Genomic DNA, 144,179 nt, shown 5'->3' on the forward strand with positions numbered 1-144,179 from the left:
TTTCAGGGGGAAATATTAAGTGATTGTGAAAGTCTGTTTATGAACCTCTAATTTTCCTTTAGGTAAAGACAGCCAATTTATATACACTGTACAGGAAAAAGAGATTCCTGTGGTGTTTTGTAGTGAGTGGATTCTCATTTTGTGGGTGTTTCTGTGGATACAATGCAGAAAACAAAGCTCTGGTGATTTATTAAATGTTTTCTGGGTATGAAGATCTCTTGCCACTCCCTTCCTCTCCTTCCTCTGGCCGGGCAAAGGTCAGGAGGAAAGCAGGCATGTAGTGGAAGAAGGAACTGTGACAGTATTGGCTGGATCCTCAAACAAAGGCAGAAACACTACAGTTGGCCTCAAAAGCCCAAAATAAAGTCAGCTCCCCCTCAGATATGCTTCCTCAGCACCCTCCATGCTAATAGCACGACGAGTGTTGTCCAGCCATGGCTTGCAGAACAGAAAGGGCACATATTTCATTAAGAAAAAGAAGTTTATTCGCTTCCAAGGAAAAAGCTACTAAAGTTAAGACACCATTTTCCCACTGAGAGCAGGAGAATGCGTCATTCCCACACCCAGGTTGCCCAGGTACTTACTCATACAAGTTCATGTCTGTCCTGTGATATTACTAGATAATAGAAGGATGAAAAAAACCAGACAGCCAGACAAATCCCAGTTTAGCAAGCAAGTGTTTAATGCTCAGGTGATTAAGCCATCAAAGTAAAACAGGTGATATAAACAGCCTCCTGCAAGGCGCAAGGAAAAGGTTTTGGTGAAAACTATTCATTTCAATCAAAACCTATGTAATTCTTGGGATAAAAACAAACATTTGACAGTGATTCTACAGCTGAGATATGGGAAATAAAAAAATAAAAAAAAAGAAAAGCTAACCTGTAAGTGATCTTCCCTTTTGCCATGAGGCAGTTCAGCAGGGAGCACAGCACATTGCTTTCCCACAGTAGCGAGCAGCCTCTCCCACATTTGCTGTACTGGGAGGTCACACAGTGCTGCCAGAGGGGCAGAAATCTGTGCTGAAATGTGCAAGCTTTCAGGGATGGGCATTGTCCATGCAGCAGTCAGTCCATGAGTGACTTTGGGGAGCTGAGGTTGATGCATTCTCATTTTGATGGGATACATGACAGAGTTCCTTCTCTGGCTGATAAGCTGCACACACCAACACAACTGGAAGCTCTCCTGTCATTTTGAAGAAAAATGGAAAGGTCATCAATGGCCTAAAAATGCTTTTTGTGGGCCATTGTTGTTTATGTTGGGCTGTTCTCTCCAGGAGTTATTTTGGAATGTGTTTGCATTGGGGTTTGAGGTTTTTCAGAAGAAAAACGCTGGTTTATATTTATGTTTAAAATATACTTCCAAGGAAGAAAAGGCAGAATCCTTTGTTTTGTACATTTATCCAAAATGCACTTTATGGTTAAATTTTTAATTCCTTATCCTGCTGTCCTGTATCTTTTTGTTGAAGTCTTTGACCTAAAACATAAGGTACGGGCCACTGAGGGATTCTATTTGTCCTTTTCCTGCCTCACCTTCTGCTGCCCTTTTGCCCCTTGTCAAATAAATAACAGAGAAGTTATTTTGTCTTGAGCAAAGTTCCTAATCTCAAGGAAATGATAGGATAGTATGATAAAGCCCCAACCACCTACAGAATTGGTTTGGATCAAAAGACTTTGGAAAACAGTGAAATCAAGAATCCAAACAAGTTTATTAGGTAAAGTTATTTTAAATTCCATGAAAATGTTTGTAACCTTTAAAATTGTCGTGCCATTTACCCAAGAGTTTATACATCCCACTTCTCCAGCAGTAAGGGAGCTGTTTAACCCACGGGCTGCAGTGTTAAGTGTAGCTCTCTTAGTAAATAGTAATGGAATCAGTGGACTGTGATTCAATAGAAATGTATGATATTGTATATCAACAATAAGTAGAAGACTTTTTAGCCACTCTACAGCTTCTGATTCCCTATGAAATAATTTTATCCATATATAAATTCCATTTACCAGTGGAAATAAGATTTTGACTCTAATAGTCATGAATTAATATATTTAACTACTGTATGTAAAAGCTACCAGAACAATGAAAATAGTCTTAAGAGTCTAAGTAATTACAGGAGACTTATGATGAAATAACAGCTCTACCAAATGCTTCACATTTCTACTTAAAATATTGAAACTGAGAAAATGTGAGGGTTAAATCTGCTATACTACAGCTTCCATAGCATTTCTGGTGCTGCAAAGGAACAAAATCCCAGACAAAGAAGAAGGAGCACAATATCTCTGGGCTGCCCACTCTAGAGACCCAGTATAAAATGCCTGCAATGATGATGCTTATGGAAGATCCAATGTATGGGGAGATTCTTCTGCTTCAAAATCTTCTGGAGAAAAAATAATGTAGCAAAATTTTAGCGGAGTCCTGAATAAAGCTGTACTTACCTATACTATGGGCAAAATAAGGTAGATTAAGTAGACAAGAATATTCTTTCTTACTAAATCCTCCTCCACTTTTAGACAAAAAATGGTTTGGCCAGAGCAAACCATCAGGGTTGGTGTATGCTTTTATTTTGACACAAAACATCATGGCCCATTTAAGCTTAGGGAAAAGATATTGCATTCAGATGGATTTTTAGCACAAACCACAGAGAGGCTATTCTGTACTTTAAATTAAAAAGGACATGCATTCCAAGTCGTGCTCTGAACGGGATCTGGCTTTGGTGGGGAGGAGAGGTTTGTTGCTCCCACAATAAGGACTTATGAAACATTTTAATAAACAATAAGGCTTTGTCTGAAGAGAGAGCCTTGACATCCAGTTTGCAGTATATGCACAATACATTCAAACTGAACCCCTCTTGTATTCAGAGTACCATGGCAGACTAGTGGATGAAATCCTTATTTGCACAATCGTGCACTTATTGAAGTGGCCTTTCCCAAAGTACTTTCACAGGGGGTTTAACTCCATGCCAGTCATGTTTTCTCCTGTCTACTATCCTGACATGAGCATTTTTCACTCTCTGAGTAACAAGGGATCTTGTGTGGGAAAATGTTTTCCCTTTATACTTACAAAGAAAAGTCCTATCACTCCGACAAATTATGCTGTTAATTGTGTTAATCCCATGTTCTCTGTGTATGCTTATTCCAAGGAATTCTCTCAAAATTTTATGGACCATAGTTTTTCTTTGTTCAGGTTACTGAAAAGCTACTTAGGAAACATTTAGAGTATAAAAACTATGAGTTTTGTTTCTAGTTCTTTTAATACAAGAGAAATCAATGGAGGCAACCGTAGTTTTGCCAGACCTCTGCACAATTCTAGGCTTTGAACATCCACATCTCTGACCATACAGGAGAAACATCAGGCTCAAAAAGGCAGGACTGCAGAATCAGAGTTTTGGGTACAAGAGCTTGGGCTTTTGCTTAAGGGCTCACGTATTTGAGTGTACTACACAACTGCTCTCCATCTCAGCACTGCTGGAAAAGAAATAATTCAGAAGTTCTGCTTTGTACACTTACATGGAGACTGAAGGATGTGGAGACTGCAGGAGCTTGATTCCAGATTTCATGACTCACTAATGGCAACGCTTTCATCTCGTTTTCCAAACTCTCATTGTTTACTTCCAGTAAAATTACAGGCAAAATTTCCATTGACTTCAGAGAAAGTCGGATGGTGCCGGTGAGGTTCTCATAGTTTTAGAAAGCTCTCCAAATTTGTCACTAGCTTCAAGAATTTGGTCTGAAAAGTCCTTTTATATGTGGCCTAATTACTGTGGGAATAGATACAGCCACTGTATGTACCAAGATATTTCAGCTTCCCTTCATACTGTAATTATATGTATTATCTTACATCATTAATTAAGTTCAAATGTTCTTTTCTTAGTACTATCATTAATAAACTGTAAAAAATATCTCCAGAACAAAACTAAATTAAAAATCCACTATACAGAGAGTAATCTGGTTGGGTTTTTTTAACTACTGGCTTTCAGATACAGCCTCAGGGACTCCATTTGGGTGGTCAAGTAATTCTGTCTGATGAGTAATAAACAAATAATTCTACACCCAATTCTGTTTTATTCCCACTGAGTAGTAGCTCCTTATGCAAGCAGCTCCCCTTCAGTATTTAAGCATGCACTTAATCCCAACTATTTATATGGCTAAACACCACTCCCTGAGATAAGGGATACAGTATTAGGCCATGTGTAAAAAGCAGAAGCTTGCCCAATAAAATGCAAAAAATCATATGTTGAAAAGAAAGACATTATATTCAGGACTCAGTCATCAAACTAATTATAATTTTCAGTTAAAAATAGAGCTTCTCAATGCCATATCTTAATGCATATTTTTTCCACAAATTTGAGATGAGCATTCATCTCAGATTCACATACCTGGTTTTTGAGTGGCAGTGATTATTTTAATAGGTGGAATGTCCCTGCTTTCTTGATCTTTCACATAGTCAGTGCTAATGTTAACAAGAGTTATTTTGGTGCTAAGAATATTTCACTGAATGTTAAGTGTTGTTTTATACTATCTTTGAATAGCAGCTGTCAGGTTTTTCAGTTTCAATGGAAGAAGATTGTTTATTTGAAAAAAAAAGGAAAAAAAAAGACATCGTAATACCTTCTGGGCGCCCATACCAAAACTCTTGCATGGAAAATATAGAACTATTTTCTTTATTAAAGGTTTAACTAAAAACAGACTTTGGCAACTAATCTTCTAAACATCTAAACCTCATCAATTACTTTCCTCTGCTGTTAGAGCAAAAGTATGCCATTCTTTGGAGAGCAATATTCAGGATGTGAAATATGTATGCATACATTTTCGTATATATGTATGCTCTGGCAAAGATTTTAATAGAAAAATGTCACCACAGCTCAAGCTCAATAAAGAACTGAGCAGTCCAGTCTATAGGTTTTATGTTTTAGCCTTTAGGGGTGGGATTCTGACCCCTTTATTCAAGCTAATAATCAGAATTTTCAGTGAGGTTTATTCAGTAATGGTGAAAGCTGCAGCAGCCAACAGAGGCCTGTGAGTCAAAACAACATGGAAAATGGGCAGCTATCATGGTTTTTACCCTTGTAACTTTTCTGTGTTATAACTGCAGGTAGAAAACACGGTCAACCTCACTTTACATTAATATTTAAGCATCATAAAAAGTACTAGACCTGAGGATTATTTCCAAACTCTTCTCCATTTCAAAGCACAGGCAGGCATTAGCTCATACACAGCTACATGCCTGTGTGCAATGATTCACAGCACAGACTCAAAGGGTCCTCCTGCAAATCTCCTTCCATCTGGAACACCTGTATTATTTGTTTTTCAGATTTCAGTTCAGTCAAATCAAAGAGAAATTACTTAAGGAACAAAGAGCCTTACTGACACTTCTGGCAGATTAGAGAACAGCACCTTAACCTCAGATTTCACAAACAGCATAAAGATTCTTGATTCAGACAGCTGCCTGTCTTGCTGAACTTCAGAGACTACATTCTCCTCTACCTATTCTCAAGCCCTTTAAAAATTAAATTCAGAAAGTGTGCCTGTCACAGTTTTGGCTCTGCACTGTAAGGCTGAGTGCTACCATCTTGTCTTGGTTGCTTCAAATCAAAAAATTCCCAGAATAAATCTCAAAACCTGACAGCAAGTACAATTTAAAAACAAAATATATAAAAGCAATGATATAAAGGGAAATGAAGTATGTTTTGCTGTGCTTTAAGGTAACTTTCCATCAGTAATTTTTTTAATGTTTTTCTATGCTTAAGGATGGCAGGAACTTCTGAAAAATATATTATTTGTAATCTTAATAATTCATAACTATAATAACAAAATATTACAAATGAAGATTAGAAATGACAATTTTATGTCAAATAAGAGAAGGATAATTCCTAGGATGTATATGCATTTGAGGACAACTGTAGTAACTGGCATGTCTGCATTAGCTCTAGAGATGCCCTACTTGCCACAGAAAACACACATTAAAGAATTGATGAAGAACCTGTTCAATATTACAATATTAAGATAAAGTAAACCAGTGACTCTGCATTGCTTCTGGACAGGCACTGTCTTTCCATAGCATAATTCTACAGAAAAACATTTTTGTCATCTGACAAACCACCTCAATGGGACTTGGGAGAGCACAGCTACCCTGCTCTGACACACGCAAGATAAATTCCCTGGTTTGGGATCTGGCCAACAGCACCATAAACTCTTGTCCTGAGACTTTGGTAATTAGATTATCCAATGTGATTTCTATTGTATATTTAGTTGAAGCACAGACTATGAGTTATCTTGGGGAGATTTTTTGCTCTCAAGTGTGAACTGGGAATGGGTGTGGGAAAAATCTTTTCTTCTCTAGTGCTTTGTTTTCTTGCTGAATTTACTGGGAACAGCAGAGGTTTAGAAACAGTGAAAACAAGCCTCTGTTATTTATTCCACTTAAGGTGTGGCAACTCTGAATCTTGTTGTCAAAGTGCATTAATTCAAATTAACATAATAAATTGTATGTTTTGTGGTTTGGCTCAAAAGAGCCTTAAAGCCTATTTTGCCTATGGATTTCTCAGATGCTATTACAATTTGCTTTCTGCTAAGTAGTCTATGAATAGAACAAGAATGAGGATTGTTTGACAATTAGCAGAAGAATATAATACAGAGCATTAAAAATGCTCACATCCTCTCTCACCTCCACTAAGGGTTTCTTCTTTGTTTTTTTCCCTCACTCAAGAAAGAAATACTCTAGAGCCAGCACCCACAGCCTGCCCGTAAATGTAGTTGCTGTTTCTTTTAGGACAGAGAACACAAAGACTTTTACCCAGATATAAGCATAAATCTCAGTAGAACACATTTCTTCCAGCTCACTGTGCCACAAGGCTGGTTTTTGAATTTCATTTGTTTCTTTGAAATCATCTGAGCAGGGAATGGATTTGGGCATAGCTGTGCCCTCTGATGTATCCCATTTTTTCAGAGCTCTGAAGGTTTCCTCGCAGAGTGTGAGAACCAGGCACAGCCCTCTTCTGTTATTTCAGATGATGCTATTTCTTTTAAAGATGCTACTAACATCTTGTCCATCTATTATTTTTCCTAAAGAAAAAGGTGCAAGGCATGAAATTATTTGAATTTTGATGCCCACACCTATTATACAGTGCTGCTGCCATCTCCAATGGAAGTGCAGGTGTTTTAACCACTCTGTTCTACAAAAGACAGGCAGCTCTGCTTTAATGTAAAGATACAGGAATTCAAAGGCATGGCTGTAATAAAGAAATAATGCCATACAGTCAAATCAAACCAATACAGTTAAACAATAGGTACCATGGAGCATTTTCATCTTCTGGAAATTCACTTGAAAGTTCCTCTGAAAACTAAAACATCTCATGATATGGGAACTAATGGAACAGAATAAATGAGACTTGGAGAGATGCACAGACCCTTGAACAAGCAGGGTAAAATCCATAATTAGGCACCCAGCAAGGCAGGTGATATGTCATAATGTCCTTCTTTAATAAACAGCAAAAGAAAAAGATGCAGCACATTACTAAGGACAGTCCTGCTGTGTTGCCTGTCCAGGGAAGTGGAAATGTACAGTGTTAAAAGATCCACTTAACTATTAGCTTCTTAACACAAGATATTATCCTTACACAGTGATGTCCAAAAACAAAGATGAAGGAAACATTTGTTCAGACACTCAGATGATCTATATACTTGATAAGGAAGACAGATCTTCTATCCTTCACATAAATAAATAAATAAATTAATTAATTAATTAATAAGCATTACAGTCCACCACCTAAAATTCCGTCAAAATTTTAAATATTTTATCCAAAAATATTTCAAAACGGGTGGTGTCGCATCTAAAAATACAAAACACATGGGATTTTATTTCAATGAGACATGGAAACATTGTTAAAGGAATTAAAATTAAATGTAGAAAATAATTTTGGAATCTGGTTCAGTTAGAAAAACATCAAAGAGCTTATTACTGTATCTTGAGTTAAGTAAGCATGTTGTCACTCTAACAGACTGGTTTTAATTTGTTCAAACCACTCTGTTGGGATGATTTATATCCCAATATTTCTGGCAAACACATTTAGGAGAGTTAATTATCTTTTCTGAAAGGCACAACAGGTTTTCGTTGACTCAACTGTGGTGCAGAATATCAACACATAAATTCAATAACTTTGAACAGGCTGTTAAAATTCAGTATTCTAATTAAGAAACTCCAATTCAAATAAAACCATACCACTTTCAGTTTAAAAAAGGCTTTCTAATTTTCTTTTTTTATACTCTTCTTAGTTCTGGGGGCAATTTGTGGGATGAAATTTATGGGGTGAAATGAGAGCTCCAGTGACCCCAAAGGAACTCAGCAGTAGTTCACTATCCCTTCAGCCACACCAGAACAGCACTTTACAGGAAGGGGGATTTTGATTTGGGTTTTTCTGGGGGTTGCTTGTTTTGTTTTGCTCATGTCAGTAACTCAGCTCACTGAGTAGCCCCATATGCTGCTATTCTTGTGCAATGGGGATGAGGTTTCTCAACAGCTTAAACCAACTTTGCCACCAACACCCCTGTCTTTCCCTTGCCATCTCCACCCCTCTGCTGCTGGCACTGGCGGTTCCCAGTGGCTCAGAGCTGGATCAAAGGGCTTCACAGAGAGCTACCAGAAATTTCTGTAGGCTGGCACTCTGCTGCCAGGAGCAGAACAAGAGAGGAGGGGAGAGACACAGAGCAAAGTGTGAAGATGGGACCATGACTGTGCTGACTCAGCTTTGTTTAATTTGTCACAGAAATGTGACCTGAGGGTATGGTAAACACCAGCAAGGAGATAAAAAGCACCAGGGCAGAAGGAGTGACTGGAAACTTCTAAAACCAACCTTTCCAGCAATGCCAATGTCTTGAGTAATTTCAGCCAGAGGGCTGAGGTTGACATAGATGGATCCTGTGCTCACAGCATGTCCTGGCACAGCTGGCCCCACTTCAGTCCCTGTGCTGCTGACTACTGTAGGGGAGGGAGGGGTGGGGAGCAGAGAATCAGCAGATTTAATACAGCTAGGAGGCTGTTCCCTGAAGGAAATGTGTACATGCCATATTCAGACAGTTTTTAAATTCTTACCCTCTTTCAAGTAAAATAGTTATTAAATACACTGCCTGTTGATGTTTGTCTTTTTGCTCTTCCAGTCTTTGCATCTTCAGTGTTATAAATGATCAAATTGTGAGCCAAACTTATAAGAAAATTTAGCAAAGGTTTACTAATTTGTCTGCGAGACTGAAGTTCGGTTGTCGAAACCACCACAGCCAAAGAGTTCAGCATCGAGCCCGGGATTGGCGGTGGGTGAACACGGATCTGACCTCCGAATGTCAGACTCTCCCCAGTGCTGCCTCACGCAGCAAGTTTTTATACAGTTTATTCTGCCCGAGGCAGAGACGACTGAATGTTCTTTGTGTCTCTTCACATGCATAACCGTGGCTTTACATGTGCAGAGGTGAACAAAGACTCAGTCCGGGTGTCCCGATGTCCGGGGAAGTCAGCATTCACATGTATCAGGGTGGCCGCAAGTTATCTTGGTAGATGTAATCGTCAAGACAATAATCACTGTTAGGTGGGTCTGACAACCTGGGGAAGCCAGCAATTATCGGCCTGGAAACTTCTATTCTTATGTTAAAACCACAATGTTTATCTCAACGAGCATGCAGGAACTAGATGTATATGAATAAGACACTGCTCTCAGCCAAGATGGTCAAAAGACATGGTTTGGATTTTACAATATTTTATACATGAATAGCATGAATTATCTCCACCATACACTACATTCAGTATTAGCAAGCATGAATAGCCAATAAGTTTTAACAAGTATTACAGCTAATTCTAATGCTTGGATTCTTTCTTTGGGTGATTTCTCACAGGGATCATTTTTGTGTTTTTTGTGAGCAGAACTGCAGATCAGAGTGAATACTTGTAACCCAAATTTCCTAGTAAAGTGAATTCATGTTGAAGGAGAGAAAACACAATCAGGTCTGCAAGGATAATGTCATGTCTGGTCAGTGGAGGAAGCCCATGTACTCCCCTTAAGCTCATAGCCCCATTAGGAGAGAAAACACAATCAGGTCTGCAAGGATAATGTCATGTCTGGTCAGTGGAGGAAGCCCATGTACTCCCCTTAAGCTCATAGCCCCATTAGAAGAGATGCACAATGAGGTTTCTAAATTTTTGTTAAGCACAACATGTAAAAACAGAGATTGCCCCATACACTGAATTTATGCCTTAAAGGGACAGTCGATTTTATAAATTATCAAATCATGAGCCAAAATGATCAAAAATTTAGCAAAGATTTATTAATTTGTCTGCGAGACCGAAGTTCCGTCTCCGAAACCAGCACAGCCAAAGATACAGTGTTGAGCCCAAGGTCGACACCGGGTGAACCTGGATCTGACCTCCAGAGTGTCAGAGTCTCCCCCTCGGATCACCAATGCTGCCTCTTGCAGCGAGGTTTTATACAGTTTATTTTGCCCGAGGCAAAGATGACCAAATTTCCTTTGTATCTCTTCACATCCATCGCTGTTTCTTTCCATGTGCAGATCTGGACAAAAGCTGGGTCCAGGTGTGTAGTCAATGACAATAGGCTCCAAGAAGCCATGTATTTGGATGTATCAGGGTGGTGCCATGTATTTGGATGTATCAGGGTGGTGCCCACCCACAGACTATCTTGACAGATGCAATCAGCAAGGCAATAATCGTTTTTGGGTGGCCCCGACAACTCTTGGGAAAATGATGATCATCACCCGTGATCATTCTATTCTTACGCTAAGGTGTCGATCGTTGTCTTAACTTGTGTCCCAGAACTAGTTGAATCTAAATAGACAGCTGCTCCCGGCCAGGGTGGTCAAAGACATGTTTTGGACTTCACAATTTTATATTTTATATTTTATACCATACATTAATAGCATGAATTATCCCTACCATATATTACAGTGGTTTGAGCTTTTTAGGATTGGAAGGGATTCTCAGAAATTTTCTAGCCATCTCATCAGGGAGAAAATCAGCAGCATCACTGAGGGGTTCAACTGTGTTCCATATAAATTAAAAGTATAGGGAAGAGAAAAAAAAAATATGGCACTTATAAGTTGTTTGTTTTGGCAAGCATTATTCTATGCAATTCCATAGAAACTGCCAGAGAGTTTATAGAAGGTTCAACATTTTTATTTCAATCTTTTTGGCCCATTTCAGAGGACAGTGACCTGTGGGAAACATTATGCATGCTTACTCAGAAAAATATCTGAAATACCACTGTAGACTCCAGCTGTTCAAATGAGAAGGAAGAATGATTTAACTGCTGGCCATGACCAAACTTGGATGACAATAGTTAATGTGGGATTCCCATCTCAGTAGACATTTACTTCAGCATCTGCGACATTCAACAATAGAAGGAAATAGTGGGAACCAACAGCAGGATTTCCTTTGAAAATTCACTTTTATTCCTTCTTCCCTTAAATCCCTTTATTCTTGCCTAGTAAAAATTGTATACATAGTAGGAGCTGGAGGGAATGCAAGGTCAGGCCTGCAAACACTTCAATCCATCAGCAGAGAGGTGTGGCAGCTGGTCAGTCTGCTGCCTGGCAGGAAGGAAACTGCAGCCTTCACTTTGAGTCACGAGAAGCAGCCAAGGAGGGAAGCATCCATGCTCAAATCGTGGTTGTGCCTGGGTCAGGGTCTGGAGGAAAGTTGTGCACAGAAAACACTGTCAAGCAAAGCTGCTCTGTCATCAGTTTACAGCAAATGGCAGTGTATATCTATGTTCACAACAAGAAACTGAGATCTGTCTGTGTCTGCCTTGGCAGGTGATGGATTGTAATAGGAGCAGACCATTAGAGAGACAAAGCTGTTCCTGAAGATCCAGGTTCTTCACCTAGTAAAGAGAATTTTACAGCAGGTTATTTCCAGTCTGGCCCAATTGGCCAGAAGGGGTGTAGGCACACCAGGAGCCAGCTGGATCTCTTCTCATTGAAAGCTCTCCAGTTTGGTAAACAGTGTAATGTTGTCTTGGAGTGAACACACTGCAGAATGTGGGCATAACAGGGGACTTGTTTCAGAAGCAGCCTTACAGCAGCTGGTTTTCCTCTGCTTCAATAGTGAATGAGTTGTGAGATCAACATCCTGATAGCAGAAAGGAGATGGACTGGAATTACCAGCAGTGATCCTTGGAAGGACAGGTCCTATCACTCCCCCTGCGGTCACATCAGAGGGATGACTTCTGATCAGGAGCTTGGGGATCACAGCAGATCCACTGCTGAGAATATTTAAGCAGCTATAGCCTAACACAAGCTCTCCATTACAACAAAAACCACCTGTGTGAGAGGGTATATAGTTTAACCACATGATAAATCTCCCTTGAAAGTCTCTCCTATCCATCACCTTTACAAGCTTTTTGAAGTTTCTTAAGAACGAAAGCTAAAAAAATGTTAGCCACACAAGAATATCATGTTTAGAGCTGGTGAGCACTCTTTCTGTTCCTTTTCTTTTTCAGATCTTTTCATGGCACTGTGTAGCAGCACAAGCACAATGAACAACTCTTGGTGGCACAAGGTAGTTGAGGGATACTGAATCAGCTCTTGGTTGGCTGCCTGGCTTCCTCTGGGTTAGCAGCAGGCTCCCTAGGAAATGCTTTGAGTAACTCAGAAAGACCACTCTGAAGAAAATTATTGTATGCAATAGTGTCTTCTAACCCCTGTTACACAGTAATAAGCACAAACCTTTGGAAATGTATGTGATTTATCTTCAGAAGTTACAGGAGAAGCAGTGCTTTTTGGAAGAAACATGACAAACATGGGCTCTCATATTGGGCCCATTCTGCTGACACATGCCATATATGAAACAAAAAGGAAGAGAGGCTGATCTCATTACACTCTGAGTACTTGACTCGGAGTGAGTTTTTACTATTTTTATCTATATTGAGTTTTGACTATTTGTGTCTAACTCCTTGTATCAGAGTACACTCTGGGTATTTGACTACATGCTGAACAAAACATAGTCAAAGACGGAACAGTTACAAAACCCAATGGTAGTGTTCTTTCTTGTATACATACAGGCACTAGATATTAAAAATTATGGCTGAAACTCCAGCATCAACTTATACTCAAAGACTTCTGTGAAAAGACAGGGATCTTTATATATTTAGGAATATGTGGACCCAGTTAATGATAAGAAATCGATCTAAACCTGCTTTTCCCTATTGAGCAAACTCCTACAGTTGCATGTGTTTTTAATTTAATTTTTGAGTGATTTTTCTCAGATTATCACTGACTAACACTGGGGATTTGCAACTGTTATAAGTTCTTCAATGAATGCATGAAAATACAGATTTAATTCTTCATACATTACACACTGGGGGTAAAAAAATAGAGAAAGAAAAATCTGAGGATCAACTGAATTAATATGAATTTGTATGAAACCACATTGATTTTATCAGAGCTAAGATTATCCACTGGTCTAACAGCAGAGCAGGGAATGAGACCAGGTCTTTCTTTTAGTATTTTCTTTCTATCTAACTTGTCATGCCAATATTTTGCTCTTTGACTCTGTTGCTAATGTCTAATATGGTTTAATTAACATGAGATTCGTTATCATAAAATTAATAATTTTAAGAGATTTTAAAATGTTTTTATTTATTATTACTCTAACTATTAATATAATGAAATATCCATTTTGCATTGTCTATATAAAATTGTATCATGGTTCCTTGGCCCTTGGCAAAACTTGAATGACCATTCTCCTTAATTTTAAACAAGAAATCTTTCTCTGTAATGTCACAGTGCTTGCTTTTGATCATTTCTACAAATGACGACTTTTGAAAATTTTCAAAGTAGGATAGAGAAACAGAAATCAGTGAACTTTTGGTTTCAATATCTACTAAAAGACATGTCCTAATGTCTTATCAACTTCAATCTCTAGAACAGAATGTGATGTTCTTGGGTTGAGAGGAAAAGCACAGGGAAACAGCACACAGGCTGAAACAGGGGCGTGAGCACTGAGCACACACTTCACTGCTAAGTCATCATCTGCATTCTAAATTTGAGTAAAGAAAACTATTTTCTTCCATCAATGATCAAAGCTTCCATTAAGACTGGGTGGCTTATGTAGGACTGGATGAAATCACAATTTGTAGCCTCAAAGGAAGACTCCAAAGGCGTGTGTGTGTGCACACATTCACACCTATCAGCACCTGCCAAAACACTTCCAGCTTGCTGATCCCGGAGTGTATCTGAGGCTATCTCAAATCTGATATGATTGTACTGAAATTGGACACTTCATAAAAGGGCTTAGAATGAGCAAATGGAAACATGTGGCCTTACTCTCCTCTCACACTCATATCAAGGCAAATTAAGGCTAACACTGGATTAGTTTTTTTGACAAGCTGCGGAAGCTGAATGAAAGCTTCTGGGAAACCCAAGGCTTTTGCAAATTTGTGTTTAGCCTGACCAAACATTTCTAATAGAAAAGGGCTTTTTTTGGCATTTTGATGAGAAATTATTTTCTTTTTGAAGCTAATTTTTTTAACATAAAGTGTTAAATTAATCAAAAATAAACTTAAAATTTATGGATTATTTCTTTGTACTTTCTGCAAATAGGAAAATCTTACATGAAGTTGTCACTTCCATTCCTGTGGTGAAAAGAAGGCAAACGGTTTCATATAGTGCACAAGTGAATTCAACATGTGACTGCAAAAAGTAATAAGGCACTCTCCTTCCATGGATCAATTTTGCTCAAACACTAAAATCAATTAAAATTTTCAGACTGCTTCATTACAGATGAATAATGGGATCTAGAAAAATTGATCAATTCCTTAAATATTCCTCTCATTTAAACAGAGGAAATTTCAAGGAGCTTTACAGAAAATTTATACTCCTGAGTCTTGATTAAAGACAAGAGATCCCACTTGCAGTGAGTACTCTTTTCACTGCTTGGAAAAAAGTAGCAATGTAAGGTGTACTCAGTTCAATTTATCTTCACTTTAATTTTCCATGTCCCTCCTGAAAAGGTTCTAAAGAATCTTAAAATAAACTGTAAATCTAAATTATACTGACCTAAAACTTCTTTCAATATTGTGGTAATGATAGTTTTGTAGCAGATAGAGTTCAGAACACTCAGACCCTATTGACTCCAGCTTTGACACCACCTAGTGATTCACATCTGGCAAAAGGGGAGTTAAAATGGGAATCCTTGAGCTAACTCCTTGTGATTTGGAATGACAGTGCCTCTTCTCCACTCAAGAACAGAAGCAGATGCCTCTACTGAAAACTGTTGGCTATCAGGGCAGGTTTTGTGATGAGTTCCTCTCCGCAACTACCTTACTACTGCAAACTCAGGTTTTCTTTCAATGTTGACAGCTTCCAGAACTTTTCAGTCTAAGCCTAATTTGAATTGCTAACAGAATTAAACTGCTGGCTATTTAGTTTTTTCCAACCAAGATTTTTAAAAACTTCACAAGACATGCATACATTTATGCCCTGTTTGCCTTGTGTGATCTTCAACACTATCATGAATATTTATCAGTATCACTTGACAGTCTAGACTGCATGATGTGGCCAGAGACCTGATCTAGTCTCCTCAACAGTCAAGAGAAATCTTCCCACTCTTTGAAGGTTTACTTCTTGATTTCTTTTTTTTTTTTTGTAAAATATTTGGAACTTTATTTTCTGTTCTTAGTCTTCATTAAAATACAGAATTTTAAAGGTTAAATACCCCCTTGAACTATAATATGGACTGCTGTCTGGGATGTTTTGAAAACTGCTAAAATAACTCCATCATTTTCTTAATTATATATCAATCTATATATCTAGGTGTTGCAGGGAAAGGGTTAAAAGCAGAAGATTTGGGAAGAGAGGAAAGTAGAGTGATCTTCTTTCAAGATGACCTTGCAGCTGAGGGACACTAAGAATATCCAGTGTGGAAAATTTTGTGTATTGTGCTTGCTTTGGGTTGTTTTCTGTCTGTCTTGAGAGGTGGAGTTTTTGTAGGGGATTACAGAAAGCTGTCAAAGACTTGGGGCACTCTTCATAGGCAGACTTGGAATAGAGATGAGGAGCTGGGGGTTATGGAAAGATCACAGAGAGCACAGCACTGTGAAGTACTGCACGTGCCCCAGGCCCTTGGGAATGCTGAGGGTGGGAATGTTCTCCCAGCTTTTTGCCCCTGCTAACACAGATTGAGCATAGCAGTGCATGTATTTCCTCTTGTTTTTGGAGTCCTCCAGCCAGCAGGGTGATGGAATAAATCTACTCTGCGTTTCAGCCGTGGGTCGTGGTGGCCTTGGTCACTTGCATCCATCGAAGTGCAGACGAGGTTAGACTGATAGGTGATTATCCAGATTAGACAAGTACATGCCTAGGACAGAGGGAGGGAGAGGGTAAAATTACCAGTCTAGATGGATATAGTGTACTATATTTTTGGATAACTGTTTATTTGGGGCACAAAGAAACCACTTCAGAACCCTCTCTGTTTTTTATGGGAAAATTGAAGAATGCACACAGCTTCAAGATGCTACTTGACTCTTATGAGGCAAAACACCTTTTGAGTGTTGTTGTCACATAGATAAGGTGCTGGGGAAAAGCAGGAGTGAAGTCATAAGGATGAGTTATGGAGTGCCAACCCTCATAGGGAGAGAAAGGATATTGCCAGGCCACCATCATGAACAAGTTCTCAGACCTTTCCTGCATGCTGTGAAGGGCTAAGGCATTGTGTTGGGGCTGCAGTGCATTTCCTTCCCAAACCTGAGGCAGGAAATGGGAGTGCAAGGAAACAAAAGAAGAAAGAGAAGTCCAGAGACAGTTCCATTATAACCACATGTGACACTGCAAAATACTTCCTCTCTTCTATAAGGAAAAAAAAAATTAAACTGATCTATGAACCTGGAAAAGAAATGGTCTTCAGTCCTCCTCTTACACTCCCTGTGTTCAAATTTTGTCACATGACTGGCATTACTTATTCTTTCCTTTCCTGCCCAGCAAAATGCTTAAAGTGCCTGACTTTTCAACAAGGAAAAAGACACAGAGAGACCCCTAAGTTACCAAAAAACCCTCCTGATTATCTCCCTCTCAGTTTAAAGGGGATTGAATTATATTTTTTTGCTTAAAAATATAATCCTTTTTTTTTTTTAATTGCTTTTCTTTTCTTCCTTTTCCCTGAGCAAAGTATTACTGTTCACTTTTTCCTGGAAAGATATCCACTCTAGTCTAGCAATTGAAAATTAATAGTCACTGTTATTGCTAAATCAAAAGCACTGGAGGAATGCTTGCTCTCCAAGCCTTCATTGACCCCAGGAGACTTTGTACTGAAACCTCTAGGGGAAACATAATATGAGACTAAACAGGTTTTCCAGTAATCGTATTTATTCATTCTTCCTAATGCAATAAGATACACCCAAAGTTACTCCATGTTAACCAAGAACATTTTTATACTTCCAAATATATTTTGCACTGTTAAATGCAAAGATAAACAGCTTGAGGATACAGTTTAATAGTTCTTCTCAGTATTAATCATCAAAACACACACACACACAAAATATTATTCATACTTCCACTGAAATAGTTAAATGCTGAAATTTTAAAAAGATCTTTCTGTAACAGGGTTGGGAATATTACCTCTGGGCTAATGTGCACAGTAAAGGAAATTAAAAGAGGCTGCAAAGCAAAAGTAAAAGTAGAGCTGGCCCTTACTGAAGTCAGTGACAAAATTCCTTTAAACTGCAGTAAGACAAGAACAAGCCCCAGCAGACTGGACTGACTACAAAGCCAAGGAAGATTTTAAAACGTGAGTAATAATAAGAAGGAACAGTACAACAATTATTAATACTAAAAAATTAGGAATCATGCCTTTTAATATTTAAAACAGCTCTCCAAATACACATTTTAATTCGTCTTTAGGATTAGTACAATGTTATCAATAAAAAAAAGAAAGGATCTATCGTCTTAGTCTAATTGGGTTGGTTTTCCCTTCACAGTATACATGCAGTGTAAATACATCGATATTTCTGTATATCTTTACCATGTGTGCCTGCAGAGAGGCAAGGACCATAGTTACATGGGCAGGAAACAGAAAATGTTCCATTTTCCAAGCTTATCCTTGCCTTCAAATCATTACAATGCCAGATTTTATCAGGAACGCTGCTTTAAAAAAATTAAAGAGAATTTCAGTTCCAGATGGAGACTACAGTGATGTTACAAAGATAATATAAGAAACAGAAAGTGGAAACAGATGTGTCATTTTTAAGGAGATGGATTCCATTAGCGTAAAACTCTCCAAATGTTCTGTGAGTTGTGACATCTGCAGCAGTATTTTCAAACCTGGGTAGTTCTCTCCCCTTCCCGCTATGGGTTTCCTGGCTTGGATGGTCTTTTCTTCCTTTGTAGCTTCATAGATTGTAAGGGACCATCTAGCCTGACCCTCTCACAGGCAGCAGGACTTCCCACAATTAAGTCCTAAAAAAAAAAGTTTCCTTGAATAGCAGCAGTAGACAAACTATGACAATACTTGCTGGCTATACTAATGATTTTTTGTAGATGGAAAAGCAGAAACCAAATGTCTCAGGAGAGCCATCCTCTAATACTGATCACAAGATTGTCACCTCTTGCCCTCAGTTATTATCTCCTCTGTTGCATTGCTACAATGTTTCATACTTTGATGAATAACATTCCCATACAAAAATAAATTATTCTCTTTCTTTCTGTATTGATACATCATAGGACAGGAGCCACCTGCCCTCTGACAGTTGCTAGAAATGGTTAAAATGTGAGCTATCACAATGAGGTTTTAGTCTATGTTATATTACCAATTGCCCCTTTCATGTCTTAACCAGAATTCCAAATGAAAAACACTTCACTGCAATTGTCTTTAACAACCAAATATTTCAATTTATTCAAATTTGCTGCAAATTTGCTGCAAACCTCTGTCAATAGATGGTGACACTAGGACTTTCCTTTCATTTTTTGTGTAGAAGTTCTGCAGCAGCTTCCCACAAATCCTCCACCTACTGCAGTCACTGTCTTGTTCCTTTAAAACATTTTACAGTACAGTATTAATTTTCCCAGCTCTAGATTAGAATAAATGTTTACAGGGAGGCTTATCACACTAATTAAGTTAAAAAATCTTACTTGAATGGTATGTGTTTGATGTCATTAAATATTGGATGACATGATTACTTGCAGAGCAGTTCTGCCTCGCTGGGTTATTATAGACAATAATAGCACTTTCTTTTAGCAATGGAACAATATAATTGCAACTTTTCTTAACATATTTTAAAACTTCTCTCTTACACTCTACATGTTCTGTGTCTGTGGGGCTTTTTTTTCACTTAATAACTGTTGAAAAATTCCCACCTTCTTTAAGGTCCCTTCCAGCCCAAACCATTCTATGATTCTGTAATTCTGACTTGTACCACTATCAAATTTGCCTTTCTTCCATTTTTGTATAAATTTTCATTCTTCCTGAGTTTATTATGTTTGTTTGTTTCATATCTGTTTCCACTTTCCCTTTGAGCCATGGTTTCGCTTTGTTTTGCTTTGTTTTGTTTTGTTTGGGTGGTATTATTTTTTTTTAAACCAATATGGCCTTCTTCTCATTTGTGGTTTTTGAAGCGTTTGGTAAAATATTCCTAAGCAGCTCCCAATTATCATTCACATTTTTCTGTTTAAAAGCTTTTTCCCCAAAGATTTAGCTCCTAATTGTTTTCAGCTTTATGAAACTGCTTTTTCAAAGCAGTAAGAGTGGGGGAATGTGAAGTTTTTTTTGACATTTTTTGCTTGTTTGAACACTCTTTTGCTTTGATATGCCTAATATAATTTTGCTAAAGATGTATGGCTAAGCATTAACAATGGCATTAACACTGACTTTGAAATTCCCTTTTACCTAACAAGGTAGGTTCAGTAGAGGGCTCAGCATTCCAGAAACATTTTCTGATCCAAGGAACAGGTAGAAAGAAATTCCTATAACTTTTTTAATGTTTATAATAGCTATTTAAAGAACCAATTGTCATGGTCTGTTCTGTTACTTCGTGCTGCAATATTCTTAGAAAAGCAAAGTCAAAAGCAGAGTTTGATTCATCATTTGGTACCAGGTAAATAGAAAATTATTCTTCCTGCAAGACTGGTCAGATCTCAAGAGACACACTCAGTACTGCACTTCAGATTTTCACCATTCCTCTTAAATGTTCCTCAAGTGTCTTGACTTCTGCTATATGCTTGGTGAGGAGCGATGCAGGCTTTCCAGTAGAAAAACCAATAGAGGACAGGGGAATGGGGTTTCAGAGAGAAACCATACATCAGTTTCTATAGTAAAAAGCAATGAACTTTATATATTTGATAAAAAAATACAACTAAAGTTTGAGTTTTTGAATACACTAAGAACTGGACTACATCTATGAGCAGGTGAATAATTGCACTGTCATCCCTTTAAGTTAGCAGATGCTTCATTTGCTCAGAAGAATTACAACTGGGTGACAGTTTTTTTAGAACCCATCCAATCCAAAATTTTTTAATTAATTCAGAAGTGACATGGACAAAAATGAGAAACAGTGACAGAGTTATACTTGCATACAAGTTATACTTGTACTCAAAGTTTAATATATTTAAAACTGATCTTCATTGCTGACCCACTGAAATAATCACAGAAGTTTTTCTGCAGTGTTACAAAATTCAGTTATTGTTTAATGATTCAGAGCAGAATTTAGATCTTTTTTCCAATGACCTCCTTAACTAAATAATCACTATTCTCTTCTTAACAGGATTAAAAGATATGTAGTAATTCATATGAATTACAAGAGCATTAGTGGCAGTAGTCATTTGAAGAGATCCAGTGTGGAATAGGCAGAAGTAATTTGGATGCCAAGATCAATTTCCTTATTACTTTAAGAGAGCTTATGCTTCCAAAACTAATGAATTGAAAGTCAGTCAAGATCACACTGCAAAATCTTTTTAAAAATTTAGTTGGAAGGGATTAGGGGTGGTCAATTACAAGAGAAGCAAAGACAAGTAGTCTTCAGGTTTAGTGATACATCAAAACTGTTTCCAGAGAACTTTTAGGTATGTGGTTTGAATTCTCCCTTTGGCATAATCAGCTCCATCTGTCAGTCCTGACTTTTCTGGGTCTGATCAGTAAGGAAGATCCAGAGGGTACCTGGGCAGTTGGGACAGGGAGGGTTTTATTTACAGTGGAAACATGGAGACATTTATTCTTGAGTGGCAATACACACTGTCACATCAACCACAGTGCTGAATGTTCCCAGTTGAGAACTATTTCAAGAATAAGAGCAGACTTTGGTCAGCCACCTCTATCTGTGTACCAGAAGAAAGGACCAGATTTTTTCAAAGCAGTCAGTCTTTGCTTCACTTACTATATCCACAAAGCGAATGATTTAAGCAGGTAATCAGAAAAGTTTGATAACTGATTTGAATAAAATGGAACAGAATTATTAGAAATAAAAATACTGTTTTGGCTTAAAGAAAAAAAACTTTTCAAAGAAGGTGTCATATATTGACAGAAAATTTTGATTTGGAGAGTACCCCCCCAAAGTGTCTCTAGTAAGTGTCTTTGAAACAAAACCTATATTTTAAAATGATTAAGACTTTCTCTGAATAGTCAAAAATAATATGAAAAAAATGTTTAGAGCTGTAGGGACTTTAGTTCCATTTATTAAGGAGTTTTAAGTCAACATAATCTAGTTCCTGAACAGGTTATAGACTGGTTTTGAGGGTACCCTCAAACTCCTGTTGCTTTTCCTCACTTCATATTAAAACTCAGGACAATAATTGGAAATAATCACAGGTTTGAAATTTGCTTTCCAATGTCCCAAGGCAATAGATCAAATTTTGAGGCTAGAAAGTAATTTTTTATGTGCTCCAAAAAATATTCTGGTAACTTGCATAAAGCAAAACCCCACTGATAAAATGGGTCTGACTTTATCAGGATACTTAGACAAGATCACTAGAGCACTCTTTTACATCTACAGTGCTGCTAAAAACCTTTTGAGCTGAAATCTAAATCTTCTACTTTCTGAAAAAGCACTCTGCCTATTATTCAAAAGACTGCTCAACACACACACAATGCGATAAGATGAATCATTTATGATCACTATGTATTAGGAGCCCCAGAAATCACACAACTAGAAACAAAACTTTCTGAGAACTAAGGCAAGAGGAAGTCTAATTTCTTGACCCCAAACCTCATTAAGCAGAAGGCAGGCTACTGACAGGCATTTACTCAAACCAGATGAGCTTCTGGTGCACACTCCAGTCACCAGCTGAAGAGACTGAGACTGTCTTTCTCCAGTCCTTTCTGGGAGCTGTTGCATCAGGTATGCTCTCGAGAGCTGCATCATATTGCTCCATCTTCTACATATGCACCAAAATTGCAGCTTTCCTTCTACTGCAAATCTTGCTCACCATATACTTATTTACAGCTTTGGGGTTATCAAAGCAAATCACCAGTCTCTGCATGCACAGATGTGTTTAGAAAGGCCCAGTAAAACCATTCAATACCCTCCCAGGTTTCTGCTGGATTTCCATGCCCCAGGTGTCCACTGGAGTTCCGCCTTATGCTGAGTCTCCCCACAACTGAGGACAAGTGCAATGTTTGGGGGTCTTCTCTGACACTCACATTATTCACACCAACTCAGCAACTGTGTTTTACACTGTCCATTTCCATTCCACAGGTATTACTGGCAGGTGAATTTCCTTCCTTCCTTGGCAGCTGCATGATAGATGGAGGTCTCTATATAGCTGAGTTCTATAAGGAACTCAGATTTTCAAAACAGAGGAGTAAAGTTATGATCTTAAACATAGATTTGAGGTTCTAGTCACTTCCTCCATATGAAGGAGCAGAAGCATGGACAAGCTGATAGGGGAGGGAAGGGAATGTAGACTTCCAATAATGGAGAGATACAAAGAGCTAAAGAAAAAAATATATACATACATATAGATATACATAAGCAAATAAAAATGGAAACCACTATGAAGACAAAAGAAACTGCAATAGAAGGAGGATTCTAAGAAATGTTGGTGGAAAAGAGAAAAAAAAAGCAACAAAGTAATAAAAAAATCCCTTCAATCAACTATGTTTTTATCAGCCAGGCTGAAATTAAATGTGAAAAAACCCAACATTTTCAATTAAAAATTATGCTTAGAAAATGCTTTTATTGGGGAAAAAAAATCACATGATAAACCTTTATTTTTGTTGCTTTCAAAAAGAAATAAGTGTTTCTTTTCCTTCTACCTTTATCAATGGGTATTACAGTATATCTGTTGACAGAGAAAAAAATTTCTTAGCTCCACTGAAGTGAACAGAAAAACCTGTATATGACAATTTAAGTACAGAAATGGTATCCATGCTTTTACAAAAGATACAAGCAGAACATTTCCAACCTGATCAGGCCACTAAACTTGAGAAGTTATAACCAAAAGGGAAAAAATATGACTGATTGAAAGAGTTTAATTAGGATATCCTGCTGGATTGTGTCAGCTTTCCTTCTATTCAGAATTTAATCTGGTGTAAATCTGAAGCTGACATGGATAGGGTAATAATGATTAGGGGAAAATATAAAGCAAAAGGCCTTCTCACTTAATTCTAATTTATGCATTGTTATGTCATTCAGCTGGCTCTCAAGCTGGCAAGAGGGAGAGATTTAAGAGAAGTAGCAACTCATCTGAATGCCAGCAGTTTTCCAGAAGAAAGAGGAAAATGCATTTCTTTACAAAAAGACTCAGCTGCTTCAACGTGGCAGAATATGTCTGCAAGAAAAAAACATCTATGGTGATTATAGTTAGGAGACTGAAGTTTTGCAGTCGAAAAAGGCTCTCTTCTAAATGGATAAGACATATAGGAGATCTCTTTCCTTGGCTGGTAATGGGCACAGACAGCGGTGCAGCATCACAGCTGCCCCTCTCCCCATGCCAGTGACAGCACTGATGCTGCTGATAAAAATGAGATTTCCCTGGGTGCACACAGTGTCCAAAAACCAAATAGGAAGCGACAGTGTCAATGAGTTTTTTTATTAATCATAGGAATGCTGAGGAGATTGTCAGGGGAATGAGGGTTATGAGGAGACAGACTGCACTGAAAACTGAAGGTGATGTCTTGAAATTTTAGAGTGAAAGGCAAAACTTCTCCTGGCATCTACAGGGCCAGCAGCTCATCCTCTGCATGTAAAACAGTGAATGCAAAACTTACTAAAGGGAATAAATAATTTGCACCTCAAAAAGAATTCTGTTAGGGAATCACTCCCCCTGATAAACATCCCAGGGGGATGATTTAAAAGCAAATCTTTACATTGCCTACAAATGGTGTTGTAAATTAAGCTTAAAATGACCACGAGAAAAAAACTTCTAAAATCATTGTATGCTTGATATGGCAGCATGTTAGGTTGTGACAAGATTCACAATACTTCTTCCAAGGCTGAAAAACTTTGAATAAACTTCAGAGCACAGCAGAGGTATGTCAGTTCTGGTATGTCAAGGGAGTTACTGTGAAAACCTCTGTACAACCCAGGCACCAATATGGTCTTCCTAAGATCCAACACAATTGAATAATGCAACTATAGCCAAACTTGGTCATAATACATGTATTAATCAACTTATTTTACCTAGAAACAGGAGAAATATTACTAATGAAATGAAACATTAGAAACACCAATAACCCAGAAGAGAATTAGCCTGGATGAGAAGCTTACATCCTGCTTTCCAAAAGCTAAAATCTACCCCAGCTCCTATTCTCTCTGCTCATTTTCCTCTGCTGAAAAGTGACAGTGATTGATATCTTCTCCCACCCTAAGTATGCTGTGGTTATTTCTCCTTATGGTTGGAATTAAGCTAACAGCCCAGCTCAAACACTCACCCATTTAGATGAAGTATTTATTAGCCACGAATCCTTCTGTTCTTACACCACCTCAAAGTTCTTGTGTACGTCACTGAGGAACACAAAGGGAAGGATTCTGGCATTCAGCACCAAACCCTCTAACAAGGCGAGCAGGCATGGAATGGCTCCCAAAGCCCAGATGTTTAAACCATATGAAGCTGCAGAAGAAAATAAAGAGCAGCTGAATTACAAAGGAGGGGAGGATACAATGTTTGTGTATGGTTAAACTACTGTAAACTTTGAAATCTGTATTATGGAATCCATTAGGAAACCCATAACTTTGATTTAAAAGTAATAGTCGTAAGATTCTTACTTTGCCATTATTTATGGTATAATGAGAAGGTACGTTACTGGAATCCCACAAACTAAATAGATGGATTTCATTAAAACTGTCCTGATGAAGAGCAAAATCAGAGGAAAAAGGAAATAACAACTTTTATTTGATGCCAATTTATTTTCATAGGCTGCTTTGCACAGCAGAAACCTAGAAAGATAAAAAGACAGGGAAAACTTTTCCCTCTCTTCCATAACAGAGAGGAACTTTTTAATGGTATTTGAAGGGCGGAAATGACCTACTTCCAGTTGCTTCTATATTAAGAATCTGGCTACGTATCCAAGAGTTGCCTGAAGAATCAAAGCAGTGTACAAATTCAAATCAGGATTTATTTGTCAACACATTGGTTAAATAGAAAATTTGTTGCTAAAAATGTGCTGTAAAAATGAATGCTTGAAAGTCTGCCCCAGTGGGGTCCTTCAGGGACATAACTCCAATATTTGCCTTGCTTCACACCCCACTTTCTCCTGCTCTCCCCTCCTCTCTCTACTCTGATGACTGTCCTGGGGAAGCAGAAATCACAGGAACATCATGAGCTTTATGCCCACCTTTCAGGTCAGCTTTTTACTCCAAAGGACCTACAAAACAAGTCTGCACAAAGTGCAACCAGGACTGTTGTGGTATCCATTGGGGGTTTTTGGCAGAGGTCCCTGTCCCATTCAGTGAAGGCCCAGGAGTTCACCAATCCCCCCTGCCCCAAAACTGTTAACTGTTCCTGCTACAGGGTTTTTTCACAAGACAGAGCTCCTCTAGGAAAACTGCCAAGACCAGAACAAAGTGGCTGTCCTGTCTCATGGATTCCATTTTGAATAAGCAACCCATGAAGGAGACTGGCAGAAGCCTGGAGGGCTCATATCTGTGCTTGTAAACCAGCACAGCACCAATATCTGTACAGGGTGTGCATGGAAAGGCTGCTCTCCTCTTCTTCCTTCCCAAGAGCAATCCAGAAAGGTTTATGTTTGGGACAGTGTGAAACAGATGATAGGTCACAGAGCATCACATCTGGGGCTGCACCCACCCCTTTCCAGAAGGAAGAGGAATGAATGATCCAGCATTTGCATGTTAATATCTCATGAGGAAACAGGAAGGACACAGGCAACTCCAGAACCGTTACCTTTAGTCTTGAGTTATAATTATGGACATCATATAATCTATAGTTAATTTTACAGTAATCAAAGGGTGCTGTCCATAAAATCTATTTATTTGTCTACTTTACAGCTCAAATGGCCACTATCCTCCAACTAGTCTGTGCTGCCACTTTCCCACACCCTGGGTTGTGTTTCTGGAATGCTATAGTTGGCCCCAGGCATGCCAGAGCTCTTTGCATTTCAGCCCACACTCACCACCTCCCAAGGCCAAGGACTAGAGCTGGGTGCAGCATTCTAGGTGAGTGCTCAGCCAGCCTCAGGTCAGAGGTGCTAAAGTTCCTCCAGCTTCACTCGAAACTCTTCCTCTTGATTCTACACCATGATTATATAGATTCCAGTGTGACTTGAGCCTTCTTCTCATCTCTTCACTTGTGGCCTACAGACAAACTTTTGGTTTGTTCTTCCTAAGTCAGAGCCTTTGCATTCCATTTTAATATGTCTATCACCTTCAGATGGCTGGAGACCTCATGCTCATTTACTCTTGTAGTGCTACCCTCCACTTCTTCTACCCACAACAGCATCCTTTCCAAATCTATATGGGTCCCCAGTGTGTTGCGCTGACCCCCCCAAGATCAGTGGAAGCTGAAACCAGCAGGCAAACCACATCTCACTGAATACCTGGAAAAATAGATATTTTTATTTCCAGCTTTTCTTTATGAAGTTATACCCACTGGTGTGCACATGTGCTTCTCAGATGTACCCCTGAGTGCACACACATAATATGAACATTAAAAGAGCAGGCTTTAAAACTGCTCAGTCATTTTGGTAGTTTTGCACTCTCAGCTATTGAACTAATGGCCTGAGCAGCTGAATTTTGTTTGGGATGACATAAGAGACAGGTTGTAAATTCAAACTATGGAAACTTTGACACTCCCAATTCCTGTTCTTATTCTAATGTTCCAAACTATTCTTGTTGATTTATTAGGAGTTAAATAATAATCATTGCAAGAAAATTAGAGCCATTAAGTACTTCTCACTCATTTAATTTTAAATATACAGACTTTCGACCATCACTGCCTTACAGTGACACCTTCTGGAAAATCTAGGACAAGAGGGAAAGCTGCTCCATAAGGAGAGAGTGTGTAGGGGACAGATGAGAATCAATGCAGATCAGCTTTGGAGCACTTATTCCTGGCAGACTTTGGATGTTCAAATACACGTATACTGCTGTTACAGAGACCCTACAGTTCAGCTCTCTCTAAGAAAACAAATCTATTGCTGCGTCATTAATCTGGTCATGTTTGTTTTCTTCCATAAAATGGTGTTAAAGTGTAAGGTAGCCGTAGTATCATTCTTTGTAGCATCTCACAGAGATGAAAAAAAAATAAAAGTAGAAGTAGTTACTTTTGCTGGACTAAAATTTATTCGGTTTGAAATACTGTCTAAAAATATTTCTATATGCAAAGAGAGACATTTGTGTTAATACCAAGTCTTTAAGGGACAACAATAGCTGCAGTATACAGGTTCAGCTGATTAGGCAACTTGCTTGATCGGGCAAGCAAAGCAGGGAAAAAAACCCTCAAAATTCATTAGAGAAGACTAGCAGAAGATGTGAAAACACAGTTTCCACTTCTAGAGAGCAATTCAGCAGCTTACAACTACTGTCATGGCAGAGCTTCCAGTTTCTGGGAAGCTCCCTCACTGTTTAACACACAAAGGAGTTACACTGGCATCAGCAGTAGTTTCTGAGACCACTCTCAATACACTGTCAAAAGAGTGGCTCTGTTGTGTCTCATCAGACTTAGAGAAAAGGAAGGCTTTGCTGCTGGCTGCCATTTAAGCAAATGAAAGTTCTACAAGGAAGATCTGGGATCTGGGGATGGCCACATTTGCTTCATTAGCAGAGTTACATTGATGAACAGCTTGTGCAAGAATGGTGTAGGAGTATAGACAGTTTATTATAAAAAGCTGAAATCTAACTGAAAACAGAGCTGTTAGGCCCCCACAAAAAGTATGGCTTGGTGATCTTCCAAATTTGCAACTACTGACATCACAAGAACCAACTCCAAAATGTCTCAACATCCTTACTCACGTTGTCACTGATGACCCTTGTGCCATGAGTCTCCGTCCATTTGTATAACAGTGCTCACTGTAAATTTCCATCTCATTAGTTATATATGCAAGCATGAAATCAGCACAGCCATGATGATTTAAACCGGATGAGGGCTGACCTTTAGTTTGGACAGAGGACCATGTGGGAGAGGAAATTGTATTACATGGGTAAGAGTCATTACAATTACCAAAATAATTCAGGTGAGCTCAGCTGTCCTCACAGGACACTGACCCTTGTGCTCAAAGGCACCAGGGCTGGCTGGCACTGGCTCAGCCCAGAGCAAAGCACACCTGGGTGCTGCAGTTGCCAAGCTCTCCTCCCTGAGGGATGGAGCAGGCTGATGGTGTGGTGGGACCTGCCACCCCGCAGACAGGCTGTACCTGAGGCACCTGACAGGGGGACAGCCCACATTTCCCACCTCCAAAGCAGCTCAGCCTGCACAATTCATCTGTCTGATCCCAACGTGATACCAGCACGTGGCCAAAACCTGCATTCAGTCTCAAGAAACTGAAAATTTCCCCATTGCTGCCAGCAAGAGAGGACTTCAGGAGTCGGAGGACCTTACAACAGAGGTCTTTCCAATGTAGATTAGGCCAATTTTTCATTTATTTCCAAAGATTTATGTTATCCTTTGTGTACTGGTAGTTTCTTTATTTGATTACATCAGAAAGGGCAGTTAATGATTCCCAAATAAAAATATTGTATTTAACATCACAAAAAGGGGACTTTGCTATGAAGACCCTGTTTCCAAAGGAGAAAAATCCACCGAGCAATAAAAAAATTTGTCATATATTCAGGACTGATCAATCCAAACAGATTTGGTTTAAAACCCATGAAGTTTCCAAATTTGTCACTACCAAGCCCTAGAATTTATTTAGTTAAGTCCTCCAGCTTCACCCAGGTGAGGTCTTTAGGTAGACAAACCTGCAGCAGCTGGGGTTTAGAAAATACCGTGTATAGTAGGATTTTCAATAAAGCAAAGAATGAGTCAACCTCAGTTGTATTTCTGTATAAATCTAATCTCTTTTTGTCTATCTTGTTATTCTGAAGCCTGTGCTCTTTTGTAGCAACCCACTACAAAGAAGGCCAGAAAGTGGTGCACAATAGGTGTAATATGGAGAGGTAGAAGGAAACAAAACCAGACTCACTGGAACTCATGAGAGCAGAAAGGGAAAGAAGGAGTAGCTGCAGGTATGATCTATGCCCGGTGAAGAGGTTTCACCACAGTAGCATAATTTAAAGGGGCTTAGTGCTGGAATGCAAACTGGTGGCTCTTAACATTTGATTTCTTTTTTTAAAAAAGGGGAGTCAAATTTGTCACAATAAGCTCAGAACAGCTTACAATAGCTGCCCCCACTGAGGCTCTAGAAACACCACTGCAATAGAAGCATGAGAAGCTGGAAGAAGGAAAGGCTTTTGCAAGGAACAGCTTAAGACACTGACAATGAGGTCTATTTCCTCAAGATCTGCTGAATTATAAAGAAAAAATATTACAAGGCATACATGCATTTTTCATTGATAACTATGACAGTCACATAGCTATAACAAGAAGTTTATTTCAACATGGATGCAAACCACTGGTCTTGAAATTTCAATCATGAAATGAGGGAGAGAAAGAGAGAGGGAGACTGAGACACAGAAAGAGAGAGCCTGTGTTTTTACAAAAGGACACAATATGCTGCCAGGTAACAGGACAGGGAACCTTCTGTACTGTCAATGTATCTATTATAAACTGCCCCTGAGAAAATATTTAAATGTAAGTTTCTTTAAATTCAAGAAAAAGCCTCCAAAAAGAGCACTTTTACTTTAATAGTAATTTTACTGCAACAATACCCAGAAGTCAGTTTGCCAGTTGACGTTTTGCTTTTACTATAAATCTTGAAATGGAAACTGTGGCCTTGATGAAAACTGTAAAATTCCAGTAAATGGGATTAGTCATCCTTTTGTGTGCCCCAGTTCCACATATCAAATAACAAGCAGTGACACCCTTAGCTAGCAAGTGGAAGTAAATATACTTCAAAAAGGGGAAAAAAAGCCACAGAGAGGATGAGTAACAGTTGACATTTTCATGTACGGAATTTCTGTAGATGCCTCTCTCCCAGAGGAGAAATCTCTTCCAAAATATTTAGTTCATTGTGGTATTTCTCTTTGATAGAGTACTATGAAATCCAGAGCGTTGAAATCCTTAATGAAAACATTTTAATATTTAACTCTTTGCAACCTGGGATAATTTAAGGCTTTTCAAATCAAGATTAGTATAACAAGTGGCAAAGAGGAAAGGGTTTCAATCTTTGAGATTCCTGCAGATTGTGGAAAACTTCACTGCCTGATCTCTCTCCATCCAATGCTGTGAGCCTTTAATTCCACCTTCAAAAGAAGAATTCCATTGAAGAAATAACTACTCCATTGAGCAAGCAGATATTAGTGTATTAATATCTGTAAACAGATATTACTGTCTAATCACTTTGGTTTTGATGGAATATGGTTAATATTTCCCTCCCAGAGCTCTCTGTCCTCAGCAGAAACCTCATATATTCACTTTCTGCTGCTCTTGGTTACACAGTGTGTTTTGTCAAAGCATGATGCATGCTGCTGCTTGCACAAGTAAGGAAACCCCATTGGAAAAGTTGCATTTATTAAGTTTCTGTGTTAATTAACTGTTGCTATTGAGTAAAGCACCTGATTGTTATAAGAATTTAACATACTGAATGGATCTTAAACAGATTCCCAGTGCAAACATGCTGTCAAGCACATGGTATAATAGGTATAATTCTTTTGATCCATGGTCAAATTACAGGACAATAAAAATCCATTAAAAATTTAGTTACAAATTTCAGTAATTGACAAAAAATGAGAACAACCAAAGCAAACCCAAATTCTTGCACGTGCTTAATGCTTTTGTAATTCTAACTTACTTTCACAGATCAGAAATAAAAGTCCTTACATAATGCCTCACCAGCACTGGTTAAAACCTCACAATTCCAGGAAGCTCTGCAGCATTGGAAACACCCTAAGTTATTTCTCTCCATCTTGCAAGAAAGCCATGTTCCACAGTAATCCCAGCCTTCAGCCTAATAAAGAAGGGCCTTTCTCCAGAAACTCAGCCCTGGATGCCTTCCCTTGTCAGTGTTAGTATGGAAGTCAGAGTGGCAGAGCTCCAGAATCCAGGATATCCATGGCCATTTCTAAATGGACAGGTGAAGGTCAGCGAGTGGAATCTCTTCCACAATGGCAGGATGTCACAACAAAGGGCCACATCCCATCTTGCCACCCTTGCCAGCTGGCCTGTCAGTGGTATACAGGTGAAGAAAGGACTGAAGTCATCAAAAAACCCACCTGCTTGACTTCTCTTGGACACCTGCAGGTTTACACCTCAAAATGCTTTGTTTTAAATAATAGTCCCCAAAGGAAAGGATCTTTTGTTTATTGCTGTTATAAACATTAGTTGTGCCACATTCCTATTAGAAAGAATAGAAATTTACCTTGCCTTTTGAGAAGGGGATAATCCATACTGCACAAATTGGTCATTATTTGCACATTGCATACAACATTTTGTGGACTTCAGTTTGGGATCTACGGTATTTCAGTGATTAGTTTTCATAAGTTAATGTCTTACCTTTGATAGCAGCTTTTTACTGAAGTTGAATGAAGACAAATATAGCACCTTTCACTACATTCACTGGCAGGCCATGGCAAGCAATGCCTGTAGATAGATGAAAGGACAGCTGACACAGGCTGGCCAAGGTAGTTTATATAACAGTGGGAAAGGCTGTGCTCTCCAGGCTCACAGTAATTATAGCAGTTAGAGCACAGGGAGAACACATATGTCACACAAAGCCCAGCAAACCCAAGTGGGGCTGCAGGCAGAGCTGGCCTTGATGCCAGCAGAAAATCACAAACGCCATCAAAATTCTCCTTTTAAGCTACAGCTGGCTGCCAACTGTTTAGCAGCTGCAGAGGAAAGGAGGAGAAACAGAGAAATTTTACAATTTAACAGCATATAGCTTTGGTACAAATAGTTTCAATGGGAAATAGAAGAAAAAAGCAAACACATTAAACATACATTCTCCCCCTTGCCCCCACCATTTTAAAAGAAAGTAAGAGAACTGCAGAGAAATGACAGGGAAATTACATGGCCATTTACAGACACCAAATTTCTGTACCAGCTGAAAGGCCAATGATAACAGAACAGAACAGATTATACCCTTAGCTAGATAGGAGAACGGCTGGAGTTTAATTGCTCTACAAATATCTAAAGGAGATGCTTCTAAGTCTACAAAATACAGATTCACAAAATGCAGAAATTTTGACATTTAAAGAAAACTAAGGAAGGTGAAGAGATGACTCAGGACACCTGAATCAGAGCATGATTACCATGGGAGACACAAGACACACCAGTGCACTGCTCTAGGCTCATAACATCTGCTGATGAGAAGATGCATCACCCACTAAGCTAAAAAAAGATGCACAAAGGAAGAGTGGGTCCTGGGAAAGAATTTCCAGTAAAGCCACCCCTGCATGAGTAGCACAGACCACATAGTCAAACACAACAGACCCACCACAGAATAAAAATTAATTTCAGAGCTACATATTTCCCCAGGCTGCCTGTTAAAGAGGACCAGTAGGAGACCCCAGGGAGAAAATTCATAGAAAACCAGTATAGGAGACCAAAAGGAGACTACAGAGGAGAAAACTTGGAGTAACATGTTGCTGGTTTTCCAAACATATTGATATGGGAGATTTAAACTCATATGCGAATTATTTTCTCATTAGAAGAGTGCTGTTGCACTATTTGCAGACTAAGTTACTACTCAGCATGGCCATTTTGTCCCCAATCTGTCCCTTAGTAGGGACATGTTGATACACACTCCCTCATATGGAACATATTAGACATTAAATATAAAAGCTGTTTTTGTTTTTATATAACTTCACACACAGAGAAAATAATATCCCACAGACTATATATTAATCATGTTTACTGATCTCTGCAGAGTATTAGTACACTTTGAAGTCAGCCTGTTGTGCCAAACCTCTGTCAGCTGAAGCCATAAATTTTCTGCTTTACTCCTTGTGTAACTTTTCCTTTCTCTCCCCACCCCAGCCCTCAATGAGGCAAGGTTAGTTTTGAGCTAGATGCATTTCTATGTTAGGCTGCCAAATCATGTGAGGTGTGTGAATGGATGACTTCAATGTGAAGGTACGTGTTCAAGTACCCAAGTCATCTTTTCCACCCTATAAACTTCTCAAACAGTCATGCTTTTTGAATTGTTCTGCAACAGAATGAAAGCTTTCCAAAGCACAACTCTGCCCATCAGCACATTGTTAGTTAGCCATGTTTCAAGCCTAAGACTGCAAGTTACCTTTATTATAAATAAAGCATCTGAGATATGGTTTCCCCCATATTGTGAACCACAGCAGTAACACATCTTTAACTGAATAGGTATTTTGCATCAGAATACAAAAAACATGTTCCAGTTTGGAAAAAAATCCCAAACCAACAACAACAACAAAACCAGCTGCTAAAACAAAGTGAAAAGATGTGCTGATAAAACTAAGCATAAAGTTATGCAGAGTTTTCTGCCCTAAGACACAAGGCTAAGGGCAGGGGAAAAGGAGTTATCTTTCATCCACCAGCTAGTGCAGGCATGCACAGTCATGCATCCACAAGATAATGGTATCAGCCAGTGGCTGATGTTCCCAGCATCTCTCTGCAAATCCTGGTCCAGTAGGAATAGCTCTTGAGAGCCTCTCAGCAAGAGTCACTGAGAATTATTATGAAGTGCAAGTGTCTATATCAAGGCACTTACTGGATGCCAAAGCAGAAGCATTGCTTGATAAGAGCAGCTCAGGAGAATCAGTGTCATCTTTACATGCTGCCACCATTAGCACCAGCTTCAGCAGGGCAAACAAATGCAGTACTACAAAAATAATAATTCTGTTCCTTCACTAGGAATAGAAACACAGAGTGCATAAAAACAAGAAAGACATACAGAAATCTTGGCTCTAGTTGGCACACAAGTCAAAGTTAAGGAAGCAAGACTAATGTTCCCTGGAGTCCCATCAGCACTGGTGATTGTTTGTGGCTATGCATAGTTAATATCTGTATCCATCTGCATTGCATTTGAAAGTCTAGGCTTCTGATTTTGACCCTCTGAGAGTCTGAAGCAAGCTGCCTACAGTAGCCTGAAACCAGTGGTGAATATACATAACCTTCAGTATATTTTTAATAGTAAAAATTATTTTAGTCCCTAGTTGCCATTTGACTACAGTTGTTAAGGACTAAAGAGAGCTATCTCAGCTGGCAAGGACAAAAATTAAATGGCCTTGAGATCTTATTGAGAGTCTCTTTCCTTTTCTTCCAAAAAGACAGCCCTTACACAGCTAACCAAACAGAAGCTGACAAAGTATACAGAAAGCTGAGGTGCCTCTGAAACTACCGCTAGCACCAAAAGTAGCAAAACTAGTAAAATACAGCAGAGCACCTCAAACATATTAATTTACTTCATTTAGTAATTGATTGATGTAGTCATTTTGGTGTGAAGTGGACTTATTGCAGGGCCAATTTTAAAAGCTAAGCTGGTGCTCTGGTGAGTGAACCTGTTCCTCCAGGATGGACGCAGAGCAGCAAGCAGGGAAAGAAAAAAGTGCCACCACTTTGGGTGGGGGAATCATGAAGGAACTTGTACTTGCTGAGTGAAGTCTCTATGCAGCCATGATGAGAAGCTGCTCAAACACCACTTTTCTTGATGGTTGACAGGGTAAGAATGGGAGCAAGCAAGAGATGTTTAGGAACAGGGATATAACACAAGATTCTCTCCCCAGCACTGGGAAATCATCATTAATTCAACAACACCTGGAAAACCATTGGTGTGACTCATCAATGGACAAGCAAATGTCCTTTTTCTGCCTTTGTAGCCAAACAAACACAGTCTCACTGAGAGTCTGAGCTGTGTGATCCCACACCAAGGCCTGTGCTGGCTCTCAGTAAGAACAGGCTTGGAAGGTGTCTATCTCCATCCCATTGGAGCTGCCCATTCCATGCTGTGTGTATAAACATTGAGTACCAGAACCTTTCCCCAGCCTGAGATCCTCACCATTTTTTACTTTGCTTTTTTCTGGCATTGTCTAGGGACTAGAATCTCAGATTTCAGCAAAGCATTGCTAAAATATTAAAGAAAAATATTACATTCATTTTGAAACTCTCAAAAAAAAAAACTTAAGAGCTTGAACTCACTTTCTTCCTATTACATCCTAAAAATACACAAGCTGAAGAAGAAAGATTACATGATGATCAGTATCACCAAATATATTAGTAGGTGAGGCTAGTCAGTGTTACAAGATTATGCCATGAAATATTCTGATGTTAAAACAAATGCACATTATTCACAAGGGAGTTATTAAAGAAACAACAAGCCTCTAAATTCCCACTTTTTAGTTTTATATCTGAAATTTAACCACACAGGAGTTTGATTCAGTGCATTAAATAGAATGGCTTCCTTGAAAAAAAAGTGCCTGCCAGCACACTCATTGCATCCCTATTCATAGCGTGCCCAGAGTGCACACACTCTTTTCACCACAGTATGGATAAAGATAAAAGATCAGAGGTGCTTTTGAATGTTTTAGAATTTGTTTCTACTCTGAAAGAGTTAGTTACCAGGGCTGTGATACAATTCTGAGGCAGTTTTCTGACAAAGCTGAAATGGCCACTCTCCAGGGCTGGGAAAGGATGTTACTGCAAGGGTTCCATTAGTCACCAAAGCATTTTTCTCTTAAGTGTGCCAGTTTTTGACCTTGGAGGTCAGCAAAAGACTGTGCATCTGTTGTTGGTTGGTTTTCCTGAAGACTCATATCTAAGAGCTCGGGCTGATGTTTCCCTAATTGCATTTCCTTTCTACAACAATTTGCCATGGCCCCATTCAAAAAGGGGTTCATCCAACTTGGAAGTGCATTTTGAGGCACCTGAGGACAGGGTCTCCTCCATCATTTCCAAGCAGAGCAATCACAAACCTTTACATCCTTGTAAAATTAACCAAAGGGTTCTATTCCGAGCAGGGGAGAGGGAAAAACCAAAAATAATATACAACTAAATCAGAGCTATCACACAAGAGTGAGATACAAGGAAGCCACAAGGGAGCTTTTATTTGCAATCAGCTACAGGCAGGGAGCTCCTAGTATATGGACAACAGTATGAGGGAAATGATAGAAAATGTTACTAAAATAAACAAAAAATGCAAGAATGAAATACAGACTTTTTTTTCCCAAATAATTCAAACAAGTGGATGAAAACTACAAAAAAGAATTTCTTCTTTAAGAATCTCTCTTCTTGCAAAAGACAAATAGGTCAAAGTAGGAAGCAAACACTGTGACACATCAAGGTTATTGATGGTAAATGTTCTTGTTTCCAGTAAGAATTTAGTGTGTTTCAGGTGGCTTAAATGGAATTAAAAATTTACAGAAAATACTTCTGCCAAATAGAAAGAGGCCATCTTTTTTCTTGCTTTTCCTTCCCTGTTACTTGAATTGCTTCCTTTTTTCTTTACATATTTTGAAGCAAACACCGTTTAAAACTTGTTTGTATTCACCCAAGTAGTGATATACAAGAAAGGCAAAACACTAAGTATCCTAAGTATCCTTCCTATATGTCTTCTCTGTGTGGAAGACCAAATATTTACAGCACATATCTCACTAAAATTTCTACAAAGTAGAAAGCAATCACCATAGGATTCACAGGCATGAAAATATGGATTAATATTGCAAACCAAAATCTAGCATCTGAGAGTTCCCCCTTCAAATAAAAATCCAAAGAAACAACCAAATCTGCAGCACAAAAAACAAATAAACAAGCAACCTAAAAACAAACCCTCCCAATTAATTAAAGAGAAAAATAGTTCATCTGCTCTTGATTTCCTGATGTCATATCCTTAAATTCCAGTGAAAATGTCACTTAGGAACAATATTAAATGCTCAGGCTACGCCTGTGATCAGGATTGAGCATAAAACAAGTTTACACAGACACAGCATGGGAAAACTTTTAAGAGGCCACAAAAAAAAAAAAAAAACCAACAAACCTTGCCCAGGCTTTCTGGGAAATCACATATCTGGGAAAGGTCCATTACATTATATGTATCACCCAGTGGCAACATTTTATCAAGTAGACAAGCCTTTTCACAAGGATAAATACAACGTGTATTAAATATCCAAGCATTTCAAGCTTGAAATCCGATAAAAGTGTACTTACTCTCAAAGCTACTCTTTCAAGCTTCATGACGTATTTGTAAAAAATAAATTCATTTAGTAGAGGGTTGTATAAGGTGGCTAATTCTTCCCTATTCACTAGGTGGCACTATGAGTCCACCAGTGAATATAAAGCTCATCAGTATTTTCTACTACAGTTGTTGCAAATGTCTGTCTGAAAAAGCAATATTTTCCTTTTTAAGCCTTCTTTAAGAGTTCTTCGGGGGTTTAACTTGACATGCTTTGTCCTGTTAAGCAGGAAATAAATTTTTCCATAAGATATTAAGGCCAAAAAATGCACCATGTAAATCACTTTATATTTATATTGCTCTGAATGGTGCTCAAACTTCATAAACTGAAAGATCCAGCATGGGGGAAGGAAGAAACAAAAAATTTATGCCTTAAGCTTGACATTTCTAAATGTTTAGCTAGAGAATTTGAGCTGCAATAATAGTAATAATAGATCGTACTTATTTCGTTTGCATTTATTTGCTTACTGATTACTAAAACAAACTAATAGTCCATGTAGTAGGTTTGCTGATTTTTATTGAGGAAAAAAAGGTGAAAATGATGGGAATTGAAGTTAGAGCCTGACTTTTCTTAACCTGAAGGGCTAATAACTTGGGGCACAACATCCAGTGCTTTCCAGTGAAGGTGACACACTTTCAGGGAGGGTGGATGTGCCAGCCCAGGGGTTTGTCACAAAAGCCTTGGACTCAGGACTGATGGTACAGGAAAACACACTGAAACCTGCTCTGGTCTCCAACACTGGTTTGGCCAGCAGGCCAATGATTCACTAGGCTGGTTAACAAGGGAAAGGTGGAAAGAAAAGCCAATTTTCCTTCAACAGCAAAGGAAAGCAGCGGGCTCTGCTGTTTGCCTGTGCTGTTTCTCCAGCACTCTTGCTGGGTTACTTTTCCTGAATATCCACCCAGCCTGTCTGTCCATGGGCTGTGGATGCAGTGAGTACAGCCAGGAGCTGGCATGGTCTGTATCCAGCACCAGCCCATGGGGAGGAAAAGCAAAGAAAAAGCAAAGTAAAGCCAAAATAAGGAGCAGCTGTGGCAGTGCTCTGTCAAAGTGAAGACCCAATGGTTGCCCATGGAAGGCCAGAGCCCACTCCCCTTGGGCTCTTCTCCCTGATGTAAAGGTCATGTCATCATCAACAACACTTTCAAGTGATCTGTGATCTAGCTACAGAGCAGAGCTAATGGCAGAGGTGGATGTGAGACATGAAAAGGAGGGGCCAGGATGCCAGGGCAGGTCTGGCAGGTACCCAGGACACAGGGCAGAGGTGCCCAGCCTCTTGCAAGGCCACAGTTCCTATCTCACTTGTGTGCCACAGAAAAGAAAGGCCCATTCACATGTGTGTCCCAGCCTTCCCACAGGACAAATTCCAGCCTTGCTTAGAGGGTAAATCATACACTGGGTTTCCAAGTGACCAAGAGCCCTTTAGAACTAAGTTTTCAAATACGCTTACCAGTTTGACTACTTCTGAAAATCTGGATCTCAGATGATGAAATAAGGGATGGGGCAAATCTGACTCTTAGAAGGTGTCAGAATCATAAATATGAAAAAAGAAAATCCCTCCCTCCTAAATCAACCCTCCTGTATTGAACATATCTTCAATGTTTCCAAGCAGGATATTTTTAAAAAATCTCATATATTACCATTCACAGGAACGTGTCCTTATGAGTAATTCCTGGGGTCCTTTAAAAGTATTTATTTGAATGTTTTTCTTCTTCCAGTTTGTCACTTGCTCACATATCAAAAGTTCAGAAAAAGGCACAGAGCACCACTGTGCTCCCAAGCAGCTCCCTGAATAGTCCCTTGGCAGCTGTAACTCAGCAGGAAAGCTTAGGGGCTTGGATGTGTTAATTAGCTGGCAGCTCTCTCAAATTTTCAGCAGCAATGCCTAGTGCTGTAGCTCTGTCTCCAGGCATACACTTTCATTTTGCTGTTTCACCAAGCCAACCCTGAAAAAGGAAGAACAAGTGCTGAATTTAACAGGAGTTAATGCATTACTTTGCAAGTGCTTCATGGCTGAGAGTCTAAAGTCTTCCTCCCAGCAATGTGACTGAGACAGCTGCAAATCTCCAAGTAATGACCTCTGCTAAGGGAGTCAGTCAGTTCAGTCCAGCTCCCAGCAGATAAATGACACCATATATCTCCCTTCAGCTATTTACCCAGGCTTGGGAAGGAAGCAGGGCATGTGAGCCCTGTCCTGCTGTAGCTGCACACAACCAGCTGTGAGCTGAACCCTGCAACTGAGACCTTGCAGCCGCTCTGGGACTGGATGTTCCTGCCGCACAAACCACCCAGCAGCATTAGCAGCCTCCAACACCCAGTTTAAACACATTTTAGAGTATTATGCTCAGTTCCTCAACACCAAGAGCTCTTTCAGATAGCACATTACCTGGCACCTCACACATTGCTGAAGGATATTTCAGCTTCCAGAAAAAAGTGCTGGACAAAACCAGATTCACCTCTGAGCACTGGAAGGGCCCAGTTTTCAAAAGCTAGGGAATTCTTTTCTTCTCTATTTCAGCAATAAGCAATAAAAAGTAATTAGCACCCTCAGTATTATTTCAACATCCATTTTCTGGACCCCATTTAACAAAGAGCACACTAAAAAAAGTTTTTCTCATGGATAAGTTTTCTTCTGCAGCTTTTCCTTATGGCCAGGGAGCAATGTAAGATAATTTCAGTGGGCTGTAGGGAGTAGAGACAAGCTCAGTTAACCTGAAAAGAGGTATTGTAATCTACAGCCATATATCAAATTAAATACATGAGGTTAAAATAGAGCACATTATATCTAACACATTTAGAGAGTGGTTAAGGTAAATGGAGTTTACCTAGTTTTGTTTGGATGATAAAGCATTTAAGTACTGATCATACACTTGGATTTATCCTTGGTTTGGATGTATGTCTATACAACTTCCATACAGTCTTCCTTCACAGTTGAGAAAAGGTCAAGGAAATAACTTCAGCCTTCATAAATAATTTTAAATTATGGTGTTCTAGCAAATGTGCCATTTCAGATGCCATTTGTGTGGCAGAAAACAGCTGACAGTAAGTGTGGCCTGTTGAGAGGACAGGACAAGACAAGTTATATTTTAATGAAAATGGTGCAAAGAACCAAGAGTGTTGCTTGTCTCTGTTATTACTGTCCAGAGGGAGACCTCAGTGACAGGGAGAACCAGTAGCCAAGAGCCAGCACACACAACACTGGCAGCTGGGGAGAGGACTGGCCACGGCCATCCCTGAACAGGGTAAAGGCAAAGGCACCTGCCCGGAGAAGAGACCCAAGCAGGGCTCTCCACCCACAGTGGTCCCAGCCAGACAGTCCTGAAAAAACACTCCCTTTGAAATCCTTAGGGATAGAGTTTGTTTATAAAATATTGTGTCTTAAGGTCTATAGCTTCTGCTTCTTTAGACTGACTTATGCCAACAGTTAAATATATGTCTTTAAAAATAGTATGTGCAGCAGGAATGTAAATGTAAGATTGCTTGTTCCACTAGAAAAATACCAGATCAGTGAAGTGATTCAGTTTTGACATTGCAGTTCCTACTTGTTGAGGAAGTCACTCTTGGTTTGGAGCTCAATAGGCCTGCAAATGTTTATCCATACCATTGTACATTAAATATGGAGATATTTAACAGCGATTAAAACGATATTTGTTAGATTCCTTTCCAGACATCAAATTGGGGAATTAGTACAAAGTTCTGAAAACAAAGTGCTACTTTGGTAAACATCTACATTGCCCATCACTGTTTTTTCCAAGAGATAATTTAAAGAGGTCTAGTATTTAAATATTTGCCTTGTCTTGTCACCACAGGAATGTCTCAGGTGCTACAATTATTTTTCCATTTGTAATGCAGAAAAGACAGCTCTAACTGGTTGGATTTCCCACAGCTATAATCACCTAATATCTCTAAACTTTTCATTATGTATGCCCCCCTGGATTCTGGGCCTTAAAAGGGGCCACAGCTGACTAAAGGCAATAAGCATGACTGTGGTGGTTTCCCTGTGTGACACCCTCTCCCAGGGATCCTGACTCATCACAGTCCTTCACCAGGCATGCAGTTAGCTAGCCAGAAAAGCAGACATTAATATTGAAGCATAAAATCTGTTTAAATTTGTTGCAATCCATCCAATTCAGCTCAGTTTCCAACCAGGAGGTGGCAATCTTGTTTCATACTTGTGATATTTTCAGCCAGACTCCAGCATCAGGACTTGGACCTGTGTGTGCCTGCAGAATAAATAATGAAAACCAACTCAGTTTAAATTGGCAACTGCATCTTATTATAGGCACAACATCAAAAGAGAAAAGAAACTCCTCATCTCTAGAAATAAAGATATATTAAAGTTGAGCATTACAACTGGAAATAACAATTTTTAAAAGTAGTTTTCGGTGGGTAGAATCATTTTGCAACAGGTCTCTCATTTTTAATTTCATTTAGGGTGGAGAAACTGATCATGGTCCTATTTCAGAGACAGAACTTTTAAAGTGGAAGTAAGTTCAATGGAAAGTTCTTTCTTTACAAGAGATGGGATTTGCCTTCCTCACAAAATGACAACAGAGGACCTTGGCATTGAAAGGATGCCACACACTTTGCTTCCTGGAAGAACCTGGAGTAAAAAAAAAAAATTAATAGGTGTCTGAACACATAAAACCAATATTTGAATAGATACTCAATTAAATACTCAAAAACTAGATACTCAAAAAAATTGGATACTCAAAAAAAAAAAAGCAAACATACACTATAAAGTAATTCAGCCCTAGTCTGCAGAAAAGATTAAGACAATTTCTTATAAATAAAGATGAAGGAGCTACAGGGCCTGATCCCTGATCCCACCCACCAACACCTTGCCCAGTGAAGGACATGGAAGATTTACCACAACAAACTGTGAGGAGGAAACACAAGTCTGGGATGATTTTTCACTCCCCGAGCTCCAGTCTTCTGCCATAGCATTTCTGGTATTTTGGGAAAGTTTGGCCATTCTGCCTTTTCAAGGTCCTGGGTGTAGACAGAGACACACCCAGAGACAGAGGTGAATCACAGAGGACAGTTTTACTGGGAACCTCCACAGGCATCACAGCTGGGCTTCTGCTCTCCAGAGGGATTACTCTAACACAGGCAACATGACATAACTTGATTTGTTCACCCCAGAAATGTTTCAACAAGTTCTGTGTTTGGAGAAAAGAACTTCATCTTGCACGCTGTGTCTCACACAGCCTTTACAGAAGTCTACCATTAGTAAAGAACCATTTCATTTCAGATGTTGCAGATTCCAAAACATCCAACACTAAGGGAAGAGCTTGTTCACAGAGAGCACCAGGAGCTGAGGCTTCTCAGTAGTGCCCCATGACATACTCAGCATCAGGATCCCCACCACTGCCAAGTCAGGAGTTTGGTGCACCAATGCATGGCTGCACCTCCCAGACCAGCACCTGAAATGGGCTCCTTCCTCTGGGACTCAGCTGTGCCTTGCAGCAGATGCTTTTTCATCATCATGTACATTTTGTCAAATAACCATCCTGATAACTCTCAGCACTCCTATATTAAAAGAAATAAGAGCACACAAGAGTGGAATTAAAGAATTTCTGGTTCTTTGAAACACCATCCATTCAAGCCATGCTGTGGCTGCTGAGGCCCAGGGCTCCTCATCCCTGGCTCCCATAGCTCATGGATTTGTGGGTTTGTGCCTGTTACAGCATCAATCCCCTCTGTCCTCTGCAAGAGGCTGCTGTTCTGGGCACCAGCACAGCACTGTAAAGGACAGAAAGCAAGAATTAGATCAATAAATTATATGTTTCAAAGCACAACAATCATTATGTTCTGCACAGGCATTTGCAGTTCATTTAATGAAATAAGAGTAAAGACCCCAAGACCAGAGGGTGTGGAAACCTTCAATTCACAGATGTACACTAGCTGCATACCAATGCAACATCAGACCAAAATAAATCACTAAGATAAGAGAAGATTCCTCCTGGAGACTGAAAAACACTGGAACATCTGGAAAGAAAAAAAAAAAATGTAGTTGAATATGTGTTTTGGATGCTCTGTAGGAAAAATATCTGCAAGAAACTGTCTTGTCTTTAAACAGTGAACATTGAGACCCAGGATGTTTCCTGGGGATTAATGACTACCTAGGAGAGTTAATGACCCAGAGAAAAGCTGAGGGTCATTAAACCCAGCCAGTCATCAGGTCATTGGGAAATTCTCTCTGCTCAGGTTTGTTATGGCTGCTCACAGCGCCCCTCCTTCTTGGTAAATATAAGAAAAGAAAAAAGCAGCCTCATACTTCTTTCTGCATTGCCAGAAAGCCCTGCAGCCATCCCTCTGTGAGGGGAAATGTTGGGAGGACACCACCACTGTGCTAAACCTTGCAAAAAACCCAATATAATTTCTCCCCTTGAATTTAGATAATATTGTTATATTTCAGTGTGCTTAGATTAGGCATAGTTGCACATGAAAAATCTAGGTCACCTTTTAATAAATGTTTGATATCCCTCAGTTTGAGTATTACTTAAGAATTCTTTTACATAAAAGATTAACTTTTTAAATAAATGCAGTTACAGTTATTAATTGCACTTTTAGGTCAATAGATTTCTGTTTACAGGCACCCAAATATTAAGCAGTTATTAAACCCCGATTTGCCAGTGAATATTGGGAGAAACATACTGCTCTGAACATTTCATTTGTCTGAGAGCTTGTCAGTAGCAAGGGAAGTACAAGACAGGCAACAGCTGTAGTCATAGATTTCCTGCCTTAGTTACACACCATGATGCTGGCACAGGAGTCAGCAGCCAAAAGCAAAGTCACAATTACCCTGGAAAAGATGTTCTTTCAGGGAAACCTGCATCTGTGCTCATGTCAGGCTGGTCAGCCATAAAAACCAGAGGCAGGAAAGTTTCCTTCAATGAGTAAATTTGGTAGTGAAGCATGTCTAACCTAAAAATGCATGTTTACAAACCCAATCAGAAAGAGGCAGGGGGGTACAATTAACAAAGGTAGCTTGAACAAACAGCAGCTCTCAGTTATCAGGTACTGCCATCAAAAGACCTTAAAAACCAATTTTAATTCTTAGCCATGCAAAAGGATCCAGGTGAACACAGAAGGCTGAATCAGTGAAATATTGCAGGGCTGGAGTCCTTCAGGCAGAGATCAATGAGGGAGTGCCCAAGCCATGTCCTTCCAGCAGCAGAGGTTTCAGACAGATTTAGCAGAGAATCATGGAATCATTCAAATAGAAAAAGATCTTTAACATCACAGAGTTCAACCATTAACCAAGTTCACCACTAAACCATGTCCCCAAGTGCCACATCTACACTTTAAATACCCACAGGAATGGCAGCTCCACCACGTCCCTGGGCAGCCTGTGTCAGTGCTTGACAACTTGCTTGGATAATACATTTTTCCTAATATCCATCTGAACCTCCTCTAGTGCACCTTGAGGTAATTTCCTCTTGTCCTGTCACTTGAAACAAAAGACTGACCCTCATCTCACTCAACCTCCTTTCAGGCATTTGTCAAGAGCCATAAGGTCTCTCTCCCCTGAGCCTCCTTTTCTCCAGGGTAAGCAATCCCAGCTCCCTCCTCATAAGACTTGTGCTGCAGACCCTTCCCCAGCTCTGTAGCTCTTCTTTGCCACACAGGAACAGGTTTACTGCCTTCATCCCCCACTAGGCTGGGCTGGGAGTGGAGCTCTATGTGACCAATTTAAGAGACACAGGATGAGAGTTGTTCAGGTCTGACAGAAAAGTCATATAGACACTACAGTATCCATATAACAGGGACCTTCTAAAACAGGCAATTATTTTAAAAGTCTAATTTCATCAATTTGAGTTAATTATTCAGAGCTGATAAAATAATTCTCTCTATTTTCTTCTGTTGAGAGTCTTGCTGCACTTTCAACCAGGAAGCCTTCTCTTGACTGAACATGTGGCTCCTCTCAAGAGAAGCCTCTTCCTCCTTGCAGGAAAAGGATGCACCACTTCTCCTTACAGATTTTGTTTGGATGTTGCTCCTCATCACTTTTCAAGATGTGCTGGGCCTGAAATACTCAGAATAGCAACTTTTACTGCAGGAAAAGTGGAATACTTGTTTTTAAGTGGTCCTACTTTAAAGCCAAGTGCCTTAGTCTTTGTTTTATTGTTAGGGAATTTCTCTGCACTTAGAAAAAATAAAAGTTTACCAGAACCCAGAAGGATATTAGGAAGTTCAATCCAGCCTGTTCCCGCAAGGCACAATTAGGCAAATAAAATTTCCCAGTGTTTATTTCTCTTCCAAGCTTCACTTTTTCCCTATCTCAGTGTGACAGTTTCAGGCAGCAGTAATCCTTTCTTAGAGAGAATGGAAGAGAAATTCAGCAGCCTCTACAGATCAACCTGAAAATGCTCAAGTTTAACCTGACATTTCTGCCATCAGCAATAGGCACACAAGTAAAATTGTTTGCCATATCAGCCCTATGATACCTTCTTGAAAGGGCAGGGTTCAATGTAAGCGTTAAAATAAAGATGGAAAAATGAGGCAAGAAAGAGGGAAGACTGCCAGCAAGTCAGAAATCTCTTCCAACATTTATAAAATCTTCTACTTTCTGAATTTAGCTGGAAATCTGTGAAAATCAGGTATTGCCATCTGACATTTTGGACTCAAAGTAGTGACAATCAGCACAAAATATAAGTAAATATAGGCAAAAAAAGGGAGAGCCTAATAATTTTATTATGGCAAACCTGCAGACTGGGAGAGATGAAAAAGAAATATGGAAATTCAAAACAGAGAAACTTCCAATTTCTGTGGCATGATTTTGCTGAATATCAGGCACAACAAGGAGAGTAAACATCAGAAAAATCAAGAAAAATTAATCTCTATCACTCAGTGGATGTGTCTATCTCATGCATTGCACCAGGGTGATTGGGAAGGTGACCCAGGTCTCCTACCAGTTGCAGAAGCAGCCACCACACTGGACTTGGGCACCAGACTCTTCACATATGCTCAAAGTAATTTGCTGTACACAGGAAGCAGGTCTATGAGAACTATCAAGTAGTACAGCTGGGACAGTTTCTTGGGAGAAAAAAAAAGGACTATTGCAAATCAAAATGAGCATGTAGAGGTTTTTAAAAATATCATTTGCCAAAAACTGCCAATGTGTACTATTCTGACTTTGTTATGGGATCTCTCTGCAGCTTAATTTTTCCTGTTGCTGCTCGTACAGGTTCTGGGGGACTAAAAGATCATGTACTCTGAAAACAGCTACAGCAGGAAAAGCAGAAAATTATAATAGCTCCTGTTAAAAATACAGTCTTTGTGGCAGTCCTCTGGAGAGGTAAGATTGCCCTTGTCAAGGCTGGGGGACAAAGCAAGCTGCAATAACCTATATGATGATAGCCTCAACATGTGTTAAGTTTCAAGCTTCAAGCAGTCACCAGCTGTGACAAGAGTGACTTTTCCAAAAATTCCTCTTTAGTCATCATGTGCAAGCAGGGACTTACTAAAAATCAAAACCTGTAGACTGAAAGATTGTTTCTTCTCAAATATCTATCCCATGTCCATGAAATACATGCAGAATGGGGGTATCATTTCAATAGATGTCAGGTCCTTTGCCCACCAGGAGCTTTTACACAAAGCCAAGAAAATGATAGAGAAGGGCAAGAGAGAATGACCTGCTGAAATGAAATTCAATATTGGGTCATCCTTAATACAAACATTGCAATTATTTGGGGTTAGAGAAAATTAAAAAGACTTTCTAGAACCTCATTAAACAGCCTCTGTGAGCTGGCAGGGCTGACAGCCACTCCCACTGAGGTCTTTGCCCTTTCCACCTCTAAGACCATGTGTCTGATGCCTGCCAATACCACCTGTAACCACAGCCTGTGCTGACCAAAACTGCATCTAAATAGAAGGTTTTCCAATTTTTTTTTCCATCCAAATCCACCAACCCCCCCCAAAAAAGATCAACAACAGACAAACTAAACAAACAAACAAAAACTGTCAACAAAAAACCCTTCATACAGCTCTTCTGTTTAGAACCCATTTTCAGAAATAAATTTTCAATCTGACTACTTATTCAAAGACAACTGCTAACATATTCACTCTGGACCAACTTATGGAGAGGAAAAGAAGCAGTATCATTTAATATAAGGACCATACAACTTTACAGGACTTTCCCAAATTAAAATGGGAGAAATTGCTAACAGTAGTCAGAGAAATTGTGACAATGATTTTTGCAAAAAAAACCTGAGCTTATCAGGATGGAAGTATCCTTAGCTAGCAGATTTCAGTGGTAGTCAGAGCTGGTACCATCTGTACAACAAATTAACAGCCTATTTAATAATATGCACTACAACATACATGAAAATTTTTAGAAATTCAGAGAGTTGACAGAAGACAAGAAACATTTGCACAGGGAGAACAGGGCTGGGCAATTTCCTTCTCTCTTGACCTGGAATGCCAAGATCTACACAAAGAGAAGCTCTGGAGATAACTCTGGCTTCTGTATCTTACAAATTCATCATCTCTCTGTCTGTCTGTTAATTTTTCCAGACAGTCATACATCTTATTTTTGAAGATAGCTGTTCTGGAGAGGAAGGATTAAGCTATCATAGCCTGAGGTCCAAGAAATTAAATTTGCTACTTCTCTGAATGTCACTCTGGGACTGCCTTAAACTTTTCTGGGGCTTGGGGGTGGGATGTTGGATTTCTCCAGCCCTGCTGTTTTTCATGTTCTTTCACACGGGAGAGAAGGAGAATGCAGCCCTTACACGTGACACACTCAGAGTACAACTGCCAGGCAGCCTACCCTTCTGCAAATGCCATTAGGAACCTTCCTCTTCAAAAAAACAAACTTAAATCAACATTAGCACCATAATTATTGCAAAGCTGATGAATGGGCCACTCTGTTACCTAAAGTCCATTTTAATCCCAAAACAACATAGTTAGGATGGGAAAGACTTTTTAAAGGTATTTGAAATATGCATCTTCCGTTTCAGGTCCAGGGAATCAGGTTTCCAGCCTGTAAGTGAGATAAGGCAGCAAGAGAGCACCCAGGTCCTGGATGGCTGCGGGACTTGGGTGATTTGCTCAGCTCAGTCCTCAGGCTAAGCAAAGCCCCCGATAACACCAGCTGGAACGTGTGCCCTGCAGCCCTGGACAGCTGGAAGGAGAAAAGGCTAGTCACAAATTAAATTAAGAGGTGTAATATGGTGTGAGAAGAAAAACAAATTGAGATTGTGAAAACAGGTGCCAACTGACATTTACTCAATACTCAGTCACACTTTCCTTTCTCTCTCTGTGATTAGCAGCTAAGCTGAATTAGGATACATTTCATGCTTCTGTGACCTTCTAGAACCCCCTTACAGAAAAAGAAAAACACCTGTAGCAAGAAAGTTTTTTTTATCTAGAGGGTAAAAGTGCCAACTACTGTGAAGCTGGGTGTATAGTGGTGTAACCAGTTAAATTTTATTTTTTAATAAAAGAGCTTTAAAAACAGGGCTTTAAAAGTAGTGATGCCTTTAGTTTTAGCTTTCATATTTTCCAGATTCTGTACTGCATTAGTACATAACTCTGCACTTCATATAAAGTGTTGGCAAGTTCTCTTCACAGTTTAGTTAGACAAATCCTTTTCCAGCCTGAGAACCAAGGACACCGTTGCAGCTTCGGGCCCAAAAAGTGTGAACAACAGTGAATTGAGGAGAGCAATCTGGGAGGATGGGACTTCACAACCTGAAGCTGTAATTGGACAATCAACCCCAGTATGTAAATGGACCAAAACTTATAAAAATGGGAAAACTCGTAACCTTGTACTGCCCAAGGTGTATCCTTTGAAGGCCTTTTTAATAAGTAACTACTTTATTCCTTTAACACTGTCTAGACTCTGTTCTAGGAATGATGGCTCTCAAGGCATCAGAAGCACCAGGCTGGAAAAGTCATGGATTTATTTTTCTGCATCATTCAAGGCTATTCTACTAGTTATCATTCAGAGAATAAACTGAAACCCATGAGCACCACCCTGAAGCTCCTGGGAAGGACTAAAATGAAAAGCAATGGACCCAGTTGTTCCCTGAAGAGCCCTATGTTCTTTCTGTGCCCCATAATTTTGTATAGGCTCAATCTGGGGCTCCATGAAAGAAAGGCTTTACCTGTGAGGGTGCAGGATATCACCCCAATGCCACTATACCTGAATGACATTCCTCTGGTCACACCACATTTTGGGGTGCAAAACTCTTCTTCCACTGCCTGGGTAGTCTCTCCTTTTCAGACATGGAGGCTCCCATGGGCTCAGTGCTGACCCTGGCCCACTCTCAGCTGGGGGACTCTCCAGATGTTCCTCAAGGCTTCTGCTCAGCGCAGGCTCCGCACAACATCTTCCTCAACTCAAAGCTTCTTTCCTAGGAAGGAAACTAGGGCAGATTTTCATCTAATCGACCTGCAAACACATCTCTTGATGACTCAGATGCTAAGGAGATCCCTGACTTTTGGCTGGGTAAGGTTAAACAGAAGATATGCTATATCCAACTGCTAAATCCAGGACAACCTCCTTGTACACCCACAGCCTATATAATTTCAGAAAAGCCTCTTCTGACACAAAAGGATTGGCAGGACTGTGGGAACAGAGAACTTCAGAAGTGCAGATTTCAAAGCAGACCTTTCCCTCTTCCCAAAAGCACCAGAATTATCAGAACAAAAGCCTTCAGTGGAGCTTACCTCTGTCTGTGAGGCTGTGCCCATCTTGCATCACACCTGGCTGCAGCAAATATTCAGCCCTATCCTGTGGGGGTCAGAAACACAAACTCCTGTGCTCCTCAAACCAAAGTTCAAAGCATGATCACACTCCCAAACAATCCTAAATGTGCTACAATGCACAAAGACCGAGTGCTTTGGAAGAAAATACTTCAAATGACACCTTCCACTAATTTTTAAGATTACAGACTTTTGTGCAATAACATGAAGTTTTGGGACTCTATCAAGGAGAGCAGCATTGAATTAACATTCTTTTCTAAAACCCTCCACAGCTGAACAGATGATGGCAAGCGTGCACCATAAGAACACTTTATGAAAATGTCAGGGGTCTTAGAAATAGTTGACATTCTCTGGCCTTCAGTTTCATGATCTTTATCATAGTAAAATGTTTTTGCTTACTCCTTGCACACCTGCTGTGTGTCAGTTTTCCCCCAGTGGAGCTCCCTTACTGCATGCACTGATCATACTGACATACATAACCATTTTCTTTATACCAAGAAGATCTCAGGCACTATTGGACCATCACACACTGATAAAAACAGAAATAAAACTCTTTGTGAAGAAAGAGGAATGTAGACCAGGAACATGGCTCACGGTTAGAATAAATGAGAACAGAGGCCTGGAACTAGCTGCCGTGAAGTTTGGATGAAAATTCATAAATATTTCTGAAGTATTTATTTTCATCTCATACAACCAATTATTCTCATGAAATGTCAGCAGCAAATCAGGCCAGGAGACAAGCTTCTTGAATTTTAAAGCCATAAAGCATAACCAAAACACTGCAGGGAGTGGGAAGGGTGGACAAGAGGAAGGGGTATAGAGCCAAGAACTTCAGTGCCTGACCTCTTTTTAACCTCTACAGTTCAAGAGAGTTTCAGCTCCTCTACTCCACTTCTTCTTAACTGAGCTCTGTAACTTTGCTGCCTGCCCACAAGTACCTTGTCACATGCATCATTCAACTCTACATATGCACTATGTAATCTCCTTCAAAATACATCTGCTTTTAGAAACATACTATCCTGTGCTTGTACTTTACAACAAAACAGCTTGAGGAACAGCAACAACAACAAAAATGGTGATTTTTGACTATAGAGTTGAAAAAGAGCAAATTTTAAAAAGTGTTCTAGCAGGTTTAATTGTATTTGGAAATACTTTACAATTTTTGTGAGTTTACATTTGTTTAACATAAACCAGTCTTTCAAACTTATTCTACACTGAGTAAACAGTTGTTGATGTTAAACCTATTGAGCACAAACAATATTAGAATTGTCTGGTTTACTTCAAACATAATTAAATTAAAAAAATCAAGAGTAGAATATTTTAAACTTGATGTGTTAGGGTAACACACTCTGGAACTATGGAAAATCTCAGGTAATTATCCTTGCACAATTTTTTATTAGGACTTGTAAATTGAAATTACCTAAAAGATGCAGCAGGCTGTTAAGAATGGAATTTAGCTTACATGTGGAATTGTTAATAGGAGAGAGAAGATTCATTTAAATGAAATTATTCCAGGCCCATAAAAAATAGGCACAGAAACAGAAGTCCTAACTGTGCTTTCTCTCTTATTTAATGTAGAGGAATGGCCACCATGTAGAAGGCAAAACCATTGGTCAAAACATTGCTCATACAGCAATTAATGAATCATACAAAAAAAAAAGGTATGAAGATTGGCATATTTTATATTTGAATTAAAAAAACCATCATTTTTCATTTCCTCATATTTGATTTTAAAACTGCACAGTTCCCTCAAAATGGTCAGGACGGTGGTACTTAGTTCTATACTTTGCAACACAAAATATACAATTATATATATATATAACCTAATGTTAGACTATATAACCTATATATAACCTACATATTAGACTTCCTTGATTTAGGTTTCCTTGTAAGAAAGAACATAGGATTTGCTGATTGATAAAAAATATTCAGAAGTAACAAACATTATCTCTGGCAATTCCTAGTGGTGACACTTAGTCTGTTAACAAATGAGAATTTTCTAGCTGAGAAAATTTAACTAATTTTGATGTGATCTACCAAAGCAGTTTGCAAAGCCTAGGTGGTTTATTTGGAGAGTGTTTCCCTTCATCTGTGATAAAACCTACAAGCAGCTAATGGGAAAGAAAACAAGTATTGCATGCGTACTAGCATTTTTCTGATGTGAAATGCTCAATACAAAATGTGTAAGTCTCAGAAGCACAAATGCACACAATATTAGAGATGCACAAAAAACCAATTATGCTGCAAACTTCAATTGATTTCTGTCTAATTTGTATTAACAGTGTAAAAGCTTAAAGTATTGGAATGAGATGTCAATAGAGGTTTTATTTAAGTTTTCAAAATAAATCTGAAGTTGAGAGATATTTCTGATCTACCAATCTTTCTTCTGCAGTGGTCTCTTTTCAGATTATTCAATTCTCTCTCAAGTTAATTAACTGAGAATATTGTACTGTTGCTAAATGAGTACAAAATATTGCTGTTGCTATATGAGTACAAAATTTTACTGTTTGTTTTCTAGGAAATGGATTAGTAGACACACTATGAGAGCCACATCTTTCTCAGTTAGGTAAGTGATCACTTGACGTGGCATTGAATAAATAAATAATCAGTAAAAAAGTTTCCAGTTAAAATAATTTTAAGTTATTATTCTTAATTAATTGCAATTTTTTATTAATTGCAATTATAATTTTAAATTTATTTAATTCTTATTACTGCTTCTTATGGATTCTTTTCAGCTGTAGTCCACAATACTAGGAGAAAAGTATTATGACTGTCAAGCCAAGAGTCCACCTACACAAAGTGTCCTCTATCCAGTATTAGTACACTCCTTAGGCTCAGGATGACACACCCTCTAGAGACCACAATATTCTTGGCAACAGCAATACCACTGACAGAAATTAAAAAAGGATGGATTTTATAGCAAGTAGAACAGCACAAATGTCTGTGTGGAATCACTCAGTATCACTCAGGTGCTTCAGTGAGTTTTTTCAGTGCTGACAGCCCCATGTGCTGGTTCTACAGAACTCCAGTCAGTTCTACAGATTTCTACAGGCTGCGCTTCCCTCATGAGCAGAACAGTGAGGCTCCAACCCATTCAGAGGCACTTACCTCACCACTAGCCTCAGCAACACTTAGAACCCACATGCAACAAGAAGAAAACCAAAATACTTTTCCTTGACATCCACAGGAGCACCATGAGTCCATGTTTTCTTTACATGGCACTGTACAAAGTCAGCAAAACTGGTGAATTTCCAAATGCATGACATCCCAGTTTCATTTTGCACTGATACAAGACAGAACAACATTTCATGGAGGTCCCATCCTTTTTCCCCCCCAGATACCTATTTTTTTACATTAGACATAAGCAGGTCTTGTTTGTTTGCAAAAATGATGTTTGGGATTAAAGGGAAGCCAGTGTTTTAAATCAACATAGATAACATAAAATTGAGTAAGATGTGAAGCCAATTTTTTAAACAGACTATAAGGGAATGCTTTGTATGAAGTTCTTGACAACAAAAAGCATCGCCTTTGATAATCAAATTCCAACTTCACTGTCACACTGAAAAAATAACAAACCTGTAGGGGAGATGACATCTGCAAAGTTTTGTATTTACCCTAATACAGGCTGGATATTTTAAGAAAAATAACAGAAAAAGTGAAAGTTCTGGCTATTCTGTGCAGGGAATTACCAGGTAACTTGCAGAACCATAGTCCACATGCTCCAAATGAAGAAGAATGTTCCCAATTCAAATAATTTTTACAATCTCTTACCTAAAACTCCCAAAAGTTGGTAACAGAAAAATTTCATCATTATCTCTCAATTTAATTCAGAAGTAACATGTTTTCAGAGCTCAAGCTGAGAAAATTTCAGCACAAAAACCTCTAAAGAATACTTTGGACCTATGTTTAAAAGTGTTATGGTTAGAAACAAAAATGCAGTTTTTGAAATCTACATTCTTTGTTTCCATTTAAGAGGTCTTGATTGCCAAAAAATTCAATATAATCTTGTTCTTTAATTAAACCCAACCTCAGAATTAATTTGCAGACTAGTCCAATTCTAACGTGCCAAATGAGAATTCCAGTTAGCCCTTGCTGAACCAGGTATCAAATTCTTTAACTGACCCATGCAGATTATCCCAAGCCCAACATGCCGTACTAATTCAGAGACATGGCAAATATCTCAAATAACTGGGAAACAGTTATTTGAGACATCTGAATACAAAAGTAGTCAAACATATTTTGGGGAGGGACACACATGTAGTGGTGTACATGTTCCAAGTGTTTACTAAAGCTTAGTTTCTTTTGAAATACATAACAAAAGTGGACTAATTGTTTTCATGACATAATTTCCCTTCTTCCAAGGAAGAATTCCAAATTATGGAATTTGTAGTCATGTTAAGGAAAATTGATGCTGACTACTGAACCCCAAAAAGCTTTAGCAATCACACTGCATCAGACACCAAAACCAAAAATTAAATAATCTGATAGACTGAAGATTTAAATAAACCACAGAGACATATAAGCCTCAGTTAGCAAAGGGCAGATAATTTTAAGATGTTTTTTAAAAATTAGCTTATTATGGAGTGTATTTTTGCCATGAAATTACCCTAGGATAACAGGTTCAACAAATAAGAACTTTCAATCAGCTAGTAAGATTCCTGATATGTGCCTATATCCTGCAGCAAAAGTGGTAAACACTTCACTCAAGGGTCAATGAACTAACATCTCTCTAGCTCAGGACATCTTTTTGATGAATGTGAAGCAGCTGGAATAAACAGATCAAGGGTAACAATTGTGATCCCATGGTAGACCCAGCTGCTGCAAAAACAAACCCGGGGGGAAAGAGCCGAAGATTTTAAAAACCTGCAATATAAACCCCTCTTACATCATACAATGCCATTGTTTCTGCTTCTTTGTAGAACAGAGGACTCTCTGCAAACACTGGTCAAAAATGAATGTAGAGATTATTTTGTTAGAAGCAAACCCAGTTTATAAAACGTTTTAAAAAATTCAAAGAATGGTTGTTTTATTTAAACAGTAATAGTTTTATCTTTAGCGACCTTTCGTACCTGCTATGAGAAAGTTATTTGAAAAATAAATGGAGACTCATACCAATCCTGTTAATACTTTATTAGTGTAATCTTTTAGCTTTCTATTGGACAGAACATAAATGCAAACTCCAAAAAAAATTCAGAGTCCTCTGCCATTCAGTAGAAGTGACCATGGCAGTCCATTTCATGTTCATTCTTTGTTACAGAAACAAGAGGAGGGGGAGGGGAGGGGAAAAGCATCAATAGAACAATTAGGCACACAGCTGACACTTACTGTACAATGATATGCACAAGTAATTTATAACAGCTCTATGAGTTCATGAGATGTGTTCTTCAGATTCTTCCCTTGTAATACATGAGCTTTGCTCAGGAGAGCAAGGATCATTGAGAACAAAGGAATTAACAAAGGAGTAACAAGTAAGACTTTTAAAACAAGTCCTTAAATAAACTAAAGTAACAACAGAATGCAGAATTGTTCACCTGAGAAGACATTTTTAACCTAGACTTCAGAACATTAAAAATTCATTTATTTTACAGCTATTCAAATACACATGCATTAAATGAAAATATTGCACAAAATTAAAATTTAGATTGTGGAATTTATATAGTTTCATTTTGGTACACATTCTGATAGCACTTAAAATTAACTGTTTAGTTCTAGCAAACACCAGCAGCACAAGCTTGAGGATGAACCAAATGAAAAATTCAATTGCTTATTTTCTCTTAAAAATAATTAAGGCTAAAACAAGTGCATTTGTTGATAGTGGCACTATTTTCAGTGGCCAGTCACAGCACCTAAAGGCCAGAAGATACACCCAGACACTTCAGTGCTGTATATTAACATTCAGTTTTGGAGACTTCCTAGGATAATAGGCTGCATGGGTTCACAGCGTGGGTACTTCAAATTGTCGACAGGAAAACCTTTTAAAGAAAGATACATACAAACTTGCTTTAATAAAAAGTGCTCATTTCTGATGGTTCTTGCCAGCCAACAGGCACCACTGAATTAGGAAGCCACATTCTGTAATTAAATACAGAAGACAAAACTTCAATACCTATATACGTATGCACACATGCCTATACAAATGTGTGTATAGGTATATGTAATAAATTCATTAAGTAAAACGACTAATAAGTATGGTGTATTATGTTTAGTTCACATTCCTAGAGATATTATTTTATTTTTGTACAGAGATGTACCAGAGAACTAAATAATAAAAAAACCCGCCAAATTTGTATATTATCACTATCCTGATGAAATTTTTCATGGTACCTACAGATAGATAAAAGGTTCTACAGATTTGACAAAACAGTATTTGAACTTCCCACTTTCATACTGCTTAACAAATTCAGTGACTTAAAAGACAGAAATTGGATTTGGTAGGATTAATGAGATATTTACTGTATCACCAAGAACAACTGCTGAATGATCTTTCATCAGTCAGATATCAGTTATGCATGAGCACCCTGACAGAGGAAGATACAGGCATGTAAACAATAGGAGCTGGCTATGTTGATTACTTCACACAGAACTCAAGAATTTTGTTAAATTTAAAAGCATTTAACCATCACACTTCCACAGAACCTGCAGAGAGGAAGGGAGAGGGGTTCTTTTATATTTACCAAGTTGTCTTCCTAGGGATTACAAAAGAAAGGGATTTAATTTACAGCATTTAGTTCTGCAATAAAGAAAAAAACAAGTGCACTTGAGCCCATGCATACTGTATGAGAATGTTAACAGTACAATATGATCATCATTAAGTAGTATGATAAAAGGCTACATATCATTAATAGAGTCCATGAGAAAAATTATCTATATAGAAGTGTCAGTCAATTTAACGAGGTCCTTTGAGAGCCTTCTATCTTGTCTCAGAACGCTTTCATCAAAGGTCTATGTTTCTCTCTTGCATAAAAGGACCATTTGCTCCCATTAAGACACAAATTACAGCAAGGATCCTCGGGATCCTTGATCCATAACTGTATTTTACCCTGTGTTTAGTGTTCAGAAAAAAAAGGGACTCTAAAAGATTACCTTCAATTCACTCAAGATAGTGCTCAAACAGTCAGGGACTATGAAAAAGAAAACACAAACTGAGATATGCTGTGGCCAAACAGGATTATTCAAATGTTACTGTATTTTTAATCGGACAGAACTTCTTCCATGAAACTAAACAGATGGATGTGGGGCCTTGATGTCAAATTTTTATTAAAATTTTACACTATGCAAAAAATAAAAAAATTATTTAAAAAAATATTGTAGTTTTATTTCCTTTTTATTTTCATATATACACTGAGATGCATTCAGAGATTTCCAAGTGTTTGCATATGACTAATGAAATCTTTTACCTGTGAGGAACCAAGTAATTCTAACATTTTTCCATATGATGCTTACACACTAAAAGGTAAGGAATCTTTCAATTAAGTAGGACATAGTTCTTTCACATCCCAAAAATACTCCAGATTTTAGTGGGGAGTTGTGTGTAAACTGTGTCTTAGTGCAACTTCCTCATCTTCTAACACAATATCTATTCTCTTCGAAACATATACTCCTTTCCTTCTACAACTACCAACTTGACTTATGTTCCAATAGACCAACTGAACATAAATATGATGCTCCTTCTCCACTGAAGTTACATGCAAAATGTATGCCAGGTGCTGTAAGAGCAGCATATGGCCTTTAAACGCTACAGAATAATCAGAATAAAGGGTTTGTTTCTACTGCACCTCTGCTTTTACTAAAGCTCCCATTAGATATAAGGTTAGTTTAATTTTCAAAATATGAAAGGTGATGCAAATGTGGCATAAAAGCCACCTTACCTCCACTTTTATTCAATAAATGTACTTTTATGATGGGGCTATAGCTATTCTCCCTGCTCCTACCAACCTGTTATTCCACAGACTGCTTTCCTGGTTAATTCATCCTTTACAGGAATGTTAAGATAGCCCTAGAGAGCCTCAACACTTGTAACGCCGAACAATTCCACCTGACTCTCACACATTGCACTATCTCCCAGAGCCAAAACACCCTTTTCTTCAGTTGTATCACCATAGTTGTGCTTTACTTGAACAGTCTGGCACTTTGCATTGCTGGCAAAACATCGACTCAGGAACGGAAGGGATCAGCATTCTGATATACTGGGCCAGTTTTCTTCCCAATGTTGCATGAAGACGCACCAAATCATTTAAGACACACAAACCATTCTGGTCGTGGTTGAACTACAAGTGAAGATGAGAAGATCCACAGGTCTTACAGATGCATTAATAATCTAATATGTGACACTAGAAGACTGGTGCAGAAATGACGGCATGTTGAGTTTGAAGCCCCAGAGAATCTGCCCAAGTACTTAATCCTGGACAAACAAACACCAGCTTAATGGATTTGAAGTGTCACCTTTTCTGTAAGGAAGGCGCTTGAGTAGAGTGTAGTCTCTGCTTATATCTCTGCATTTGCTTTGACCTTGAATGCAGTTTGTGGAACAGCTCAGGGAACTTATTTTGTGGAAATAAGGTTTCTAGGAATCTCTCCAGAAACACATACACCATTCTCTTATTCAGCTGACTATGCTGGAACATTTCGAAGACCCGAAGAATGCCCTTCCGTGTAGTCTCAGCACCTATGATGTGCTTCAGTTCATCTACAAAAACAGAAGCCACACAAAAGTTTAAGCTAATTTTGCTTCCATGTTAACAACAAACTTAAACTGAATATTAAGTCTTTCAAACTATGCAGCCTGAAATTTGAGGTAGCAGGGCCTCTACACAACATGACTAAACGAAAAGTTCTCTTACAGAAGAGAGCATTTCTGAAAATGACTTCACTCTTACCCTATACATGTGGAACCGTGTTTACAAGAAATCCTACTGGTTTGGAATATACCCATTTCAGGCAAAACTTAATCCTCTAGAAACTTAATACTGGGATGGCTCTAAGAGAATTACTGACAGTACACATGAAAATGTCCAATGCTTTAATAATTAGAAAATTTTTTATTTAAATACAGTTCATATATCAAGGTTTCTTTATAGTACTTAACAAAATCAACAATAATACCAACATTAATTTCAGTAACAATATATCGTATGGATTATTAGGCTTTAATCCCAGACTCACTTACCTGGCATTACCTCCAGCAATTTGGTTTTCCCTGCCACTCTTGTTCTCATTCTAATAGCTTTGTCCCTTCGTGGAACACTTTCTGCTAAAATACCGTTGGGCCAAAAAGCGTCTCTGTAATAAAAGCAAATCTGTCAAAATACATTAACATTTTATCAAGTGAAAAGCTCTTTTAAATCTCTCAAGGCTATCTCATAAAATAAATATAAGAAAGTAATGTGCACAACCTAACACAACTTCAAATATCAGAAGAGAAAAAGAGAATGAAGAATGATGAAGATGATCAAGAAATCAAAAGCAAGTAGTACAATATACTCAACCTATCAGGAGCTACCATATACTTTTTTAGTTTAGGGATCAGAAGAAGTGACATTTTAATAAAACAATGCAAATCAAAACCATTCAAAAACCACATAGTTCTTACATAAAATAGACCTAAGCCTTGCTTTTACCAGGCTTTATTGCTACTGAGACTCCAGGTCTATTAATTGCTTCATCAAAATTTTGACACCAGCAGTTAGCTTTTCAACAAGCTAAAGCTGAGAAGAAATAGTTTCAGTGTAGTAAAAAGTCCAATGCAAAAGACATGCCTCTGATAAGTTATTCTGCTTCAGTGAAAGACATTTTCTTTTCTGAATAAAAAGTATGCATTACAGTTTAACCAAAGAATAACAGTACACTTGTAAAGTATGACCCTTTGGAGAATACGTTACCCAACTTTGACTTTCATCCCAACAAAAAAAAAACACCCAAACTATATGGAAAGAAAAAACGTGTGTAACACTTCCTCAACACCAATTTAGAAGCCATTAAAACTTTTAGGAAATTGATAGTTTCAAATTCAGACTTCAGTTCCATTGTATCTATCCAAAGTGAAACATTATCTTGGAGCCAGGACTCTTAGCATTAATTATTTGCCTTTAAAAGCAAGGCATGTACATGCCTTCATCAAGGCAAACAAGACATTACATCACTAGAGTGATAAATTATGACATTTCTAAGTATACCTGTACCCTAGCTCCTCTAGACTGGTTGACAAATAAGTTTTTAAGGTAGAGGAGAAAACTTAAAAATAGTTTTAAGAAATGTCTTTTCCATGTGACAACAGCTTTCTCTCACTTAACATGTGTAAAAAGCAGTGTATGATCCAACTGCATTCTGGAGAATAATAATTTCCTCATGTAAGAGGAGAAGGAAGACATATAGATATTAGACATCAATTGGTGAGTGCTTTGTATTTAACATCTGTGATAAAAGACATACCTGAAGCGTTTCACTGCATCTGCTACTTGCTCGGGAGATGTCATCCAATCAACGTGATCAACTATTTTTCTAAAACCAAAGCAACAAGTCTCTTGTTTAATTTTTAAAGCAGACAACATATAAGTGAAGCATTTTAATGAGCATTCTAGGGAAAACAAAGTATAACTTTAACTTTCTCCAACTCTGTAAGTAGGTTCTATAATACTGCACAATAGGAAGGCAAACACTGATTCTCAAGATAGAAATCTAAGCTCACTGATCACTCCTTAGAGCTAAAACTTTTTTCTTTTTGGGTAAATATACAATAATGAAGTTGGCTGCAACGCTTCTGTTGCATCTCCCATCAGCATTAGATAACTGGTTTGCTTCTACCCACGTTCTTAAGGGGGTACTCTCAGGTTCTGCTTCTGTAAGCAAAGGACCTACTCAGAATCTCAAAATACTTGCTGCGATGTGTACAGTTACTTCACAAGCCTTAACAGGAAATACAGACTGATAATTCATCAGGCCTTCATTCACCAACCCATACACAGAGCTCTATATCCAAATCTAGGATGCTTACAGAAATGATACATGCATCTGTGTATCACCACAATCCCATGACTGTCTCCCTAACCACAACTTGAATTTAGTTTTCTAAGAAACAGAAAAAGATTTTTCTGCAGAATGCTATTAAATCCCAAGAACTTGCCAGGACAAGGTATGACTGCTGACCAGAGGAAGCCATGAGTATCTGAAATGGCTCTAAATGCAGAAGCAAACTAGTACTACACTACAGCCATCTCTGCAATAAGGAAGCAGCAGCCTGTGCAGAAACTGTTGCTTATATTACAATCTGGAAACAGCAAAAAGCATTCAGAGTTGTTCAACAGGGCAGCATGTTCTTGGAAGTACAGTTCTCAAGACAGTTTTCAACTGGCCATAAGGAATTACTTGAGAAAAACCCTGTGCTATTTTACCACATAGTTACCTCATTACTGCTACACAAGTCTGTATGTTTAACAGTGATGATGAAAACATCACAAATATAATTGTGAAGGGTAAAAAGAAATGACACAGTGAGGAATGTCCTGAAAAAAAGGAATAGGAAGCTATTTCTCACCATCTAGAAATTTAAGTTTTGATTCACAGTACTAAATCGAAAGTAACAATGCAGTTCTAAACCTGTATCTAGAATTTGTTGCTGTTTATATTTGCTCACATTTCAGAAACAAATTATTAGAAGGCAAGCCTGGAAACTGTATATTTCTCAGCTGAGGGCAAGAAATATTACTTGATTAGCACCATTAACTGTCTTTGCATTTGCATGAATAAGTGTACACGTGAAGTAAAAAGAACATGGAGTGGCCAAAACAGACCCCATAGGAGTCCTTTTTCTTTCCCACTTCCATCTTTTAAGTGTGAGAGCAAAAACTTTACACAGCAACTCAGTATAGTTCACATAATTTGAAAACGCCAGTGCATCATTTGTGGCATGAAAGAGATGTAAGCAGAAATAAATGCAGAAAGTAATAAATAATATTAATTAAAAAAGTTTTAGTGGTAGAACAGGACAAAAAGCAAAAGTTACATTCACAAAAACATGAACTCTTACATGTGAAATCTCTTTTTTAAGTTCTCTGGCCTGTAAGAGTTACTGGAATTTTTCTTTCAATAATGTTTTATGTTTATCTCCATTTTATACCATGTTTGCACTCAGTTTATTGATGTTTTTCCAAGGAGGAATGCATGCAGATTTAAAGCACAATAATTTAGTATTACCAAGAAGGATGTATAGACAGATACTACACAGTCTCACACATATGATTGATCTATATAAGAAAAGCAGTACCTATTAATTGTGTCACCATATGTTGCTCTAATAAGTTGCTGAAGCAGATTTTTTATATTTCTTCTTAACCATTGATTTCTCTCTTTTAAATCAAAGACTTCATCCATAAGCAGGAGCATTACTCTCAGCGGAATATTGTCATCCACCTGATCACCAAGTAAAAGAATAAACAGCAAACTTTTATTTCAGGTCAAGAAAGCTACAGTTTTAGAAGCTACTTTAGCTGTCAAACACTTCAGTATAAGCACAACAATGACAAACACTTTACTTTGTATTTTACTGTAATATGAAATCTTCCCTACAGCTTCTATAACATCATTAGTTGCAAAGAAGGACTGAAAATTGAATAAAAACCAGATACACTGAATTTTTAAATTATGTGAAGAAGCAGCTATTTCAAAAGTCAACAGTTATTAGAGAAATTGAATAAAATTAATACATGTATGTCCTAAAGAGAGACCTCATCCCTGATCTCTTCCTGGTTGCTGTGCTTCTAGCTACCTTACACAAAAAGGCAGAAAATCTCAGGAAGGAGATTTTCTTGGGCACCATTCTCTTATGGATGCCAAAAACAGTGACATTTGACTGCAATGAACTGCTTTTTATTTAGACTTCATTGTAACTTGCATGACTATCCTGTGCTTTTATGCTTGAAGATGAAGAAAAGGATCATAATTTTACTTTTTTATTAGATTATGGTACACAGATTGGCCTACAAAAACATGTTGGAGGGAGAAGAGAAAAACATCAAAAAAAATGAAACCCCCCAGTCATAAAACAGAGAAACAGTAGCACATGCATTCTTCACAGTTATTCCAATGTTGCGTAAACCATTACAGTGCTAGCAAAAATATTAATTTTAAAAGGAAGCATGCAAATATCTTTTTTAAAAAAGCTTAGAACTATTTTGAAGTGCCTGGTATAGTGTCAGAAAAGAACAGAAGTGTAATTCAATGCAGAATAAGTAATTAATTTGTTTGGTTTTAGAGGTGTCAACTTTGAAAGGACAAACATCAGACTCACGTTGTCATCAATTGGTGCTGCAACACGGCAATGGTCAGGATCTGAATAGGTTTTCTGCATCAGAGGTGGCACCTACAATAAAAAAGGCTATGTTAATGATAGAAAAATATACTTTTGAGTATGAACAAATCAGAAAAAGATTCATAAGTAGTCTGGTTATGAAAATATAAAACAACAAGATTTGGTCAAAAGTAACTGCAAACTAGTATATACACAGCTGTGGATAAATACAGAGCAGCTCTTTCACCTTCCAAAACCAAAAATCAGGTTTGTATACATTTCCATATAGCTACCAAAATTATCAGTATCTTTAAGACATTCACATCTAATTTGTCAAGTGCCTAGTGCTTCAAGTGAAAAATACTTGAAAACTCTTATAAGAGACTGATATTTCTTTTGCTATTTCTCCCTTAACTCTGATCTTAACTCCTGCCTAGTCACAGGCTTCCCAGCAAGTACAGCTGCAGCTCTATTGCTAGTCACACACCAGGGAAGTTACTAGCAATGATCAAGTCCAGAGACAGTCATTTTGCCCTGCAAGTAATTAAGAAACCTCACATATCTCCCCAGGCCCCAATTTATTATTCCCTTTCATGATTTAAGGATTAATTCACCCATCTCAGTTGCTGTTCTACATCTGCCATATATAGCACAAAATGGAACAACCCCTGACCACAGACCTTATAGCTACACACAGAAAGGGGAAGACCAGAGAAACAAAGGGAAGATGAACATGTTCTGAATGTTAAGTATTTTCATAGGACTTCCAAATTGCATATCATGCTACCATTCCTTACCTCTAAAGTATTATATTTTATGAATGTAAGAGATGAGGGAAGATGGCAGTAAAGACAGAAAAAAAAATTAATTTAAACCAGAATTCAGCAAGGAATAAGCAGAAAAGAGGTTATCTCTTTATTCTAAGTTTCAAAATATATGAGTTTTTTCCCTTAACAAAAACAACAGATGCAGGAAATTAGCAGATTGAGAACAGTTAGTTAAAAAATAAGCCATGAATCTCATGTTCTCCTCAAATTACTTCACTGCACTAAGAGGAGAACTGTAAGAGTCTGTAGATGCCATCTTAAAACATGTTACTTAATTGCAAAGACCTCCATTTTTGCAGTAAAATCACATTCATTTCAGCAAGCCAATAGTTGCTCTTCTGTTCATTTACTAGTATGTATTAACCACCATTATTTTCTTACCTTGAAAAATGATTGCTTTATGTCTTGTCCCAATCTCTCTGACATTTTACCCATGTTGTCTGACATTTTAGTCATTCCCTCTGCCAGGCTGTCAGGGATAGACTTGACTGCATTTGATACGTTTCTCATAGAGTTACGCAGTGGATTTACAAACGTGTCCATCTGAAGGGGAAGATGTTTAACCAGAATTGTATAATCTATGAGGACACCAGCATATTAATAAACTATGAGAAACATGGCACAGAGAGCAATAACATAATAGTTGTTCTTACAGCTCAAATTACTTAACTTCACTTATTCAGAATGCAGAATACAGCTCTAATTTTACTTCCATTTATATTTCTCATTTGTTACAGCCCTACTGCAGCTATTTACATCTTTCAACAGATGTTTTCCTGAGTCATTTTCATTTCCCATCCCTTGGCTTTTCTTAGCTTAAATTTATTTTTCTTTTTTTCTCCATTCAATACCATTTCTCCCTTCCAACCATTCTACTTCCAGATGTTTCAATTCTGCTTTCAACTCTTCATCTTTGCAACATACCTCTTCTAAACAGCACTGCAATAGTATGTATCATGGCAAGTATAATTAAAAACATAAAGTAGATTCACAGAAACTGTTACAATTTTTCTTTTGGTATAGACTCTGAATTCAGTCCAAACAGAAGCACAAATACCAGAGTGATGCCCTTTAAAAAGTTATGCATAGAAAGAATCTTGTAAGCTGGAAAACAGATCGTAGTCATTATAGAAACCTTGATAAATATTTAACTATTTCACTGTTAATTATTTAAGGAATATAGGCTGGACAGTAACTTGAGGTGACAATAGGGTTGCAGATGCTTTTTATATCTAAATTGCTAAAACTTTAGAAATGGCTACATTTGCAAAGCAGACGCTCACACAAACTGATCAACTGAACAAAGAACCACTTGTCTGAAAACAGTTCTGGTGGCTTAACAAAAAGGATGTAGAGCTCAGAGCTCTGAATTTGACCAATGACTCTGGATGGTTACACCTAAATACATAACAGGTGCTCTTGAAGGGAAATGCAGATTGTGTTTTGGGCTGAAGAGTGGAAAGCATGGTTATAGCAGAGTAAAGATGGTTAAATACAGAGTAAAGAACTGAAAAAAGAAATCAGAAGGAATAAGACCTTAAAAAAAAATCACAGATGTTTGACAGAAAGCAACTTGCAACAAACACACTTTTAGACTAGTAGAGAAGTCTCAGTGCAATTTACTGTGTCCACCTTCAAAAGTTAATTTTCTTGTCATACTAACAGATTTACCTATTAAAAAATGGTAAGTTTTTGGTTCTGTATGTCTTCAGATACTTTGCCACTGAAAGTTTTACAGCAAGAATCATTTGCAAGATTTTCAAAGTGCTGTATAGCTCTTTCATATCAGTTCTGTTTAATGCAATCATTGCATGAATGAATGCTCTAAAGCTCCCTTGACCGTACAAAACATTCTTACCTTCCGTGCAAAATCTCCCTTCCCTTTGCTGTAGGCTTTATTCTCCAGGAAGTCATACACATAATGGGCTAAAGCTGGAGAAGCTTTCATCATTTCAGGATTTAACAAGAGCTGAGTAAAATAATTTTTTAAATTATTTTAATACATAATTAACAAAACACAATCAAAGACATCACATGTAGCAATGTATTTTTTCATTCCTAAATTTTATTCCAACATTACACTAGTCTCAAGATAGAAACAATGGGCTTCTTAGTAATTACCATAATTTTAACCACTATGGTAATTATAGCATCTCACAGAAAAATATACACCTTTATCATCAAACAGTGATTTCACAGTGTTTTGTTCATCTTCATTATTTACTGTTAATGTGTTCATTGACTTGGTCCACAAATTTTAGGGCTAAATGACCATAAAGTCCCTATGAAGGAAGACAACTGAATTCTTTTGTTTGGGCTAATACAGGCCTTATCTGAACAGAGGAAGTGTGTGATTTGCTACACTGCTGGAGTGGGTGCCACAGAAATCCTTACACAGCAGCACAAGAGAAAGTCACCACAAACATGTCAGCAGGAGAAGGTCAATGGCATAAAACTCAAAACCAACATACCTAGAACCTCATTAGCTCAGAAAAGCTGTGACAGAACTGGCTGAGAATATACCAAAACATCAAAGAAAATGCAAACTTATGAGACAGTATCAAGTTCTTACGGTATATTATTTAGTTTTGCATACCAACTACAACACAACTTTTTTTTTACAAAAGAAAAAACCACAAGCCACCTCTGAAAAATAATTCCAAGCACAGAGCTAAAAAAACCTGAATAACAGCTTACCTGCAAATAAGCATTTAAATCTTTTTTCCTCTTTTCCAAAAACTCTCTGTCCATATTGTTAAATGTTTTTTTGCCAGGAAGTTTTAGTATATTTGCAAGGTTTTCAAACTAGAAAAAAAGAGAAGAGGTTTTTTTCTGTTTTTAAGAGTTTCAAGTCTTCATAAGGACATTCTATTCACCTATTCTTATATATCATCTAACACCTGACAAAAAAATTCTGCATCATCCCTGGAACTGAGAATTCTTGGAGAAGCCAAAGAGAGAGGTATGCTGTCAATAAAAAATGCATGAAAATTCCCAGGAGACTATCAAGAATAAAATTTAATTTCTTGTGAAACTCTCTTTTGAAGTACACTTTTGAAATACAAACCAATAGAGTGTGCAAAAGTCTTAGGCTCAAAATTTATCAGTATTATTATTTGGAATCAAGTTGCTACAATTACAAGACTACATAAAGAATAAAGATTTTCAAGAAAACTTGTAAATCTTTCTAAAATCTCTCTCCTTTCCTATCCTGATCAAGCCTATCAAAGAAATAATTAAGCTTTTCTCCCTGGAGAGATGGCAGCACCCAGTTTACACACAGGTTATCACAACCTGCTCTATATGTCATGATCTGTGCCTTTTCTCCAGGTAATGACAGTGATTGGCACTGTACATGGTTGACATGCATCCTGATCTAGTTTTGCAGGAAGAATGGCAGTTCGAGGGAAGGAGAAGGGAAAGAAGAGGCCCTAACAGTTAATAAGGCTGAATATATTTGGTAAAATGCACAAAAAATTAAAAAATGACAACAATAAAGTTTGAAGAATCAGAACTATCCCCATACAGAATAAAGACTTCCTGTAAATAATATCCATAAGGTGGCAAAGAGAGAAACATACAGTATTCTAGGCTTTAAGAAACAATCTGGAAACAGGTTGCATCCTTTTCCTCTTTAGAAAACACCACAACATTACAGATACAAGATATGGATTCCATTCAGTCCTTGCAAGATCTCTTCTTGCATCATTAAACTTTGGACGGCCACAAAGCTCATATAAAATTTATAGTCTGCAGGAAGCACCAAAGAATAGCACTTTACAACTTTAGAAATCCCATTCCTTTGCAAGTAGGTCATATGGGAAAATAACTGAACAGAAGATGGTCTAGTTTTCATTTGGACTCTTAGATCTAACCAGAAGCAATATAAGCAACTAACAGCCTCTATTTTAAACATAGGTATCAACTTCAAATGGCATTTATTATATGACTCACTAAAGGAACTGGTGTGAATCTATTCAGTGCTCTAAGGAAAAGCCCTTAGATACTTTGAACTGCTAACTTCAATTCCATTATAGATCAACTATCTATTTTTTCTGAAAAACAGTCCCTGACCTTCTTAGTAATTTTAAAACAATGATTCTAACTTTTACCCTTAACATGTCAATAAAAATATCTTAGACAAGCACACAAGACAGTAAGAATGACTATTTTCTTGTCAAGACTAAGCAAAACTGTTGGGAACATCTGAGATGCCACAGTGAATCACAGAAATCTGTTTACTTTTTGCAATCTTAGTGCTCTTGGTTAACATTTCTAGTCTCTGTAAATTCAATCAGACTTAGCAACCAGAAATATTGAGCTTTAATATTTTGAACATTTTTGCTTCTGCTATTTATTTCTACTCATTTAAAATTATGTTAGTTTTAAATGATTGTCCCATACCAGCAGAATGTTAATTCACTCTAAGATCCAGGATTCTTCAAAACACTGAATTAATTTAAGAAAATAAATTTGAAGGAGTACAAAAATCATGATTTCAAACTTATTGACAGCACATTGAAATCATGATTTCAAACTTATTGACACACTTATTGACAGACTTCATTTATAATTAATCCAAGGATTCAACATGTTTGTTTTTTTAGTAAAGCCTTTTCAATTTTTATTACTGCTGTAACTTTAAAATGCTAACTTACCTGCACAAAATTTGGTCTCTATGACTCTCAATTAATAACAGAGTAAAGGGATATAAACTGACACTTCTGACTAGTTCAAAGGTTATGCAGTCAAATCTGACTTCTTCAAAGGCTTGGTTTTAAAAGCACTTCAGCCTCCTTTTAAAAGCACCGTGTTTTCATCCTTTTTTCATGTCAGTAGGTTCTACTTTGTACCAGCTGGTGAATTACAACTCTCTATTTCTTCCTTCTTTCATTTTAGGAGGGTTAAGAGTCTGAGAATACAAGTACAGCAGTAAAAGGCAGATGGCTAGTAGTATAGCGAAGTGCTACCAGCTCTCCCTTTTGTGACCCCACCAATTCTTAACATTCACCTAAAACCTAAATATCTATTTCCCAACCTCAGCTTTTATTTCTTAATGTCTGACAAATACAACTAACTCTCTTGGAGACCAACAGCACTTCCGTACAAAGATTTAAAGTAAAATTAATCTCTATGAGAAGAGGGGGGAGACTTTCTAAGTTCCATTTAGTTTTCAAAGAGAAGTCATATATCATCAATTACTAAACTACAGAGAAGTGCACCTGTAAAGGTTTTCATGAGATGGGTTACCTGCTCAGTGATCCTCATGTGGAAGTCATGGAAGTCGCTGTAGCGCCGGTATGTCTTCCACATCTCCTCACTGTTGGCATTTCGCCGGTGGACGGTGATGGCGTACAGGGCGTACGTCTTGCCGTGGTCATTGCACACTCCTGCCACAGCATATGGGTCAGAGTCAGCATAGACTAGCAGTTTTAAAAACAAAAATAAAAAGGGAACAAACAGAAAGAAGGAAGACGAAAGGACACAAATGTGAAGTGAAAAAATGTCTGGAATGACAGACTTAAAAGACAAAAATGGACATGCAAGCAGAAGACTAAACTATCCCTTTAACTTAAACATTCTACAGTACCCTCCAAAACTTACTACGTAAACTTAAATAGAGATTAAGCAGCTTTAAAGCTAGACAGGTTTCAATGACATGCAAAACATAAAAAGAAAAATTTTCAACTTTTAAATAGTTAATAGAACTTTAAAAAAAGATATTTTAACCTAAAGAACTCAAGATGAGAGTGAAAGACAACTGTGAAACCAGAAGAAATTCCAGTCTGCAAAGTAGTCTAATCAGATTGCAAGAGTCTGCCCATCAGAAAAGCTTATAAATACAAGACAGTGATTGCAAGCTGCAAGCATTCAGTTTTGTTATTGGCACAAGTAGTTTGTTATTAACTCTAGGATAAAAAAACACTCCCCATGCTATTTTAGTCAACTATATATACAGACGTGTGTACGTATATATGTGATGCATTCTCTGTGTGCACACACACATTGTATGGAAAAGTCAATTCATAAATAAAAAGAACACATATAGCTATCTGAAATAGAAGCAAACATCTTTTTGATCTCTGTTAAATATTTAAGTCTTCTAGGACATTGCTCCCTCACAGAATTTTTCCCAGTACAATTTGTTTCAAAACCTTCCATTTTATTTAGAGAATAACCTAGAACTACTATTATTTACACTTCATACCATTTAAATTGGCAACATGTAGTATTTCCATTTATTGAGCCAATATCCAGTATGTACAGTTTTCCAGTGACTAGATGAAAATATTTTTAATCAAGGTCTCTGAATTTTTCTATGCACCCACACTACATAAAATACAGAAAAACCATCAATTCCATCCTCAGCAGTACTTCCAGTCTTGATTTCTCTGAAGTATAATACTTTTGTCTAAGCACTCAGGGAGCTACTGTAGGATAGTAGAAGCTGCTGCCAATGCAAGAATTACACACTAGAAAGGTGAAGAGTGGGCACAGAGCATCTTGTCTTTGCCATCCAATCTCTAAAAGAAGAATTTTGAGTGCTGAATCCCTAGGGGAATGAGCAGCAGTCAGGATGGTGCCAAAAGACTGCCCAGAGAGCAGAGCCAGGAACCCCCCAGCACCACAGGATGCTGCCCAAGCCCTGTCCTCTACATGCACATTGACCACTTGGCCCTGCAGCCACCAGATCACATCCCAGGGGCACTGCCAAGTGGCATCTTCAGAACCACTTCAGGCAGAAAAATAAAGAAGTTGTCCTACTGCCCCTTATGTCACAGCCACTTAATTAGTATTTCTATTGCAACCCAAGACAGTGTGAATCTTGGAACACACAGAGATAATCCTGTCTGCATATTACCCTCACACACAGGCAAGGAGAGTAACTGGGTGAGGAAAAGGACCTGCTCACAGATCCAGGCAGTTTAATACCATCTTGCAATACAAACCTGTACAGATCTCCTGCTACAGCTGGAGCATTACATATTCAAAGTCAAACATATTCAGACTGGTAGTTATCAATACATGCTGCCCTCAAGGTTATAAATGCTACAATTTATGTGATTCTAAGTTTACCTTTTTTCCTTAGGTTAGAATGATGAAACTTCTAAATTTAATTCAGAAAAAAGTACCACATGCTATTTTAATTAAAAAGCAGAATTTGGTTCTTAACTTTCAACTCATTTTCCCATTTCCCTGAGGACTGACTACCATGACACTTGGATTGCACACTGCCCTCACACTGAGTTGGAATAGGTTTAATTAAAAAGTAAAGGAGCTGAATGCTTGCTGACAGCATGTGTCCACTACATAAATGCATAGATTTAAGAGCATATTGTACAGTAAAATCTACCCAAAAAGTATCTGAAGATCACTTTACAATTTAATTGCCCAATGTAATCTCATTTAACTAGAGTATATGCAAATAACAGATGAGATTTTTTTTGTTATTTACTCTCATGTAATAAAGAAAAATAATTTCTTTCTAGGCAAAGTTTTTTAAAAGATAACCAAAAATGCCACCACAATAACAACAGAAGTTGCTTCCTTAAACTAAGCTAAGTCAGTAAGGAAGCACAAAGAATAAGGGAAAATATTATACTAAGAGAATGAAACAGTCAAGAATTATAATTCTGTGACTAGAAAGAGAGATGTCTTTCAGAATTTATTTAAATAATTGCTAAAATAAATCCTACTCAATAGTAAGTTTAATGAATGATTCTCCAGAGATAAAAGTAGTAATACGAAATAAAAATTAAATCACTTTTTAAGTACAGATATACAGTCTGTGACCTACAGAACAAATACTGGAAAGATTTCCAAAGACGACTTAATGGAAAATATGAATTCAAATGTTTTATGAGGCCAAAAAAAAAGACATAATCAGGATTTCAAGGGCCTGTAATATTACAAAACTCAAAATAAATGGTGGCAAAAAAAGTTAGCACACATCCTAACAGATTCACTTACCAGTATCTGAGATGTATGCATGGAGCTGAACGGTCTCATCAGTGGGGACATTTGAAAGGTCATCTAAGGACTGCAGGGTGGGGAGATAATGTAGGAGGAAAAAATATGAAAAAAAGAATAAGATCAGAAATACATCGTATTTAATTTTCAAACCTTCAGTTCACTATACTAAAAGCTTAGTGCACTGTAACAACGCAGGGGTTTGTACTACTTGGTTACCAAAGCCATTCTTTTGCACAGTACAGAGCATTTCATTTCCCCCTCATTTTCACACAGTTTTGTGACCACTCATATTTGATCAAACATATTTGCCACTTCAGTTTGATATCTCAGTCCTAATGGAAGTACAACTAAAAATGGTCTTTTACTGAGCATTGGGAAGAAAACCAAAACAAAACCAGACAATCTCCCAAACAACTGGGGAGATACAGATGTTGTGTAACAGCTCTTCTGGCTTTTACCTTCATAACATTCTGCTTTCTTTCAATATCTTTATGCCCTACACAAATGTTACACAGCAGTAGAAACTGAAAGGTTTTCTGCTTTATATAAAAAAAAAACCTCAAAACAGCCAACATTCCTCTCAGGAATATTTTCTGTCGTAAAAAATGAAGAGGTACATCCTCAGCTGGTTAATGCTCTGTCTCCATATTTAATAATTACTGGGATCAAAAGAAGCCTAATGGTTTTTTTAGAGAAGCTTTGTTTTTAGTTACAATTAATACATCTGATTACTAAGATTTACCATAATAAAGTTCTTCAAAACTATTGAAAGAATTGCTTATGCAACTGACAGAAATCGAGGGTGGGCCACTATGCATCCTAATCTTAAATTACCAGATTTAAAAAAAAAAGAGTTGGAGCTACCTAAGTAGAATTCACAGACACTTGGATCCCAGTTACCTTATGTCTTTTACCTCATAATTTTAAAATTCTCCAAAGAAACATATTCAGAATGAATATAGCTATTTGCTATCTTTTATAATTTAACCAAGCCAGTTTAATAGTGACTTACCATGAAAAGTTACCTACAATAGGCCATACTGGTTAGGAGTGCCACACCCATATCAAACTAAAACCTCTACCTACATCAATTCAGTTTCTAAATCTCTGTTTCCTTAAACATAAAACAATATACAAGATTACAACCAAAAGACAGACTAGACTTATACATCAATTATTTAAAGACTCTGCTCTTGCCCCCTCTTCATCTGAACCTTTATCAACTCCACAACATTCCAACATAATACTCCACTCTTTCCTCCTCTAGTTCTCTTCAAGGAATAGCTCTTGTCTGCCCCAATCACCTCAATCAGTCTCTGCGTAATATCTGCTACTGAAGGTAACATTTCTGTTATAAAATCCAGATACCGAATAAAAGGCAGCTTAAACGGGCTGAATAACATGTGTTGCAGAAGAGAGTCTCCTGAACAATATGCTTGTAGACTTGTAGTACCAAGGTCCCAGACTGAGAAAAGGTAGAAGAAAGAAAAACCCTTCTGGGGAAATCTGTTTTGCCACAACATGCTATAGTGCTAGAAGTTTATGTCTGTCGAACGGTAGAACAGATGAATTTATGCAAAAATATTTTGACAGCAGACATCAACTTTACCTCAAGAATCTATAAGTTACTGGATGCTGGAGAGTTATTCTGGCTAAGTATCACCATAAGTGGGCTGTTCCTTTAATCTTTATGCTTGCTTTCAGTCATTGTTGGACACAACACTGTGACTTATTCCATTCTTGAGCAAGTCCCTTGGACAGCCATGACCCTGTCAGGTGTGCTGCTCTATACTGCAGTGTTCAATTTAGGAGCAGAGTATCCCCTGAGACTGGCTAACAGAAGACATTTGTGAAAGCTTGGATAAAGTGCTTGATATTCTGAAAGCTCTAGGATTTGATTATCAATAAGATGGAAGTGATGTGATGTTATAAGAGGAGACAAATAACTATCAGCTGCTTGAATATTTTGTTTGCTACAAAATACTGGCATTAAGGTACTGTTATATTTTTAAAGGCATAATTATTTCTTGTTTTCCCTGCTTCCCTTCACTGTCACTCAAGTTCAGATTTCTTTGTGATTACTGAGTGGGGTTCAAGCTGACATATGCTAATGACTGCCAAAAGTTCAACCCAGCCACTTCTGCTGCCCTTCAAGGTCTTGGAACACCTGTGTAAATCCTTCTATTTACTCAATACAAAACTCCCATTAGGGATCTTTCAGAGGAAATCTGCAAGAGTCTATAAATATTTACAATAATTTTATACTCCCAAAATGTGACCCACTGATTTAATATAGTAGGTTAATGTATCAAATCAAAAGGCAGCAATTAAGATATTTTTGTAAAACAACTTTTCTTCAAAACAGTTTTGAGCCTCTCTTCCAAATTCTTCCAGTGAAAGTTTGAATTGCAGACAATTTATTTTATAACAGAAACTTTAGGAAACACTCAACTACTGTGGCAAGGCACTGTATAGCAACTATTAATACAAGTAAATTAAAAGGTTGAAACCTGAACAGATAACACAACAGACAGACATTTAATATGAGCTAATATCTCTACTATTAGATATATTCACAGGAACACAAGTTAATTAAAAACCTAAAAATATCACAACCAAATCTTATTTAATACATTGTCATTAGCTGCAAGTACAGAAATTCCCTGACCTTAGAAGTAACCTTTCCAAGGTCTATTTTTCTTATGTAACAGACTAACACAAGGGAGCTAAACTATGTGTACAGAAATTTACTCTTGACATGGAATTCAGCCAGCAAAAACTAATCTACCAGTATTCAAACACCTGTAAAAGCACTGAACACCCTGAAAAATATGGATTACAGAAAAGCAAAAGTAGTTCTGCATAAAGAGAAATTTACTTACGTATTTATCCTAGAATGTTCCTAACTCTTTATAATAAATGTAGTATTCTATAAATACTCTTGTCACAACAAAAACAAAAATCAAGTCTTTGAAGAGTCCCATGCAAATACCGATTTGCACTGCAATAGTGCTTGGTAAAGACTTTAGGACTTTCTAACTTAGCTTAGAAAGTCACTTGAAAGGAAGCAGCAGATAACCAATAGCCAGATAAGCCACCACAATGACAAATCCTCATCCATAAAACATAACTCTGGTAAGTCACAACATTATTAGAAAGAGTACTTAAAAGACATTTGAAACATCTTTTAAAGAAATCAGTCAGTTAAAAGGCTCTTGTGAAAAAATATGACTAAATTAAGTTTTTCTTCTGCATCTACCAGGAGTTTGCATAAATTGTATCAGCTAAACACCTCCCCTTTCCTTTATATTTCAAAATGCCAACAACAGGAAAATAACAGGAAAGAAAATCCCAGTTTAAATTAAAGAAAACATCCAAAACCTACAAAAACCCAAACTCCACAAACAACAAACCCCCACACTGAAACACATTGACCTTAATGGTACGGGTATTCCTTTAGAAAACACTCATTCCTTTTTATGCAATGCAATGGAGCTGCTAAGGAGCTGCAGCACCTTCCAAGAACAAACTAGAAGGGCTCAGGCATCACATAATCCAGGAAACTGCATGCAGACTGTAAATCTCTACGTAAACCTTCATGAAACTAAAAGGTTTGGAAACATACTCTCACGTGCCCAACTGAATCTTGTGTACCTTGTGGATCAGCTGCACACTGTCTGCAGAAACATGGGGAGGATATACACCAAACTTCTTATGATTTCTCCTTTTTAAATAAATGTATTTGCATTTTTGGTTTAGGTACACTCATTTAACAAAGAACTGGTTTTGACAAACTGACACAGCTCAAGAATTACTTAAAAAAATAAAATTGAACTTGAAATTGGACAGATAAAAAAAAACAAAGACTCATGGTTGAAATAAATTCCAGATACTTTAATGTTTCCAAATCAAGTCCTAATTAAAAAAATAATTAACCAACAAAAATATAATTAAATGCTTCATTTTACAGTCTATTTGAATTTAATCCTTTGAGATTTCTGTTTCAAAGGATTTGTTTTCACCTATTATTACGTAACTCCAAGTTTATATCTATTTAAGAACAGCAAATAGGGGTAGGAAATTATGCTTTGCATAAATTAACTGTTCTGTGAGAAACAATGCAAAATGTCATTAAACATGGGAAAATACAAAAAGGAGAAGTTTTATCTTACAGAGTAATTAATAACTTGCGTGTTTCAATTTGATTCAAAAACTTTTCTAGAAATTCAACTGCAGTGAAGTGAAACCTGTAATGTACATTGTTAAACTATTTTATCACACTTTCTCTACTATTGAGGACAAAAAAAAATACAAGCACTTACCAGATTTATGCTGCTAGTAGGAGACCCATTAAAAGATTCTGGAAGCAATGAGGAAAATGAAAGGAAAAACCAGGTTAGAAGATTTTCCCCCATTGTAGGGCCACACATAAATAAAAATGCGCCCACAAAACATTATGGAAAATGAAAGAGAACTGTGATACTGGGCAAAATGCTGCATGCAACATGCAAGTGTTTCAAATTTCCAGCAAGGACACTTAAAGAAACATAAGGTTATAAAGATTCTACATAAATACTTCAACATTTTTTTAAATTTATATCCCCACATGGTACTCCTTTGTTAAGGAGCTAGTTAAACAGTGAAAACAATTTCCACTGGATTTGTACTTCAGTTAACAAGAACAATGATTTTATTTGCTTTTAAAAGCCACATTTCCTATGCACTTTCAATTTCTGTTTCCAGAGAGAAGTATAGTTATGTATTAAAAGAACCCAATACATTGAAGAATTTTAAATATTTTCATGAAAAAAGTAGAATGGAAGAACTGCATATTTTTTAAGTGACAAACTAGTTACCAAGACCTGACAAGTATTTATGTAAGATTAATAAACTTACTGCAGTGAAATCCCTATGTGACTTTACACACAAAATCACAAGGAGGAAATGAGACACCACAGAAGTATTTAATTTCCTAAAAACAGTGTGGATAATTGTTTTATTTTCATTTTAAAACAGAGAAAAGAATGGTCCCAGGAAATACCCCTTAGAGATACAGAGCTCACCTCCTTCACCATCATCTGATCCTCTGAAACTGGGATCCTTCAGCATGTCCAGCTCAGCTAACATACGCACATACAACACGTTCTGCTTGAACGAAGGGTAGAACCTCTCATCTCGCAGCATCAACTCATACACCTTATTGAAACAAAAAATGCGAACTTCAGAAATACTTACCGCATTTTGTAATTAGTCAGACTAGTTTTCATAAATTCTACTTGAACGAGAAATACCTGTGCATACGTGTCTCTGACTTACTCTTAATGGCAAGGTTATCAGAAAATAACTAATCAGACATGCACATCTAGGAAGGGAAGTGGCACAATAGCTGTAAACGCTTCTGTCCTCTGCTCTGAACCCTTCCAATTGCAGTATAAACCTATTTGGTCTTTATCTATTTTATAAAAGGTTATCTCAGTCCCTCCTGGTGGATAAACTATAAATGTAGACCTGCAAACACTTAGGGCAAGAGGTGAGAAGAGGGACAGAAAGGGAGGGAAGACACCATATGTGACCATTCTGAAAATTTCTCGTTTAGCCAATACAATATAGCCATACCTCACAAAGATTTAACCACACCACCTTAAACGATTTACCTTCACAGCATATACACAAGTATCTATACAGAGCAGGAATTAATTCATAATGTTTGGATACTCATATGAACTCTAGAATATTTTCATTTTTTTTCCATGGACCACTGTTCAAATACTATCATCTAGTAAGAATAGAAAAAAACCCAATCCATCCAGGTTTTAGGAAGTTCAATTCTTTTGTAATAGATGGGAAATTTATGCTCTTCAAGAGAATTCACCAGCAAGGCTCAGATTTCACAAGGTGCTTTGATTAGTCTTAAATGGGAGTCCCACATACAATAGCGTGATTCTAAATTCAACAGCTCATATCACTAATTTATAGCATGAATGACAACATTGAAGTAAGGATCTAAAATAAAAACATTTCAGACTGGGTATGTAAGTTAATGCCAGAATATTAATCATTCACTTTTCCTTTTTTAACACATATATTAGACTTGAATGATAAAGCCTACATATGTATGTAGTAAATACACTGGGGGTTTTTTTTCAGTACTTGCTACTTCTGAGTGCTTAACTGGGCAAGTTTGCAGAAACAGATGAGTTGAACTAATTTCTGGGAACAGCTATAGGATTCAAGATGGGACCATTACATTCATCTTTAAAAAAGTAAAACTGAACAAAAACTGTATGTCTTAGTCTAGTCATGCCATTTTTCTTAAATTGGTGCATTAACACAAATAAAAATATGAAAATTCTAAACAGTGTTTCATACTTAGATTCACACAGGAAGGACACCTACTCCTTCTGTCTACTGCTTTGAAAGCCATGGGCTAATGAATGGAAAAGCAAAAGTTGATAATTTTTAAAGAGTGTGATTTTCATAGGACAGAAAAATGGTTACACAGCTTTTAGAGTTTAGATATTTGATTTCTTTTCAAGCATCTATAGTTATGTTTTATACTCTATAGCATTAAGAGTTCTTATGAAATAAAGGACGAATAGAGTATACCTTTCTCTGAATGTCATCAAAGATTTCGGGTGTTGGATCCTCATGGTTCAGTGTTTCTGCAAGTTTTGCTACTAAGTTGTCATCAATATTAACTCTTGGAGATGCCTGTCATAGAGATCTAAATCAACTTTTGCAGCATAAAAATAAGAAAGTTCTACTTTATCAAATAAAATCCAATACAATGCTGCAACTCTCTAAGTAAACTAAATTTCTTTTTCACAAGTATCTCTGTAACTGTCTAGAACATATGACAGGAGTCAGATCCCATCCACCCCCAAAATTAAGTTCAGAGTTTGTATTAAAACCTGGAAGTTTCACTATTAAGCACTAGGAATTGCCTCCAAAACAATTTATACATACATTTTGAAGCAGTACCTAAATCAGATTTACTCAGACTTTTATTCATGAAAAAGATTAAGATTCACAAATCAAGAACAAGCCAATAAAAAAGTAATAGGATGAAGTTCTGAAACATCTGAGGAAAGGCTAACAGTTTGTCAACTGCCCATTTCTGAGTGAGAGGTGATTTTTATGCACACACAAATTCAGAACAAAGGAGCTTTGCCAATACAAGTTGATGAGCAGTTTCTTCCACAGAGGAATCCTTACTGCCAATTGAAAGATACCCAATGGTGATATTTGAGCAATTTACACAGACAATTGTAGAGAGGCACAGGAAGCTATTTCATTTGATAACCCAATTCAATCCAAGTTTGGACAAATACAGAGTTCCATTTTTTAAATAACACTTCTTAAGGGGGCAGGCAAGGGTGGAGCACAGAATAAAAGGAAGGAAAAGGACAGCATATGCAGAGAGACTTTTTTTATTCTGTCTTTACATTGTCTCCAGTTTGTGTATGCTAGAAAGACAACTTCTGAAGAGCACAGTGCATCTGACAAGGGAGTCATTGGCAATATGAGCCTTTATAAATGAGGGGGAACACAAAAGAGGAAGACTTCCTTACTGCTTGACATGAGAGAGAGAAAATACACACACAATAGCCTAAATGTCCATATGTAAGCAACTTGTACTACATAACAACCGTTTTATATTAACTTAGCCATAACTATATCAAAAAGTATCAGGACAAAGAATAAACAAACTGCAGAATGAAGTTATTCCTACCTTTTCTGATAAATATTGCTCATAAACTCCAAATGCAGCTGCTCTTAATAGACCCTTGGTCTGATTAGTCTGATGTTTTCCATCTTTCTGCCGACTTTGAAGTACCTCCAGTTGTTGCTGTGCTGTAACCCTGTATCCTTCCACTGTCATCCAGAAAAACAGATGTGCTTGGCCACCAGTTTGCTGCATGTAATCTACAGAAAACAGACACCACATGACCTTAGTTACTGTTGTGCATCTTGGAATAGGAATTGTCTATGATGTTGACTCCATATGGAATACCAGGATCTAGTTACACATCTGGAATACTTGCCATATAGAGTCAATTAAAAAATAGATATATATATTGGTGAAAAGTATGTCTATATATGTACACATATTTACATATTGGTGACAATCAGTAAAAAAAACCTGAGAGCAAAGTCTAGGAACTAAGCACTGAATCCTCAAATGCACATGTAAAAAGTGAATCCATTTTTACCATGTGAATATAAGGTTTGTACAGCGTGATACAAATGGAGACAAAGTTCAAACTGAATTTCTAAAAAACAGGTTCATAGAATCAGGGGATCATTTATATTGGAAAAGATGTTCAAGAGTGCCAATCTAATACTCTCAAGTCCATCACTAAACCACATTCCTAAGCCCCACATCTGCATGTCTTTGAAACACCTCCAGGGATGGTGACTCAGCCACTTTCCTGGGCAGCCTGTCAAGCCAATGCTTCACCCTTTTGGTGAAGAACTATTTCCTAATAGCCAATCTAAACCTCACGTGGCACATCTTGAGGCAATTTCCTCTCACCCTGCTGCTAGCTGCCTAGGAGAAGAGAGCAGCCCTCTCCTCACTACAGCCTCCGTTCAGGCAGTTGTAGGGAGTGATAAGGTCCTCCCTGAGTGTCCTTTTCTCTAATCTAAGAAACCCCAGTTTCCTGGGACATCCCACACAAGCCTTATGCTCCAAACCCTTCCCCAGCTTCGTTGCCCTTCTCTGGACATGCTCCAGCACCTTAATGTCTTTCTTGTAGTGAAGGTCAGGATCTGAGGTGTGACCTCACCAGTACAGGGGAGCAATCACCGCCCTAATCCTGCTGGCCACACCATTGCTGATCCAAACAAGGATACCACTGGCCTTCTTGGTCACCTGGACTCACTCCTGGTTCTTGTTCAGCTGCTGTCAACCAGCACCCCCAGGTGCTTTTCTGCCAGGCAGTTTTCCAGCCACTCTGCTCCCAGCCTGCAGCACTGCCTGGGGTCGACACAAGTGCAGGACTTGGCATTTGGCTTTATGGAATCTCATACAAATGATCTCGGACCATAAATTCAGCCTTCTTCCCACCAGAGAGCCTTCCTGCCCTCCAGCAGATGAACACTCCTGCCCAACTTAAGTGTCATCTGCAAACTGACTGAGGGTGCTCATTTTATGCCCAAGATTATCACATCACCCTGTCTGCAAACAACAGGTTCAGACAGGTGCCTTTGTAGATTGGCTGCCTCACCAACTCTGTCAGGAAGTACCTTCCATGCACTCCAGGAACTTCCTGTTTCAATCTACTGCATTAAAAGGATTATAACCACCAACAAAACTGATGGATATTCTTAGTACTGACATTTAGCAATTCCAAGTAGACAGTCCTGTGAGTTAGCATATTCTTTATAAATAAAACACATCAGATAAATTAACACTTACCCATAAAAAACTGTAGTGCAACATTGTCTACCAGAATATGGTCCAGAGGGACTGTGCAAAGTTTTCCAAAGTTTGCTGCCAGTTTCACAGTATCTATTTCCTGTAAGACAAAGTTCAGTGTGTTCATAGGCTTTTTTTTAAACTAACTTTTAAAACTTCTACTTACTACAAAGCATATAGGTTAAAAAAATTATATGCAATAAAGTAGCAGCTCAATGATTAACTATTTTCATGACCACTAGTAAATGAAGGTCTAGATTAGAAGGTCATGTTTTCTTAATTATTTGCTTTCAAAATAGCTGCAGCTGTTCTGCTACATGGTAAACTGGATTTTAATACTGCAGTTCATGTAATACTCTACAGGTCAAATTAACCCCAAATACCTCATCAGCAATGACAGTAGCAGAAAATTAATTAACAAGAATTAATGTCAGCATTTGATGGGCTGCAGGTCACCACAACTTAAATTCATCTCTGTCACATTTTCTTCTACTTATATGACACTTCTTGCTATTACAGCAATACTTTCAGGTCGAGCTATAGAATGCTTAATTATTTTAATAGTCAATACTTGCAGAATATAACATTATCTTGGAACCACATCCAAATTAAGAGAGTCAAGAAACTAAGTAAAGTCAAACATACCACTCCTATCAACCCTTAATTATAAAACAAGCAAAACGAACAACTCGTCAGTCATTTGCAACCTCGCTCTTTTGAAACTAAAAAAAATTTAAAACACTTACTTTTCCTGACTGCAACCTCTGAATTCTTGAATCACATACTTTAATAACATATAATAAACTGTTTATTTGATTTTTTATGGTGTTGATATCTGCAAGCAAAAACAAAGACAATTAAGCAATGCAGATGACTAAATAAAGTCTAGGGTTTTTTTTTCAGTTTAAATACCTTGCTAATGAAAATTAACAAGAAGAAATATCTTTCTTTTCCCTTTTTCAGATTAACGGTTAACTGACTACCATTAATACCTTAAATATTACTGAAATCCAGAACCACCAGTCAGGCAGTTTTGATTTAACAGAAATACACTTAGCTAACCAAATTCTCTGTACTTACAAAAAGGAATCAAACACACACCAACCAACAAAACAATTATGAAAATGAAAACACAAGTTTTATCACTTTTTATGCAATTTTTTAAAAATAAAATACTTGGTACTATGTTGCATCAGAGCTTTTATTTTTAATTGTTGCAATATTCTACAGAGATCATGCTTCTAAGTGCCCTACATATTTTGCAAAACAACGCAGCACTAACCATCTCCTGCTGTATCTAGAGATCGAAGATATTGCAATTCTTCACTTGCTTTATCTTTCACAGCTTCCAACTCGCCTATATTATCACTTAATTTAATAATATTCATAAAGGCCTCATAGTTACAGTTGGAATCACGAATCTGAAACACAAAGTTTTACAGTGTAAGTAATGCAAAACAGCTATAAGTACAAGACATGATTCTTCTTTAAGTGAATTAGTTTGATACAGCACTGCCAAGTGGCATTTTGATAGTTCTTTGACACATCTAAATTTTCCTTTTGGTACTGAAATTTTACATGGACTAGAACAGAAAAAGCATGCATAGTCAAAAACTATTTCACACCATCACTTTCTGTTTTCAAGAAGTACAACACAGACACATGGAAAGTCCATCAACCTCCTTAATGAAGATCTCCAAAATCCAATCCACCATCTTTTGCTATTATCTCCTTAGCTAAATAGGCAGAAAATGGTGAGACAACTGAAAGCGTTCACCTTTACCAAGATCCCCAGCAAGTACACATGCCCCCAGAGTAATGGCTTCTTAAGATACAGAACTACAGAAATAATTAAAACATTCTACCATGTAATCATAACCTACTGAGGGAAAAACAAATCTACATAACTCCTCTCTGGAACCCTAATTCAGATACCCTGGCAAATACTATTAAGCTATTTAAATACATACAATTTTACCATTAGCATAGAATGAACCTGTATTGGCATAGAATGAACCTGCTCTAGGGACTCAAAGGAATTTGTGCAAGTGAAAGAAGCCTGCTGTGGTGCCAAGATCACGGGAAACTGTGCTGTGAATGCAGCATGGAGATCAGGGAAAGGCTGGCTGCTTTACAACACGTGCACACAGGTGCTGAGGGAAAAGACAGCGTTAGAACTCAATCATCTGAAGCTAAAAAAGTCACTTCACCCACATCTCTTATAAATGCTCACTTTGATATGGAAATGTAATACTTGGTCTGTACTGAAGAAGTGCATTGACATGAGCTGCACGAAGCAGAAAGAATGAAGACTGGATACCATTGATCAAAGTTAATGGGAAAATCTCCCTAAAAATCTGCTTTTAAAAGTAATAGTACAAGCAGTGCTTGAACTTAAAACATTTTGTAAATTTGTGAATTTCACAGTGAAGAGAGAAGTTTGAATTAACTTCTGATTTTGTATTGAATCTTTGTATTTTATTGCAACAGAATTAGTATTGGACTGTGGTACGCCTGGAATTAAACTTCTCTTTTCCAGAAACTGATCTTTGCATTCAAGTGTGACTTTATGTCAAAGGTTCCAAAAGGAGCCAGGATTTATTTCAGTCATCTCTACTTCTGACCTTAATTTCTGCAACAATCTCCATTTCATATGACTTGTATAAAACTTTTTCCTTATCTTTTGCCCAGCACATTTGCTTCTTCATCTCAGAAAGCAATTTTGAAAATTAGTTATTTGGGATATCACTATCATAACAGCAAGCTTTATAAAAAGCTCAGAATCCTATCTCTGGACGCAGCCGGGGGCAGTGTTCAGTAAATAAAGAATGAGGCCAAGTTACAAATAAAGAACACACGTAGGAGGAAAGGGGAATAGAAAATTGAAAATTCTGGTCCAGATGAGCACTATTTTTTCTTACTAAAGCTAGGTTCCTGTAGAATGTGTGCAAATTTTTACATGAAATGAAGGAGGCTGGAGTGAAGGAAACACTGTACATATACCCTTGAAGCAATTCCATAATTCCATACATAAGAAGAACTTTGAAATGCAAGGGTGTTTTCACAGAATTTGAATGTACACTGTAAGACTAAAATATATGAATAAAAAGAGAGAACTTGGAGGAAAAAAATTAAACTTGATTCATGAACTATACAGGATAATAATGTATAAGAGTAAGTTTTAACTTGCTTTGCAAGTTAAAGAATCAAGATTGTTAATTAAAGTACAAATATTCTATTTATGTTAGCTTTACTATCTAATACTACTTTAAAAGGTTTAGGGGCTTTTCTTGCAGGTACATTAGAGAATTATCAAAGTTTAGAAATTGTTTCTGCCCATTCCATTGAATTATTTAGGGTTAACACAAACAGTCCTAGAATAACTGCCCTGAAATTCCTTAGCAGAAAATAAATGTTTCTTAGTTTTCATTCTTAAGGCCTCTTAAGCTTGAAAGGCCAAACTGCAAACACAGTCAGGGGAAAACACCTCCACAGGTACTGCCATGCTTCCCAAACAGCCAAGCAGAACAGTCAGAGGATTGAACTTTACATTTTGCAATACATTAGTCCTCAGTCAGGGAACTTCTGCTGAACAATCAAAATGAAGAGTGCAGATATATAGACTCCATGTGTATGTATGTATAAAATTAAATATAGCAGCCCTAAGTTCATTATCTCTGCCAATATATCAATTGGTAACGTTTATACCAGACACCTATCCATCGTGATTATAGGGAATACAAGTAAAGCTTTATATGAAAGTGTTCTGGAAATACAAATTATTTAAAACATTTCATATCTTACCATCCATATGACATACTGATTAATATAATCAGGATCACTGAGCTGGTTTATTAACGGAAGAAGAATTCCTCGGGAGAGGATTTCCTAAAAAACAAAGGATTTTTATATCATCATTTTATACATTTATTCATAAAGCTCGTATAACTGCAACAGTTTAAACATCACTGTGTAGAGCTTAAAACACAAAAGTGTAATTACAGAAAACATTTAAGAGGCACTACCATATTTTCCTCCAATTAACACTACAAATATAATTTGCAACTGCAAGAAATTACAAGAAAAGCCTCCTCAAGAAAAAACAACCCCAAAATAAACAACATCCACTTTCTCATGCTTTTGTAATGATGGAGCTAAAATAACCTTCAAAAACATCTCAGACAAACTGTTCTCTGCTATTAAATACTTATCAAGACTCTACTGCTTTTAAATACCCTCATATTAAGTTAGTTCAATTTTAGAAAATAAGACCAGCAGTTGAAAAAATTTTTATGACATTAAACCAAAGAATTGGAATGGCTTTTAGAGTCTGTACTTACCCTGACAAAGTATCGCATGATCTTGTTCTGGAAGTCTCCAGGAGGTAGCAATATATACAGTAAAACCTCACACAGATCCCTTAGGAATCCTAGAGAATGAAAACAAAAACCCCTGAGCACAATTTTACATTATGGTACTTCACATCTTACCTGATATCACCAAATGCCATAGATAAGTCCTTAATTCTGAGTTCAAACATACAATCATGTATCTCTTACATTCCAAGTATTACAGTAACACCTTTGAGATGGAATATAAGCATCACTAATGAGAAAGATCTACCTCAAACCCAAGACAACAAAAGCCACATTGCAAGATTAAAAAGAACCCCAACAACCTAACTCAAATGCATTTTCCTTACTTAACATATTCCATTTTTTTCCTCTCCAACACTTTCCCTAAAAATATAGTGCTTTTTGCAGGAAGACTACAAAATAGTGATAAGGAAGGCACATCTATGAAAAAGTAGTAAGAATCTGCAAAACTATCCCCTCCCTCCCAGGAAAAAATATTTTTATCTTAAAATTTTTCCAATGAAAGGAGGAAGACTTACATAGGTACATGCTTCATTTTAGTTATCACATTAATATGTACAAATCAGAGGAAATATACATGTATGGTAGATCGCCACACTTTGAAAGTCATATGCTAAGATTTTAATGCATTTCATATTGTGAACACAAATGTTAGTATTTTAATTTAGTTGCCCATACTAAAAGATTTACTCAGAAGATAATATTGAGAGACCTTCTTCATCTTTGGGAGAAGTGCAGACTAGATCACGACAGACTTCTTTTTCCATTTCAACTTCAACCTCAAAGAATGTATCTACAAGTTCCTCAGCTTGATCTATGCAAAAGAAAATTTAAAAAGCATGTTTTTGTCAAGACTAGAAACTTGAGAGAGAACTTGAATTATAAAATAAAGCAAACTATATTTCACACACATAAGAGACCAGCCTACTTAGACTCAAATAAAAAACTACTTCAGATTACCTTTCATCTGATTGCCTTTCTCTGCTATCCTTTGCTGAGCTTTTCTGAAAACTCGAAGATGAGTGCCAAAGTCATCAACAAGTCGTGTAGTGAAATAAGGCTGCCAGTCTGTTTCCTTTGACCTATTAGTAAAGGACATCCATGGAAAGTAATTATTTTATTGTGAACACAAAGAACAATAATAAATTCTTACCTCTCATTCCTTCCTGCCAAGAACCACACTGATAGTAAACATGGAAAAGCAAAGAAATAAATCAGTCTCCTAATTGCCTATCCACTGAAAACCTAAATATTGTAAAATACCACTCCTGAATCACATTAATATTTATGTTTGATTTAGTTGAAAGTCAACATTTGCATCTAGAATGGTGTTCTGATTTGTGACACTGTCAAGTATCTGTGAGAAGTCCTGATATAAACAGTTCAAAACATAAAACTAAAATACTCTCCAGACCTTTTTCAGCCATACTTTCTATAATTTTGGAAGGCATTTAATCAAAATAATTTTCTTCTGAACTTGCAGAATATGTACCAGTGAGAAAACACACACTTGAAACTAAACACAATCTAATCTTATCAATAATTAATTCCACAGCTTATATGATGTTCTTAGCATACTCTTCTGACAACACAAATAGGTTTAGATCAGAAAATAGTCACTGTAAGATTTACATAAAACTACTTCCTTAGTGGTGTGAAAAGGATAGAGGCATTTTTATGATATCTGTGCCTTACTAGGCAACCTAACAATCTGATTGTGCATTATAGGTTTAATGAACTTTGATGCCAGTAATAGCTCTTACACCATACTAAATATTTTATTGCCTGAACTCTCAAGATGTTATAACAGGAATCCTTCTACAACACTTCTTTTTTTGCCTTTATTCCCTTACCTACTCTTTCTTTTCTTAAGGAGAAAGAGATAAGGAACTCTGGAAGAGAGGGAAGACTACTGCAAAATCTAGACATGTAAATAAGAAGCAGAGCTGTCCCAAAGGGCCATTGATCAAACAATCCAGATCCCCCATTTGCACAAGACAGAACCACACAAAACCTCTGGATGGCAGCCTTACCACAGGCTCCCAAAGCTGCAGCTGTCAGGGAATACTCAATTCCCACTGTATTCATTCTCCCCAGCAGCTGACAGGCTGTATGGAACTACAGGTGATGGTACTAACCTAAACCGTTTCAGCTATGTCCAACTACAGGCATTATAAATACACTACATTATTTTTTCTGCAGAAGAACTGCTGCAGGCCTGTGAAATTGATTTGCTTTCTACAGCAGAACACAACTGCACGGGAAATGTGCCTATTTCTGAAGAGCTATAGTACTGTAGGAAAGAAAAATAAACTTGCAAGAATTTGACCTACTTTGACACAAACTCAGTGCTCAACACTGTCCAATGAAATGGACAGTGCCAAACAGACAAAAACACTGAAGCTGGGGAGTCAGGTCCATTTCATGCATAAGTTTGGTTGCTGTAACAGTTTATTTAGCATCATTTTCACCATTTCAATACTGTTTTCTAGGATTTTTATTATTTTACTATATCATATATTATTATATTTATAATTATATTTATATTATAATTATTTTTCCGAGTATTAAACCCAGCTCTCCATCTTTGACCCCCACCATCAGAAAACCACACTAACCTACATTGTCAAGTCAACAGAGGGAGGTTATAACACCTTAAAATTGCTAAGAAGTTACTTATATTTAGGTGACCCACAAACTCTTTTGCAGAGAAAGCACAGTGGGATAAACACCAGAAATAAAAACTGAATAAACAAGTATATGGATATAAAGGCATGTGGCATCTGGACTAAGAAATACTCAGCCATACTCAAGAAGTGAATTTCCAAGACAAGTTGCTAATCAAGTAGCAGGAAAGCAGGGAACAGCAGCAGAAATAAGGGGAATTAACAAACTATCCATTTGTCCTCAATCAATCCTGTTTTAAAAAAAAAAGTTTGCATATGTGACATTCTATTTCACTTTCCAGACTCCTATTCTTTCTAAAATACCCATTGTTCTTACATATGGAAGAGTCATACTGCTTCTAAAAATTATCTGAGGTGATACGTATGTTGAATTCAGACTTTTGGACTGAATTCAGACTTACCTTGGGAGTGGCCCTACTCTTTACATGAAGAATACAAAGAAGTAATGATTCACAAACTTAATACTTAAGTTGTAAAAAAGAAAAAAATAAAAGCAGTTCAGTGATTTTAGACAATCTACATTTTGAAATGGCCATTTTGCAAGAGATTATGACTTCAACCCTGCCATCTCCATTATTTCCCTAGGGGACCTACAAAAGATCGTATTTCTTATATTAAAATCTTAAATTTTTGTATGTTCTTTCTGTAAAATGCAGTGAACTATTCTAGCAGATAAACCTAACCACTTACCTACTACCATACAACCCACAGTATATTGATGTAAGTAAAAACAAATCTTACCTGGCAGAAAACTGAACAAGTGCATACTGAAGAGCCTGCCTAATTTCCAGAAGAAAGGATTCATCATCACTTAGTGTGTAATACCAATACTGCACATAGTCTCTCAGGGAAAACTGGATTACCTGAAAATTAAAAAAAAAAAGAGCTAATGAAAAAGGACAAAAGAAATATACAACAGTTTTTTGTGCTAGATAACACAATAGTAGTTTTTCTAAAGGGTTACCAGAGTGAACAATACTCCTTTTCCATTACGAAACTGGGAGTGAAACCGTAAAATTCACACACTGAAACTTGTTTTCAGACTGGTTTGCACACATTGTTTTTATCACCACTACACTGTGAAAATAAAATATACCAAAAACATACTCATATATTGCCCAATGTCCTGGCCCATCTCCCATGGGTTTTTCATTTATCACTCTCATATATGGTAAAATTTTGAAATTCTATTTGTCACTCAACTACTTCTGCATTACACAGTCAATACTTGCAAAGTAATAAAGTAAAAAATAAATAGTCCTGGTTAGAACTTACCTGTTGTAAAGGCTCATCAATTATATTTGCACCTGTCAGTCTTCTGTCAATCTTAATAGGTCTGGCTTCACGTTTCATTTCTTCTATGCACTTGAAAGAGATTGGGAAATGTAATTTTGTAGGGTTGAGCTCTAATTAAAAAACAGCTCTACTGCTTATGATATATATGTATACACCCAGTAGTGACTTTATATATTTTCTATAGTATTATAATTTATACAGAAGATATAATCATAGAATCAAACAATTATTTGGGTTGGAAGGTCTAGTTCAAGCCCCCTGCAATGATCAGGGACATCTTGAGCTACATCAGGTTGCTCAGAGCCCTGTTCAACCTGACCTGGAATGTTTCCAGGGACAGGGCCACCACCTCTCTTGGAAGCAATATTTTCTGTATTTTTCTCTATATAGTACATAATGACAACAAACTCCTGAAAACCTACTTCTTGCTATATATAAAGGAGCAAGCGTTTGCTAAATTACTAAATCAGAAGGAAATAAAACTCAAATAGTTAGGAAAGGAGGGAAGGGGGAGACACAACAACAGCACAAGGTAGTTTTTGTGCAAGGCTCCAGTTCCCCTCCTGCTAGAACTTGACTGTACAATCTCAGGCAGATAATTTTCAGTTGGGTTTTTGGTTTCTTTATCCACCTCAGTTTATTCTATATGCCAGAAGAGAAATTACTTTTTTTGTACCGTTGCTACACAACAGATGAGCCTTTGGAAAGTAATTGATGAGGAGGGAAAGAAATTACTTTATAGAAGGATTTGCATCTCAAAGCAGTTAAGTCCAAGAATGACCTCATCAGAGCTGACTTTTGGAAAGTGACATACTGAAGAAGAACTCCCTTTATCAGTGCTTCTCTCAAGTGGACTAATGTAGCATCTTTCTACAAAATTTCAATGCAATCAGCAATAAACTCCTCTATTTTCACAGAAATAACAACCCAACAACTTACACAATAGTTCAAATAAACCAGTAATTTCTTTGATCTAGAGAGAAAGTTATGACTATATTGGAAAAAAAAAAGAACTGCCAAAACCATAAATGAAGGAATTATAAACCATATATCCAAGGTTTTTATTCTATGTGAATAAAACTCACCCTAAGTATCTCTCATTCAAATCAGTTAACGATGAATGGCAGTGAAATACCTGAGGCCAGAAAAAAAATCATCCTCCTATTTAAGCAACCCTGTATCACAACACAGAAATACTTTGTTGCAAAATTCTGTATATTTTTTAACTTTCAAGCCAAGCGGACCTTCAATGCTACTTTAATACAAATTTGAATGGGTCACATTCAAACAATTAGCATATTCCACCAATGAATTTGCACTAATCCACTAATGAATTTGCCAAGTATTTTTGTGTTGATTGTGTCAAAACCACCAAAATTATACAGGGCCAAATAATTAAACATTTTTACTAAGCACAGAATAGTACAAATTACCAGACAAAACTGTCAAAATAATCTTGAAGGACTGCATGCATAAAGCCACATTTGGAAAACAGAGAGGAAAATAGAGCAGCAAAAACAGCAGCAGGCACAAGAAAAAGAGGGACACAGAGAATATTCAAGATTACATGATAAAAAATTTCAATGTTCATATGCTCACAGGATCCAGGTTTTGACCTAGATTTCAGGAATTCATCTTGTCCAACCTTCTGTTCAAAGCAGAGCCAACTACAAGGTTAGACCATTTTTCATATTCTTTATCTCCAGTGAAATCTTTATGTGCCTGCAGTATAATTTAATTTGCTTTTGAGATGTCTAAATTTTAGAGTATGTGCTTTTATTCCATTATAGGTACAACAGCTGACTCTAGTCTCACTTGGAAAGCACTTTTGGTTTTACTTCTGCCTTCCAGATGCTGACACAGAAGACAGACTTAAAGGAAGGACCCAACTCACATGACAACTGTCCCATTTGACTGTCACTTCACTCACAATTAGTCTGATGCACTCTACCAGTATTAAATCATTGGTCAGGAAAAATGGGTATCACTTGTTATTATTACATTTGACACCTCTCCTTGCTTCATTTTAAGCAGGGAGGAATCACCTGGGAGGAACACAAGACATAGACTCCACAAAATGAGATGCAGCACAAACAAATCCAGCTCCACAAGCATCTAACTGCACTGACTGAGTTATTTCAGACTTTTGTTTCACTGCACTAATGCATATTTTTGAAGCTCTCTTTGACACTGTTAGCTAACAGTCAAATATGAAATATGCCTCATTTAGACTGCCCTAATATTTCCTCAATTGCAGGGTTTCATGAGCGGACAAGACATAGGGGATTTACACATCTGCCTCAAATCTGTGACATAGGATATGACCCACTGACTCAAAGAGACTCCAAGACTATTTAGGGATCCAACATACAACTACTGCTTGTAAGTTGTTATCACTGTTTTCTTACTGTACTTTGGCAACATTGTACCAAGCCTACTCTTGGTCTTTTGGGTAAAGCTTAGAGATATCAACTAGCATAACCAAACATTTGATACTTCTGTTGAAGTTGGGGTGAAATTGTAATTTCAAGTGAAAGTAGCATTCAAGTTAACAGTTCAGAAGGCTATAAATTTACCTTTCACTCAACATTGTTTTAATACAAGCCTACAGACAACTGTATATCATGCAGAGCCAGTTCATTATTGCATCATCCTGTAGGCTGATGACAGAGAAGTTATATGTGACTTGCAAAATGAAAAGCAAGTCTAAACCTAATTTTTAAGCCTCCCTGTTTGTATATAAACAAACAAACAAACAAACAAATCGTAGAAAGGTATACAATGTTCCATCAAATGTACCTTAAGTATTCTCCTTAATGTGAGGTATTCACTATATATTTGCTAGTAAATATAATCTGCAGCAATCAAGGAAACCTATCAGCACCAGATCTGGTGTTGTAATGTATGGTACATTCTACACATTACATCCAGCCTCAGCTTTGATGCTCTGTATTATTACTAATTTCTGTAAAATCAAGCATTTGAACATTTATCCTAGCCTAAAGAAAATCTCTAAGTACCAAAAATGCTCCAAAACTATCAACAAAATTCTGATGAAAAGAGCATCTTATAAAGAACCAATATCACCAGATTACTCCTCAGACTACCACAAAACAATTTCATGTTCAGGTGAATTCAGCTTGTACTTGGTTCATGGAAGAAGTATAATCTATACACACCAGCCACTAGAAAGACTATTCATTCTTCAAGACCACTTAGGTCCAAAATGACTTTAAACATGAAAAAAATTCACGTTAAAAATATTATTTTCCATACAAGTCAGCAGTAGTTTAATACAGAAATAGCAAATAGGAATCACAAAACAACATGTTTGGTTTTGGCTGGGACTCATCTCTGCTAGCACTGCTACTGCAAAGCTTACCTACCCTTGTTAACGCTACTTTAGTGCAGTGGCAAAAGAGAAAACACTATTGTAGAAGACAAACAGATTTTATTTGGTGAACAAATTCAAATAGCATTTCATAAGTCAGCTAAAAACAAATACCTTTGTATTACAAAACTTAAATCCAGAGATTAGCTGAGACAGGTCAGTTGAGGAAAGTGCTGTGTCAATAGTCCATACTCAAATCAGATGTCGAACTACTGAATTTGCAAAGAGCACACAAAAAACTCCACAAGATTTTATTCTTTGATAAAGCAACCAGTACATACACACTGAACCGAAAATACAATATTAACTTAAAAAAACGTTTCAGCATGTAGAGGAAATTTAAAAAACAGAAAAACTTCTCTAAATCTGCTCCCAAAACACAGGACATTAAGTAACAACCTATATAACAGAAGCACTAAAGTCTATATAGCATCAAGAATCTTAGCCATACAAAATGAGGTTTCATTAACAGAACAGAAACATTAACTGACTGCTGACTTTTCTTTTTTCAGCCTTAACCTTTGTACTTTTCATCTGGAGCAGTGACCTTAGTTTAAAGTTTAGGGTATACTTTCAGATTGATTTTAAAATATTAAAAGACTTAAGCAAAAAGGCCACTCACCAAATGAGCAATGAACCAGTCACAGAAAAAGTTCTGTGACTAGAAAACATACTGCTGAATCTCAAGGTAAATTTCTATGTGCCACTGATAATGCTGAACATTCACCCCCTTTGACAGACATGAAGTGTAGTGAACTGATAGCTAAGAAATAACAGGATGCTTCAGTCAGAATAGCTGTGAGATTAAATTTACTATAATTAGCAATCTTTGGGTTAAAGTGTTTACTCTGACAAGTGCAAATGGATTAGACCAAGATATATCTAAACTTCTGACCTAAGAGGATGGCATTGGTTCATAAACCAGGAATTCCTAGAAATTCTACTTCCTGGCTTTTAACAACTTCTTCTGTACTAAACAGATACAGATTTATTCAGTTAGGAACTTGGCTCCATCAACCAAAACTATGTGTCTGTTAGGTATTCAGACACGAACAGAGCTGAAAAGTAGATTTCACTGCTGCTCTGTATTCATCTATGCCTTTCCAGAATTTTTGCTTGGTCTTTAAGAGAGACAAAGATGACCTCTACATCCTTGAAGCACTGCAAATCTAGACTTTGTAACAGTTTGACTTTCTTAGTTAGGCAGGCAAATTTTTGATCACAATCAAAAGTGGAGAGACTACAGATCCAGTAATGGAAGACACCTCAGTAGTGACAGTAGGTCATGACAATCTTGCACAAAAAAGCAAGGAAGAGCTACTATCCCCCAAAACAAATCAAGACACACAAACAGTCTCGAAAGGAATGGTTTAGTAATTTCCTCACAGATATTAGCCACTCATATCATACTCACTTCTCACAATGAAGAAACAATACTTAAATCAAACTTTCCATAACTATTTAAAAATTGTATTTCATAAAGGAAAAATATGTCATTTCATTTACACATTGCAGCTGACTCAAAAGATAAAAGCAGTCTCTTTTACCTTGAGAAATGGGCACAATACTTACATTAAAACTTAATGTACAAGTTATAAAACTTAAAAACAAGTTATAAAATCTGATCTATAAGTTAATACCAGAAAACCTTCCTTACCTTAGGGATCCCAACCGATGTACAAGGGAGAAATGAATGTTCACACTGCTCAAGGTATTTTTCTGAATTGCTTTTTCCAAATAAAAGAGTAACCACAAAACCCCTACAATGGAAAAAGAAAGACCAGGTACAACAGCAGCCACATTTTCTCACCTCTAGAAAATATTTAACGGAAAGTTATAAAATGACAAAACATGATAATCCTCACTGTTTACTCTCGTGCTTTTTCACACTGTAACATGCTGCTCAAAATAACTGACACAACCCTAAGTATGAAGCTTCCCAGTCTTGTACTGTCTGTCTTGATATATTCTTACCACACAGAAGATCTAAGTAGCATTGCCTATGCTACAGTGTGCCTGCTGTGATGGCACACTGCCTGTGCTCACAAACATCAGCACTTGGGAAAAGGGGTACATACAGAAGGTGCTTTGGTTGCTTTTATATGAAGAGTCTCCAACACTATGGAGAAATAAACTCTGTAGGTTGCTCCACTGTAGCGTAAGCCACAAAATCACATTGCAGAAATAAACTGATGCAGCAAGCATAACTAACCACTGCACATGTTTAGACATTGTGCTTACCCTTCTAGAACAGCAAGAATTTATTTACAGCTTATGACACTAGGGCACAAGAACACATGAACATCAAGCTGGCTTTACTAAGAAGTAGACAAAAGCACAGTGTCTGTCCCAATTCTAGCATAAGCAGAGGATGTAGCCTTTGAAATAGCAAGCAAAGAAAAAAAGGAAATAGATTAATCTTGGGATGGCTAAACGCACACAGTTTTTTACACAAATTTCAAAGCATTCCATTTAAAGGCCAGCTGACCAGCATTTGTGACCACAGGAACTTACAAAGCTATTCCAGGCCAGAAATGTGCTGAAGTAATATGTTCTTTTAATATAGATTGCTGTTGATATATGATACTCTCGCTTAGAAGACTACAGAAAAAATCCTATCCAAGCTAAAATATGCCATTTAAAGGTTTTAATTCCCAAAATTAAAAAAATTCTTTTTAAGCCCCCCAGAGGCCCAGTAATTCAGAAGCTGTGTTGTTAACTCCATGAAAGAGGGAAAGAAAAAAAAGCTACTCAAATTATTATCAGTAACTTGACAAGGTATAAGAGGAGTTCACTGGAAACTCTAACTCCATTACAGCCATCCTTACCTGCCATATGACAGTAAGAAATAAAAGCAGGTTGAATTGCCCCCCTGCTGCCTGCAACTTTAAATTCATAACACCTATCAGAGTTCACAGACAAGAACTTGCTTAGAAAAATCACAGTATTAGTTTCTCTAATGTTTTGGTTTGTTTTTAATTATTTAAGTTTGGATTTTCTTTTTATTATCTGTGACTGCTATTAGAAACTTCAGTTGTCTTTTAAAGAAAACCGTATACTCAAGTTTGGCCTAAAATCAACTTTAACTTCAAACATCTATCAGCCACTTGCTTCTCTTCTTTTATTCACAAAGAATGACGCCTTGGAAATAACTACCTATAGATTATATCTCTGTTTTCTCTCAAATATTTTGATACTTTTAAAGTTAATGACTCATTCAAAAATACTAATACCACCAATATGGTTTAAAAAAGGCTAATCTTCTTAGATGCCTTGAAGTATTATCAGTTTTATGCTTGATGTGCTGGGACCTGCTTCTTCTCTGGCAGAAACTAACACACTTTATTCTCTAATGTAAAATCTTGTGAGCATTAGAGAAGGATACATAGCCTGAACATTCAGGACATCTGTTAGCTAACCTGAATCTTCTAGTGTAAATGCTTATTTAATTCATCAAGAGGATTTTCAATACATGAATGAGAAATCTTCCGTAGTCTTCTGTAAATGAATAGACCAGAACAAGGAAAAGATTGAATTTTGCTTCATTTAAAAAATTTTTTTCCAAAGATTACTGGATGGCCAGCTTTTTCAAGGGTAGATTAACAACAGAAAAAAGGAAAAATATTAAAAAAATGAAGACCACAGATTTATAACTTTCCCCTCAAGTCTGAAAAGTAACAGTCTCAGCTGAATGCTTTGTGAAAGTCAAAAAGCAGCTACAGAACCATTCCTGATTTGGTCAGCAGTTACAATCATTAATGGAGCCAGACAGTCACATATACATGGATGTAACTGAGTATCGATAATGATGGGATTTGATGACAGAGCAAATATTTTTAAATGGCAAAGCAATTGATTTCAAGAAATGTCAATTGAAATTTCCAAGAAATTTCAATTTTTATATTTGGCAAAACCACAATTCACATCATTTTTATTTCACCTCCTTAGGGCTGAAAGAGGGAAAGAAAAAGATATTAAACACTCCTAGCAGGAAAGGCAGATGGTAACAGACAGGCTCAGCATTCAGTTAAAGGGGTCTACACCAGTACTTGAATGAGAAGAAAAAAGAATACCACCCTGTAATACTCTACACAGGTTAAATAAAGAGTATCTATCTTTAGCCTCCTGCTTTTGAGCTCAGTTCCCTAAGTGAATGATCACTGAATGGAAAAAGACTAACATTTTCTAAATCAGTCTTGAAACAAAACAAAATGAAATACAGAGAAATTGTGATTTTGAACTTTTGTTCATATATACAAATGGTTTCAGTATTCTTCCATCTACACCAAAACCAATAGTACGTTTACTACAAGTCATCTGTGCAATCACAGAGTTGAATGCATATCAAAAATAAATAATCAGCACATTATAGGAGTTAAACGGTATAAACAGATTGATTACATTGACACAGATACAGCATCACCATTGTCTTCCTGCACAGCTCACTGATATATTATTTAAGTGCTTAGGTCAATACTAAGACTGCGACCAGCTGTGATTCAGCATTTTCTTCTGTTAAAACTGCAAAATGGGACAGAAGCTGGACTTCTGGCTACTGGGAGTCAGAAAGCTTTGACACAGGCCACTTCTTTTTTGAACAAAATATAAAGACCTAGAAGACTATGTGAAATTGGGTAAGAACTCCAAGTTTCAACAAAAAATTCAATCACAAAAAATCCATGTCCAAAATAGCTATTTTACTTCAGAGAAGTGTACAGTAAATATTATGGAAACCATTATAATCATGAACCAAAACTGAAGTTTTGTTTTCTAAATTTATATAGATGATGTTATGACATATAATTGCTAATTATAAGTGCAAAAATTATGAAGTAACAATTTCTGTTTGTTTCTAACAGAAGAATGACCAAGCATTTTGTGAAACATCAGGAAAATTAATTAAAAAAAAAAAAAAGAAGCAAGCAAGAATAATTTAGATATAAACCCATTTGGCCTAGTTAGCACTCACAGTTCTGTGTGCTGAATGTTAAAGTGTGTCACTCTGAAAAAGATTAACAGTGTAAAAAAGGGCCAGATCACAGCCACAGCCAAGATGTATATGAAATAATGAAGTGATGACATTCTACTGCAAGGGCTTAGACTTCACATCTATACATGTAAGTAAACACTCTGCTCCAACAGATGCACTACCACTAGATGAATTTATCCTTAACAAGATCAATGTTTACTGACTAGCTACAAAAATGAATCAAAGCAGCCCAATAACCACAGCAAAGAAATATGAGAGCTGACTTGAGAATGAATGAGCTCAGGCACCACATACAGTTTAATGGTGCCAAACTGTGGCTGACTTCAGACATGCTCTGAGACCCTGCTTTGACTGTTAGCCTTGAAAAACCAAACAGCTGAAACTGTGCAAGAATGAAGGATAGTGTCTTAAGAAATTATTATTCCATGTCATTTTCCATACTGCAAGTACTAAGGAAGTGGTAAGACAAAACAGCAAGCAGATGCAGTCTTGCCCTTTGGATAAACTCTGACTTTTGCCCTGGACAAACAGATAACAAAATATGCAAACCATACCTGTATCAAGACTTAACAAGATAAAAGTATTTACTTCAAGTTAGTTTTACCTTAACTAAATCCTTTTTGTAACAGACTGACTATTCTGATTTCTCAGAGATGAAATACCAAGCCTAATACAGTTGAAACCCAAGTGTAGCAGTTCTAATTCTAGCTACTACACTCTATTACATTTTTATGAGATATACAGGAATATACATACATTCTGTATGGTATCAAATAAGAAGGTAAAAAGAATATCCCACTAAGCCATTCTAACTTGCCATTAAAAATGTTTTAATGGTTACAAGGCAAACATCATAATATACAATGTAATAATGGTGCTACTTCACATTTGCTCCCTTCCTGCCTATATAGATAACATATGAAAAGTCTACAGCTGATGAACTGATCTACTTGTTCAAAGTGTAGCATTATTTCCACACACACAGGATAACATTCACTCCCATTAATCAAGTGCCTTAGATAGGAAAATGAGATTGTGATAGAAAAGGAAACATAAGTACTTAGAAGTACCTGGGAAAAGAACTGACACTAATAAAAAGTAGGAACTGAATTTACCACTGTTTTTATGTGAGCATTTGTCCTCTAACATCCACTAAAAATAGCTAAATTGGGATTTCAATTACAAAAATTTCGCTCATAAAGAAGTGCTCAAATGGTGAAACAATAATTACATAAAGCCACTTCAGAAGTACATAGCAAGCTCTTTGCTAACACACCCATTAAAATTTTACTTTCACAGCAAATTAAACAAAACACTAAGTAATATACTTACCCACCCACAAAGCAGAGGATATAAAATGCAAAGTAAAATATAGCGAAGGGTCCAAAAGTTACTAGAAAAAGCACAAGGCCAAGACTTCCCCATCCCCATATGGAAAGACTGGTCTGTAAACAAGAACATACAGAAAAGGAATAATTAATATTATATTCATACAACTTTAAGTCTCCAGAGCAATACTTTGTACTTTCTATAATGTTGGATACATTTTAACCAGATACAAGCTCTGCTTGATGAAATAAAAAATTACCCTTGTTTTTAAGAGTATATTGCTATCAAATATGTCCTCCATTATATTGTGGGCCACTAAATCAGTTTAGCCAACATTAGAGCATTTTTCTTTCAAATAATGTTCCTTAACTCTTATTTCAGATAAAACTATCATCCTTTAAGGTGCCACCTTTTTCTTTTCTATTCTCCTTTAGTGCATTTTTTTTTTCTTGAGATCCCTTCCTCCTCACTTCTTCCCCTATCCCCACCATGAGAAAAGTTCTCCACCATCTCCTAGGAAAAAGCAGACTTTGTGATAGAACAGGAAGAGACAATACAGCCTTGTTTTATACATCTAAACATGTTATTTTCTACAACCAAGCAATACTGTTTCCTCCCTAGATCAAACAAGGTGCAAGACTAAAAAGGCATCTCTTTCTCCAGTCAAGCCACAGGCGGGTCAATGAGTGCACCGAATAACTGGCACAAGTATACTTCTCCACATAAATAAAAGGGAGGGAAACTTCAGCAACTGATATCTGGGCAGTGGAAGGGAGGCAAGGGTTGTTTGAAAAGCCCATGAAGAAGTTAAAGTCAGAGCACATGTGGGACTGGTGGGATTTTGGGGGTTGAAGTCTGGCATAAATGCAGCAGAAAAATCTCCACCTGCACTGGCAGCCACCAGGAGTACAAAAAAGCAGCAAGATTCCAGTTACAGGTTATAGGTGAGTGCATTTACATATACTCATGTATACACATACATACTTGATCTATCTATCTATATAGACAGATGTGTGACTGTAGATACCTGTACATACATGCATGGTAATCTAAAAAAATCAAGGCAGTGAAAGCCTGACTGATCTGAGCAACAACAGTTTTTAGACCATCACAATGCTGCAATGCAGTCAACAAAGCTTATATAAATTTAATTCAATCTAGTCTCTAGTTCAATATGGAAGGCATGCTTCAGCCAAGACCCAAGAGTGTGAAACACAACGATGACAAGTATTTATAGGCCACCCAAACTGTTCCAGCTCTTAGATTCTCAATATTTTTTTCTTGGTTGCTGCTGTTGTCTAATTTACACCTTTCCTAACAGTGATCAAATGACACCCTGATGGGAACTCAGAAAACTGTGTCAACAAGTAACACCAAGAAAGTATTTAAATAAACTCGTCTTGCAGTTTGACATTTAGAAAACAAACAGAGTTTGAACACCACATTTGCAGAGAGCCCTTTTTTAGCTTTTAATATGAAGGAGCTACAACTCATTTCTCTCAAGGAACTATTTAGATTTCATCTTTTAATTTTAGGCATAGGATTAAAAAAAAAAAACTTTTTTTGAAAAAGTTTTTAAAACCCTATAGAGAATGAAAAAGAATACAAATTAAGGCTCCTATATAAAGCAGCTTTGATTATTTTTTGAGAGCAAGATCAAAAAGCAAAATCACAGCTCTGAGGAGACTTTCACAGATCTAAACTGCAATAATCAGAATTATTTAATTCTTCCTAGTTGAAAGTTTAATGGAACCTTGAGATGAAATTCTATTTTCTTCCTAGTTGAACTTTCTTAGCAGGAGATACGACTTGTACTGGCTTTGTTCTAAGTGTTTGAGGCTGGGAAAAATTAAACATACAAATATGTAGATGAGGGTAATTAAAGTGCAGCAATTAAAAAAAATGCATTGCAAGTTATTAAATTCTCTTTAAGCTGAGGAATTGCTTCAAGAGATAATATAAACCACAAAATCCACACTACTAAAATCACAACCAAGTAGAAGACTTTGTTGTTTTGTTGATTCATATTAAGTAAATGCAGTAGATAATTGTGGCCTTCCAGTACATGAAGAGAGCCCATAAGAAAGAGAGAAACTATTCACAAGGGCATGTAGTGACAGAACAAGGGGGAATGGCTTCAAACAGAGACTAAGTTTAGATTAGATATAAGGTGATGGTGAGCACTGCTGAGTGCACTCTGGGCTGAGGCTGCCCTGAGAAGATGTGGATGCCCCAGCCCTGAGAGTGTTCAAGGCCAGGCTGGTTGGGGCTTTGAGCAACCTGGTCTAGCAGAAAGTATTCCTGCTACATGGCAGGTAGTTGGAACTACATGATCTTTAAGGTTCCTTCCAACCCAAACCATTCTAGGACACACTTTTTTCCTAGTTGAAAAAGAGAAACAAAAAACATGGCAAATGCAAGAATTAACAAAAACGTGAGATCCCATTGCACATCTATGTTCAATACAAAAAGAAGATTCAGCATATTCATACCATCAGAAATACATTTTAAAACTTCTGCAGAGCATTACAAGCATGATAAAGAAGATATGCACACAGAAGATAGCATTTAATGATGGTCTTTTTATGTCAAAAACCATTATGCTTAATCACATCATTCAAAAAAGTTTAAGTTCTAAATATGGGATAAGCACTCTAAATGACTTAATTAAACTAGATGGATGTATAGTCAGGGTTGGATGAATGCATAATTAACAAAGAAAGCTCCATAACTCTAATAAATAAAACAGTGACCTTTTGTCCTATGCTCCAGTTTTGCAATTTAGCATATGGGTACAGAGATTCAAATCTCATTTGGTATTTTAATAGGATTTCTTAAAAATCGTACAACTTGGTACACTGCAGGAAGCACAACAGATATTGGCCCAATTCTTGTATATTCTAATAAGTGCTTTATAGTCTTAAGGATTTTGAGACATTCAAAGGGATTAAATCATCAGGATGGTACCCTTTCTGCTGAGTGTAAACAAAACTTTCCCTGACTCCACACATCTTGAAGGGACTTCAGCACTAAGACTCCTAGGAAAAAAAAATGAAAACTTAAAAGTTCTTTATACATAAAACCCAACTGTTTTTGAATAAAATGCTGCACAAATATGACTATACAGCTGGTCAGTATGAAAATAGTTCAGGTATTCAAATTCAAACCTCACAGCTTATTTCCAAATCCTATTTATAATGTTAATTTTTACAAGAGTTACAGATTTAGTAAAGCTCTGTTAGTCATACTAAAGTTAGTTGCAGGGTGAATGCTTATCACCCTTGACACAAAGAACAAACCAGTCTTCTGAAGAAATGGTGTGATTGCTGGTGCTTAAGTCACAACTATCCAGACCCTTTAAAAGAACCCGATCTGCCCTATATTGGCAGGGCAAACTTCCAAGCTGACCCAGCACAGTGCTGTTCACTGACTTTCAAGGGATTAGGGACAGTTACCTAAAGCCTGAAGAGATACACAGGCCTTAGTGCTGTGGTAGGCATGGTTGGGTATATACTGTGTGCATACACATGGGTAAAGGATGTTTATTCCATGTCAGCAGCTGCTCCACTTCAGCAGTTTTAGCCACTTTTGCTTACCACCACTAGAGATACTCTATGTTTGTCTCACCATCATCACTTCCTAGCTTTAGTTTAAGAATTTGCAAAGACTTCTGCAGAATATTACCAAGGCTATATATATATATATATATATATATATATATATATATATATATATATATATATATATAATGGGTTAATGAAGCATTGTGGTCACACACAGTAATTTTCTTTCCACAGTTGGAGTTGCTTCAGCAAAATAAACTGCAGTTGAAGTACAGGGGTGTCTGTAAGCTCCAACAGTACACTGCAGAGGCTCATCAGGTGTCAGAAAACATAAAAAGGTGAAAATTCATATGTGCTTGATTCAGCTTTTACAGCTAAAAAACCAGCCACCTCAATGACATCTGCTTGTCAGGTTTTTTTTTAACTAGGTTTTGTTCATTTTCCACACTGAATGGTTTTTCCACAGTATACAGCCAAGTATTAAAAGTAGTACATAAAGAATTTGCTTTCTTATGCATATTTTCTTTTTCTTTCTTTAGTTTCTGCTTCCTAATCAAGGCAATATTTTGATGTTTAAAGCTGCATGCCATTATGGCTAGTAGTGCTGAGCTAAGACTGATTACATCACTTAACATGACTATTCAAACAGAAGTTTCTAGAAACTATTTATTCCAGAAACAAACAAAACTATGTCTTACTAAAAAGTACCTTCAACAGGTTTCTTATTTGCTTAATCCATCTGACAATCTTTCAGACCTTTGCCCCATACCCATTTTTAAGCAAGATCTTCGGTCTTGACATGTCTTTCTCTAGAAATGATTCACCAAGGTAATGTAAATTTGTTGTTTAGATTTGAGCTAGTGCTGTCAACTTTAGCTTGCAAGTGGCAGTGCTACCTTAGATTTAGGGCAAAACAAGTGTTACTCCACAAGTTCAGATGACAGGTTCTTCCTAGCCCCCTCTGCCACTGAACAGAGGACAAGCATTTCCACTCATGCAGCTCTGGGTGCCACCACCCTCCTACTCCAGTGAGAAGCTCCTGTTCCAGGCATTTGTCTCTCTTCACAATTCCCACACACATTGGGTGGGAATTGTGGCTTCAAGTTTGGAGACACAGTTCGAATGCCATACAGGAAAGCAGGGCTCTGGAATCATCTGCTTGCCAATCTTATTAAAGCTGAGGCAGAAGACAATTTAAATCTGCCATTAGCATCCAAAAGACTGATTCCACCTTGGAAGATTATAATTTGTGATTGTTTTCACATTTAATGGTCACAACAGAATAATCTGAGCTTTGAAAGAACAGCAACATTTAAAAACAAAAACATGTTTCTTGGCTCACAATTCTTTCAGTCCTGTTGCTCAAATTACATTTTTCCATTAATATTTTAAAAGTTACAGTAACTGACCTGTTTCTAACAGACACTGATAAACTATCTTTTGCCGTTTGGGTAGTTTAAATTATTCGGGGTTTTGGTTTTGTTTTTTTTTTTTTTTTAATGCCTCTTCTGGGCTCACATTAAAAAAATTGTCAGGGATTGCATTTACAGTAGATGTCAAGTTTAATTTTGTTAATTCCACACATCTGCCTTTTAATTTGACTTCCATTTTGAGTGCAAATGGAACATGTTCACATATAAACCTTTCTATAATTAAGGTGAGTGTCACTTTTGTCAAGTGATTAAAAAGATTATTTTAGGTTTCAAATTACTGTCTCTTTCACTAGCATGACAAGTAAAATTGGAAAGCTGTACCAACCAGAGTGCTAATTTCAGTGCAATGAAATTGTTACATTACACCACTCAGAGAAATATTTAACAATTTTGAAATAAACCATTAACAACTTTGTAGTTACATTCTCCTATCTGCCAAAGCTAAAGCAATCATCTAAAATATACGTCAACATGGTTTTGACTTCTGCATATAATGATTTCCTAACAGCACTAAAGGTCTTTTTTTAACCTTTTTCTTCTTATCCTTTTGCCCTTTTCCTTCCTTAGCCCAAAAAGGCAAAGGAAAAAAACACCCTAAACTCCACTCCTACTGCATACTGTGGAAAAATAAATGTGGTGAATCTACACAATAACTTACTGCAGTACTCCCAAAGAAACTCTTGGGAATTAAAAAAAATTTTTAAAGGATTTTACATAGTCTATTTTGCTTTTATGGTTCTAAGTTTAGACTGTTTTGGGTTTTTTCCCAAAGAAAGCTTAAAATATGCTTTAAAAATGAAGCATATAAATATACACTAAAATCTTTTAAATAAATAAAGAAGGAAATGTTAACTAATGTTAAGAGTTAAGAAGTTTGGCCAATGCAGTTTTTTCTAGATAAGTGTAGGATTCCCGCTGGTCCTTCATGGTTACAGAGGCTGGAATCTCTGCTGCAAGCAAGAGTCCATCTGTCCCCTCTCTACCTCACCTCCCCTTCTTCCCCTAACACACACTTTGGATGTCAAATGGCTTAATTACTTAACAGTTGCATTAATTCAAACACAATCATGTCTAACTGTTCTGAGTCTGGGTTTTCCTGCTGTTCCTCACACTGCGTGAAACAGCAAAGCTTTTGGGATCATTTTGCCCTACTCTCCCCTGGGCTATATTCAAGGCAGCCAACACATTAGGCTCTAATGGATAGGTGACAATTTTTCATCTGCATTCACTCTTACTGCAGTTTTGCAGTTTTATTGCTGAAGCTCATTTTCAGAAGTGCAAACATTTAAATGAAAATACATGCTAACACTTTTGTTAAATATGCAACATTACACTGTGTAACTAGAAAGATTAAAAGTTATTGTGCACATTACTTCAATTTTACTATTTATCCAGAGAACAACAAATTCCCTTACTAAAACTTTACTGTTTGCAATAATCAGAATATTACTATACAACTTGTAATATAATTAAAAATAAAAACATTATGTTCCATATTTTGATACAACTGGGTTTTTTGCAAGAAAAAGACCAATTTTCTGTTTAACACTTACAGTTCTATAAGAAATGGTAAATATTTTCAGTGTCATATTTTCTTCTCAAGTGAACAGTCAAGAGTAAGATTATTTTTTCTTCCTCTCTTACACCTGGCTTTGCCACCATTGCTCATCATTACATGAAATTCGGAAGCCCAATGTTTAATTTTGAACTGACCTTCATTTTACTACCCTTTATTTCCAGTGCTAACAGCTACTTTATTAAATAGCAGAAGTATCAGCAAGGGACAGAAAGTTTTGCTCATGTAACCTTTTCTTGAGTGGCCCAAGTACTTAACTTGCTCTGAAAAATAAAGAGGCTACCTTCACAGATACTCTTTCTGATAACATGCTTGCATCAAAACCCAGTCTGAATCATGTTCTAGTTAAAGGATATGGAATTTTGGTCAAATTTAAAAGAAGTACTTGAGCATCTTGGATAGCAATGGGAAATAAGAGATGCAAGCCCCAATTTCTGCTACTCTCTTGAATATAAAAGTGACATACTCAAACTCATCTTTAATACAAATTCCAAGAAAGTGATCCTTTTCCTTTGTAACAATAACAATCCATATTGACTTGTATCCAAGCTGAGTTATTTATTTGGACAGAAAGTAAGGCAAAAAGATAAAAGCATTTTGGCTCCCCTTGGGTGATTGAAACAGGGCCAGGCTTGACAGGATTGCCTAAGGTGATCTAAAGTGAGAGAATAAAGTAATCCCTCTAACTCTATCTTGAATGCAAGCCAATGAGATAATCTAGACTGTTCTACATCCAGCCTCTGGATAAACAGATTATATCTACTTTAAGTTTTTCTGGTGCAAAACAGTGGCAAAGGGGAGAGAGGAGGAAGCCTCCAAAATCTTTAGCAGGTGAATAAAAGAAAGGTCTGTTCTCCTATGTGACTCAAAATAATGAGGTCACATGTGCTAAATCAAGAAACTGTTATTACATGTTTGATTTGTGACTACTGCTCAAGCAGCATCTTAAGCTTTTTACTTTCCTGCAGCAAGGAGTTATCTAAAAGTTCTTTTCACCTTTTTTTTTCCACTGCTAAAGAAACCTGATTCCACTGAAAGAACTTTAAGAATCATGAGCTTTGCTTTGAGAACAATTTCTACCACTCCAGCTTCTAATATTTATCTGTATGCAAATGTATCTGTATGCATTAGTTTCTCTCCACTAGAATCAGATCTAGTGGTTATCTCTTTATGATTCTAATAAAAACATGCAGGCAGACCTCACAGATACTACAGAAACAATTGTATGGGACACATTTTTAAAAAGGTTTCTTCATACCTTAAGATCTAAGCTTTTGGAAGGCAGAGAAGAAATTTCTTTAGTTCTAAGCTGTTCTTCCATAGTAGTGGTAATTTCAACTCAGCATCCTTTCTACCAAGCAATAAGCATCTGCCTACTCCTGGAACTTAAATCTCTGTTACACTTGCCCAATTTATACCATTACTAAAAAAGTCATATAAAGATTATTTATATAAACACTATTTTGCACAGAGTCTTTTCAAATGCTATGCATTATTGTCTATGATCTTTACAAAGGGAGAACAAAGTGGAAAAGGTGGGCTACAAGAGGTCTGATGAACAATGATTACTTCTCCTAAAATAAATTCTTTTTTTTTCTATAGAGATAACACACAATTTCATAGCAGTGGCTGTGTATAAAACAATTTGTGCAGTCTTAAATTGATAGAATCAGCTCAAAAAAGAATAAATACAAAAAAGATGCACAATGATACAGTTTCTGCTTTGGAAAATCTCGCTACCTTTAAACAACAATCCCATTATAACAGAAATGAAGTAAAAGCACACTGTTTTTGCAAATACAGAAGTGTCAAGGACATAAAGGTACAAAATAAGACAAATTATATAAAATTTGGAACATTTTGGAACTGCACATTGCAGCAGCAGTCATTGAACTTTATTGTTTTGCTTTTTCCTAAACAACTCATCACATGCAAACAGCAGACAACACCTTCACATTTTATACTGACAAAAATACTAATATTTTTGTTTCTATCACTTGATGACTTGCTTGAAAGCAGCAATAAGCAAATAATTATTTTCAAGTAAATTCCTTAAAATCAGTAGTTTCTTCTAAACAGACTGATAAACCATACATTTCAATACATATCTGCAGGATGTGTGATTTCTTTTTTACTGAGAGTTAAACATTTTATATGTGTTTATACATATTTCACATATACACAAATATTATACATACACACACAAAATCCAGTACTGTGGTAAGTTTACTGCAGAAAGATTTAGTAATTAATTTCTGATCAACCTTTTAGTACTCTGGCTTCATCAGGCTATAAAATTAGTCATCGAAGAGTTTTCTTAAGTTCTTTAACCCATTTGGTAATATTATGTTGCTATTTGCAGCAAAATTTTCAGCATTATTCCACTAAAGTTAACATGCAACTGCTTTGGTCACAGTATTCTTTGACACTACATACCACAATTTAATACATCCCAAATACACAACATTCCTCATCTAGATGAAGAAGTTACTTTAAAAATACTAAGCTAAAAACATAACTTTAGAATATTTTTATCAAGGACTGTACTAAATATAAAGATTGACTCTACTTGCCTTATTAGGTCAGATTATAAATCTGAAAGAATACAAGTGGAAGAAGCCAATTCACATTATCTATCATAATTGCTAGGAATCCTCCAATAACAAACATACTCAACAAGACTAAAAATTTATTTCCACATTGTCTCTAGTCATAAAGGCTGTTGTCTCTAAATACAGTCATACCACCTATCCTTGCAGAATTATTTTGGCAAATGAAATATTGGGGTTAAAACATTCCTATCCTTTTTACTACCCCTAAAAAAAGTTTGCTGGGTTTTTTTTGTTTGTTTTTTTTTTTTATTTACTAAAAAGGAGGAAAAAAGCTGTAAGCAATAATGCAGTGTTCATAAATGAAAACCATGTTGAATTTCTCACCTGTAATGCAAAATGTCACATTTACTGAAGACAGTACTATAATTGCTATCATGGAATTAAAAAAAAACAAAACTTAACAGAAAGCCACCGTAAATGATTTCTCAGAGTGTATTGGCAGCCAAAGACCATCAGCAGGAAAGAAGGTCCAGGCCAAGAAAAAAGGAAAAATATGTGCCAGTCAGCATCACCTCAGTCCCTAAGAAGGTCACGAACAACCAAAAGATTTACCAAGTCCAAATCATGCCTGACCAACCCAAGTGGTTTCTATGATGAAACAAGTGATGCTGAGGACAAGGGTGGGGCCTTAGATGACGTGCACTTTGCCTTTAGGACAATATCCCACAGCTCCTAAATTAGCTATCACTAAATTGCTGAGGTACAGGCCAGATAAGCATATTAAAAGGTGAGTGAAAAATGCCAGATGCAAACACATGATCAGCAGTACAGGGTTCAGTGTGCAGCCAGTGACTAGGTGGGAACCTTCACGGATCAACAGAGGACTGATGACGCCTGAGCAATGTGGGTGATGTGACACAGTGAACTCTCAGTAAAAGGCTTCACAGCATCCTTTAGTAGGGTGAGCACTCATTACACTGGAGGGTTCTGAGGTGTGTCAACAGGCTGGAGAAAGGGTCTGACAGGAACCTCATCAAGTTCAAGAATGAGCACAGGTTGGCATCCGGGATGAACTAACCCTGGGCCACAATACAGCCTGAGGCCCACTCTCTGCGAAGCAGCTCTGCACAAAGACACCCCAGGTAGGCTGTAAGGTGAACACGAGCCAGCAGCAAGCCATTGTAGCAAAGGTGGCCAACAGCATTCTACCCTCTGTCAGCAGAAGTGTCACCAGCAGAAACAGCAAAGTGAACCTTCCTCTCCATGTGGAACCATTCCTCTCCATCCCTGGAGTCCTGGGTCCAGTTTTGGTCTTCCTGTTACAATACAAATCCATCTGGAAACCAATGTACAAAATCCAATTCCACCATAAAGGATTTTGTGCTAAAATAAAATATACCTATATTATGAAGCCACATACTGGCTACGCCTGCCACCAAGAGAAGGGTAGATTTAGAAAGCTTGTTAGTGCTTCCAATTAACATTCTGACCCCCTTTTATGTGACTGAGAAATAACACCATTTTTAAAGTATTACCTCCTCCCTCCTATCCCTGATGCTCACCTTTGTCTTTAAACATAAACAAGTAGTCTCTAGACTCTTACCACCAAAATAATAAAGGGCATCTACTGCCTAAACACTGGATTCTGAAGAAATAGCTACCAACAACTGTATTCACAGATTTTACTATTTTGGCAGATTTGTTTTGTTCTTTTAATTCCAAGACCTCAGTCAATGCCAATATCGTGAACTAGTTTCAGTTTGGACACCTGCTTGCAATGATCACCCCTTCACTGTAACTGATTTCTTGTAAAAAATGTACTGATACTTTCACAACAGTTCTTAAAACTATATAGTGCTTTTTAATCAGCATCATAATCTACAAGCTGGAAAATGAAACGGATACTAAAAATAGAACTCCAAAGATCAGAGTATGCACCACAAAGAATTTGTTGTCAGTACACAAATAACAAGTAGGATCCCAAAGTGTAAATATAGTCCATTTTTAAGAAACTTAAAAGCACTGACAGAATACTAGCACCTTCCTTTGAAGATTGTGATGTTACTCCACTGTTTTCTTCAAAAGTTTAAATTTTATGCAGTTCTCTGAGTGCCACAGGTTTTCTCCAGTTATATAAATAAAATACAGAAAGTCTGATACAACCACTATTTCACTACAAATTCCCAGTGGTCTCTCTGAGAGTACATCTGAACTCCTACAGGGCCAAATTTTGTATGAAGCATGCTTACTGGATGAAGACAAAATAACCATGGAAACAGCTGTTATACAAAGTGACGCAAACCTTTACAAAGCTAGAGTAAGCCTAAAAACCTACTGCTCCTCTCATGTGTTTTTCTGGAGAGAATATCACACAGTTAGACAAAGTAAAGCAAGAGAAAGAGATCAGTTCGGTGTCAGCAAGTTTTCCAATAGTTCACAGTATACAAAAATTCTGCAACCTTTTTAATAAGCAGCTGATGCCTAACTCTTCACAGAATTGATAGTGCCAATACAGAAAATCAGCACTCCGATTTTGCTATGAATCAGAGAAGGAGAAATTGTTTAAATATTACTGTCTTTTCCCAATGGGACAAATATAATGGGAATGTAATAGAAACAAATAAAATCTTTCCCCTTCATGTATTTAATGTCCTCCTTTTCCAATACCTCCTCCAGTCTTTATTGTTTGTGTGCTTTACATGCTTGCTTTCCAAAGATGTTTGGCTCCCCATCCCTTTCAAGAAGGCTTGCTCACTGCATGAATCTCCTTCACAGTCCTCTCTGCACTTTTGCCTTTCCCTTAACACCATTACTGAGAAAACTGCTGTTTGTTGCCTGCACAACCCTGAGAAACTCCACAGGTTTTAGTCAGTGGTTTGCTACAGAACGCTGCTGGCAGCACTGCAGGTAAGTGTAAGTAGAGTGAAGCCTCCTACGACTTCTTCCAAGACAGCTCCATGACCTCTGTCCATCTGGCCTCTCTGTGGAAGCAAAGAGCCTGTTGAGTATCCTAGATGAATCTTCTAGCCTCAAATAGTCATCATCTTCTTTGTACAAAATCCGGGCCCAGAATCAGCATGTCAACTATTTCCTGGATATCTCCCAGGTTCACATACTACCTCTCCCACGAAGACACAGAAGAGGGAAAGGAAGTGTGAATACCTACAAATAACGTTTATATAAAGGGACAGTTTTTTGAACTTGCTGGAATACTTCATTCTCATACATAAGGGCATGGAATACTTCCAACAAATTTCAATGAATTCTGAGAGGAAGGAAACCACAGAAATGGCACATCAACTCTTGCCACGTCAAGATTATAGACTGAAACTAATTATAGACCAAACTAATTAAGTAATTTGAATATCCAGCTCCCAGGGCAAGTTTAGAGAAGATATCTAAAAACTTCAATCATTGTCACATGGCCAAGAACAAAAAAAGAAACCTAGCTGGAACTACCAAACCCTATTTGTAATTTTTTCTGGAGGCAGAAACACGTTAAGAAGTCACAGAAGGGACAGTGACATTCCCTGTTTTCAAAAGAACAGGAATTATTTTGGGTATTCACTCATTTTAGATCTGCACAGAAGGAAATGCAGACTGATACTATGCACTTCCTGAGCACCAAACCATGCAGCTGTTGATTTGGCAACTTCTTCTGTGTTCCCACCCTCATATCCCTCCACAAGACTGGTTCACCAAGGCAAAAGAATTCTTCATGCAGTTGCTACTTAGCTGCTAGACCTGAAACAAGAAGCTGTCAGACCAGCTTGTGTCTGGTGGAGGGGAGAAAACCACTTTAGTAGCAGCCAAACTAGATCCAGTGAAGTCAAACATGAAATGGCACTCCTAGCATATTAAATACCTTTATGCATGGATGATATCTAAAGAAAAAATACATGGCCATCCCAGTGACAGCAGCAGGAAAATAAAAATATATAAAGAAAATAATAAAGAAGAGGGAAATACATGAGTAAAACAAAAGAACAAACAAAAGAAGAATGACACGGACAGCAAGGTGGAAGCATTCACAGACCAACCCAGGGACACAACTCTACACAGAAACAATGCAGCTACTTTTATCACTAGAAAACAAAAAAAACCATTTGGTATAATGCATCAAAAAAACAGAAAATAAGGGAAATTAGAGTTTTGGGCAATTCTCTAGAAATCTAGAGAGAAAAATAAGAAGACTGCAAGCATCATGTTATATTTAGATTGTTAAGAGAGAAAAAATATTTCAAACAAAAAAGGTGCCAGTAAAATAAAGCACAATTTCAAACAGTGAATGGCAACAGTAAACCATCATTAACTGGAGAATTAAATAAAGGAAAATATCCAATAAAGTAATTTAAGAGCTTAGAAACATTCATAGGCACATTGTTTGCTGTTGGTGTCACTATTGCTAATTCATAATCTTAAGAATTTTTAAGAAGCTGCAGTAGAGCAACTGCCAACTGAAAAACAGACCAGTACCATTTGAAGTCCAGACCTTAAAAACAAGTTAAAGAAATAAACATAATTTTTTTTCAAAGTTTTAAGCACACATGCAAGTCAAGCATGAAGCACTAAAGAAGAAATTAAGTACATAGTTGTAAGACCATAAAGCAAGGTAGCAGTATTAAGTGCTTGTATACACAAAGTAAGGACAAATTATTTTAAACACATCTACTGCACTCTATTAAATTCAGAAAAAATACTGACTGTGAAGAGAAAAGCTTTGGTAAATGTGAGAATTTTAAATAAAACCTTATTCTCCTAGCCTAATGTTATAAGTAAGTAACTTCTTATCAAAACAATAAAAATTATATTCACAGAAACCAATTTGTTCTCCACAAGATTTTTTAAATTTTATAGAAGAAATAAACAAGCATAAAAAGTAACTATCATTCCATTATATGTACCATCAAATTAGATTTGTAATTCAGGCATTAAATTACAAGATTTAAACTTCCACAGTATATGATTTTGCTTTACAAAGTTAATGAAATTTCCATTTGTTAGCATTATGATCAAAAATACTCATTTGAGTATATAAACGATTAAAAAAAGTATTTTTAAGTATTTTTCTTCTAAGTATGTTAAAAGAGGTTGGATACCTCAATCCCCAATAGATTTCATTAAAAATTAAGGTATATATCAGTAACAAATATACCAAGATATACCGGGGGAGAGGGGAACAGAACTACAACCACTTGCATAGATTTTTAGAAAAAAAAATAAAAAGATAAATACAGATGTGATTTGAAGCACAAAGAGGTCCTACAGTGAATAAGGAATATATATAATTTTTACTGATCCCATTATTTTCAAGGTATCACAAAAAATCATTACAAGGCTTCTGAAAAGTAAGCTGATGGAACAGTATGAAACACCACAGCCTTTGGGGAAACTCAACCTAAAAAAAGTTTTGATTTATTGTAATGGACATGGAATGTAAAGGTTTAAGCAGGCCTCACAAAGGAGAAAAGACTCCAGACTCAGAGATATCTCAGCCTGCATCAGCCATTGTTGGAACAGCAGCAGGGCAACAAGCAAGGCCCCCTCATCTCTCCAAGTCAGGCAGTTCCAAGACCATTGTGACAATCAGCAAGACTTCAAAGCAATCACTCTTCCTACAGTAACACAGGTTGCACACTTGTTTCCCAAGGCACGTACATCACCAGATTTTCAACTCATCCATGCAGTCTGAAATGCCAAATTCTGAATAAGGGGTGACTGGGAAAACCATGCACATTTGTTCCCCATTGCTTTTAGTATCACTTAAGAGGTATGTGAGAAATCATTCCAAGTCTGAGGCAGTGTTTCATAATCAGCTGGACAGCTGCTGGAAGAATTTTGCTATTCTAGATTATTTTCTACTTGGCCTTGTATAAAAGCGCTGACTGGAAGAGTGGAAATGCAGGGTGCCCTACAGGATATGTAGCAATTCAAACTTCCTGCTCAAGTTCATTCCCTCATATCACAAGAGATAGCCTAACCTGCACTGCCTTAGAGGCACCAGCAGAAGTGCTGAGTAGTCACTCCCTAGAATTGCAAAAATATACTGATGAACAAGAATCTTACAATAATGACAGCTCTGAAATCAAAACTTTCCAACACAAACAGATGTGATTAAAATAGAACCAGGATCACCCCCTTCCTCTAAAAAGCATGAGATTAGGGGAAGAACTGCAAAGGAATAGACATAAAAGATTAAAAAATAACATTCTAACAAAAGCAAGCTGCATTTAAGCAGTTAATACTCTTCAAAGCTTGTTCCCAAACTTACGAATGCTCTTGGAAAGAAAATGCTCATAGCTCATCTTCCTACTCAGAACTCCAACCACAATGGGATACTGAATTAAGCATTTCAGACATCAATGGTACTTGTGAACTTTTAATTAGGCCATATGAGCCCTCACATGAACAAACACAGTGCTATTTCTACCTGTGAAATAAAGAAAAAGTTCTTGAAATTTAGTATTTCTAATTATCAAAAAATCCTTCCAAGTGAAGTTGAAGAAAGGACGTCATACAAGCCATCTGATGCATGAAGGGATTTAATGGGATTCAAGCCAGCAGAGATGATTTTATTTTCATCTCCTGCTGGCAACTAGTGGACTGACAAACTGGTGAGTTCAAATCAAATTAGTCTTGTGCTCACTGTCTGAGAAAATAGGCAAAACAGCAGGACTGAAAAGATTTCAGTGTCACTGGTAAAAAAGCTTCAAAATAAACTACTGTACTAACCACCGTGGTCAAATTCCATATTCCATGCTAGGAAATCACAAATTTTTCATAACATCCCACTTGAAAAAAAACTAGTTAAAAAATTGGTGGGACTTTTTAAATATTTGTAAAATGTCAATGTTAGAATATAGCAATAAATTTGGCTCACACTATTTTAACTGCAACACTGAGATCCCATCTCATTCAACACAGAACACAAAGTCAATTAACATTAGAACTTCTTCAGAAATCCATCTCTACTCTCTCAGAATTTTACAGCCATTCCTGTTTTAGAGCAATAATAATCTTTAACAGATCCTCTACACCTGTGACAGAGTAGGAATTGACTTCTTGTCCAAAACAAATGGTAGTTATAAAAGGAGTTCCCCTGACTGAACATATCAATTATCTGTGCTTACTCACAGTACAAACAAACACACATTTCACCTCAAACTTGTAAATCACCATCATGCCATCATCATTTTGAGGTGTGATACCATAGAAATTATGTAAACAAGGCTAGAGTGCTCTTATTCAAACTAGTCAATATGTTTACATCATGAAATAATGCCTTATTTTATTAATTCAGTAATCAGAGGATCAGGCCTAAGCTTACAATGCCTTGTACTTCTTGAAGCTTCTCTCTCACATAACTGCAAGTGCCAACTGCAACTGATTTTGCTATCGTTCCAGCCTTGGTATTCTCAACCAAGCAGTGGGGAAACTTGCTAGTGAGACTGCTAAATATTAATCCTTCCACCATTGCAAATAACTTAGATACAGTATCAATGACTTCTCTTTTCTAATAATAGCAATTCTCCCAATGCTAGCTCAAAGAAAACATGCTTTGTCATCTTTGTAAGGGTGGGGAGAAGACGACAAACATATTTAAAAGAGAGATAATTCCCTAGAGTGAAACCAGACAGAGGAAATCATCACTTAGAGCTCCTTCAGCTACCTAACCCAACAAGCTATTACTATTTTTGTTGAAGTAAGGAACTTCATGCTTTTCTTCTTCCATGCTCTTTTGGGGAACGGTCCAGACTGACATTTTAGAGTTGTTGCAGAACTCTGCATTCAGTCTCAGCAGTTTAGGCCCAAGTGTACACTCTAAGAATAGTCCTGAGTGTTTAGACACTGTTTTACTAGTAGCCAGTAAAATTTTTAAAAGCAAGTACTTAGGAATATATGATAACTGTTCTTTGCAAAAGGTTAGTTTTCTTCATTTTATCATTTCTCAGATACTTTCAACTGACACTTCATAAATTATAGTTATTAAAAGAGGTCTAATAGGAACAATTAGGGACAAAACACAGACCAGCTGTAGGGGAAACCTCATTGACAGAAAACACTGAAGGAGAAAGAGGCATTTTACCTCCCAAGGGCTTGCAGCTAATGCTCCAACTAGATCTCATCTAGCAAAACACTGGCACTAAAGAAAGCCCCAGCACACATGTTCCACAAAAGGACAGAAAATTTATTTATTTCAGCACCCTGGTAAATGTCTACACATCCTACTACCAGGGGAACATAGCTCAGACACATAAAGCACCAGAGCAATCTGCCACTGACATGTAACAAGGAACAGAAAAAGTTAATGCTACAGTGCATCAAGCAGTTAACTGTGTTCTGCCTCTTTCAGATCTGTACTAATATACTTTACAATGTGCTACTGTTGCAGAAGGGCTAATTCACTATTATTCTAGAGCAAGTTAAGCTGCTGAGTCAACCTCTATTCTTAAAAATCAGGCTAATTGCTTGGTTTTGCCCAGAAACAGTTCTCAATGGCTAGTAGTTAACAAAATTTAACCAAAAAAAGAAAAGGTTGTTAAACCTCTCTTATAAACAAAATGTAGATTGTTTAATGGAAAGGAAATACTACATGTAGTTAGTGAATTATCTTAATCAGTTGCAATAACAAGAAATACCAATATGTCAGAGCTCATTTAGTATGGCATATTCTTAGTTGTGGATAAGAAAAAAAAGTCAAATTTCAAAAACCTTCTCAACTGTCACTAGTACTGCAACAAGTTACTCTTGCTAAGCTGAGAATTAAGTTGTCAAAAATTTAGCTGCTGATAAATTCTGACGTCCTCCCTAAGCATCTCAAAGTAGTTTAATGAGTAGCTGGGGAGGAAAAAAAAGGAACCTACTTCTCGGCTGAGATAAAGTGCCCTCTTCAGAGACAACACAGCCTGCAAATGCAGACAGCACAGACCATCAATTTGAAAGGCATCTAAAACTTCTTGTAAATTAAGTCAAAATCCTACTGAATGTTTGGTCCATCAGAATTTAAGACACTACTGACCGCCAAGAGCCAGAGCTGTAAAACACCAACTGCTTCCCAAAGCTTCTTGTCCAAAAAGACAAGAGAAAGACCATTGCAACTTGTGTCTGTCATGGCCTCTCCAGATGAGAAAGTGCTGAGGCAGTAAGTCACATGGGAACAGGCCACAGGGGCTGGAAAGCAGAGGAGACATCTGATGAACAAGAAAAGGGGAACAAGTGAAAAGGCACAGAATGGCCAACACAACAGACTAGGGAAATGATCATCACAGCAGGACTCTAAACACATGCCGACAGAATGCATTCAACATTACTGCAGAAATAAGTTTTATAGTGAAAAATTTGGAAATGCCATTTGCCAGTTAGGTAAAAAAATGTGTGTGCTTGGCATCCAACAGCATGGGTTTTGAATGCAACTAAAATAAGATGGGCAGAAAGGGCCAAATAAAAAACATGCAGAGTATTTTTTTTTCCTGACAGGAAGTGTGATCTTCCCCTGAAATTACTGATTACAAAGTCCTAATCCTAACTGCATTTACACAAAACTGAAACGAATCTGCTGGGGTCTGCATATACCAATACAGTCAAAGGATGTAGGAAACTGACCTTGAAAAATTCAACATTATGTTACTGCATGATAACAATACATGCAAAAACCAATCTGCCCTTCCTTCATTCTTAAACATATTTAAGAAAAAATATTTTCTATATTGGTAAGTTATAGAACTAGCAGTTATAGTAGGGGAAGTGGATCTAAATTTTGATGACTAAAACCAAAATTCTGTGATTCTGTGATTCTGGCCACTCTAGACAGTAACAAACTTGACAAGGCCATAAATATCCAGTACAAAAACTAGCGCAGTTTTTGCTTCTAATGTCAGTTCACCCTACAGTCAATCCCAGTTTTCATATAGAAAGAAATCATATATCAGTAGACTTGAAACAATATGCATATTCCTCCAAAGTGTGGTACGGGTTCATGGGTGCAACTGTGCACAGCTTCCCCAGGCTGTTGTAGCTACCCAGTCATCATTGGAACACCCAGAAAAGCTCACAGGGAAAAGACTCCTCCAGTCCACCTTAGGTGGGCATTCCTGACAGCCTGAAGAACTCCCCACAACTGCTTTTCAGGCAGGCAAGGCCTGAACTTTTGCTAGACTCCCTTAATATTTAAATTCATCTCAAGACTGGAACACTTCACCTTGAAGCATCTACAAGCAACATATGTACAGGAACTAGAAGAAGGGAACATCAGAACCCTCTCCTCCTTGACACCAAGGATAAGTGTCGTAACTGGTCATCACACATGAAATCACTAAGCTTTATCTCAAAAAGCCAATGGATTGTCATCCACACTGCTATTCACAGAATTTCAACACTGTTAAAAAAAAAGAAAATTCAGTTCCAAGATAACATGTCTTGGACGGGCACACACAGCCACCACCAAAAGGAACAAACAGTCCAGTAGGAGGCACGGACCCAGAACATTCTATGCTGCCCTTAAAATAATCTAAATTATTATGGCTAAGAGTCATAGACATCACACTCACCAACTCTCTTTAATGCAGCTTATTAATCCTGACCACCTACCAAATACCCTCAATTCAAAACTAGGTCATATATTTTTACAGGTTTAACTCATTCTGCAAATTTTACCCTCCTGGGGATATCTGGCTCTACAGAACTGCTTTCAGAATACCCTAAAACTTTGAACTGATGCAAATTATAACATGGAACACACTGTTTAATATCATTCAGGAAAGTAAAGCTGAAAGGTTCAGGTGTTGGAAAGCAAGCTTTACCCTGCAAGACTTAAGACAACTCACTTTTGGATGAATAACCTCCAATGTAGAATAACATGACAAACTATAAAACATGGGTATCAGAGTCATTGTATTGCAGAAGTATCTGCACTCAGGACACCTTGCTGACATTAAAAATAGAAAATCAATTGCTCTTTGTAGACAAAACAGAATACGGGTAAAGTCTAATTTCCAGTAACTGGAAAGCACTGCCAGATTCCACCTTTTAGAATGCCTTTGGACACAGCAGACATTTATAGCCCACGCTGATCCTCAAATACCTGCCTGCCTCACAGCCCAGCTGCTTCGGGACAGAAACCCTCCACCAGGCAGAGGTGAACCGGGGCACGCAACTTCTAAGGATTACCTACTGACACAAACTCCTGCAAGCACAGCCGAACCGCTCCGCTTAAGCCCTCCAAGAAAACAAACACGGAGCCTTTACGAAGCCACCGCGGAGAAGGAGGCCAGAGGGGCTGAAGCCGGAGCGGGGCCCAGGCGGGGGCACCTCCCCGGCGCGGCCCAGGGCCGAGGCGGGTTCCCCCTCACCAGGTGCGCTCCGCTCCGCTCCTTCAGATACGGGCCCGCCGCGGGGGCGCGGCCCCGCGGGCCCTCTCCGGGCAGCGCAGCCCGGCCGTCTGCGGACCGCGTCGGAACACGGACCGGGCCCAGCCGCCGCACGGAGCGGGCTCGGCGGACCGGGCTCTGCCGGGGAGCCAGAGCGCCCCGCTCCCGTGCAGCCTTGCCGGGACAGGACGGAGGCTGATAAGAGGGGCCCGGCGCTGCCCTGGGCGAGCCGGCCAGCGGCTCTGCCCTCCGCGGCCAAGGGGAAAACTGCCAGCCGCCGAGACAACTCGGAGGCCCCGGCGGAGGGCTGAGCCACGGCGCTGAGCGCCCGGGCGGACAGCGAGCCACTCCCCGCGCTCCCGCACCTCCTCGGCAGCGCTCTTACCTCTGTTAACATTATTACCCCGCTGCGCTGCGGCGGCGCCTCGGCGGCTCTAGCCCCGCAGCATGGTGAAGCCTGGCGGCCGCGCGGAAAGCTACCCCGCACCCCGCGGGGAGGGGAGGCGAGGCGAGCGCCGCCAGCCCCCGCCGCCGCCTCGCTCAGCGCCGGCCCGCCGGCCCCGGCCCCGCTGCCGCCCTCGCAGCCCGGTCCGGAGCAGCCGCCATCTTGGGACGGCTACGTGCGCCGCCGCCCCGCCCCGCCCGCCCAGCGGGGCCGCGGGACCGCCCCTGCCGGGGCCGGCGCTCCGTTCCGCTCCGCTCCGCGCCCGGCCCGGCCCGGCCCGGCCCGCGCTGCGCCTGCCCGGCGCCACCGGCACCGCCACCAGCGGCACCGGCCCTTGGCGGGGTCCGGCCGCAAGGCATGGAGCTCGAAACTGCGGGTCGGGTTTTTTTCCCTCTCTCCCTTGGTGTGACCTGTCTTAGAGCTCTTCGGTGTCAGGCAATTGTGCTGCGGACGCTAATCGAAATATTTTGTTAAATTTCTGACCAAGCAGCGCATCTCTCATCCCCCACTGACGTGTGCGGCGCTGCGCGTCTTTCCCTGTTCTAGATGCTAAGGAAGAGCGCATGTCTTATCTAGAGCACAAGTCCTTTGGGAAGCGGCTGAGGGAGCTGGGGTTGTTTAGCCTGGAGAAAAGGAGAGTCAGGGGTGACCTTATTGCTCTCTACAAGTGCCTGAAAGGAGGCTGTAACCCGGCGGGGGTCTCTTCTCCCAGGCAACCAGCGACAGGGCGGGAGGACACAGTCTTGAGCTGCACCAGGGGAGGTTTAGGTTGGATATTAGGAAGAATTTCTTCTCGAAAGTGTGCTTAGGTGTTGGAGTGGGCCGCCCAGGGAGGTGGTGGAGTCACTGTTCCTGGAGGTGTTTAAGGAAAGGCTGGATGTGGCACTCAGTGTCATGGTCTGCTGGATCGATCGTTTGGACTCGACGATCTCAGGTCTTTTCCAAGCTCAATGATTTTGTGAAAGAAATTTATATAGCTTGTTACCTACTCTGTTGTTAAGTAATGGCACAAAGTATGGAACAGAAACACATCTCCTCAGAAACAGAGCCATGTCTGCCCCAACTCAGAGAACACTGGGGTGATGTGTCCCCACAGCTTAGTATTTGAATACACAGAAATATTCCTGTCTGAAACTTGCTCTTCCTTTAAGCACAGTCCTGTGGGCTTTTCTTTGTGTGCTTGCTTTTTCACTAGACTTTGGGTTACACAGTTAACCTTAGGTGCATTAGGAGAGTAGGAGCAAGATGGGATTTTTTTCCTGCATTGCCAGTAACAACATGCACACCAAAGAAATAGTAATGGTTTGCAGGAAAGATGGAGGAAAAACAACACTACTATTTTAATGTGAAGAAAACCAACCTTCTTCAATTACAGTGTTTTTTCTCCCACAATAAAAGCAGAATGTGTTTTCTTGTAGAAATGTGAAGGGCATTAAGCAGTTCTTAAGGCTGATGGGTTTTGCAGAAGTTCTGTAATTTTCCCAGGTATTGTTAAATACTTAACATTTCAAGGTTGACCACTTCTTAGTTTTATTTGTGAGTATTACGGAGTTTCAGTTTTACTCATACAGCTGTTTTTCCCCTGTTAGAGACCCATTTGTTAGTCGTGTGAAGCAAAAAGAGCAAACTCTTGATACTAATAATTGTTTATTTGCCTTTTATAAATAATGAAAAATACTAAGTTTTCTAAGTGTCTAATAAGCTTTTTACTTCAGAGTCTGTAATTTTGAATGTTTCATGTTAGCAGTACTCTTTCCCCCAAGCTGGTCCCTCAGGGAAAATCCAAGTCTTACAGCACACACAACTCTACTTTAAACCATAGGCTTGGCAATAACAGCACCATGCCGAGATCTTGCACATGGTATTTCACCACCTTGATAAATTAAAAATTGTTCAAAACCATTGAGAAATGGGAGTTGTGAAATACAAATTCCAGTGTATTTCTTTGGTCCCCTAAAATTGTGTAGGTGCTTATTTGGCTGATGTATATGTACACAACTAGGATCCATATTTGTGGCTTTTACTGTGCTTCAAGTCAAGCAAATAATGCCCTGTGCTCACATCTGTGCTACAGAAGGTACCCATGAAATAGCAGAGTGATCAGTAAATGATCAGTAGTGTGTAATTATGAAAAAACTTCAGTGCATACTTAGGTAGCAGGAAATAGAATGAAAATACTTAAAGCACCTTCTGTTTGACATGTCATTGAGTCAATAAATATGTCCTTTGGGCAAGGCACAGTATCATAAACTGATAAGATAAATTACCTATTTCATAAAATGTAAGGGTTAAGCAGGATGTAAAAAATCTCATTATATTGATGAATATATATAAATAATAGTGATTGAACCAAGGTAATAGCCTAGAAAAACAAACTTTCTAGGCACTGTATCTCTTTACCTTGTGCATTTAGGTATAGCAGTTCAGGTTTTCAAAATAAATAATCCCTTTTGAAAACTTACTGCAAGGACGTATATATCCTGAGTGTGCTGATGGAAAAGAAGAGCAAATCTTACACAAATCTCCCAGCAAAATGAAGTCCTAATTAATACTTTGTACTTGATTTTGCCCCTACTTCTGCTTGGAATTTGGCAGCCCAACAGCATAATAGTCTGGGAAGCACCTTCTGTTCTTGCACTGCTGGAATAAACCTTCCAGTACTTCTGCTGAAAACTGTTATCTGATTTAACAGCAATCAGCACAACCTTAATACTGTTCCAAATTGCTACTAATGCTAGAATCCATTGTTCTAATTTTTGGTCAATACATCTCAACTTCAAAAGGGAAAGGCAGTGTGTAATTGCAACAGCAAGGAGTGAGGCTGTGAGGAAGGACTGAACCACATAGACTCAAGGCAGATGAAGAAGCAGCCTTATAAAGGAGAGGTGAGAAGGAGCAGCAGCTTAGAACAGGATGGTATCAGGGAATTCTTGAAAAACTGCTGGGATGAAGAGAAAACAAACGAGCAGTTATGTTGCCAGTTCCCATTCTTATAATAAACTGAAAAAATGTACTTTTTTTTTTTCCTTAGGAAGGAGGGTGTTTCTAAATTAGTGTGAGCAGGTCTAGAAATGAAGCTTCAACAGAGACAGAAAGAATTATCAGTGGTAGGCCAGAAGCACTAGAACACTTGTTTCCCTGAGCCCATCTTCCAGTGACAATAATTCCAACAGACTTGATGAGTCATCCGTAAGAGAGTTTTACCCATGTCATCCTTTTGTGTTTATTACACACAGCTCAGGACAGGCACTGCAACAAGCCAGCATTTTACCAGCAGCAGGGTAACCACGTTAGCGCCACGCTCATCCAGGCAGAGCAGCACACACCTTATTTTTCATGTCACTTCCACAAGCCCACAAGCACGCTGTGAAGTACTGTGTTAGGGCAAGTATTTATATCTGCAGTCAAAGGCAAACTTGGCAGAAAGTGTTTGCACTCAGTCCTTAAAATACTCAGAGGTTTTTCCTCGTAGACCTAGACAAATGCTTAGCTCATCTGGAAGGAGTACCTGAAAGCTGATGGCTGTGAATACCTTCATATTTATAAAACAACTCCGACCTGTTGCCAAACATCTCAGTGTTCTTTGCACTCATTACAGGTTTCACTACAAGCTAAAGGAGTGGTCTGATGCTCTAGATCCACATTTTGAAATCCCACAGAGGACATTGGGAGCCATGGGGCTGCCTACTGAAATGATGATGAATGCAGCATTAAAATCTGAAATACAGAGATAGCACCTTCAGGCTCTACATCCAGAAGTTTATGAAGATTTTGAAAAGTAAAGCATAGAAAGTGCATTAAGTAAAGAGACAAAAATATAGTCATGAGGGGGAGGACACGACATGCACAGAAGCAGAGGCATAAGCAGGATTTAGCAATAAAAGAGCAACTGTGCCAACTTGCAGCAAAGCACAAAGGAGTGCAAATTATTTTCCAGCCCTGAAAGGAGGGCAGTTCCACAACCTAAATAACTGTTAGCTCACCAGCTTATGAAAAATGAAATTGGTGACCTAATTGCCATCATGATAACCTCTGAAAGAGCAGTAGCCTGCATTTGGAGAGTAAAAGGATGTGTTGTCATGACCTGTACAAGAAAACAAGTGAAGACAGGGAAAGGGGAAACTACAGGCAGGGTTGGGGGAGGGACAGACTGAAAGAACAACAGACTGATTTTGCTTTGCAAAGCAGTTTTATGGAAGTGGCTATAAGACTGTTTCTAACATCAGTAAGCCTGAACTTCTGTACCTTTCTTTAAAATCTAGAAAGATCTTTTACAGAATTATTTCTGAATGCTGCAATTAATTCTGATTGTCCATAACAACTGATGCAAACCAAAGTTTGGCTTCTGTTCTCTTGTATAAGTTGCTTGTAGCTCAGGCTGGCAGTATGGTTAGAGTTTGCATCAGGTTGTTCAGTTTAGGGATTCACTCTTTTTGTTGGAGGAGAAGGTGAGGTGGAGAAGATCTGAAGAATTTGTAGTCATTAAATATTTCAAGTGTTAACTCTTAACTGTTTAAGTGCATTTCTCTGTGATTGCATTCCATTCCATTTCAAATAAGGTCACATGACCCTGAAAGTCTACATAGCAACATGATTGAAAGGGGAACTCAAAGTATCTTTTAAGTGTAAAATTTGAATATTCTGTTATTTCAGGATGTTGCCAATTCTAAGCTCTTTGGTCTGAGTGGCCTGATCAGAAGTTTTGTTTCTGGTCAGGATTACAGCTGCATAATTTCCAATTAAATATCTCCTTCACTTTAAGCTTTTTCATCATTCACCTGAGATGCAGCACAGACAGAAGATGCAAGGATGTATGTGAAAGGGCCACTTGAAGCAATATGATGTTGAGCATTAGATAAATAATTACTGAAGAAGCATCAGCTTTAATTCCTGCTTCATCCTTTGCAATAAGGATACAATATCTCCCCAATGTTCATCTTCTCAGAATTGTTTACGGGAGGCTGAAATTTCTTTTCAAGCTTTTGCCAGCTTACGTCTTTGCTATAGTGAACATTTTGTATTCAAGCAGCTTTCTGCAGCTAGACAGACTAGACAGACATTGTTTGCCTTAGCATCTTAATCCTAGTTGTCTAAGTAAGTATTAGAATAAAGATAAGCTATAGTTTTAATACAAAGAGAACTTTCAAAATTATGGTGTCTCTTTCAGAAGTCTATCACAACTAGAATCACATCAGAATTATAACATAGATGTTAGTCATCAGCTGTATAGTTTCTGGCTGGGGTTTTTTTTGCACACAAACAGAAGGCTTCCTATGCTATTTGTACACTGCTGATACAAAAGCAAGCAAGGTAGAATGCAACAAAGTCTTTAGAAAAGTCACCTTAATTCTTAGAATTCCTTTGGAAACAACCAGTGCAATTCTTTATCTGACTGACATGATAATTTGTAGATTAAACTGTTACATGGAGTTTTTATTCTATGTTATGGTAAACGATCCCACTCCTTTCAAGTGGGTCAAGAGCCATGAAAGCATATTTGTGATTTAAAGATATTTCTGTTGCTCTTCAGACTATTTTCCATTACCCAAGCTAGACCTGGTATCAACAACTACCCATTGCAAAAGCGTTTGGATGGTTTCTCTTCAGAGATCTGAACCCATGAGAGTATCTGGCAGGTACATCAGCCTATGTGACTGTCTAAAAGGTATCAAAAGGATCCTTCAAAAGGATACTTTTGGTATTCTCTCAAGCATACATATGCACAATTTTAGAATGTACTGGAAACAATTTTTGTACATAGATTTTAGTTTTGTTCGGTGATGATGTCACAGTGGACTCAGTTTACTTTTCTGGTAAGAAGAATTTGTTTGTATTATTATATCATAATTATCTTTCTAGGCCTTAGGTGTAGGTCCCAAGCAGGAGTTTGGGTCTGAATTTTCAGGTTACAAATTGCTACAGTAATGATTACAGTGATACTGGTGCTGTAATTGTTACAACAATGCAGAATTTTGCCAGTCTTAAGAACAAAATTAGGATGTCCAACGGCACAAGAATACAAAATAAGTTATATTTAAAACATTTTGGGAGGAAATATCCACTTAATAATATTAACAGCTATTAAAAAAAAAGACAAATAGGAAGCAAAGTTATTCATTAGCATTAAAAAAATTAGCATCATTTACCATATTTGTATTCTACAAAAGTGGTGTCTATTGTGTCCTTTTTACATAAATCCAGATGAAGATATCATCCAGGGAAATCTAAGAAGCCTGACTTACTGTACTGCAGTTTTTAACACATGGTACAAAATGTTCTTGGTAAGGAAATGTACTTAAAAAAAATATCTGAGCAGAGGGGTATTAGAAATCATTCTAAAACTTCTTTTTTTCTTTTTTTTAAGCAGTGTTTTCCACTGAGTTGTAAAAGTCTAATCCATAATCAATAAAATTTCTAGGACAGTTAATCTGCTTATAGGAGAGGGATGTGGGGGAGAAAAAGAGAAGAATCTGATAGCTATGAGTAAAATAAATATTCTGTCTGCAGTATCAGCAAGCTCAGGTGTTCAAAGCTGTTAGCCAGGCCCTAAGAATCATGACATTGGAACTGAAAGTTGTTTACATTTTCTTTGTCTCCTGAACCTGTAAGAAATTTTCAAGTCATATTTTCATTAGGCCTTGCTTTGCAATCATGAACACTGCAAAATCTTTTAAAAGTGTATTTCCTTTGGCAATAAATTACTTGGCTCCAAAAACTGTAAGAAAGAAGCTAAATATTTTAAGTTATAGTAAACTTTTAGGATTTGGCAAAAACTGTGAGAATACTGGAGAGCTTATTATACTTTCTTCCCACTGTGCATCACTGATGTTTGCATCTTGTCTATGTGTGAAGGACTTTATTAGTGCTGTATGTGCTCTCTGAGCTGAAGCTTTAGACCTTTGAAGCCACTTTGGGGATTGGCTGCATTCTTCTGCTCATTTGTTTTGCTACCCACTTACAGCTGTTTGTTCTTAGCCAACACTGATGCAACTACAAAATGTAGAGATTTAATTTAACCACTGGAAAGAGCTACAGTATGTTCAAACACCTGAAACAAATATACTGCTTGTACAAATGTAATGCATTAGGAAGAGGCAGCACAGAGGAGTGAAACAGTCTTTGCTTATTTGAGTAACAACATTTCCTCTGGTTATCTGGGATGCTCACAGTACTCTCCCCTGTGGACTTTACAACAGAAATCTGTGTCTGCTCCCCTGAAGGAGCATTAAAAACTGGTCCTATGTCAATGCCAAATTGGTTTTCATGTATTAGAAGGACTACCAAGCTCTTCCTTCACCAGAAAAACCTGTTCCTCAGGCACTCCTCTTCCTCATTTTTGGACGCATAGTCAGAGGCCATTACAAAGAATTTCATTTGGGTGGATTTTATATGCAAGATATGTCCCTGAATTAAGATTTGATTGTCTAACTATTTCCATGGTTTTTTTACAAGTTTGGTTTTCTGGTTTTGGGGTTTTTTCCCTAATGTTACAGTTTGAAAAAAAAAAAAAAATCTCTGATTGTGTATATTCTTCCTTCACTTTACCGGGGGGACTAAATGCCACTAGTCTTTTCTCATAATTAACATCCAGTTCCCAGAAAGACAGACCCTTTCTCCACAGTTTATTGTGAAAGAATTGGAACCATGTGTGCCACTACTGCTGACATGAGGACATCAGCAATACATCTAAGGTCACAAAGGATCAGCAAGGGCGTCACCTTAGATAGGATTTTGCAGAGCGACTCACACGTCTGAGTATTAATCCTTGCCGCAAAGGCATATCCTAAAGTAGGACGGTGAAATTTTCCATGATAAATCCCATAATTTCCTGATAATTCCTGTTCTTTCTTAAAATAGTTCCTCTGGAAATGCCAACTTGAAAAGGATTTGTAAGCTTAAAATGCATGTTTAGTCTTTCCCTTTCTCCTTGATGTCAGTGGGTTTAACAAAGGATATCACTTTTTCTTCAGGCTGAGAATACAGTACTTCAGACTTACTTATGTCCCATATTACAAGCAGTACAGATGCTGCAGTCAAAACATAGTCTCAAAGCAAAAGTACAATCACAGGGATTTTATTTGCAAACACTGAATATAAACATCAATTGACCCAGACTACTCTGGAGTGAAAGTTGAGATTGCAAAGTAAAAAAGCTAAAATCTCTGTAAGAACTATGCACAGGAGTCTGCTATGTAGTTTTGAGTTGAAATTTAGATCTGCTTAGTCATCATAGTGATGAAGATTTTGGATTTACACAGATAACTGCCAGAAAAAGCCTGATTTACTCCAAACTCACCAGTGCTTTGGAGGTGAGAAGAGAAAAGAGAAAAGATGTGTTCTGTCCAAGCCTAATACATGACTGATCTGAACATTGTTATTTTGAATTTTTATCCACCTATTAAAAACTTAGAAACAATTAGGTGCATCAAGTTCTTCCTCAATACATTATGCAATTAAAAACTTATGTAACGCCTTCAGGTGTTGTCAGAGTTAAAAACCAAACAGCACCTCTAATTTAGGTTGCAAATTATCTGACAGAAGTGACAAAAAATAGGGCTGGAACAAATATTTTCCAGTTACAAAACAGAAATCAGCTGCATTAGATCTTTTCTTGCTTCTTTCTGGACTTTCTAACACACAGTTAGAAAGTATATCAGGAGAAAGAAACAAAACTAAGTTAGAATAAAATACTTGTTAAAAAAATTAGGATTTAAAAAAATAAAAATAGAATTACCATGCTATTTACATCCCGCCATGGAAAATAAACATCTTCCTTGCAAAGTCTAGTGTTCCTTGCAAAGTCTATCCATCTGTAACATCTCTGCTCACTCAGTGCCATTTTTATTTTTTCTTTTGTTCTTCACCCTGCAATATCTGGTTGTAATACTTTCTTAATTCTATTCCTCCATTTTCACAGGGGAAATATGCTTCCTTTCAGTTCCTAGGCCCCTGGTGTGGCAACAACTCCATATTCCTTTCAGAAATGCCCCTCTTTCTCACAGCTCAGCATGAATATGTCTTTTGCTTGCCACCTGGGGAAAGTACCGTCCCAGAGGAGTGAGCAAGCTGCCAGGATTCATCTGTCTTCTGCCCCTCCCTCAAACCAAAGAGCTTCTATCTCTGAGAAGAAATGTGCTCTAGGATAAGGCTGATGGTAGCTACCAAAAGCATTTCTGGATAGAATGGTCTCACTAATGGGGAAAGGATATGTTTGCTCTGTAAATTTAAACTGTACAGCTTTTCAGTAAATGTGAAACAGTGTTAAATGGAAAAATCAAATAGAGTTCATCACTATAGCAGGTTCTGGGGTTGGTTTTGTTGCTTGACCTAAAGCTGCCATCTGTGAAGACGTGCTTTAGCCATGTGATGATGAAAGATTCTGCTGTAGGCAAGCAAGTTTTTGTCCTTCCTCTTGGAACAGAAATGCTTACAGGAATCCTAAAGTCTTAGAAAACTGGGTAAGTAGAAAAAAAATGCATTTCTAGTTTGTGATAGGGGTACCACTGAATTCAAAGCCCTCCGTTTTGGTTGCTCATAATGCTTTAAATCCTCAAAAACTTTTGCATGGGTTAACGTTACTACTGGAATAACTTTTATAATCACTCAATGCACAGAACTTATATTTATACTTTAACACAAATATGTTAAAGTGTCTATAGGACTGTAACCAAAGAACATTTAGGCATCTTCTGCCACCTGCTACTGACAAGGTAGCTCTATTCCAAACAGTGTTCCACATGCAGATTAATATTTAAAAATATGTGATCAGTCTTCTTCTCCAAAATTTGGAGATTTCCAGGACACAGAAGACCTCTTTAGCAGTCTTTATCCAAAAATAACTATAAAGAGACAGAGCTCTGTTCCACAAGGACATTTACTTCTGTGAGGATAAGGAAAAATACATTCCTTACCTTAGGTGAGAGATGTGAATAGAATTCCATTTATTCATCCAGGTCCACATAGCTGGGCCTAGGCTGGTTGCACAGTACTTTGCAAAGCCTTTGTAAACAGTTTCTTAAACTTTTATGTTATGTCAAGAGAAAGTTCAATTGTGGAATGAATTACAATGAATTGGAATGAATCTAGAGTGAATTGGAGTCCTGCATTCAAGCTAGAGAAAGCAAACCTACATTTATTTCTATGGATCATTTTCCTTTTTTTTCTTTGACGTTAACACACTCATCATGTATGTAAAGTACACAGCTGCTGATTAAAAGATTGCAAGAGGGATGCAAAAAAAATCTTTTTAAACATACAGAATGAAATAGTTTGAGTGGCATTTTGTGATTTGTTTTCCAATTAGGAATGACATTTAATTTTAAGAGTTGAGCTGTTTTTAAGATAACATTTTATTGGCTCAGGTGCATATGCCTAGTAGTGTGATTACTGATTGGAACTCCCAGGGTTTTAGGCATAGACACATGGTCCCTTACACCTTTTTCCACCAGTCTCAGTTTTAATATGTAGGGCTATACTTACTGTTGTGAATGACACAACCCCAAATTTATTTTTGCTTTCAGTTTTTATTACTATGTATGTTTCTAGATTATTAAGGAAGCAGTAGATTTAAGATCTTTACTGACTTCACCAATATTGGTGGTAGACCCTTCTCTTCAATAGCAAGGTAAAATAAAGCTTGTTATGCAGACCACAAACTGTCATAAGGTCAGTTTTGAGGTGTGTAGGCATTAGGACTGATTTGACAGTTTTCACATTAAAATCCTATGGTTGAACTAATAAATAACTAATAATGTCCTTTCTTAATAATAGATATTTTAAAGTTGTTTATCTAAAAATGGCAACATTTACAAGGAAAATTCACTTTTTTAAAGTACCCCAACTATTTGAGATGCTTCATAGAAATAAGCAAAACTACATCTATGCTGATAGCTTACAAATAGGAAGCTGGAGTGATGGCTCACACTCACATTAACCTGACATAAATTGACTCTGTCTCCTCACATGCCCAGCTGCTCACTCCCAGCATCTTCCTTAGTGCTGCCACAAGCAGGGAGGCTCTTGAGCAGGCACAGTCAGGCAAGTTAAAGAGCACATGCACCCATTTTTGCATGTAATCAGCAGGATTTAATCACATTAAACAGACTGTATAATCATGACCTAATTCTGCAAAACTGTGAGTTTGAGTTTTGCATCTTAAATAACTGCACATCTTAATCATGTTATAGCTTATATGATGCTAAGCACAAAGCAGGAGACCTGTGCTAAGGAAATCTGTTTCCACTTCAACTGGGTGCAGGTGACAACACTACTGAAGGAAAACTGTGATGAGGGAATTAGTAGGTTGGATCTGGGCTTTTTATATAATATCAAAAATAAGTGTACCACAAAATAAAATGAGGAAGGACAGAGAACCAGATTATTTCCTGTTTTGCCTTTAGAAACCTGTTTTCTTTGAAATGCTTGCATGTCTTTAAAAATGCTTTAAGCAAACTGCCTGGATTAAATCAAAACAGTAATTATGATTTCATGAGTTATTCTGTATCTTTTAGGACTGAGGCTTTGATCTCTGACATGCTACATTATATTAATATTTATTACAGACCACCATGCTGTTACTTGACAAATAGGAAATCTTTCATTATGCTGGAACCTACATATAGTTAAAGTATCTTGCTGGGACTATAAAAATAACCTTTTTTCCTACATAAGCTTAATTCAATAGTTCAGTTTTGGTTTTTATGAGCAATAGGGAAATTTTCCTAACCAAATAAAATGTCAGCTGTTCTTAATGTATTTGTTGTTGTACAACATGTAGATTACTGCTGAAGGGTGTGTTTTAAATTGTATTTTCAAATTGGTTTTTTATAAGATAACAAAAATGCCTGTGTGGGCTCAAATGTATGCGTGTGTGTGTGTTGAATGTATGCACACATGCATCTTTATCTCTCTGTTTTCCATTAATGCCTTTGATTTATTCCAACCAAATTAACTTCGGACCACAGTTCTAAAAATAAATATGTTCCTACAAGGCTTGGAAAATGGCCAAGAGAAATAAGAAAATCTTATCAGTGTTCTTCTTAAAGGAAAAGTTGTTGTGCAAGTGCACACATGATTAGACACTAGAGAAGCTACCTTGAGGACACCCTGTATAATTATCTCAGATGAGGGACTTCTTGGCTGATACCTAAACTGGGTGATGCACGTTAAGATGTATTCAAGATGCATAGCTGTCTGATTTTATGTCTTCTTTCTTTACCAGCTTTGGGAGTCTTTCCAAGTCCTTCATTCATATGCAGCCTTTGATGTTACAGCTGTTAAGTCCCTGGAATTCCCAGCTCCATGAAATTACTTGCAGAGTTTTCAAGGGTACCTGTTGCCTGTGTAGGTGTTTGTTGCCTGCTGGTAGCAGCACCTATGTCCTTCAGGAGCACACATCCAGCCCTGCTACCCTGTTCTCAGCCCTCTGGGATGCTCTGTAGTGCATGGCAGCCAGATAATTAACTGAAATATCTAAAGATAGATTTGCAGAAGCTTCTCAGCTCCTTTTCACCTCTGAAGTCATAGGCCTATCTCCACAGACTAGCAGAGACTCGGTGCTGCCAGCCACCTGCCAAGGTCTCCAGAGCACCAGATTTAATTGTTTAAGGAATTTAAAGTGCAAGAAACTCTGCCCCCTTTGATACTTTACAACTTTTTGTTGTTGGGTTTTTTCACAATTTTTCTGATGCTTCCAATTCAAATTCTGTATGGCAGAATAAAAGCTTCTCATTAGTATCACATCTGGCTATGGTACTTTTGTCAGACTTCTGGGACTTATATTATCTTGATTTTCTTAAAACCCCCACACTCGCATAAAGTTTCTTTGTTAGTGGTCAAAGAGAAAGCTTTAAGAAATTATGTAATAGCATAAAAGCAGATCAAAAAAGAAAAAAGTCTACAACTTCACATTTATAAAAATAATTTAAGATTTTTTAAATTTTGATTAAGGAATTTGTATGTCCTTATATTGTCCTTGTATATTAGTAATGTATCTTAACTCGATAAAGATGTTAAGGAGGACATTCAGAACATCCATAGCAACACAACAGCAGTACTACAGTCACATACTACTTTTAGACTTTTTTTTTTGTTTGCATAGAAAAGATGCTCTCCATTTGGCATAGGCTATAACTACTATAAAAATGTGTTCTAAGTTGTAATTTGGTCTTTTCTGGTTATTCTGTATGCAAATATATTCAAAATGCTTGATGAAGTACTAAAGATTTCTTCTATGTGCAACTGCGTTTAATATAGAAATTAGGAGAAAAAGAGATTGATTTATTGTTATACTTATTTAAATGAAATGGAAATTTCATTTTGTAATAGTTTTTCCAAGTTCTAAAATACTAAGAAATATAATGACAACTATTTACCTCTTTTAAAGTAATTATGGAGGACATTTGGGAAAGTAATCATCATCTATGCATGAAACTATTGCTTTAAAGGCAAACATCAGTAGCTTTTTCATGTAATGGTGCATATTCGTAGTAAGAATTTGGAAGATTTTCTGGAGTTTGTGATCTTTTATGGATCTTTTATTGTAACTTTTGGGGAATGTTGGTATTTCTAAAATATTTTGCTATAGAAACTAGCATGGAAGACCACTGATAGAAAAACCAGAGTCTAATTAAAAAACTTTAAATATCTGTGGATGCATTCCATAGTTCAATCATAAAAATTTATTTATAGCCAAACTGTTTTATAACTCAATATGTATTTACTTATATACTACAATCAAAACACACAATGGAGAAAAGTTATCTTAATAAAGATGCAGTTTCTTACTACTTCAGTTAAGGTATTTCAAAATAAAATGGTGGAAGCTCCTGTAATCTCTTCGTATAAGACCCAGAATTACAAAACTTAACATTCATGGTAATTTTAAGTTAAAAATTTACTTTTAAAGGCTAATTATAAATCTTAAGGAGCAGAATAAGTTGTCTTAAAAACTGAAAATTAATATTAAAGTTTGATTTTCTGTGATTTATGATGTAGCCATGAACACTTGCAATAATCCCGTGTTGTCACAGGTCCATATAACACACCCATTGCAGAACACGGATCTTCTCCAAGACCTTTATTGGCCTCATCCCTATGTCCACCACAATTTGCAAAAAAGAACCCAAATAGCCCAGCACTCAGCATATCCTAAATCTACTTTAATTCTACCTGCTGCCTTTATGGTAACCAGCCAGCTCAGTTACATCTGTGCTGGCTGGCTGGCCAGTGTAAGTAACCCAGCCAAACAATTCTGTTAAATAGGATAGAAATGTTTCCATTTTATTCATTCTGTTTTTCCTCTAATGAAGATTAGTAGCAGCTCTTTTCTCTCTATGGGTGTAATTTTCTTTTTCACTGAGTATGAGGATATATATCAGCTGTGAAACCCTAGTGCTTTTTGTGGTCATTGGTGCTACCAGCTTCCAAGTTACCCAGAGGGGAGCTTGCACAAGGAGAACCATTTCTTAACTTCTTAGGGAAGTGCAGAAAAAAAAGCCAAATTCAGGTTTAAAAAAGTCACATTATCTTTTGACTCTCTTTTGCCATTTTTTTATAGTGGCTTTAAGGTAAACCTATCAACAATTATATAGAAGTAATCCTGATCATGATCTTTTTTGAAACCCATGCAGTCAGTTTAATGCACAGGGTCCTAAAGTGATATTGGGTTAAGTGATTTTGAGTTGCAAAACAAGTGAGAAACTCAAAGCTCAGAAAGTGAGACAAAGTGAGAAACTTAAAGCTCAAGAAAAATGAGACTCTAAATCAATATATCTCATGTGGAGTCACATCATATTCCCTGGATATGTATTCAGGGATGACCCTTTACTCTGTGGCTCAAGTGTGTGATCGACTCAGCCTGCCACTTCCACGGTAGTTTTGCTATCCCTGGATTGAGAGTACAGGATGTCACTGACGAGTATTTCACTTGTGAAGCTCGTTCTGCATTGTCTGTCAATCCAATTAGAATTATGTTTATTCATGAAAATCTGTAGTAGTTTCTGATGTTCTCCCAAGCTTCTAACATTAGTTCAGGAATACCGTAAGATTCTTTATTTTGCCAGCTTCATAACAATCTGTCTGAATTTCCTTTTAATCGCATTTCTTTCTTTCTTTCTTCCCATATAGGCCCCAGGAGACCTATTTTAGTGCATTACATCTTCCACAATGATGGCTCTACTTTTATGCTTAGCTGAAGAATTGAGCCAAAATTAAAAATAAAAACCTCTCCAATCAAAGGACAAAGCTACTGATAGGTATATGAATTCACAGAATTTTTTAGAAGTCAGAGCATATCTCTAATGCAGTTCCTATCTGTCAGACAGACAGCCATGTCAAAAAACACATTTCTTATAAATTTGGGACAAACTGTTTTCAAGAATTATTGTATCTTATTCTTCATAAGAATTGCTTAGTACAGAGTCTCTTGAAGATTAAAATTTGCATTCTCTGATGCAAAGCAGATCGTTACTAATGGGTATTTTCCCAAGTCTTCATCCCATCTGGTGTTATTAATATTTCTAAAGGTATACCTATGTATAATGACCTTTTTAGGACAATTGTCTTTCTGAGAGGATTTCAGACATGATCTGATTGTTTAATGTTAACAGTTGAGCCGCTCAAAGCAAAAGTTTGGAGTTACTTTTTGTCATCATGATGATTGTAATTCCAGAGGAATTCTCATGGTGAATGAAGACATATGGTTCATGTCAGGGCCCTAAGTGCACAGAGAGGGTGCAATTGCTGTGAGAATCCTTACCTGAGACCTGGACCCACACAGCTTCTGCCCCTGCCCAAGACTTCCATTTAAGTTCTGTCTTGTCCTTCGTTTGAAAATTAAGTCCCTTACTGTAGTATATGGTAAAGATTATTCATGCTATTCATGTATAAAATATTGTAAAATCCAAACTATGTCTTTTGACCATCTTGGCCGGGAGCAGTGTCTTATTCATATACATCTAGTTCCCGGACTTCGTTGAGATAAACATCGGGGTTTTTACCGTAAGAACAGAAGTTTCCAGGTCGATAATCGCTGGCTTCCCCGGGTTGCTGGGTCCACCCAAGAGTGATTATCGCCTCGACTATTACATCTACCAAGATAACCGGTGGCCACCCTGATACATGTGAATATTGACTTGTCACTGACAACATCGAGACACCCAGACTGAGTCTTTGTTCACCTCTGCACATGTAAAGCCACGGTTATGCATGTGAAGAGACACAAAGAATATTCAGTCATCTCTGCCTCGGGAAGAATAAACCGTATAAAAACTCAGCATGTGTGAACCAAGGGGGGGAGTCTGACATTCGGGAGGTCTGATCCAGGTTCACCCAGCGCCGATCCCGGGCTCGACGCTGACTTGTTGGCTGTGGTGGGTTCGACGACCGAACTTCGGTCTCGCAGACAAGTTAATAAATCTTTGCTAAATTTTCTTATAAGTTTGGCTCTCGATTTGATCATTTATAACACTTACCACTGATTGTTATTGGGTGCAGAAATAAGCCAAAACTCTCATTTTTCCATGTGTACTACAAACCTATTCCTTCTCAAACCCCCTTGCTCAACATCTTGGAGTGGAGTTAATAAAACAAGTTCCCTGTCTAAAAGTCTGCAACTAATTTATTACTTGATCTAAGTTTCCACACTACCATCTCAGAAAATAGAGGAAGGAGTGGTGGAGAAAGCAGTAGGAGTGAAATAAGCAAGAATATGCTTTCCTAGGAGAATCAAAGGTGCTGGATGCTTCCTTATGTTTCAAAAGGGCTCGTGTGGTGTTTCTCAACATGTGTCGGGTGACGTTGATTTTGTACTGGGTTATGACTTTTATACTGGGTGGGGCTATGAATTATGCTGATCTGTTTGCCATGTGAAATTCTGCAATAAATGTTGGAGAACTGTAGAATGGTCGGGGTTGAAAGGCCCTTAGGGACGCCCTCCTGCAGCTCCTGGCAGTGGCGCGGTCCCTGCCAACGCCCCGTGGTGGCACTCGGCGGGGCCAGCAGTGCCGGAGTGCGGCTGCAGGGTGGGAACTGGGCTGTGACTCAGCCTGCTCCCTCCAGTCCTCCCACCCCAATTCACTGCCTTTGTCGAGACTAGTCATTAGTTTTACTTTCTTTTTGTCAGAAGATAATGATTCTTACTGAAAAACCCACCAGCCATTAATGGGTATTTCTTTACTGATGGGTGCATGAAGAAACAGGACTTAGCTTGAGAAATTTAGATGAAAGAACTTCTTTCCTAGAGAAAGGACTTTTTCCAGACTAATCCTGCCTCTCTATCAGTACTTGGTGTATTCATTAATAGCGCTAGAATTTCTGAAGAAGGTCTGTAAGGAAAATTTGATATGTGTTTTGAAACCTACATTTTATATTTCTGTGTTTCTTCATTGTGAACTTTATCTCTTAGCCTGTTCAGTGACAACAGATGTCAGAGCAGGTTATTAACTGCTGCTTTTAGCTAAGCTCTGCAATTTGACTTCCAAATTGCAAAACAGAGGGTTCTGCAGCCAGAGGCATACTTAGACTGTAGCTGCAGGTCCCTTCAGTGCAGCACTATCTCCAGTGTTACTCACATGATTTCAGTGGTCCTAGATGAAGTTGGCAAAGCACGTGACTAATGAATCAGCTCAACTGCAGCAAAGCAAATGTGTTAGGCAGGTAGAGACAGGGATATTTTACCCCTTCTCTTGTCTTCCAGATGGGACTGAGATTCAAAATTCCAGACTGTGGAGGTCATAGGTTGTGTTTGTTCACATTAGAATTGGGTCACTGCAGTTTATTTTTACACCACCTTTTTTTTATCTTGCCTGTACTTAGGCTGCTTATTGAACAAAGGCTGCCTGAGCTACTAGAAGAGTTAGAACCCAGTCTTTTTATAGATCTAATAATAATAATAATAAAAAAATGATCAGCTAGAAACCTATATTTTAAAGGAGTTAAGTTGTCTGCATGAAAAAAATATATGCTTTTTCAAATGCTTTTCATTGCTTTGATAGTTGTCTACCATTGTACTTATGTACAGAGATGCACAAGTCCTTGAAGAAACCTGTATGTAAATACTGCAAATGAAAGCAGTTCTACATTAAAAAAAAAAAAAACTGTCCTGCTTCTAGAGAATAGTTATACATTTATGGATAGTCCAGGTATTCACACTGCTTGTCCTAGGTATCTGCAGCCTTCAAGACTGACAATCTACAAAGATAAATGTACTTTTAAAACAAAATATGTATTTCCAATTTTTTGAAAATATCAAGTCATGTCTCTTTCAAACAATACTAAATGAGGCTTTGATTCTGAACATCTCAGGTATGCTCAAAACAAAGAACAGGATCTTTAGCTACTGCAGACAAGCTATACCCCTTATAATATTCCCTCTTTTTCTTTTCTTTTTAGAGGACTTTAATGATAATGAAACTAAACAAACAATTCCAAACGCGTGAAATTGATTATCTGCCATTACTACATGTCAAAACCTTCATTTCAAGGTCACCTGGCTTAAACAAAGTTAGGTGGATGAAAAAAAAGGAATTGCTGTCCATGAAGCAAAAAAACTTATAAGCAGAGCAGATTTACAATGCAGGGAAATGGTAATTTATTACATTAGAACTATAGATTGATAAACAATTACTTGACATGGACTGAACTGCAAAGTTTCCCTGTATTTTAAGGACTAAGTACTTCAATTGCAAGAATAGAAACAATTTTTAAACATTTAATGGCTTTGTGCAAACTTTTTCACTATTTCTGTGTCTGATGTGAGGAGTCTTCACAAACCATGATGATGATACAGTATGGCTTTTACAAATGCTTCTAAAGTGTTAGTGACAGACTTAATGCTGCATGACAGCTCTGTAACAGGGAGTAACATGGTTATATCATATCAGCTGAGATAGATCTGCTGAGATAGAATTTGCTGGTGGATTTGAGACTTCTTGTAAGTTATTATAGAGGAGCAAGGCATTATGCTTCTAGTATATAGTGACAATACAGTGAATATGCACAAACCACCTACTTTTTTGGTTTTGTTTTTATTTGTTTTACATTTGAATTTTTTCAGGAGCTCACTATTCATCCATGCAGGCCTTTGCTTGACCTCCTGCCTATCAGCTGGCAAGATCCTTGAAAAGCAGCTAGGTATTTTAGACCCCTCTTTCCTCTGGGACTATCTGTGGGATTCTTCCAAGTAACGCCCTGAAGAGGCCTGAAAGTCAGGGCTGTGATTCTGTTTATTGGATTGGTTTCCTTTTCTCAGGATCCTGAACTCCACAATGTCATGTGGAGTCACTGCAGCCAAAGCTACCCTCTGTCTGTTCCTTATTTGCCCATTTTAGGGAGTGGCCACCAATGCTCTCCAGAAACGTCCTGGATTGTTTGTGCTCTGCTCTGTTGTGTGTTTATCAGGTAACTGGTGCTTCGAGTAATTCCTGATGAGTAATTACAAATGTGAAGGTGCTTCAGTTGTCTGAAGAGACCTCCTTGATCAGACAGCCTGTAGGAGACACCCAAGAAACATTGTCCATCCTGATCTCTCCTCTCATCCCAGTCCATACATAAGCTTTCAACTGCATCATTGTCTGTCCCTGGGCAGAGTTCTGGGCATCCCTGATGCTCTTGCACATGAAGGGCTGTTCCCCCTCCTTGCTGTCCTGGGTCTGTCCATCTTAAAAGGCCAACATCCACCCAAGACAGCTCTCCAGTCATCAGCTATCCTACCATTCTCCTTCCCCCAGTCCATTCCCTGTGCTGTGGATGTTAGTGCCTGAAGAGGTACTCAGCTCTGTTGATTTAAAAGAAAAGGTATTAAATATTCCCAGTAATATTTTCCCTCTCATCAGTTCCTTCTTTCCCCTTTCTGCCTTGTGTTGGAGGTCTGCCTTATCCCTCTCTTCAAGCAAGTTTTGCTTACCAAACCTGATCTATGACTTCTACACTCCCAAGGTGATCAGTTGGTTGCAAAAGGAGAGGGGAGGGGGAGGTAAAATGGCTTAATCTTGTTGGCCTTTCCTTTATAGATGTTCACTAATTTAGGTTTATTCTCTCTACTCAATCATAGATTTCTTTTCAGCTTGTAGGATTTGAAATCTGATTTCCAGTTTGATTTGTAGGAAACAATGCATTAAAATCTTACTGGGAAGAGGCTTCCACACGTGCGAACATATGGCATGATTTGGTCAACCACATTATATCAGAATACTAGCTCAAAAAGAGTATGCAATAAGTTGTTCTGCTTTAAAGGACTGAGAGGTGTTAGTGTAAAGGAAGGTATTAAAGGGGTCTAACTTCCATCCCCCTTTCTGCTATAGACTGCATGGTATACATCTTTTATGTACTTCTTGTTGTATCTCTAATAAGGAGATTTTTTTAAAATACCTGTGTAAACTGCTCTGGGAAATCAGATTACACAAACCATCAGTGTCTGGAGAAGATAACTATTCAAAGGACTGGTCAATGCCCACCTGCAGTATTCACTGCTGTTCTTAGCAGTCACAGCTGCCTTAATGCAGAGATTACTTTTCTACAGGGCAGCAGAGGACTTGTCAGCATTTTCAAGTTACTTGTTGTGATGGAATGAACTTTCCCCGTAGCAGCACTGTGGTGCTGGGGCTTGTCTGTGTAGCCCAAGCAGTGTAGATAACACAGCAGTGTTTTGGTTATTGCAGAGTGATGCTTGCACAGCATCAAGGCTGTCTCTTCATCCCCCCACTGCCAAAGGCCAGCAGGCTGGGGGCTGGGAGACCTGTCCCATCCTCACCACAGGGATTTGCCATGCTATGTGATATCCTGTCCAGCAATAAAAGGTAAGGAGTGTGGGGAAGGTGGAAATGGGCAACTTGTCTTTAAGGTATTTGTGTTCTGAAGGGGCTGCTATAAGTACTGAGGCTCTGCTTCCCAGAAAATGGCTGGACAATGCCTGCTGATAAGAAGTAGAGAATAAATCTTCCTTTTTCTTTTGGTATTTGTTTTGCTTCGATGTACAGTCTTGGCTTCTTTAATAAAAGTGCCTTTATCTTGACCCATGAGCTTTTAATCTTCTTTTCTCCCTGCCTTGATGAGGAGGGGAGCTTAGAGAGCAGCTTGGTGGGCATCTGGCAGTCAGAAAAGGTCAATTCACCACATTTACTTAACATAGTTAATAATAGTTTAAATACATATAAAAAAATAAAATTCAGAATTCTTGCAGTAGGTATAGGGGGCAGTAGATATTTATTTGCTTTAAAATACATATAGGATGAAATCAATCAATTTGTTGAGGCTTGCTAATACACAGGCAATCCCAATGGACTGAAAGTGACTGCCAGATGAAAAACTGGCACCCTGGTTTCAATATAATACTTGCTCAGATTATTAATCACCCTTAACAGGGTGAGAATAACATATGCCAGTAATGATCTCTAGCTCCTTACTGATTTTTAAATTGATTTATATCAGTCAAGAAATTAGGTACATCATCAGATTCCATTTGTAATCTATATCTAATGTGTACTTCCTTTCCCAGTGTTCAAAGCCCATGCTGACATGTGGGACCTGGGTCCTGAATATTGTAATAGTAAAGCTGTCTATCTTGAATATAAATGTAACCAATATTAACATCAAGGATTTAACTCTAGGTGGCAGCTTATTCCATATTTTTTTAAATGCAGTCTTAGCAGAAGCATAGTGATCAGCGACCTTTTGTAAATGCAACATTATAAATACTGAAAGAGAAAGCAAATAAAGCTGTGGTGACAATTATTCTGAGTTTTAAAATATATTTCTTCCTATAACCATGACACTGACCAAAGGGATTTTAGAGGCTATGAATTTCACTTTCCTGGATTATTACTTTTTCCTATAATTCTGAAATAGCCAGGAAGAGCCTGATACTGGCTTTAAAACACCTCTGCAATTCTTTTACAATATTTTTGGCCAAACCAGTCAGTAACTACAAAATAAATAGTCTCTAGTAGTCTTGCTGCTGCTGCTTCAGGTATTTGATGTTAGCTGCTGCTCCTGAGCAGTCTGCACCCTTTTTTCAGCCCCTGGCTGCATTAATAACTGTTCAAGGTTCTGATGTTCAGGATATGAAGGACCATAAAATAATTAAGGCTGGAAAGGAAGAGCCCTGGAGGGTTGTGGTCCCACCTTCTGCTCAAGGCATGGTCAGCTGGGAGTCAGGCCAGGTTACTCTGCTCTCTGCAGAGAAGTTAATTTTGCACACTGATGACTTCAGTGTTCAGTTACACATGCAAAGAAAGCCAAGGGAAAGGAATGTCCATGCTTCATTTTAATAGGAAGTAATTACTGGGACTGACAGTGTAACTCATAACTGAGAGACTCAGTGGATACTATTGAGTGCTACATGTTAGGAAAACTGAACAGATTTCCTTTTCATCCTACATAGACCTGAGCTAGATGAAGAATTTTAATAGTGGTCTCAAATGACATACCATGACATTTCAGGCATATATTCGAAATGCAGCAATGATCAAGAGCTGTGATTTTCAGTTGGAAAATCTAAAATTTAAAACTCCGGTAGTTATTGCTGATGGACTAAACTCTGGTTTAGTAATAGGAAGGAAAGAAGTACAATTAAAAGAAAATGTTCAAAGTTAGGTAGAAGAGTATTAATTTGGTATATTTTGAAAGTAGAAGCCAGAGAAGAAAGTAGAAGAAAGTAGAATTATCAAGAAAGAAACTGATGTATAAGCTTTTTTTTTCTTTTTTTTGCCTTTTTTTTGCCTTTTTTTTTTTTTTTTTTTTTTTTTTTTTTTTTTTTTTTTTTTTTTTTGCTTTGAATTGATTCAATAGCAAATAATCCCATCCTGCTGTAACCGATGCCAGTGACAAAATATTCTCTGACTTCAGCTGTGGCCACATCAGACTCACTAACTTCAGCATCATTTACTGAGGTGGGAACAGTATACTCAACTCAGCCCACATGCAGGGTTTATCATAGGTCAGTTGCTTGATTTTAGCTGGGAAAAGTCCCTGGCTTAGCCTGTAATTATATATTTCTTTTTGTCTTAAAATCCCTGTGGGAAAGTAATTCAGACTTAATATACTTTGGGTGATGTTCAGGATTTCTAAAATTAGCTACGTATTCCAAAGCTAAATATTGCTTTCAAAAGTGACTAAATATTTTGGGGTTAGGGGAGAGTCTAAGGAACTATGTCACTGCATTGCAGCTGATCCAAGCCTGTTATATAACTTGGGTCTTGCTGATAAGACTAAGAGTTTTCTAAGCTTTAATTTCAATAGATTTATAATGATAATTCGAGTTTTTGAGTAGCTATACCCATTTCAAAATGCAGTGT

The 144,179-nt window shown here is 37.6% G+C and overlaps 1 protein-coding gene across 5 annotated transcripts; it reads right to left on the reverse strand.

Annotated features, from left to right (window-relative positions):
* Positions 1-55,495: 55,495 nt before the first annotated feature.
* SNX13 (sorting nexin 13) lies at positions 55,496-121,087 on the reverse strand. 5 transcript variants are annotated; one of them, XM_071429129.1, is made up of 26 exons: positions 120,829-121,086; positions 99,957-100,069; positions 95,292-95,394; positions 90,223-90,312; positions 89,689-89,810; positions 87,221-87,342; positions 86,973-87,074; positions 86,225-86,313; positions 85,689-85,772; positions 83,167-83,305; positions 82,631-82,719; positions 81,885-81,984; positions 80,196-80,389; positions 79,070-79,174; positions 77,527-77,659; positions 76,786-76,823; positions 72,461-72,530; positions 69,740-69,879; positions 67,187-67,294; positions 66,348-66,458; positions 64,871-65,032; positions 63,663-63,734; positions 62,640-62,785; positions 60,809-60,877; positions 59,547-59,659; positions 55,496-59,066 (listed from the first exon to the last, which is right to left on the reverse strand). In XM_071429129.1, the coding sequence occupies exons 1-26, from the start codon at positions 120,838-120,840 to the stop codon at positions 58,819-58,821; spliced, it is 2,874 nt and encodes a 957-aa protein (XP_071285230.1). In that variant the 5' UTR covers positions 120,841-121,086; the 3' UTR covers positions 55,496-58,818. The 5 variants fall into 5 exon arrangements, 4 of the variants coding, with proteins under 4 accessions (XP_071285230.1, XP_071285229.1, XP_071285231.1 ...); XM_071429128.1 differs by having other exon boundaries at positions 69,740-69,912; XR_011679499.1 differs by having other exon boundaries at positions 58,929-59,066; positions 59,547-59,676; positions 69,740-69,912; positions 120,829-121,087.
* Positions 121,088-144,179: the final 23,092 nt, after the last annotated feature.

The sequence above is a fragment of the Agelaius tricolor genome, unplaced genomic scaffold (assembly GCF_023055355.1).
Source record: "Agelaius tricolor isolate 1412-34295 unplaced genomic scaffold, bAgeTri1.0.p SCAF_6, whole genome shotgun sequence".
NCBI classification, from domain to species: domain Eukaryota; kingdom Metazoa; phylum Chordata; class Aves; order Passeriformes; family Icteridae; genus Agelaius; species Agelaius tricolor.

Coding starts and splice junctions, on each gene's coding strand:
- SNX13 (XM_071429128.1), bottom strand. Junction 62,786..63,662: donor CAGCACCAATTGATGACAAC/GTGAGTCTGATG, acceptor CTTGGTGATCAG/GTGGATGACAATATTCCGCT. Junction 60,878..62,639: donor TATGGTGACACAATTAATAG/GTACTGCTTTTC, acceptor CTTTGGTTTTAG/AAAAATAGTTGATCACGTTG.